Source organism: Periplaneta americana, chromosome 2 (assembly GCF_040183065.1).
Source record: "Periplaneta americana isolate PAMFEO1 chromosome 2, P.americana_PAMFEO1_priV1, whole genome shotgun sequence".
Classification (NCBI taxonomy): Eukaryota; Metazoa; Arthropoda; class Insecta; order Blattodea; family Blattidae; genus Periplaneta; species Periplaneta americana.
In genome coordinates this window covers 88,779,232-88,901,127 of record NC_091118.1, presented here as the reverse complement: position 1 = coordinate 88,901,127, position 121,896 = coordinate 88,779,232, and the positions used below count along the sequence as shown (strand labels likewise).

The 121,896-nt window shown below is 34.8% G+C and overlaps 2 protein-coding genes and 3 long non-coding RNA genes across 6 annotated transcripts in view; 1 reads left to right on the top strand and 4 right to left on the bottom strand.

The window, feature by feature from the left end:
* Positions 1-1,298: 1,298 nt before the first annotated feature.
* On the bottom strand, positions 1,299-23,612 carry Polr2F (RNA polymerase II subunit RpII18). Its single transcript, XM_069818097.1, has 3 exons — positions 23,456-23,612; positions 18,371-18,434; positions 1,299-1,761 (listed from the first exon to the last, which is right to left on the bottom strand). The coding sequence occupies exons 1-3, from the start codon at positions 23,482-23,484 to the stop codon at positions 1,459-1,461; spliced, it is 396 nt and encodes a 131-aa protein (XP_069674198.1). The 5' UTR covers positions 23,485-23,612; the 3' UTR covers positions 1,299-1,458.
* Positions 23,613-38,157: 14,545 nt separating this feature from the next.
* LOC138694404 (uncharacterized) lies at positions 38,158-53,393 on the bottom strand. The gene is made up of 2 exons (XR_011330925.1): positions 53,358-53,393; positions 38,158-38,332 (listed from the first exon to the last, which is right to left on the bottom strand). It is a non-coding gene; the product is annotated as an uncharacterized lncRNA (long non-coding RNA).
* Positions 53,394-53,737: 344 nt separating this feature from the next.
* LOC138694403 (uncharacterized) lies at positions 53,738-63,983 on the bottom strand. Its single transcript, XR_011330924.1, has 2 exons — positions 63,541-63,983; positions 53,738-53,822 (listed from the first exon to the last, which is right to left on the bottom strand). It is a non-coding gene; the product is annotated as an uncharacterized lncRNA (long non-coding RNA).
* Positions 63,984-67,127: 3,144 nt separating this feature from the next.
* On the top strand, positions 67,128-100,117 carry LOC138694402 (uncharacterized). The gene is made up of 3 exons (XR_011330923.1): positions 67,128-67,147; positions 97,959-98,038; positions 99,398-100,117. It is a non-coding gene; the product is annotated as an uncharacterized lncRNA (long non-coding RNA).
* Positions 100,118-107,852: 7,735 nt separating this feature from the next.
* Positions 107,853-121,896, bottom strand: part of Ppt2 (palmitoyl-protein thioesterase 2) — a 20,923-nt gene continuing 6,879 nt past the window's right edge. Inside the window, exon 6 of one of the 2 annotated variants that reach the window (XM_069818096.1) lies at positions 107,853-112,233. The gene's annotated coding sequence lies outside the window, so the exon portion shown is untranslated. Of the gene's footprint in view, positions 112,234-118,358 lie in introns of those variants that run through there. The other variant, XM_069818094.1, reaches the window with a different exon arrangement.

Genomic DNA, 121,896 nt, shown 5'->3' with positions numbered 1-121,896 from the left:
GCCACTTTTCCATTATTAAAAGAGTTACAACACACGTTTACTTAAAACAGCAAGGGAAAGCAGAAGCAATAAAATCATATTGTATTGTTGTTTACCTTACCGCTCTTATTTTACCAACTCTACCAATTGTTATAGGCACGTACCATGGTCCCTCTGAAGTTAGTAACAATGCAATCATATCCTCATATGCTGGAAATACCAGACTTTTGTCTGGTCGTGTAAATATTCATGGCTTTTAGAAGGTTTGGCTTATACAATATGGTATCCATTTTAGGTGAACAATTTTTACTCAAATCGCGCTTTCAGGTATAATACCCTGTAAAGTTGATTTGAATAATTTCGAGAGAAAAATTGTTCTAGGGCCAGGTATCGAACCTGGGATCTTTGGTTAAACGTACCAATGCTCTACCAACTAAGTTACCCAGGAACTCTACCAGACACCTAGAGTTCCTGGGTAGCTCAGTTGGTAGAACATTGGTACATTTAACGAAAGGTTTCGGGTTCGATACCTGGCCCCGGAACAATTTTTCCCTCAAAATTATTCAAATCAACTTTACAGGAAATTGTACCTGAAAGCTCGATTTGCATAATACACATCACTGTTCATTAACAGAAAACCACAATTCAAGTCACCAGAGTCTGTGTGCACTCAATGTTGGTTGCTTGACAGTTGTCAGCCCACTTTGAGGCCTGTGGATATAGAGGGAAAAATTGGATCAGTGTCTGGTAGAGTTCCTGGGTAGCTCAGTTGGTAGTGTGTTGGTACGTTTAACCAAAGGTCCCGGGTTCGATACCAGGCTCATTTCCCTCGAAATTATTCAATTTTTACTCATTTATTTTTTTGTTATTATTTAATTAGAATTAAATTTTTAATTCTGCCTGTGGACCATCTGTGCCACCTTCGCGGACTATAGGTTGAGAAACGCTGCATAACTGATACAGAAGCTCATGACCTGACTCCTGTTCATCTTTTGGTGGCAATTGAAAACATAAAAATTGACGTGTTTTCCTTTCAGACAGTACCTTCTGTTTCATTATATCTTTAATTTTTAACATTTATACAAGCAATTGAAATTAGGTTTATTCAAGCAGAACACCGTGTATATTTTCTTTTTGTAATTCTTCACTTGTTCCACATCTCAAAGCTACAATGCTGATCTTAGTTCTACTGAACACATTAAATGAAATGAAAAGTCTTACACTGAGTTTTCCTCTAGAGAACTGTAATGGGAACATGTTTTAAATATGAGTCTATAGCCTGAGACTATTACACAGATTCCTACAAAAGAGTTACAAAATAAAGAAAATAGCACTTTTTATTGGATATCATATTCAGGAGTTTACTGTACATAACAATTCGTTTTCAATTTTATTCTTTGCATTAAGTTTGCACAAACACAGTAGAGACAAAAAAATCATATAAAGAAAGTAAATTACATTCACTGTTTCTTGTTACATTTAGTGATCAATGATGATAAGTTCATCGATTCCCCAATCCTCATAACTGTTGTCTGGCAAGTACCGACGAATTATTATAGGAATCTTACGTTGCTTTAACTCCTTCATAGCTATCTGCAATGGATCTGTCTCTCCTTCCAATTCAACCATAACTGGAGCACACATTGCAATTTGCAAAGCTCTTGTCCCCAACACCCGCGCTCTTTCATACTTCGTCATATATCGTGTGGTGATTCTTTTTGATTTCTGAACACCACCACGGGCATCACCAGCTGCCAGAATGTCTATATTTTCTCCTTCGTCCTTGAAAGAAATAACAACACAAAAAATATTTTAATGCATTATCATATTAAATAAGCACCAAATTATCTTTAACTGTTACTCCCAAACACTATGTTAGGATATGGAAATTTATGAACACAATGTTTCCTGAAAATTAACATTTTTTTAAATTGATATACAGTATTGCCCTATTAACCAATCTCCAGATTATCCAACTGTCTTTCTCTCTCTCTCTCTCTTTTTTCTTCCAGAACAAAATACCATTATTTTTTTAAATTCATATACAGTATTGTCCTATTAACCAATCTGCAGATTATCCAACTGTCTTTCTCTCTCTCGCTCTCTCTTTTTTCTTCCAGAACAAAATACCATTATTTTTTTAAATTCATATACAGTATTGCCCTATTAACCAATCTCCAGATTATCCAATTGTCTTTCTCTCTCTCTCTCTTTTTTCTTCCAGAACAAAATACCATTATTTTTTTAAATTCATATACAGTATTGTCCTATTAACCAATCTGCAGATTATCCAACTGTCTTTCTCTCTCTCGCTCTCTCTTTTTTCTTCCAGAACAAAATACCATTATTTTTTTAAATTCATATACAGTATTGCCCTATTAACCAATCTCCAGATTATCCAATTGTCTTTCTCTCTCTCTCTCTTTTTTCTTCCAGAACAAAATACCATTATTTTTTTAAATTCATATACAGTATTGTCCTATTAACCAATCTGCAGATTATCCAACTGTCTTTCTTTCTCTCTCTCTCTTTTTTTTTTCTTCCAGAACAAAATATCAAGTTCTATACAGTTACTTGTGGGAGGGGGTGTTTTTACCAATCTGTAAAACAGTCACTACCTGCATTCAAGGAAATGACTCCAAGAACTCTCACACAATTGCAAAACCTGTGTACCATTCATTCCTTGTTCACTATTGGAGTGGCCGTACTGTATAACTTAGGATATGTAAAATGTCTTCCATGGGTGTCAAAAGAAATCGTGTTGTGCTAAGTATTCCAAAAAAAGCACAAATAATTGAGAGGTTTGGGAAAGCAGAAACTGTATCTCATGTCGAATCAGAATATGAGATTAGTGTTACAACTGTGTGCAATTTAATAAAAAAGAAAGAAACAAGGGTAAAGTGTTTATATAAAGGACGAGTATGTCCTACAATACGAGACCTCTACTCCTATCATTCCAAAGACAAGCATCACAAGGAGTTTCCTTGAGCCTTAAAATCCACCATTGACAACCGGCCTTAAATTAGTGAACTTCTGATCCACTAATTAGCATGTTAAATACAATACCACGAAGGGAATTACGAAACTATAGGCCTAAACATTAAAATCTTTTATGGTATGGATTATCCGATTTTTTCGATCAATCATTCAGTCCATCCCCTTCATTACTACAGATAATTGAGGTTCTATTGTACAGAATGTTAACTAATATGTGAGAAACCTTTGGGGTATGGATAGAAGGTATAAAAAAAAAAAAGAAAAAAAAAAAACGTTCCTGTAAACATAAACAGTCAATTTTGCTTTGTTTTTTTAATTACAGGTAGCTACTTCTTATTTTATGTAGGTTAGTGCTTATATTATTCGATTATGTTTATCAAATCAGTAGGCCTTGTAAAAAAACAACAACGAGGATTTTTACATATGGAGACATTTAAAGCATCTGGAATATGGCAGAGATTAAGATAGGCCATGATGTGGCACTTAAAGAGCCCTGAGGCCTATATTAGAATTCGTGATGGCTATTTTGAGCATTATCTATATAATTACGCTTGGACTTTGTAAGCAAATACAATAGACCCTCTTTTTAACGAATTTCTATGGGATTACTTTCTTTTCCTTAAATAGGGCTTTTTCTTAAAAGGGAGTTTACATAAAATGGGAAGGAAAGGCTAAAATAACTAGTAATAACACGTGTGTTATAATATATCAAACATTATAATTATTTAATTAGGCTTACAATTATTATTTACAATACATTTAGCCTAATTATAATATTTTCAAGCTCTTCAAATGTTGAGTCACAAATGTTTTTCTGTCCAGTAAGAAAGAAGTTAAAATCTTCTATTAACTTTACTTAAATTAATACACCTAAACCAACAATAAAAATAAATAAATCCTTGAATCCAAACCACACTGAAACTCGTCACTGAAAATTTCTTCTTTTTTCCTTCATTATTCCTCATAATGAAATAGTTGGAAAACCATGCTTTTTTGCGCTATTATAATGATGTATAAACAGCATTCATTCATTCATTTAGTGTTCTGCCCAAGAGCAGGACTCATACTGCAAATCCGGCATTCTTCAGTCTTTCCTATTTTTTGCCTTCCTCTTTGTTTCCGCATATGATCCATATATCTTAATGTCGTATCATCTGATATCTTCTTCTGCCCTGAACTCTTCTCCCGTTCACCATTCCTTCCAGTGCATCCTTCAGTAGGCAGTTTCTTCAACCAGTGACCCAACCAATTCCTTTTCCTCTTTCTGATCAGTTTCAGCATCATTCTTTCTTCATCCACTCTTTTCAACACAGCTTTGTTTCTTACTCTTTCCATTTCACACGCTCCATCCTTCTTCATATCCACATTTCAAATGCTTCTATTCGCTTCTCTTCACTTAGTCATAATGTCCATGTTTCTGCACCATACACTGCTACACTCCGCACAAAGCACTTCACTAGTCTCTTTCTTAGTTAATTTTCAGAGGTATACTAACAAAAAAAAAATAGAAACAGGACCCACACAACTCACGAGAACAAAGCAAGCAAAGCAATCTCTCTGTGAAAGCAACACAAAACAAGACTACAAAGAATAATGCTGCCGCATGGCGCCACATTACTATCAATTGAGATACACTATCAAATATGCCAATACTATCGATTATTGAGAGTCAATTCAATATTTCGAGCTTCATTATCACAAATTCCACTTGAAAAGTATTCCTTATAAGCAGGAATTAATTACATTATTCTTATGGTAATTTGGCTGGGACTTGATAAATTATTCCTTAAAAATGGTAAGTCCACAGCTGTGGAATAATGGTTAGCATGCCTGATCATGAAACAAGTGGACCCAGGTTCAAATTCTGGGATTTCTGAGGTTTTTTCTGGGGTTTTCCCTCAACTCATTAAGAGCAAATGCTGGATAACTTTCGGCACTGGACCCCGGACTCATTTCACTAGCATTATCACCATCTCATTCAGACACTAGATAATCACAGCAGTTGATAAAGCATAGTAAAATAAGCAAATAAAATAAAAACGGGAATGTTAAAATGTAAAAATTAAGCTGTAATAAGCAAATATGTATGAACTAAAAAGTGCCTCTAATTAAGAAACAAAGTAAAATTGACTATATATTTACATGAACTATTTTGCTTTCTATCACCTCCCCAAAGGTTTCACATATATCATCCTGCAAGACAGAATATCATAAGCACCATTCAGGAGAGGCAGTTATGATACTTATCCAACATGGTGGTGAATACGATAGTCAATGTTTAAACCAACTTATCACAGAGAAAAAAAATTGTTGGGGCTAAAGGAACTTTTACAGACGATGTGCACTGTTAGACAATTTATTCTAAGCATCATAATTCATTTTCGATAAAAGTGGCACTTGCGATACTTTGTCTTGTAAGGAACAATATTAGTTAATACCCTGTATACTTTAATACAAACCTTCAACATACAGTTTCAGTTAATTACTCATTCTGTTCCCACTTGTATGTGAACTATAATGCTTTTCACGCGACTTAGTTCATATCATATCTCATCTTCTTGGTGGCTACAATATTTTCTTTGGCTTTAAGAAAGCGAATTGGAAACTATTTACAACAGAACTCGACGAACACCTCAAGCTCAACACACCACAAATGGAAAATACAAACTCAGATAGATTGAACAAATATTTCTGTGAATCTCTTCTTAAAATTGCAAAAAAGCACATTCCACGAGGCAAACCAAAAAAATACACCCCATTCTGGACAGAAAACCTGAATTTATTGAAACAAGATAGAGATAAAGCAAGAACCAAAGTAGAACATAGCAAAACACCAGAAGATACTCAAGATTGGAGGAAGAAGACTGCCATTCTTAAAAAAGCAATCATAACAGCAAAAAAGAACAGTTTCAATAAATTTATTGAAAATATTAATTACAGAACCGATAGCGCTAAAACATATAAATTTCTGAAGAATATTTCCAATACACAGGAAAATACTAGCCAACCTATTACTCATAATAACAAAACACTAACAGATAGTAGAGATATAGCTAACGCATTTAATAAACACTACTCAAACTCTCACAGATTACATCCCAATATCAAAAAAACTGACAAATTTATCAAAAGAGAATTACATAAAAATAATAAAAACAATATTACTAGTACAAAACCTGAAATATTTCATCAAAATTTTACTTCCAAAGAATTAACTATAGCTATACAAAATTTAAAAACCAAGAAATCTCCTGGCCCCGACAACATTCATTCCGAATTTTTTAAACATCTGGGGGAAAAGGCCAAGTCTCTACTTTTATCCATTTTCAATTTATCATGGAACACCTCAATTCCTGCAGCTTGGAAAAAAGCAATCATTGTACCAATTCACAAAAAAGGGAAACCTGCTCATGATGTTAATAGTTATCGACCAATAGCACTATTAAGCAGGATAGCAAAAACCATTAGTCCATGATCTCCAACAAATTAACTTGGTATTTAGAATCCCAAAATTTTTTATCACCAAGACAAGCCGGCTTTCGACAACTACACTCTACCAATGAACAAGTCATACTCCTTGGCCAAGAAATAAAAGACAGTTTTAACAAGAAAGAAAATACCTTGGCAATATTTATTGACTTTCAGTTAGCATATGACTCTGTTTGGAGAAATAAATTATTACTAAAACTCCAGAAATTAGGTATCTCCAGCAATATGTTCAGATGGATATCAGAATTCCTTAGTCAAAGATTCATTGCCACTAAATTCAATAATTCACTTTCTAGTTACAGACAAACATATCGAGGTCTACCTCAGGGCGCTGTCCTCAGCACAACTTTATTCAATATTTATATAAATGACTTACCCTCCCTATTAGAAGAATCAAACATGAAAACAGCACTATTTGCAGATGATATAGTTTTGTGGACTTCCGGATCTTACAGACATACAGACAAAATTCAAAATTCTGCTCTTAAAGCTCTAAATCAACTACATGAATGGAATACATCTAATTTGATGACACTCAATTTAAGCAAAAGTAACTACCAAATATTTTCACTTGGTAAAAAAGAAAGAGAATTCAATATCCAATACAATGGCCAACACCTTCCTACGACTTATGAATCTAAATATCTTGGAGTTATTTTCGATAGTAAGTTAACCTGGAGCAACCATTTGAAATACATTTCTGAAAAAGCTCGTAAAAGATTCTCCCTTCTAAAAAAGACTAGCAGGAAAGAAATGGGGATGCTCTAGGAATACTTTGAACACTACATACAAAATGTTTATACAGCCAGTGCTGACATACTGCGGAGAAATTTTAATTACTTCACCTTTCATAAACGACATAGAATATGTTCAAAACCAAGCTCTCAGACTCATTACTGGTGGAATCAAAACAACTCCAGTAGATTCTATGAAGTTCCTCACTAATATTAACAGTATTAAAATGACAATAGAAGAAAAAGCACTGATTCAATATGAAAAACTTATCAGATTACCAGGAAACAATTGGCATTCATACAGTCCTCTCTGTAGATTGAGAACTCAAAAAAGTTTCATATCCATTGTTCAAGAATTAAAACAGAAAATCAATATCCCGAATTTAAAAGAAAACTTACAAATTAAACCAAACCCTTTAACTTTATTAAATATAGAATATAATCTAAATTTAACAGAAGAAATACTGAAATCAGAAGTAAACACTGAAATACTGAAACAAGTGTCTTTAGAGACAATTAATATTAGGTACCCTTCACAAAACTGGCTTCATTTATACACCGACGGATCCTTGATCTCCAGAGAACAAGGTGCCAGTGCAGGTGTTACGTGCTGTCTCTTCTCACTTTATAGATCACTTGGATATGGAACAACAAGTTTTGATGGTGAAATCATTGCAATAAGTGAATGTCTCAGGAATCTTCTATGCCACATCAATAAATTTAGGAATGCAGTTATATTGTCGTACTCCAAAGCAGCTATTCTATCAATAGTCTCTAAACACACACCTTCATCTCAAACAGCAGAAATAACTAAAATGCTCTCTCAATTAATATCACTCAATAAAAGAATTGTAATCCAATGGATACCATCCCATTGTGGAATCCTGGGAAACGAGAATGCGGATGCTTTAGCAAAGAAGGGCAGCACTGCTACCTACCGACCTGTTACTAAATCTACATATTACTCTGTGAAGAGATTTATTAAATATACATACTTAGACTTCAACAAACAAAATTTGATAACACAATCCCAAGGGAAAAAATGGAACTCTCTGCATCAAAATCCACAGTTAATTCCCGATTTACCACGAAAATCGTCTGTAGCTGCATTTAGATTGGCAACAGGCCATGATTGTTTGGTTAAACACCTGCATAGAATTGGAATATATCAGTCCCCTAACTGCCCATTGTGCAACTCAAACCAAGAAATGGATTCGGAACACCTCAAAATCTGTGCTTCATTGGCTGGTCATGATAATATCTTTGAAAAATATTGGAGTGCAAGAGGTCAAATGACTTCATTGTCAAACGCCTGGGATTAGAAAACAACAACAACATATTTTCTTTGGGAGCATATTATATTCAACTTCTCTCAACTAACAATACCGGAGTCTAAACATTACAACTAGGCAACAGTGCTTAAGTGCAAATGGTTTGTGTTGTTCTGGGTGGCTGAAAAGCTGCAATCTCATGAACTAAGTCGCATGGCAAAGTTGTGAAGTCCACTTTACATAGATGTGATTGATGACATGAAATATATCATATTTTATATATCAAGTCGCATGGAAAGGGGTATAATAATAGTTGTTCACATACAGCAGACAATAAGAAATAAAACTTCTCTTGTCAGAGACGAACTCACAAGAATGCCATCATTTGAACCACATCAAAGGAATTTTAATGTTTGTTTATTTCTTGTTCTAAGTGAATTATCAAAATATTAAAACATTTAATGATAACATGAAACTCATACACCATCACAGTAATTATCTAGCTGTATGGACTCTAATATGGCGGCACTAAAATGCAAGTATTGGAGAGAAGTAACTTGGCTGGTAGCTATAGCTGTGAAGACCCTTCTATGACAGTGCCCTTTCTTACAGTGTAATAATGCCAAACAAAATAAACTATACCTACCTAAGGTACACTATACTAGCCCAGCTACCCTATCTTTACCTAAGTTCTCTAAGCTATGCTAACATTAATTTTGCATGGACAGTAAGTACCATTCTTTATTTTGCTATTGCAAGTGATGATTTGAGTCATGACAAGTATTGCGTTTTTGCTATGTATTAAAAAAGTAACAAGTTTGTTGACACAAGAATTTGATGGGTTGAAATTTGTGAAAATATTTTCAGATAACTGTGCAAGTCAGTTCAAGAACTTACCAAATACTTTATAATTTATCAAAAAAACTTTGGTGTTGAAGTAGACTGGTCCATCTTTGTAATCTCACATGGTAAGGGTACAGTAGATGAAATTGGGGAGACTCACAAAACAATTAGTGTGGAACAATGTAAAACAGTGGAAAGCAGCTGTACAATGTGCTGAGGACTTTGTAGTTGCTATATGCTCTTCAGTTCCGAATATCATCCTTCCAACAGCAGAAATTGAAGAAAATAAAGAAATGCTGGACAAAAGATGACTTAATATACTGGCTATTAAAGGTATCCAAGAAAGAATGACGCTGAAACTGATCAGAACGAGGAAAATGAATTGGTTGGATCACTAGCTGAGAAGAAACTGCCTACTGAAGGATGCACTGAAAGGAATGGTGAACAGGAGAAGAGTTCAGAGCAGAAGAAGATGTCAGATGATAAACGACATTAAGATACATGGATCATATGAGGAGACAAAGAGGAAAACAGGAAATACCAAAGATTGGAGAAAGCTGGAGTGGCAGTGAAAGACCTGTCCTTGGGCAGAACACTGAGTGAATGAATGAATGAATGAATGAATGAATGAATGGTATCCAATCAAAACATTTTTCAAAGTATATGAAAGTGAAAATCCGATTGTAGGCTGTACTTTTCAATCAGGCCTTAACAATTGTAGAGCATTTAAACTGAGCTATTGAAATATGTACTCAGACTCTGATGATGATGACGAAAATCAGAAATCAGAGTTTTGGAACTTCACATGGAGACTCAGGCATCCCAAACTTTACTACTGCAAATTCAACAGTTGCTGAAGAAGTACCAGGTGCATCTTTGCTTCTGGAATTCGTCACAATCAGAAAAGAGAGAGAGAGAGACTACAACTACAGATATGCTGCGATCTCTCAAAGTGGAGAAGATGATGGAGAACTGAAAGCTATGTGCATGAGGACTGTGGGAAAGAGTGGAAGACTCTTCACGCCAGATGAAAATGACTGTACTATGTAGTTTGACCATGTTCTTTGCATTTTACTACTACCTATAGTAAAAACTATAAGAAATAATATTTTTATGACTTTCCTTGCCACATAGATACATTTACAAGAGGTCATAGGACTTAGATTAGCAATGCAAAGTTTTATTACTACTTATTATCACTAGTACTTTAGTACAGTATATTGGTTATCATAATTTGTATTATTTCTAAAGTTCTTTTGTGTTTTATTTCTACTATAGTTGATTAATGTTAGTTATTTTGTGATTTAATTCTCACTGTGTTCCAGCCGTGACACAGAGTGTAATGGAAAGAAGTTATCAGGCATTCCAGCTTAAAATGGGCCTGACTGATTTTTTTAATCTTAGAAAATTGAAACTGCTGCAAGTATTCTGCTTAAGCAATGATTTTTTAGTAGGTTATTTTACGATGCTTTATCAACATCTGAATGAGATGAGGGTGATAATGCCAGTGAAATGAGTCCGGGGTCCAGCACCGAAAGTTACCCAGCATTTAAGCAATGAAGTTATAAAAATTCATACTGTAGGTATTAATTTATTTTGTAATAAGTTCACTTTCTGGTCCATTTGTAATTCAGTTAGAACAGATTTTTTTTTTACAATGTTGGCTGCATTTTATGCACTTCCACAACAATATTGCACAATTCACTGCAACAGGAAGTTGGAGAAAAGTCTGGAGAACATTTCTGTACACATGTGAAGGTAAGAAATTAAAGCATTTGAAAATAATTAACATTTCTGAAAGCAAGATGTGACTAACACCCATTACAAAAAAAAAATAATAACATAAGTTTGTATAAATTGCTCATTTGAAGAAGTAGGACACTGAATTCTCAGAAAAGCCAGATTAATTTTGTATTATTTAATGACGCTCGCAACTGCAGAGGTTATATCAGCATCACTGATGTGCCGGAATTTTGTCCCGCAGGAGATTTTTTACATGCCACTAAATCTAGTGACATGAGCCTGTCGCATTTAAGCACACTTAAATGCCATCGACCTGGGCCGGGATTGAACCCGCTACCTCGGACACAGAAGGCCATCACTACACCAACTGCGCCACTCAGGGCGACTTTAACACAATATCACACAATAATAAAGATAAAAAAAAAAACATATAATTTTGTTGTAACAGGTGTCACATATTTTTTTGTATCAGGTGTAACATAGTATGTAGGAATAATTTTCAAAAGATATTTCACAAGAAAAAATCAAATAAGTTATAAACATTATTTCAAAAATGACAACTGAGTCCTTTCTTTGTATTTTAAAAACTATTTCGCATTTATTCTCAGAAAATGACTCCAACAACTTTCAATATCAACTGAATGGCAAAATACCGAGATAAGTTCAAATCTGATCCAGAAAAGTGAAGGCAACATTTCGAAAAAGGAAAGACACGAGACAAGGCTAGAAGATCAAAGGGAAGGAAAAGAGTAGGTAAAAACAAGCTGTTAAAAGAAAATAGAAAGAAGATTTAGGGAGAAAGTAAGACTGTATCAGCAGAGGAAAAACAATAACACATTTATATACAAACGATTTTGCTTTGCCTATTGGGACTTAGTCTTTTGGAAGGGCAGTAAAGTTAAAAAGTCCTTGCCCATTAGTCCCAGTAAGAAAGAATCTGTTTGAAAAAAGTGGCATAGGACATTCTTAGTCCTAACCAATAGTGGTATGTCCTATGAGTTCAATGGTTCAAAGAATCTCCAGGAAAAACAAGGAAAAACAATTTGTTTAAATAAATTTATTTATAATTTACACTATCATTTATTTGTTTCTTGCTCATCTTTAATAAGTTTACTTGCGGCCCTGATGTATTTTTGTCATATGAAAACCTATGAACCGTAGAGATCGAATACCTATTTGCTTCTAAGCTTCCGAGGTTCAATTTCTCCTCTGAATCTCGCCGAGTGAACAGGGCAAGGTGTAAGTGGAAATCCTGCAGGGCAAACATGTGGTTGTGCTGGTGTTTGGACCAGCGCAGCTGTACAGTCACGTCATCGTGAGACAGCCGACACGTTCTGGCAGAAACAAAAGACTTTGTGATCCAAATTGAAAGTTAGTTTCAATCGGTAGCTGAGATCATGCTTTTATCACATGTACGTACATGTTATTGATTGTTGTATTTATTAGTGGTTTCTTACAATTCTTTAAATGTCTATTTAGTCATTCTTGGTGTTTTAGTCTTAATATATTCATCTGTGAGTGTGACCACTGTTCGTTTCCAATGACCAGTGCCCGTTTCCAAAGAAAACGAATAGTGTTCAATATCTTTTACAAACAAATTTTTCAGTTTAATCTTGAAAAATAAGTGTAAAATAAAGAAGCTTGGAAGGTGGTTACCTCAACTCGATTTAAAGCAAGCACAAACAAGCCGAGGTAAGACATTTTGCAGGGATTTTAATCTAAAAATATATGAAAGAAACAGCTGGATTTGCAGTTATGAATCTACAAATAAATTATTTTGTTTCCTGTGCTTGCTATTTGCTAAGGGTGAAGATACGAGCTGGACATACACTGGTGTCAGATTTAAGTCATTTGACACACAAAATTAAGAAGCATGAGGAATCAATTGCTCAAAAGAAAGCATGCCTAGATTTATCAGTCCTTGGAAGAACAGAAATTAGGAAACGGCTTAGCTAAGTTTTCAGGCAGAACATTGAAAGACAGAAGGAAAAATCGCTATGTTATTTCAAAGATAATTGATTGTATTAAGTTCTGCGGTGAATTTGAACTTGTCTTACATGGACATGATGAAAAAACAAAGTCCAACAATCCTAGAATATTCAGAGGGCTAATAAATTTCACTTCCGCTTTAGATGCACTTGTAAAATAACATATGAATAATGCTACAATCTTTAAGGGTACATCTAAGGTCATACAAAATTATTTGTTGAAGTGCATGTTGTATGTATGTCGTGAGGAGAATAATGCTGAAATAGCTAAGGCTGATTTTGTGTCTGTAATAGCAGACAAAACTTCCGATGTCACTTCTACATTTCAGTTCGTTGTAGTACTTCGTTATTTATAGTCTATTTGAGAGCCAGTTGAAAGGTTTTTCACATTTTTAAATCCATCCGGTAATGATGCATCCTCTTGGTTGTTTGTATTAAAAATGTCCTTTCTGACATAGTCTAAGAACAGAAAGAAAAAGTAATATCTCAAAGTTATGACGGTGCTAGAGTTATAAGTGGCCGACCTGCAGGAGTGCAAACAATTTTGCCTATTATGTACACTGTTACACACAGCAGCTAAACTTAATTCTTGCCCAGGCTACTAGTCAAGACAAACAAGTCGAATTGTTTTTCAGTACTATTGCAGATGTACCAATATTTTCTCTCATTCATGTCAAAAAGTTGCTGTTCTAGATGATATTGTAAAAAAACAGCCACGAGATGGAACTTCAATTCAAGAACAGTGCTTACAGTTTACGAAAATTAAGAGTCCATCCTAGAGTGTCTCCAAACAATTGAAGATAACAGCAATCAGGTAACGACTGTTAATCAAGCTTATGCTCTAAAGTTGTAACTGCAGCAGCCAACATTTTCATTTTGGTTAGAAGTATTTTATAAAATAATGCCCCATTTGGATATCATCTAGTCAGTTACAAAAGCGCAACACAGACTCCCTCTCATAAAGCAAGCAGTGACAGCATTCGAAAGTGAAATTTGAAAATTAGAGATGATATTGAATACATCACTACAGAGGAAGAAAATACAGCAAAAAGAAGATTTGAGGACATGTATATTACATTTTTTAAGAAACTTAAGCTGAAAACTGAATTGCAGATAATTTATTCTCGAAATGATTTTCAAGATATGAAAAGTGCAATAGCTCTTCTGAAGTTTTTAATTGAAAACAATTTGCATCAACCCTTTTGCATATTAAGACATTTCTTAGAAGCACCCTGGATGAAAATAGATTGTGCTCTCGCTATGCTGTCTATTGAAAAAGCAATGATTCACAGGCTTCAGGATTTCAATGAGAAAGTCATCAATAGATTCGCCACAAAAAAGGAAAGCAGAATGGATTTTCTGTACAAATATATATCTACAGAAGACTCAACTTTACCATCATCATGCTCATTTTAAGGTACTTTAAAGAACTATAGTATTTTATTTTTATTTTTCAGAAATGAGCTATTGTTTAAATTGTTGGAAAACTATGCAATATCATAAAAGTAGTGAACCCCTTGTCATTTTAGGCACGAACTGCCACTGTCCTAACACATATACGGATTTATTCTCTTATAGAACTAGGAAATCTTCCATTCTGACAGATGAAGTAAAATTATCTGTTCAAGAGTTCTTCTGCAGTGATGAAACAAGTTGGCAGGCATCTGGCAAGCAGGATAACAAATCAGTAAAAAATGCAATGACTAGAGAAAGAAAGCACATGCAAAAAAGACACATGGTTATATCACTATGCGAAGCATTTGAAGAATTTAAAGGCTCTCATCCACAGGCAACTATTGGGAAACGTACATTTTTTTCTTTGCAGCCTCAACATGTTCTTCCAGTAGTGACACTCCCCATAATATTTGTGTGAGCAGATATTACACAAATTTCATTAATCTGACAGAGGTTCTTTCGAAACATGTACCACGCTTTCCTAAGAGCCATAAACAACTACAGTATTATCAGTTATAACATGCAATTTAGATAATGAGAGATGTATGATGGGCATCTGTTCAGAATGTCCCCTTCAGGGGACATCACCTTATCATAGCACTGTCCGTGCGGGTGAAGGGGTTTGCGTGCTTCAGTGAAGTTGGGGGCTATGCTGGTGGTAGCTTAGCTACTAGTAGGGCCTATCTTGTCGGACAGGCCCCAACCGAGAAGCCAGACGAAGTATGTCCCACAATGACCCATCATATTTTATTCCTATCCCTATCCTTTTTCTTTCCATTTCCCTAGTCTCAACTCACTCCGTAAAAGAATGTAGATAGGAGCAAAACACCTAGAAGCTCCCTGTGAGCATAGGCACAGAGAAGAGGCAATCCCTCTACTATGCTAGGGTGCTGTGGGCCAATCACTCACACACCTGAAATATCATAGATTAAAGAAACAGCAGTAATTGGCTGGCGACAGAGTACGCTGGAAGAACTTTACTGCTGCACTATATTCCACCTAGGAACAACAGGATATAAGAAGAAGAAGTTCAGAATGTGCCGATATTAATCTTGTCACTCAGAAATTACCAGAATCTAAACACAATATAAAACAAAGCATCACTTGGCAGCAATGGGAAGACAATGTCGATGGTCATCCCAAAATCAGGAGAACTGAAACATGTGAAAAAGTGTTACAAGACCTTGTGAAAAAACTACCACACTTTAAAATGCATAATTATATTGAAGTCCAAGCTGAGTATTTTGAGAGTAAGAAGAAACAGTTTGTCTGAGAATAGTGCGGTGCTTCCTATTGATTTTCCTGGTGTCACAGGATGAGATCCAATCTGCCCACTGGGGCCATAGCCAAATTTTCATCCTCATTTGTGGTTTATGGCTATGTAATGATGTTTTCAAACCTTACGTTATTGTAATGACCCGTCTCATAATGAATATGCTGTATGAAGCTTTTTCCTGGAAGCAATTATTGAAGAAATAAAGAAGGAAATAGCTACAGTCAAACATCTTCCGATTTTTAGTGATAACTGTGAGGACAGATTAAAAATAAATTTGTACTCTCCAACATTTGCTGCATGAATAATGACTATGGTTTGGAAGTGAAGTCGAATTTTTTAGCCAGTTGACATGGAAAAAGAGTTGCAGATGGGATTGGCGAAAATATAAAGTGTTATGTGTAGATGGCTGTGAAATCTACAAGGATTGTTGTGGCAGCAAAAGAGTTCCATGCTTATGTACAGAAGCATATATGAAGGGTTCAGAGCCATAGTGGGTGTGTACACTTTATATTACTTGCTATATGTTTCCATTGAATTATGGTAATAACTTCTTTTAACCCTTGTTTTCTACGGTTTTAGTAAATGGCCCTTGGCCCACTATGGTTCTGAACCCTTCATTCAAAGAAAGGAGGCGTAACGTGAGCCCCATGCCATAGATTCAGGTCGTATGGCCAGAAAAATTTGCTGGTATCCGAAACATCCATAGTCAGAAATGATTAAAGTAAACATTTGTGTTGAAGTTGGAACAAGAACAAGGCTTCATGTGAGTGATGTCTACTCTAATTCTGAAGACAAGATACATGAAGTAAATAAGCTGGAAGTGAATGCAGGACTGAGAGAAACAAAAAGGAAAAAATCTAAAATAATACAAATATGTCAGTGTATGTCAAAGTGCTGTGGAACAAGTAGATGATGTGAAAATGATGTCTTTTACAGTCTTGTGGGAATGAAAGAACACTACACAAACCAATACAAAATGATGATTCTTTTGTGAAATTGAATGCTATAAAAACTAAGTTACCCATACCAAATATTAAAATGAAAGTGGATAGAGTATTTTATGAATTCAAAAAAATATATATATGTTTAAGAAAATAGGTAGTTTATTTGACGTTTAAATCCCATTAAATGTAAATCTGTTTCTTTAAAAAACTTTGTATTAATTTTAACTCTGTGAAAAAAAGTCCTCGGTTTATAGATTAACATGCAAGTGAAATTCAATTATTGAAAAGATTGTGGTAATACCTATTACAATCTATGACCACCCATTACATTGAATTTCATTTTTTATTTTCTCAACTATGGAAATTATTTATAAATGGAGTTATTTCGTTCTTTACCTGTATCTTATGATTTTTTTCATAAATATTGAACATCAAATCTCAGAGTTTTTCACTTTGTTACCCTCATGTGGAATTACAAAACCATTTTATGTAACGCTCAGTACACTAACGTTTTCAAATATAAAAAAAATATATATATTTTCGAACGATCAAATGTTTTGAGCAGCAAAACCTGAACACACATGCTAATTCCACTTGTTCATAAGATTTCATTTGTTTTATTTGTTACAAATATTTTGGGCTTTTTATGTGTGCAAATGTAACATTTGTTGCAACGAGAATGCCTGTTGTATATTTTGTAAAATCAAATACATTATCTTCTTCTGTTATGTGAGATTGTACAGAACAATATGTAATCCATAAGGAAAACACTGAAATCTGATTAGTGTAATATGTTCCTAGTCAGTGATGTATGCAATGAAAGGGGAAAGGAATTGGCCACCCTACCCAATTATCTCCTGTCTTAATTGCCTCATGAGCGTTGCCTTATTGGTGCCGCAACTTCAAACCTGTCTTCGGACAGCTGACTGAACAACAAGGTCAATATAACTTGTTACTTTTTTTCATATAAATTCACGGAGCGTTCTATCAATGAATGGTTTTCTCCAAAGGTATGTCTTTGTTTTGTCGCAACTGTGACAGAAATTAAAGCACTAATATTTTCAATATTTGTACAAATTAATAATAGTACCCATAGACTAATAAACTGTACTAAGATTGTAGTCTCCACATTAAAATATATTAACAAAATACCTGTTTTTATAAGATATATCAGAGTATTAAATAAAACACTGTATAAGCATCCCACACATGACAATGGAATGGCCCAACAGTAAGTAAACAAACCATATAATTATATAACCTATAGTACTAATCCAAAGGTATGTAAGTAACACGTATCATGTCCCACAAATGGAAAATTATTATTGGTATAGTTCCTATTCGATATGTTGGTATTCCTGTGCTATTATTCACGATAATTGTATGATTAATCTTAAGTCCATACAGCTGGACAATTAATATGTTTTAACTCTCTGCTGGGTTTAAATTAGAAAATCATCTATTTACTCAATTACAACCTAGTTTTGCAAGCAAGTTATAATTGTATGTAGGCTAAGAGAATATATCTGAAGGCAGCAATTGTTTATCTTAAAGTAAACTAGGCCTACTATCTAAAATCTGCTTGGAAAATACCACAAGAAAGTATCTTGTAATCCTGATAACATATCTTCTCTTATTAAATTTTTCGTACCTCCTGTTGATCAAGTTCCTCAATATTCTCATCTTCATCTACTTCATCAAAGTCATCTCCAGCACTGAAACAAAATCATTGGGAAATAAATCTTCTGAACCTTCTAAACATTAAGCAATGATGATAGTAATATCCGCAACTTCTATCATGATAGCATGATAAATTTATGTACACCTCTCTTATATTGGTCAACAAGAGAGTAAATGGCTTTATTGCCAAGAATTCGGCATTAGTTAACATCATCATTTATGATACATATTTGTATTCTGTAATAACTATTTCGTGTGCAGGAATAATGAACATATGTGGATAAAAATGTAAACTTTCATTTTATGGCTTATACCTAAATGATTTCATAACTCACATTGTGAAAAGTGGTTGAGAAGTGGTGACCTGTATTCAAATTTATATTAAAAAATTTAACAACCAAATGGTTAGTCTAGAACAAACTTGGTCAATTAGCCAACGGTTCTTATCAATTATGATTTGATTTCATGTGGAGCCTCAGATTTTTGGTGAGACAAGAGTAGCTGAATGGCAGGCTTGGGATTTTTCCTTGATATTCTCATCCCATTATAGTTTCATGACTAGGGCTAGGATTTTTAGGTATTGGATAAATAAATATTTTATTTGTAGTGAAATAAAAACTCGTAACTGAGTTTTAAGTTTTGAACAAGGCCACCTGAGCATGTAGTTTTAATTTTATTTCACATAAAAATACATGTTTTGGAATGTTTTTATATAAATAGCCTATATAGTATTTTCAAATATTCGCATAAAACACAAAGACATTCAGTTTTCATTAAATAATTTTCAACAAAATCTCCATTTCAGATTAATCATCACGGACTGTAATATGCATAAAAATATATGTGACTTACAGCTCTGTCTTGTAAGTTATCATAATGCTGATTCAACAAGCAATTATTTTATAAACATTTGCTGCCTCTATTTTCATTTCCCATCACAAACTGCCTCTAGTGCAGTGTTCCACAACCGGTGTGTCGCGGTTTCTACAAGATGAAAGGTGCGACGCGAAAATTAATTCAAATTAAATTAAAATTGTGTGATGAGAAAACATGCCCAATCCCCGAGTGTGTTCTGTAAAGTGAAGAAGTCAATAATGCTGCTATGGTTCTCAGTATACTGAAACAACATTTGTTAACAAAACATTTCTTTCTGTCAAGCAAAAATGTGAATTAATTTCATCACTTATTGGAACAAAATAAAAAACTAAGTGGCGCTCATGATGATGTCAGTACATGTTTTGCAAAAAAAGTACAGGAAGCTAGCTATAATGTAGCTGAACTTATCGTAAAGGTAAAAAAAACACACACAATAGCTGAAACGTTGTTGCTTGTAAAGATATGCTGAAAATAATCCTGGGTTCAAAAGCTGCTAGTGAAATTAAAAAAATTCCTCTCTCTGCTGACACAATCAGCCGCCAAGTTAGTGACATGTCCAGTGACATCGAAGACTTTATGAAGGAGAAAATAAATAGCAGTCAGAAGTTCTCACTTCAGATTGACAAGTCCACCAATATTAGCGGTTGCACCCAACTTCTTTCCTACATTCGGTACAATGATGGGGATATAATTGCAAGTAATTTCCTTTTTGCAAACAACTGCTCAAGCGAGCAACTGGTGAAGAAATATTTCGTACAACTAATGAATAATGAATTAACATGGGAGGATTGCGTTAGTGTTTTTACAAATGGAGCCACTTCTATGACAGGTCGAGTGAAAGGATTTGTAGCTAAAGTACGTGAAGTAAATCCTAACATACAGAGCGACCATTGTGTTATTCCACACGAAGCCATTGTTGCTAAGTCTTTGCCATCTCCTCTGAAAATTGTGATGGACGAAGTAGTGAAAATCGTGAACTTCATCAAATCACAGCCCCTAAATACGCGGCTTTTTCCCGTTTTGTCAGGAAACGGGTTCAGAGCACAATACACTACTATTACATATAGAAGTGCATGGTTATCACGTGGTGAAGTGTTAGCACGAATGTTTGAACTTAAAGAGTAGGTACTTGCATTTTTGACTATTGAGGGACATCAATCATCAATCTTCTTAATGTATCCAGCTGTTTGCTGACAACATAAAGTCCACTATAGTCCACTGTAATCTATTCAGTTGTTGTTTTTCACGAGAAATGAGGGGTATTTTGATCGGTATTCATTATAGATGCCTGCTACTAGTAGCCAGAGTTGGGGTGTAGTCAATATATACTGCAGGGCTGTGAGGGACATGAGTACGCGGATTTATTTTCAGATGATGAATGGGTATCTTAAGCCTGATTTACAATAATTTCCATTCCTGGTTTATTGTGGACTAGCCTTAAGTTGGCATATCTTCCCAATATTTTCTTAGTGTAGCTATTACAACAATGTCTGAAGTAAAAGCAATGACAAGTTATTGTCTAGAGCAGAATTTAATCATACCTACAGTTCAGATTGTCACGTTCTGTACTGCCAATCATGTGGGAAAGCAATAAGGGCTAAACGATCTCTGGTTACGAAACACCTAGCTGGCAACAAACATAACGCTGCAGTTTCAAGCATGACAAAGAATTTTTAACTAGTGATCCAGTTCCAGGTTATTGTAAAGGATCTTTTAGATTTTCAATTTATTGTAAGTGCAGATTTATGTAGAGTGTTTGTATGAGCCGACATATTCCTTTATAAAATAGGCTATAAATACTCATCAACTTTGAGAAAAAATAACTTCCGAAGTGTTACAAAGAAACTTTGGAACAGATTCGTTCAATTTGTGAAAATGGAAAAATGTGGGTTACTGTAGCTTCTTCGGCCTCTATTGGGCTTTAAAAATAATGGAGCGATTTCAAAGAAATGTTTTCTGTAAAATGCCTACGCCAAGAAATGTGTAACATTTCAAATGTGTTGAATGGTCAGCAAGAAATGGATATTGATGTGAGTGTGAGTGACATGTCTTGCTATAAATTTGCCAGGCTCACTTTTTGTGATGTGGAGCACTCATTTTTCCATACAAGGTACAGTGTTCTGCGATAATCATCAGTAACTTGTGGTAGTATGACAGACAATTTGAGGATGAATCTCATTGTGTATTGTAATAATTCTTCAGCAGCTGGTGAGGTATATTAGCATAAATTATATTGGTGAGCAGACCTACTGCATATTATTTATACTCACATGAAATAATTCAAACATATCAAATATTTTTATTTTTGTCGCATATTTCAAGTATTTTTAGCACATAAAAAAATAAATATTTTTTTCGATTTTAGTAGCACCTAAAAATCTGAATCCTATTCTGGACTTTAATTTCATTGCTTTTGAAGAATTTCTGCAGTTTAAGGGGCATATTACAGTATTTTGGACATGCTGTGTGAATTTCAATATAAAGAAATTGACACAAGTAGGACATGAAATGAAAGCTAGTACTTTTCAAATATACCAAAATATACCAAATATACCAAAATTAACTCATGTATTAGAAATGGTGTTACTGTAAACACGAAAATTGCAAAATTTGTGTTAGGCATGTGACATTAAAGGTTTTATTTTCCCCTGGTCAAGAGTGGAGAATTTTACAAAATTAGTACCATTGACAATTAATAGCTGGCATCTGTGAATTGTATTTGGCAACCTTGCCCAAGTTTTTCAAAATGGGTACCTACTATCTGCTTGTACGTGTGTCTCTTGTCACATGTCTAACAGTTTAGGATTAATTTCTGAATGCTGAAATATTGGAAAAGTGTCTTTGAATTGTGATCTTTTGTACTCTAAATCCATCATGAGGTACATCTGCTAAAATATTCAATTCTCCTCTAACTATGTTTAACTTATTCCTGAAATATGGGATTTTAACATTTTATTGGGCATGTGACAGATATATGCTATTTCCTGCATTTACCGTGCTGCTAATAAATATGCTCATACTGTAAATTTTATTTTGTTCCATTATTACTCTTCCACGAAGTAGTTTAAATCTTGATAGCCATGTTATGAACACCTGGAAAAGTAAGATGATAGAAGTGAAGAAAGAAGCTAGCAGGTGAAGACATTATAATACAAAGCAGCAAGAGAAAGGCAAATAATATCACCAAATGAAGAAAAGCTGTGCTACATACCTAATTTGTGGAATGGAATCACTATAATGTTTTTTTTTCGTAAGAGCCATTACTGATATGTTAGAGAAGGTGTTCAAGCAGCCACTTGGAGAAATATGAATAACATATTGCACAACAATGCAGAAAAAAAAGTGATCCCGATATAATGTGTAAACTTAAAGACGAGATTAAACAAAATAATAAGCAAAAAAAAGCACTGATTCAACATGAAAAACTTATCAGAAACAATTGGCATTCATACAGTCCTCTCTGTAGATTGAAAACTAAAAAAAGTTTCATATCCATGGTTCAAAAATTAAAACAGAAAATCAATATCCTAAATTTAAAAGAAAACTTACTAATTAAACCAAACCCTTTAACTCTATTAAATATAGAATATAATCTAAATTTAACAGAAGAAATACTGAAATCAGAAGTAAACACTGAAATAATGAAACAATTGTCTTTAGAGACAATTAATATTAGGTACCCTCCACAAAACTGGCTTCATTTATACACCGACGGATCCTTGATCTCCAGAGAACAAGGTGCTGGTGCAGGTATTACGTGCTGTCTCTTCTCACTTTATAGATCTCTTGGATATGGAACAAGTTTTGTTGGAGAAATCGTTGCAATAAGTGAAAGTCTCAGGAATCTTCTTTACTTCAAAATTCCAACCTTGTGCACACAAAATAAATTGGCACTGAAAAGTGCCTTTTCGTAAATAGCTATAATGATGCGCATTCGACAAACGCAGGCAAATCTGCTCTTTTTAGTATTTTAAGACATAATTTGGTACGTGCAATCTGTGTTCTAAAATTTTCCCGATAATTGTCAGAGAGGTATCGGTATACGGTACTGAAATTTTCCCAAATACGCCGTTGCCTCACATCATATAAATTGCTGGTTACAGGTCTAATTAATAAGCAATTAAATATAGGGCACATTAGTCAATTTAATACACAAAAATAATATTTACAAAGTACATACTCATCACCATCAAATTCGTCATCAGCCATTCTATATATCTAAATAAAACACGAGTAAATACTGCTAAAAAATTTAACTTTTACTGAAGACAACTTCACATATTGCCTATTCTTGCACCTAGTCGTAATCAGTGTTGCCACCAGTGTCGCCAATGCTTGTTAATGAAATTACCCACCCAGGATCGTCAAATTACCCGATTTTGCTCCAAAATACCCTCCGTTAAAAAAAAATAAATAATAAGAATAAAAATAAAAAATAATTACACCCTAGATCATAGTACATACTTTATAGGTTACAACGAAGCTTACATATAAGAAAAATCAACACAAATTATACATTATGGATAAATCGCAAGATAGAGAACGCCAGTAGAGGAAATTATCCCCATCCTCGCCGCTCAGCACCTCGCTCGCCACCAACGAGATAGAAAGAGATATCTTTCTCTTTCTAACTCGTTGCTCGCCACACGACAGCCAGCATCCCTCTCTCTCTATGCTGTGTCCCCCGCCCCGGTGGCTCACTGCCTGCCCGCCTTGCTTCAATCAACGTACGGTTAGTCGTAGGCATACGACTATTTTTACTAATTGTACGAGGTACAACCAGCGAATAGGGATTATAAAGAATGGACACTGAGCGAATTTTCCTGTGTTTTGTTTCTCTGTGCGCCAGAGGCTAGTTCCACTTTCTAGCGCTAGAGGTAGTGTAATCGAGCATACGCTGAGATAATAATTGAGAATAGAATTAAGGCACAGGATCCAAACATCGCCTACCTTATTGCATAATCCAGTAACGCTTTGTTTCAAATAAATTCAAGTTAACAGCTTTTCCTTGTTTCTCAGTGACAAACTAGTTGTAATAATAATATTTTATATTTCAGATATCATAAATAATAATAATAATAATAATAATAATAATAATAATTTATTTAACCTGGCAGAGTTAAGGCCATACGGTATAAAATAATATAATACATTATAAAATTAAGTATCGAATTCGTTTAATATTTGTATATAATATAATATAGGTATATGGTTTTACTTCTCGTAAGAGTTTTGTTTTTCCATTTTCAGCGCTATCAAATCATTACATATTTTAATTGTTGTTGGGGTCAACGTCTCAACTCTCATTATAAAGGAACTCTAGAGTCTAGACATTACAGTTAATAAAGGATTTATTATTTTATGGATCCAATTTATTTTATTTGAGTACATAATGTACCTAGATGTATTAATTGTATGTGTTATATTTCCGCTGTGTCGACTACTAGCTGGTGTGATGTCAGCGCCAACTCTAGGGAGAAGGCAGAATCTGACGCTCTAGCTGGCTTGAAGATAATTGAAAACGGTCCGGCTCGGAGCTTTCTTTAGTTACAAGCCGGGGCCATACGTCGGCAACACTGTAATTATCTGTCACCCGGAGGCTGACCGTACAGTACACGTGTTTGTGCTAATGCCGATTTCCAATGTAAATTAATGTTGCAATATAAGTGTGTGTCGATGGAATTATGTTTGCGGTCGTACCAAACGTTAATTGTTGATGTATTATAAACTAAATGCGTGTTGGTGATAAAAAAAACAAGACAATAAATGAAAATAAAATGGTTGCAGTCTTTGGGAATTTTTACGGTTATGGATGACAAAGTAATAGACTATTCTATTAAATGTATAACCACATTTTTATATTCTTATTTGTGATTTGTGTGTATCAGAATTCTAGTCAAATTGTTGGGTCTCGCCTGCTATATCAATAAAGTTACGCCGTTGGTTTTCAAAGTCATTGTAAACAACTGTTTTATGATCCCATAAATGTTAAAGTTTTGTTGAAGATTCGGAATGCCTGCTATACGTCAGAACTATCTATAATTTGTAAATGCATATAATCACTTTGTTGGTTTGGTCAATGTTACTTATGTCCCGCCCACTATAGACACATAGGCCAATTTTACACATATTTAGTATAACTTGTTGCTTCTTTGAAGGTTAGGTTTGGTTAGTTTAGGTTTTTGTTATAGCCTACCTTGCATATACGATTATAGCGCAACATTGGCAGTGATAAAAGTGAAATATTCGTTCAGTGGGCGTTGGATACTCTACATTCACCCACTTGGTATTTACAGGATTTAAAGTCCACAGAGTTTACGCTAATTGATACATACATGTACTTAATAGGTAATGTTGCGTTTTGTTACGTATTATGTTGAAGGGATAGGTTTTCATTTTTTCATAGATTGTTTTACTTGGCTTAACTGTATTTACATCCTCATACTTTTATTATAATAGGAATGTCAATAGTTTCTTCTGTTTACATTTTATTTTAGGCCTATTTGCATAATTCACATTCTAGGCTTGTTTTTTGTAGTTATAAGTTATTTTAAAAAGTTTTTAACAAATAATTTAGGATAACAATATTGTTATGGTGACTGGCCACGTTCAAATTAAAACTGGCTTCCTGGACATCTGAAATATTTATAGAAAAGCACGATATAATCACATGAAATTAAAATGCATATGATATCCTACACCTTTCATGTCAGAGGTGAAACAACATTAAGCGGCAAAACATTGTCAATTTACTAGCCACATAATGGTTAATTGATTGGAATAGGGTATTGCGAAAGTACGTCATTATTTTATTTATTTTTGGTACAAGTAACATTTCTTTAAGTACCGTATTTATTTATTTTCCCTTGTACCATCAATAAAAAAACAAGTATGTTTTTATTTTTTTTTTTAATTATAAGTGTAGTTGCTACGACACATAGGCACACAGCACTTTCTAGGCATCTGAAATATTTGTAGAAAAACACGATAGATAATCGCATAAGATAATATTAAAATATATCCTAAACCTTTCACAGATGAAACACCATTAAGTCGCAAAACATTGTCAATTTGCTAGCCACAAATTTGTTAACTGAATGTAACTTAAGAATACTGCGTAGGAACTTACGTCTTTATTGCATTATTGATTTTATTATTTTCGGTGCAAGGAATATCTTTTTTATTTATTTATTTATTTACCTTCGTACTATCAATAAAAACATTTTTTTTTGTAATTATTTTAAGTGGCAGCCTTTATATGTAAGTAGCCTACTTACGCCGTATTCTGAAGTATAGCTAATTGATTGCAATAAAGCACTATTTTCGAACCCGTAATAATTTACATCACTATCTGAATCTTGATCTTACCTTTGTGCATGAAGTAATATTGAAAAAATACGCGTTACGTATAACGAAAGCAATGAGCAAACACAATATCACTCTAAAATCTCCCGCCTCCACTCTGCGTTGCCAAACCTACCCATGCCCCGGCTTGTAACTAAAGAAGGCTCTGGTTCATTCATTCATAGTGTTCTGCCAAGGGCAGGTCTTTCACTGCAAACCCAGCAATCTCCAGTCTTTAATTATTTTATAGACTCAGTGGAAAGTTCAGTACTGTTAGAGGAGTGTAAAAATGTAACTACAAAGTTCCTGAAATATCAGTGAAGTTGTTTGGCATTTAAATCAGATTTCAGATCATTGAATGAGGGTGAACAGTCATATTACGAAAACATTGATATACTTAAATATTTGATGTCATGACGTGCGTAATGTCTCTATAAATTACGTATTTTAATGTGATTTAATTCTAAAAGTAGTCTTAATTACACTTCCTGAATAATGGGCGACTGCAAATTCTCTAAAACACAACACATAATGAACAATATCATCAACATACTACCTCTGATTGAGGTTCTGGCTGATACGTACATCTGTTATCAGGCTGTACATCTCACTTGACGATATGTCAGAGGAAGAACAATATTGTTTGTATGCATATGAAGTCTGACTAGTGTAATTTGTAGCTAGTCGGCGATATATGCAATGGAAGGGAAAAGGAGCTGGCCACTCTACCCCATGATATTCTGACCTAGTTTCCTCATAAGTGGTGCCTTGTTGGTATCACTTATGAGGTTCAGACTTCTCTTTGGACAGTTGAATAAACAAGATCAACATGCGGAAGCAGTTCAATTGATAGTTTGTGTAAAATGTTATACTGTATATTTTAATTCGCTGAATGCACCTTTCAACATGAATTCGAACACTGGCAACGCTGCAAGTAGTTTCGACTTCTTCAGCTTTTAATTTACCATCATGCAGATACGGTGGAGTAACAACAATGATCCCTTTATCGGAGAGGTTTGTTATTATTCCGGGAAAACCCTGACTTCATCACCACCTTCTAATAAAGTCAATAATCCGCAATCAGTTGTTATGAATTTGTCACTCGATCTGCCTCGGTAGCATTTAGATTTGAAGGCCACCATCTGATCCACATTGGTGGCTGTTCCACTACTGAACAATTGTCACTCTTTTTTCAATATTGCAGGCATTGTTTCCTGAATACTTTCTCTGCTAGGCCAAAACCCAAAATTACAGTAACCATTGTGGATGTCAACAACATTAAAGTGTCGGTAAAAATACATCATAATTATAATTGTACGATTAACTCCGAACATCACCCTCATAGCAAAATATGACAATCCTGTTCATTTTAATTGGAAAATATGAGTAGACGATTTTCTTTACTAATCTTACTCTTGGACAGAATTTTTCGAAAGCTTTCGATGTGAAATTCACTAATAAAAATGGCAAAAATAATATGTATGGTCTACATCTTGGGGCATTTCGACTATCTATGGTAGCTATTTTTGGGTTAAATGACAGAATTGGAAATATTTCTTATTAATGATTCTACGGGTATGATTGTGTTTCAATGGGCAGCAATTTTAACAATATATTCGAAACCACAAATGTCACTCCCATTAAGCCTGGTAGTTCTGGCTCATATTTTGTTGTAGAATAATTTCGAAAACCTTGCAATTCATTAAACATATCATCTGTTTCTGAACGCTTGTCATAACATTTCTTATGTGACTTCAGTTCGGCATGTAATGGAATAGACACTTGAATAGACAATTCACACAATTCAATTGTGAAAGAAAAAACAAAATCACTAAGAATGGTTTCATTTACTTCTGCCTGTATGGCTACTTAATTTTTCGAAATAACACTAGTTGAGCATTCGCCTTCCATAAAACTTAAATTTTCATCTTTTCTTCTTCTTTATGCTTCTCTTTCGTACCTTTCCGGAGCTAGTTGAGATGAGGCAGGCTTTTTCTTGTAATGTTTTATAAAAATACTGGGAATGGTATGCTAGTTTTGGGGGTGTTCTGATCTCGTTCCCAATAAAATGAATACCCCAAATTCTTGCTGCGGGTGTTGGTTTCCAAGGTGAACCATCAGCACTTGAAATCAAGAATTAAATATCGATGTGAATACATTTAAAAATAAGTATATTATTATTTATTGTTGGTAATATTATATACAATATATATGTAAAGATCTCAGTAATTATGTACTTTTTGAAATTTAAATTATAAATTAATGTCGATGATTACTTAATGGTTATTTATAAAAATAATACTATATATATTCTATTTTTATATCAGGCCTAGTATATAATAATACTATGATTACAAGCAGTGTAGCCTTATTTACTTTCGTCTGCGTACTGCATGGATCCACCGTTGCGCTTCAGTTTTCTGTTTTGGGAATGAATAAAAACAATATCGGTTGGTGTGTTCCTATAAGAATTACTACACTCAAGAACACAGCAATTTGCATTACCTTTCCGCTTTTTAGGATCATCCATATATTTTCTAATAATTTAACCTGAGATGTTAAGTATATTCATATGCTTCAAGCACAACTCTATCGCTGCTATCCCGCAGTTAGTAACAACAGTCGCCACCAGAGGAGCTTGAACCGTGCCTATATGTCGTACTCAATTTTGTACGACTATTTCACTGAAGGGAAAGATAATTGAGAACTTATAATGTTGATTTATAATTAAAATAAAATTGATGGTTAATTCATCCCTTTCAGACAAGTTTTCAGTTATGTCCTGGACCAGATCTGGACTAAATACGAAAGAAACATGCTTTCAAGGATGGGGGAAATGCTTTGAAATCGATCTGGTAACTATGCTTGCCATGCAAGTCATAATTTGTCATCTTGAGCTCTAGATTTCACGTATACAGCGCGGTTATAACAAAGTAATACGAGTTTAATTTTATTAGCTTCCTTGTTTGTTCGACAAATAGGTTATATATAGGTTTATTTTGCGATTATTTATCAATTGCGTAATGACTCCAGCGCCGAAAATTACCCACATTTGCTCTTAATGGGCTGAGAGAAAACCTGGAAACAACCTCAACCAGATAACTCGTCTCATCCAGGGTTTGAACACTGGCCCACTCGTTTCACAGTCAGACATGCTAACCATTACTAGGTACACAGCTGTGGACTAGAAATACATTAGGAAGTTGAAAAATGTACGACAATTTTCATAAGTTAATACGACAGTTTCGATTCCTTTATCTGGCAACCCTGATCAGGACCCGCCACATTACAATGAAATCCACATTAAAATTAAATGAGCATTAGACACGTATTTAGCAGAACACACAACACTCACGTAGCACGTATTTCCCTGAATTAACACACATGAACTTCGAATAAAACAACACTCACCTGTTAACGTTATTACACTTACAAACTCATTTTGGGTAAGTTTGAGAGATGACTACTTACATAATGCCCCAGCATCAAACGTCACACATTACATTTCCACGATATGTTCTGCCAGAGAAACACCTGTACAAATTACAAATATTAATCACTTTTCAATTTTAGTTCTTTAAAATAGCATTAAACTTCTACATTTCTGTGAACAAAAGTTTATTTTTTTCTACTAAATAGGTACCGCTTATCTTTACTTCTTTTTGGAGCTCTTGTGTTATGGACATACAGTTTGACAGCAGTTTGTTTAAATGGCCTAAATTAAATTTTATAATTATTTTATTAGTTTAGATATTATTATAATTACCTTCGACTTTTATTGAATGACACCATCCACCAATGCCTTTTGCGTTTCACAATTTTCCTCTTCAAAAACTCTCCACTCAACAGTAGGCCTACATAAACTGCTGTGGCATATGTTACTTTCTCGTCATTGTTCAATTCATAATCTTTATTAATTTTTATTGAAAATTATTTCCATTAACACAAAAAAAAATTGAACAATGAAATTGAAGAACGTCTGGCAATGGTGTATTGACTCGAGATTTGCCAAGCCACGCACTGTTCCTGCGCCGTGGGAACAGTGCTTGGTCAGAATTCGACAGACCACGTCCTCAAGTACGAACCTCAAGCAACTTAAGGGAACACGGCTTTACATTAGCACTGCAATCGGAAAAACAACTGAATATCATATAACGTGGAAGGCCTGTTGTCTTACAGCATTAAAGTTATTATTCAGTAGCGGCTCGTGCCTGAAAAAATAGCTGAAGCACAAAATTGTTGCAAGGTTTTCAAAGCCCATCTAGGCTAGTTGCATTGATAATCGAAACTCTACATAACTAAATTAATTTCCTCCCACAAATTCCCATGATATTCAATCGTGAAAATGATTTCATTATATTTATTTCTGCCAGCTATCGATGCACTTACCTGTATATGTAAATTAAGATATGCTTACCTATCTTTTGTACACTAAGTTGATCCTCCATTCCTTCAGGGCTGCGAACCTGCCAATATCGTTCTCATGGAGGGGCTGTGATTCCATCATCTTGTTCAACTCATCTTTTTGGAGTGAAATATTCCTTAATGCTGACAGTCTCTTCTGTGACATTGACTTTCCCTGTTTTGTTTGTATTCGCTTTAAACACGAGCTCCTCTCAACCGATACACTAGTAGACGGTAGTATTAAAATGAGGGAATATAACTTATACACTTCTCCAAATATATCTTTGTGTCATGAAGAAGTCTAGCACTTTCTTAACTGGTAAATTCCTATATTCACTGTTCTGGTACAAAAGCTCAAGTTCAGCTTTTAGAACCTGCGTCTTTCTTAATATGCTGAAATAGCTAGCTTACAGTGAAAAAAGTGGATCATGTGGGAAGTTTCTATTAAAGTGTCAAATTTGGAAGTATCAGCAAGGCTGATGAAATGAAGTTTTTCTAAATCCCCAAATCTTTTATCGATCTGCATGATGATGTTGTCAATGATCTCAAAGAACAATATCTTGTCATTACGATCATGTTTTACATCACTTTTTCCACTGTAGCAGCAGTCTGTACTTTCTCCCTGAGAATTCACTTTTACTTTTTGCTACGTTCAAAATTCTAGCATAATGCAGTATCTGAAATTTCCACATTACGCGAAGAATTGCTTTCATCATGGCCTCCAAATGATAATTCCTGCTTGCTTAAATACAAAGCTGCGTCTATGACTGACTGCATAACATGTCTGTTTAAACGAACATTTCAATATATTGCACTAACAATAGCCTAGCATTTTCTTTCAGAATATTCCCAATAGTGTTCATATTCTTCTGTAAATGTTTTAAATGCAGCACGCACTTGAAATATTCTGCCGAATTTTCATTTTTTGTAGAGCACATGACTAACATTATTTTAGAAAATCACTGAATGCCAGTTTCATTCCACTCATGTTTTTTTAACTCTAAGTAGTAGACACGACTAACAAAATAGTATTTGAATGTAGTGGCTCCCACACAACCACTCACTAATGCTTGCAGTACCATGAAGTATTAAAATTAAGTTCGTATAATTTACCAGCTTGTGAGTTTAACTTTTTACAGTTTATGTCTAAAATTGCTTGAGTTCTGTCTAGAAACAATAGATATCTCTTATACTGCTCACACCAGCGATTAAACCAGGTTTGATTTAATGTACACATTGTATCATTGAATGGATTCATTTTCACATTGAAACATAACAATACAAAAACTTATATAGTAGGTCCTAACACACTTATTAGAAATTCACTGAAAACTGAAACACACTTAATGCCTTCACCTAATAAAGTAATAAGTAAAATAAATTATATTTTAAAAATTAGGCCTATCACAACTGAATACCTCGACATAGGCCTACCAACATAAAACACGACGAAAAACAGACTGCAAAAGGCAAAAAATTCATTCACAACTTCCACTAACAAGGCTGTGTTTAGAACATCAAACTTTCTTTCCATTGCTTTCATAGTATTAATTTTTAATGGAATTTTCCTATGAGGGACAGTAAAATTGTGGCCAGAAGAATAAAAAATGAAAGGAATGAAGATATCAGCACAAAAATTAAAATCATAAAACATAATAGGACCTATATAGGAAGAAGACTTGACAAAACAGAATTTTTAGGAAAGAATTTTCTTTAGGACGGGCCATGTTGCTGGACAGACAAGTAGTCGTAAATCTTCGTGTTACCTATTATAGAAAGCGCATCGGCTGGGCTGAAGACCAAAAACATGTTCGTCACAGCAATACCCGTTTCTTGAATATGGAAGTGCAGAGGGAAATGTCTCAGTCATTGTCATAGCAACCACCCTAACATAGAAGAACAAAATAATATTTTAAATTTGAGAATCATTGTCTCGTCACTACTGCTCAAGGAACTGAGACGTGAAAGTTACACAACAGCGGAAATATTTAAACAAATTTGTGATACTGTACTTGAGATTTATTGATTTATAGTACTATAGTTTTTAAACTTGAATAATTTAATATATGAAATACAAATCAAATGGCTCGCAAAATAACAAGTGAAATGTTCACCTTCTTCATTTGAATAGCCACTACTGTTATTATTATTATTATTATTATTATTATTATCATCATTATTATATCTTCATGCGGGTCATATGTTTTGTGTCCCAGCATGTGGGTAACTATTTCATGATTTTTTGTCTACTTTTAAGCGCAATTATTAAAAGAATATTCGTAAATTAAAAATATAGTGTAAAATATGTTGCTGCCTTAAGTTCCCGCCCCTATTTTTATAGGCCCTCATGCCTAGTGGGCCTTTAGCTATAGGTAAATTCGCTTCGGGCTCCATCCATTTCAATAATGAATAGGCTACTTTATAATCATGAAGTCAAGTGTTTACTTTAGAGGGAAATATCATTATACTGTCTAATATGACTACAACTACAGTACCTAGATATTAAAACAACTTGAAACTTGGCCAATTTTCCTGCCAGATGGACATGCGCATGCATGCAGCTAGTGATCCGAGCGGCAGGTAAGTACGACTACTGGAAAAGTCAGCTGTTTTTAAAAGCAGGGTTGCCAACCCTAGGGATTTATTCCTAGTTCTAGGGAATTTGAGTGTCATCTAGGGATATATGGATAATTTATCTTAAATTCATTTCTACAATTTGGAATTCCTCGTTAGAGGTCTTTCCTTCTCCACTGTTTCTTCCCCCTTTCCACTTCTTGAATGAGTATAACTTGAGAATGATTCTGCAGATTTAAACAAACAGAACTTTAACGAAAACAGTAACAGTGATAGCATAAGATTGGCGGAGATGCTATTAGCAGCTACTATGAGTTATACCATTACACCAGTAGCGATGTGGCGATTCCAGTTAGTGTAAGAAGATATAAGCGTTTTTCTACTAGCTAATCTTTGAAATAAAATTATGTCAGTTCATTAATTAATGGCTTACAACCCCATAGACGAGAACCTGGTTATAACTCAAAAATAATAAATTTTTTTAGTTATACCACTTTGCCTTTCAGGGGCTTAATTGTAAAGTTGTATTTTATAAGCAGTTTGAATTTATGCCAATAACTATACCATTCAGAGCTCAATTAAAACATTGCCAGCCATTTTATATTTCTGTGAATGTATGTATAACAGCATCTAACTGTACCTCAGAACATCATGTCCTGAAGGTGACTTCAATTTCCCTGCACACATTTTTCAAGTCTAGATTCTATATTTCCCATTACAAGACGCAATATATCCACAGAAATTAAAAAAAAAGATTGTCAATTCTCTCTTTGAATTCTTCAGCATCTCATGGGGGGTGATTCAGTGAACACCTTACCTTTCAATTGCCCTCACAAGAAGAAATGGCATGCTGTGAGAATCTGGCGATATTGCTCTATCCAGAGATAATGTGGTCTGAAAACATATACTTGACTGCAATAATCTGATGTCTAGCTTTGTGAATGGTTGCTCCATCCTGTTGAAACAATGCGTCTGGATTGATTTCTGGTTTCTCTGCAATTATTTGAGGAGACATTTTAATCATTTAGATGTGACAATGAATTCACATTATCATCCTCAAATAAATAAGGACCAGTGAGTCCAAAGGATACTACTACACAACATACAATGACTTTGGCACTTTACAATGGTTCTTGGTACATTTAATGAAGGATGATTGTGCCAATAACGAAAGTTTTGTTTATTATCCAGGCAGATGGAAATTCGTCTTCATCAACATTCATGAAATCCAAGAGATGGCGGAAAAAAAGTCGTATATGACTTGATCAACTTCCTCTAATGCTTACAAGAAGTCATACAATTAATTGACTTAATCAACTTTTAACGTAGGACGGGAGGATATTTTTAGACCAACTATTGGAAAAGAGAGCCTACACGTAACTAGTAGTGACAATGGAGTTAGATTAGTCAACTTTGCCACATCGAAAAATTTAATTGTCAAAGTACAGCATTCCCCCATAAGGATATACATAAATATACTTGGACTTCTCCAGATGGATTGACACACAATCAAATTGATCACATCTTGATAGATAAACGGAGACACACTAGTATAGTAGACATTCGAACTTTCAGGGGTGCAGACTGTAATTCTGACCATTATTTGGTAATTGGAGAATTAAGAGAAAGACTATCAGTAGCCAAGCGAGTAGAGCAACAAGTTAATATTACTAAATTCAATATTTTGAAGTTAAAGGACGATGAAACTAAGCAAAATTATCAGGTCGAAATTTCGAATAGGTTTGCCACTTTAGAAAGTTCCGACGAAGTTGAGAAAGAATTAGATGTTAACAGCGTGTGGGAAAATATCAGAGATAGTATCAAAATTGCAGCTGAGCAGAGCATAGGTTATTATGAAACTAAGAAAAAGAAACCGTGGTTTGATGAAGATTGTTGCATGGTAGTAGAAAGAAGGAAACAGGCAAAATTGAAATTCTTACAGGATCCAGTTGAGGAGAAGAGAGATAATTATTTCAATGAAAGACGGGAAGCAAGTCGTACACTTAGGAATAAAAAGAGAGGTTATTTGAAGGAAAAACTGAATGAGGTAGAAACAAATAGTAAGAATAAAAACATTCGAGATTTATATAAGGGTATAAAGGAATTTAAGAACGGATATCAGCCAAGGGTAAACGTGATCAAGGATGAGAATGGTGACTTGCTTGCAGACTCTCCATCAATCCTAAACAGATGGAAAAACTATTTTGCGCAACTACTAAATGTACATGGGCCAAATAGAAATGACCGGGACGAAATTGAAATACAAACTGCTGAGCCATTTATACCCGAACCCACGCTTTCAGAAGTCGAAAATGCGATAGAAAATCTGAAAAAGTACAAGTCTCCAGGTATCGATCAAATTCCAGCAGAATTAATACAAGAGGGTGGAAGTGCATTATATAGCGAAATTTATAAACTTGTACTTGCTATTTGGGAAAAGGAAATTGTACTCAAACAATGGAAGGAGTCCATAATTGTACCTATTTTTAAGAAGGGGGACAAAACCAACTGTGGTAACTTTCGAGGAATATCACTTTTGTTGACGTTGTACAAAATTTTGTCCAATATTCTTTTGAGAAGATTAACTCCGTACGTAGATGAAATTATTGGGGATCATCAGTGTGGTTTTAGGTGTAATAGATCGACTATTGATCAGATTTTTTGTATTTGACAGATAATGGAGAAGAAATGGGAGTATAAGGGTACAGTACATCAGTTATTCATAGATTTCAAAAAGGCATATGACTCGGTTAAGAGGGAGGTATTATATGATATTCTTATTGAATTTGGTATTCCCAAGAAACTGGTTCGATTAATTAAAATGTGTCTCAGTGAAACATACAGCAGAGTTCGTATAGGTCAGTTTCTATCTGATGCTTTTCCAATTCACTGCGGGCTAAAGCAGGGAGATGCACTATATCACCTTTACTTTTTAACTTCGCTTTAGAATATGCCATTAGGAAAGTTCAGGATAACAGGCAGGGTTTGGAATTGAACGGGTTACATCAGCTTCTTCTCTATGCGGATGACGTGAATATGTTAGGAGAAAATCCACAAACGATTAGGGAAAACACGGAAATTTTACTTGAAGCAAGTAAAGTGATCGGTTTGGAAGTAAATCTCGAAAAGACAAAGTATATGATTATGTCTCGTGACCAGAATATTGTACGAAATGGAAATATAAAAATTGGAGATTTATCCTTCGAAGGGGTGGAAAAATTCAAATATCTTGGAGCAACAGTAACAAATATAAATGACACTTGGGAGGAAATTAAACGCAGAATAAATATGGGAAATGCCTGTTATTATTCGGTTGAGAAGCTTTTATCATCTAGTCTGCTGTCAAAAAATCTGAAAGTTAGAATTTATAAAACAGTTATATTACCGGTTGTTCTGTATGGTTGTGAAACTTGGACTCTCACTCTGAGAGAGGAACATAGGTTAAGGGTGTTTGAGAATAAGGTGCTTAGGAAAATATTTGGGGCTAAGAGGGATGAAGTTACAGGAGAATGGAGGAAGTTCCACAACGCAGAACTGCACGCATTGTATTCTTCACCTGACATAATTAGGAACATTAAATCCAGACGTTTGAGATGGGCAGGGCATGTAGCACGTATGGGCAAATCCAGAAATGCATATAGAGTGTTAGTTGGGAGGCCGGAGGGAAAAAGACCTTTGGGGAGGCCGAGACGTAGATGGGAGGATAATATTAAAATGGATTTGAGGGAGGTGGGATATGATGATAGAGACTGGATTAATCTTGCACAGGATAGGGACCGATGGCGGGCTTATGTGAGGGCGGCAATGAACCTCCAGGTTCCTTAAAAGCCAGTAAGTAAGTAAGTAAGTAATCAACTTTTAACACTTGAACTACTTTAAGTCTGTATGGATAAATGTGAAAATCCATATGAAGAATCCTTAGGGCTCTGGTGTTTGACAAGTCTAGTGAAACTGTATGATAACAGGCTGAATGCTTAGGGCTACATAGCAAAGCTGCTCTTATGGAGTCAAATATTTTCATGTGAACATACAATTCTTTGTTTACCTGGATGCTTCAAACAAAACCAGTTAGTTGCTTAAAAATTCTACACCCTGATTTTAATGGCATGGTGCTCCAACATTGCAATGGATACTGCAGGGACATCGAAACAGCCATTGTGCCAGCCACAAAACTATTTCCCATTTTTGTAATATGCCTTAACAGCAAACACACGTTGTTAACCCGTCCAACACTCCATCATAACTAAATGCTATAGAATGATCAATTTTTATTAGGAACAATTAAAGTACGTGAATGCGACAGGAAATAAATGATATTTATAATTGCCCATTTCATTGTCTCATCTTGTATTTCATTTTATCATGATATGAAATTCCCCAACACAATCACACAAGTTGGACTAAGAAATGATGTAATTTGCTTTTCTGTTGTGGGAAATATATGTTCATTTAAAACAGGCAACACAGAGGTTATCAATAAAAAATTTTATGCTGGACTAAAAGTCACATGATTTGAATTCATGAATCTAAGATGTATTGGCGAGCAGTTAATGTAATGTGTAATATACCACAATCTCATATTTTATTTACATAAAGACAATACTCAGCTTACAGTTTACTTCTTGCGAATTATAATAACACACCACTCTACACTCCAAATGTAACAAAATTTGCACTAAACAAGCATCTCGCTGACTCCTTATTCATGAAGTTTCAGCTGCCGTTGTCAGGTGTTCTGCAAAAGAAAATAACACATAATCTATAACAAATAATTTCAAATTTTATAAATGATAGAGAATGACATGCTAAAAAAATTAAATATTTCCTCCCATGCAGCAGTATTAATTAATTCTTATACAGTCAATATTCGCTTACTGTATGTAATGCTACACTCTTGACAAAACAGTTCGGCAATGCTGGTTATGCCAATCAACATGTGAGGTAACAGCAGCACTAAGTTAAGAACCTTCTGTGAAATCATCATTATCATCACCATCATCGTCGCCATCACAACTCTCGTCATATTCATCATTGTCTAACATTGTCGCCATCATCATGAATAAATTAAGAATTAACTTCTAAGGTCTGTTGTTGATTATGTTATCTGTACCCGAAACGTTTAGGGTCTTTTTCTGTCTATTAGTACTGGCACTGGAATAACACTTAAGACTGAACTTTGTTCGCTAAAAATGAATAATGATAAAAAGTTAGTTTAATACTCTACTATATTAATGATTATTAAGTGCACCACAAGAGAGACTAAACTAATGCTTAAATATGATCTTTCCATATTGTAAGCACCCCCATAAAGCAACTACTGAACATCTTGTTAAGAAGTGCGAGAGACAGGGTATTTTTTAAACAAAATACCATAGTAATATCCATGTAAATCCCTACCTAAGTTAACTCAGCAGTATGGGGAATATCCATTCTTCAGCATGGAAAACAACGAAGTTAACTACATATTAAATAACGCAAAACATCAGAAATTCATACAGTGGTTGCTTAATTCAATTGTCGTGAGATTTCTTGATCCAAAAATTTACATTATTTTCGGAAGAAATAGAATTACATCACTGGTTACTTATATGCCCAGAATTCAACATTGGGATATGGAAAACCCTCTCTAGTTCAGGAGTATCATTATTATGCTGAAACTGGTGTGTGATGTTATGCAGTGAGTGCTGAAGAAATTGTGCAGCCAATCTTTCTTTAAGAAAACCCATTAGCTCTGACTGGTACATAGGCCCTACTGTTTTCCAAAATCTAACTGAAGATGAACAATGCTACCATTCCTTACTAATGTTAACAGCATCAAAATGATAATAGAAGAAAAAGCACTGATTCAATATGAAAAACTTATCAGATTACCAGGAAACAATTGGCATTCATACAGTCCTCTCCGTAGATAAAAAACTAAAAAAAAGTTTCATATCCATGGTTCAAGAATTAAAACAGAAAATCAACATCCCGAATTTAAAAGAAAACTTACAAATTAAATCAAACCCATTAACACTATTAAATATAGAGTATAATCTAAATTTAACACAAGAAATACTGAAATCAGAAGTAAACACTGAAATAATGAAACAATTGTCTTTAGAGACAATTAATATTAGGTACCCTCCACAAAATTGGCTTCATTTATACACCGATGGATCCTTGATCTTCAGGGAACAAGGTGCAGGTGTAGGTGTTACGTGCTGTCTCTTTATAGATCTCTTGGATATGGAACAACAAGTTTTGATGGAGAAATCACTCCAATAAGTGAAAGTCTCAGGAATCTTCTCTGCCACATCAATAAATTTAAAAATGCAGTTATATTGTCAGACTCCAAAGCAGCTATTCTATCAATAGTCTCTAGACACACACCTTCATCTCAAATAGCAGAAATAAATAAAATGCTCTCTCAACTAATAACACTCAATAAAAGAATTGTATTCCAATGGATACCATCCCATTGTGGAATCCTGGGAAACGAGAATGTGGATGCTTTAGCAAAGAAGGGCAGCACTGCTACTTACAGACCTGTTACTAAATCTACGTATTCCTCTGTGAAAAGATTTATTAAATATACATACTTAGACTTCAACAAACAAAATTTGATAACACAATCTCAAGGGAAAAAATGGAACTCTCTTCATCATAATCCACAGTTGATTCCCGATTTACCATGCAAATCGTCTGTAGCTGCATTCAGATTGGCAACAGGCCATGACTGTTTGGCCAAGCATCTGCATAGAATTGGAATATATCAGTCTCCTAACTGTCCATTGTGCAACTCAAATCAAGAAATGGATTCTGAACATCTCAAAATCTGTGTCAGTGGCTAACCATGACAATATCTTTGAAAAATATTGGAGTGCAAGAGATCAAATGACTTTATTGTCAAATGCCTGGCATTAGAAAACACCATCATTTACTACCAGCAAGATGGAGCTACCAGTGAACACAACCCAGAAATCCATTGATACCAAGAAACAGGTTTTTGAGAATTGCAGTATTAGTCATGGTTTGTGGCTCCAAGATTTCGTGATTCCAAATGCTTATTATTTTTATTGATGGGAAAATTTCTTCTTTTCTTTTTCTCCTTCCAATGACCTTCCAAGTGAAATCATATAGTTCATTTGGAATCTTGCTGTCCAGTACAATTTGGCTAAGTCAGGTGTCTGCTGTTGTTTAGCATCGAGTTTCCTGCAGGTAAGGTGGCCGACATTCATTGTTGTCCCTGGTTGTCGACAGAGAGTATATTCTTCAGAAGTGAAGATCTTTATTTTGCAGAGATGTGCTGCTAGACAATCATGACCTGTGTTCAGTCTAAATGTGGCTACTGCTTCTTTCCGTGGTTTTTGTTTATTGACTGTCCATTCTTCTTGTATTTTAGCCCAATGTTTATCTTTGGTGTCATTCTGGGTTGTAATTTTGCAGAGCCTTTCTCCTAAGAAGTGACTTTATTTCTTGAGCATCCAGAATTTTGTTGGTTTTGGAAAGAGTTGTATACTTTTTTTTTTTTTTTTTTGTTAAGAGTTTTAGAAATTTCATTTCCCTAGATTCCTACATGAGCTGAAACCCACTGTATTGCTGTATGTTTAAATTTACAAATTTCGGTTAAGAGTTTCTTTATTTCTTGTATCGTACTTGTTTTTGGTTTTTGCCTGGAAGAGATTGCTTGTATTACTGATTTCGAATCCACTAGAATAACTGCATTTTCAAATAAATTCTGTCTGTGTAGTAGTTGTGTAAGTGCAAATAGGATTGCTTGGCTCTCTCCTTCAAAAACTGTTTTGTTTTGCCCTATTGCGATATAATGGCTAAAGTGTTCACAGAAGACTCCCACTCCAACTCCTTTATCGGCATTATTTTTTATGAGAAGCTCCTATGGCACGCACATATCAATCATATTATTACACGATGTGTGCCTAGATTTAATCTTTTAAAAATTGTTGCAAATAAAAAATGGGGATCTGATATCATAACAATGAGAACGTTTTATATAGCTTATATAAGATCCAAATTATTATATGGGTGTGAAGTTTGGGGTGGTACATCAAAGACTCACCTGAAGAAAATTACTACATTCCAAAACACTGCATTAAAACTGTGTTTGGGAGTGCTTAAAACCATCTCAACATGTGCAATATAAATTGAATGTAATGTCCAACCTGTTTAGTTATATATACATGAGAAAATTCTTAAAATTCACCTTAAGTTTCAGTCTTTGTCAAGACGTATGTTTTTTCAAATAACGGATCACAACTTCAGCAAATTTTATAATATACAAATGGAAGATGTTCCTTTAAATGTAACTTGTTTAACGATGGAACAAAATTTAGTTGTCAATGAAACTCCACCATGGATGTGGAAAAGACCAAAGTGTTATATTAATATCCCTGGCAGCTCTTTTACATGTCTCTTCCTTATCTAATATACTTGTATGCATATTTAGTGACTCAAATGGGAACTATTCTAAATATCATGAAATATATTCCAACTTCCTATGCATAAATTACAATCTCTATATAGATAATATTAAATAAACTAAATCTTCAAAAAGAAATAGTATTCCAATGGATACCTAGTCATTGTGGTATTACTGGAAATGAGATTGTTGATAATATTGCCAAACAGGCAACATCTTTGGGGCCCAAACCTATGCAAACAACTTCTTTAACCTGTGCATATTCTGCAGTTAATTCTCATTTAACAAATTTATGGGTCGAATTATGGCTTTCTTCTGATAAAGGCAAAGTTCTTCAAAACATACAAAAGAAACCTAATGATTTACAAATGTTCCGCAACATTCCCAGACACATACAAACTTTCTTAGCAAGAGCCACGACAGGCCATATTATCACTCAAAAGTATCTTCACCGCTTTAATCTTGTTGACTCTAGTAGTTGTTGCTGGTGCAACAATAACGAAGAAGATTTGGAACATATCTTCTTAAACTGCCCTGTCACAAACATCCACAGAACTAATCTAAAATCTGCAATCCCTGTAACCTTGAACAATTCTCTCCAATATATACTGAATACACCTCATCTTTGGAATGTGGCTGCTGAAATATACAACCAGCATTGTGCTTTTTACCCATCATTTGTAAGAAGAGGAAATTCATAGTGAAACACGTGTTGTCAGCAAATAGCTGGATACACTACGAAGATAGATTCTTAATCAGTTATAAGTGAGCCATCAGTGTAGAACCTCAGCCATTTGTCTGAGGGGTATTTCTCACTGAGAGTTTCCATTGCCAATTGTTTTAAAATTTCAGGTGAATCCGTCTTTTTGTTAGCTGATTCTAGAGATCTATATGAATATCATAATAAACATAGGCTACTCTAGTGGATTTTCTTGCAAAGGTAACTGCTTAACAAGATAAAGGTAGTTGGGATCCCTAAGGTTTCCAAATAGTTGGTTATTATAGTTATTGGATCTCTTTGGGTTATGAGCTCAACTCTTGGCTTTGAGTTTACCCAAGGTTGGTCTTTTAGGGATTTTGTTCTAACATTTATTTATTTATTTAGTAAGTTATTTTACGATGCTTTATCAACAACTTAGGTTATTTAGCGTCTAAATGAGATGAAGGTGATAATGCCGGTGAAATGAGTCCGGAGTCCAACACCGAAAGTTACCCAGCATTTGCTCATATTGGGTTGAGGGAAAACCCCGGAAAAAACCTCAACCAGGTAACGTGCCCCGACCGGGAATCGAACTCGGGCCACCTGGTTTCGCAGCTAGGCGCGCTACCCATTACTCCACAGGTGTGGACTTTGTTCTAACATATATGTTGGCTGCTTGTATTTTAATTTCTTCTTCTATTGGGATGTTACCTGTGTATAACTGAAGTGCTGTAACTGGAGTACTTCTGACTCTTCCTGTGATTAATCTCAATGCTCTATTCTGTATTGTCTCTAATTTCTTTTTGTTGTTATGATTGCTTCACTTCCGTATTTAAGCAGTGGTTTTATATATATTTGGTAAGTTTTGTTTAATGTATCTTGAGAGCTACCCCATTTTACTCCTGATAGGCATTTTAATATCTGTAATCTGTTATTAAACCGCTTGTCAGTTTCTTCGATACGTTTGCCTCCCTTCATTTTGTTATCTAAAGTTACACCTAGATATTTGGTACTCTCATTTTTTGGAGCACGTTGTTGTTCATTTCCAGTTTAAAATCATGGTTCTTATGTCGCATGGTGAAGAACTGGTAACTTGTCTTTTGTGAATTAACTATCATGTTGTGTTCTTCTGCCCATGCCTCCAATGGTTTGAGGGCTTTATTGATTTTTTCAGTAAGTTGATGTTGTTGGTGAACATTGTTCTTGGCTGATGTCCATATAACCACATCATCAGCAAACAAGCTGCACTTTAGTCCATTATGACAGTAAATGTTTTGAAAGTTCATTTATATAGATGTTGAATAGAGTTGGGCTTGTTATTGCTCCTTGAGGTAACCCTATTTTTGTCTGTATTTGGATTCAGTATTGTTATATTTGGTGAATATCCATCTTTGGCTCAAAAATCCTTTCAACCCATTTAGAGCACGTCCTCGGATTCCTATGGATGTTAATTTGTCAACTAATTTTTCTCTCCATATAGTTTGTAGGCTCCTTTGAAATCTATAAATGAAGCTAATAGACTTTTTTTTCTGTTGAATGCTTCTTTAATTTCTTGGATTAGCTTCAGAATTTGTTGTGATGTGGATCTGTTTTCTCTGAATCCTGACTGCTCTGGTTGTATTCTCCAGTTTTTTTCTAAATACCATTTCAATCTTGACAATAACAGTTTCTCCTGTATTTTTATTATAACTGATGTTAGTACAACAGGTCTGTAAGAAGACAGTAGTTGTTTTGGTTTACCTTTCTTGTGAATCAGAATTATGATTGCTTCCAACCTGTCTGATGGTAAATTTTCTTCATTTTTCCAGTATATGTTTAATGGGAAAATATATCACAAATATTCCCTACACACTAGAAGAGCTGAAGAACGAATTGGAATACCATTATGTCAAATAGAGCAGTAAGGAACTATAATGAGTGTTTCAAAATCTGTTTCAAAGATGCCACTTGCCAAGTTTGTGTTTGGTAGCAGAGAGAGCGTTTTCATCTTCTGTATATATATATGTACTAAACTATTAAAACTTCTTTTACGAAAAGACAAGTACAACCAGGCTAATGAGTAAATGGAGGTAACCCTAAAAACCAAGTTTGATGAACGTCATTGCATTAGTGATGAAAACAATGAATCCAGTAAATTAAGACCCTCTGTTTGAATTTGCATTGTAAATGGTTCTAGTGTAGATAATTTTACATTAATGAGTTCGAAAAAAAAGTTTACCAGTCATGTAGTTCTGAAATTATAGTATCATAAAATTCTACATCATTTGAACAGGCTTATAATTTTAAACATATTTAGAGAACACTGTTTTAATTCAAGTGCTGAAGTCTACATACGGACATTTCACTCATCTATCGAAATTAAGTAATCATAGGCTACAATATTATAATACAGCATTTAGTGAATCTCACACTTAATTCTTCATTTAGGCCAGGGGTTCCCAACCAGTGTGTCGTGACACACGCAGAGCTGTATGGAGTGTGTCGCGAAATTTTGGAATTGAAAAATAAATTTTATTGTATCCAGAAAGTCTCTTTACAACGCATTTTTTATTTGCAACGAAGTCTTTAATATGGTACATTTTATTTTGAGACAGACTATACCAATGAAACGTGAACACCTGCAACAATGCTCACTTCAGTTTTTCAACCATAAGACCACGAACAGAGAAACTCTATGCAACCCACCAAGCGCAGACTTCACATTAACTTAAATAGGCGAGTTTTCAAAAATGATTATTAAAAATCTTTTATCGGACATCCAGCATATATAGGTTGGGATTTTTGACACATACCTTTGTTTTTTTCTAATACCACTCCAGTTGCTGCTGGTTCTTTAAGAATTCTTGATTGCGTGTTAACATCAATCTACAGTATTGCTCAAAAGTATTTTATAGGATGACAATTTCAAAACTAAGTGGGCATAAAAAGATTCAAAAGAATTTTTCCACTGTTGCAATGAAAAACATGTATTTCTCTTACAAGTAACACTAATGTGTACATAATATGATGTAAACAAAAATTATTTTTCGAATGACAAAAGCTCAAAAGCATTTTGTAGCTTTAAAATGAACTGAATATGAATAAATCCTTCTGTTTTAGAGAAAAAGAACTTAATATTTTGTTGCATAACCACTTGGTTTGATGACAACACTACATTTTCTTGGCATAGAATCTACTAGATTTTCCAGATGTTCCTTTGGAATATTCATCCACTCTTCCCTTAAAATCTCCAAAAATTGATGTTTATTGGAGTACTGCTTGCAATGAACATGTCGATCCAACTCCTCCTAGAGATGTTCTATTGGTTTAAGTCGGGGCTTTGACTCAGACATTCCAAAATCCTATTTTTGTTTCTATAAACATATTTTTAACATGGAGTGATACATGTTCTGGATTGTTGTTCTGTTGGAAAAGCCATTGCTGTGGCATGCATCTCCTTCCATGTGGCACTATATGTTATTCCAGGATATTCCGGTACATGAAACGATCTATTTTGTCTTCGACTTCAGTCAGAGGTCCAACATCACTTCTAGAGAAATAACCCCAGACCATGACGCTACCACCACTGTGCTTTATTGTAGGAACCTGACACCTCTTGTTGTTTCTTTCATTTATAGGACAAGGTACATACGTAATACCATCAGAGTACAATAGATTAAATTTACTCTCGTCACTCCATAAGATGCGAGACTAGTTTTGAAAGGTTCACTTTGAATATGTTTCTGCGAACTTCAGTCTGGGCTTTCGATTTTTTTCAAATATCAGTGGCTTTCGGTTAGGCCGCCTAGCATGTAAACCTTGAGTACTTAGGCGATGCTTTACTGTTGAAACATGAAGTATTAATCCATAATTTGTTTCCAGATCATTCCGTATTGCCATTGCAGACTTCAGTGGGTTAGCAGAAGACTGCTTTTTTACGATTCTACCTACCCTGTTTGAAGTTTTCCGAGGACGACCTGATCGGGGCTTATTATTTACATTGCCTGTTTGTTTATAACGCCGTACCACACACTTACTAGTTGTGGTATATCGAACTCCTTGGCAACAGAGAACTGTGTTTTGCCTTGTCGAAGGGCATTTAATGCAGCTTCCCCTAATTCTACTGGATATTCTTTTTGTTTCAACATACCTTCAAACTATAAGAACAAGTAATTACATGCAGGACACTAAAAATATTACATTTATGTCTGTAGAATGTATTATCAAATACTTATGAGGCAGGGAAATTGAAAGTGTTATTGATGTAAACAAAACTGTAGGAGTATTCAGCCAGCATGACCACAGCAACGTGAAGCATCTTAGCAACTGACACAGCAGTACGACTCACTTTGTTATTGCAGTAGATAAACAGTGCTGGCAACCAAAAACTCTTATTACAAAATACTTTTGAGCGCTACTGTATCTACAACACTGGATGTCTGACACTACATAGAAGTTGTTATCAGTGCTCTTTTTCTGGCAGAACATGCTGGAATGGCACCTTTTTGTTGCATTTTTCATCATGGAACCAATATATGTGTGAATAACTATGTTTTTAATATAATTCTTCTTTGAATTCCACTTAGATCTTGGAAATCTTAATATTTTTCACACAGTTCAGGACTAATTTTGAAAATTTTGACACCCCATCTCCCCGGCCTCTATAAAATATTCTACACAGAGTTCGACCTTTTTTTCTCCAGAAGAAAAGTAGTGTTTATTATAATATTATTGTTATTTCAAATAGAATGTTAATTTTAAACCATGTAACAGTCTGAAAGCATGCCACATAGCAGTGGAGACCTTCCCTCTGGATCGCATGTCTAAGAACATCAGCAGAGTTGTAAATCACATAAGCTTCAGGTTCAGAAGAATGTTTTGTGTCACTTAGGTGCAACCAGTTGTATGATAGTGGTGAAATCAGCAGATCATGTGATTCGTAAACTGGAGTTCAAAGGTATCTGACCTCCAATTTTCTGATCGTGTAAGAGAACTTTCTAACCACGGGAAAAGTCAGAACAAAAGATAAAACAAATTGACAAATTTTGAAATAGTTCTGCTAGTTTTCAATAGCTTACCCTATTATTCGAATGGGTAAAAAATTATTTGGGAAAATGTTGATGCAGTTTAAACATAAATTATTATCATAATTGATCGTATCAGCAGTTTCCCACTAAATCTAGTGTTTTTTCACAATTATTGAGAGGGATGAAATTTTGAATTTTATAATGCAGGTATATTTATGTACTATTGGCGACACTGACTGTTACCTTCGCCATCTATTCATATAAGTAATAACTAATACACTTACACAAAAAAATTATCTAACATTAGATTTGTGGGATCAGATATCTTTGACTGTCAGTGTACCTGTGTTTATAGAAAAACTGATTATGTATATACAAGATGACCCACACAAAGTGTTACGAGTTAGTTTCTCTTAAATTTATCAATAAAACTAAATGATTATTTTTTTCAAATCTCATTAGAGGAGGGGGCCTTTTAGACTGCATCATGGATGGCATTCCGTTGAATCCCACTTGTGGGGAACAGGGTGGCAGCTCTGATATTTTAAATGGAATGATGGATTATATACAAATTCTGGTTTTCCTCGACAAATCAGGCAACTTTTGTTTCAAACATTTTTGCTACAGCGAGGTCTTAAGAAGTTACAGTTCGTTTGAAATGAGGTATAGTAGGTGCAGATACTGAATAAATAATAATTAAGCTATTACTTTGTATCAATTTATTAAGTGCTCAAACTAACCACCATTAACACTAAGCTCAACAAGTAACATGACCAGCTATTTTTAAGATACAGTACAATCCCTCTTAATCGACACCAAAGGGACAAGGCTAGTTCTAAATACGAGATTTTGCTGGATAATTAAATAAACATTAAAAAGAATACCTGTTCGTTTTTTATGATGTAAAATGTTGAACTGCAGACATATCAGCTTATTTCTTGATAATAACTAAGTAACATAAAAACTGTGTCGATTTTATTTATTAAATCACATTACACAATGCAACAATTTAAGGTTCGAATATTCACTGAGCATGAAAGTTCGTGCGAACTTTCTAATGTGACAACACTAACAGCCCAGGCTGGTGGCATGTCAATGCAGCAGATTTAAACTTTTTGTTTTGACCCAAGCAAAAGTGCCATGGTTTTGGTATTGTGGGTTAATTAGGGATTTTACTGCATTAGAGTCGACGACATTTGGGAAGGCGGTTGTCTGCTATATGTGTCGTAGCATTTCTGGTTATGTGATGTCACAAGCTTGTACAGCAGAACCAATCAGAATCAGTCTGTAACAAGTGCTTCCAGAGTTCGTTTGTTCACTTGTGAGTGTTTCAGAACATTGAATAAGTAAAAGTAACATATACTGTGCGTGTGTAAGAAAAATAAATGGAAAGAGAAACTGTACAAGCACAAATCCTGCACAGGCAGACACGGGAAATAGTGTTTAAGGTGTATAATTATTTTAAAAACGTTGACGAGCAGAATCAGCTGCCATAATGGTGCTGGTTGCAACACTGCCACCGTAAAAGAAACTGCAGAACCATGTAGTGTGGTATGTGAACCATGCAAAGAATATTATTAGTGAAGGAAAGAGAGTTTGTTTGGTGTCATGCTTAGCTAATCTCATTATTGTCTTTTGGCAATTTAAATTCTTGATATTGCATGTGCATGAAGTATGGTGTGACAATGTCATATGCTACCTTGATCTATCTGTCTCTCTAAACACAAACAACCGCCTTCCCAATTGCAGTCGACTTTAGGTGGCTTAGAAAACAGATGGCAATCAGAATGGTACTTCTGCCTTTTTTTCCAAACTTTCTTTCTCTGGTTCACTATATTACACCCCAGCAGTGGCTATGTGATCTAGAGCACAAGACTGTCACGCAGGCGGCCAGGGTTCACAGGTGGAGTTTTTCTTGGGGTCTCTATAATTTAGAACAAGCTGTCACTTCTTAAGTCCTCACTTTAGAAAAAAAAAATATTTCAAACATGAATTGCTCGATTTACTGAGGAGAACCAGAATAACTAAAACACTTCCATCATTCCATTCAAAATAGCAGAGCTACTCCCACCCCTGTTCGCAATGAGGGAGACCCAACAGAATGCCATCCATGACACAATCTAAAGCCCTACTATTACAGTAAGTGATGAGATTTGGAAAAAAACATTATTTAGTTTTATTGATACACACATTGTAATAATTTATGTGGGCCACACTGTGTGTGTGCCTACAGTATATAAAAATTCGTGGTAAAAAGTGCTTACTGAAGGAACTTGATGACATTACTTACGAGTGATCTCCATGTAAATATCTACCTAAGAAATTATACAAAGTGTCCTAGAAGGAATGTAATATACGTTAGGGTAAAGTAGTTTGGGTTAAACTATATCATCATCATTGGCTCAACAGCCCAAAGCGGACCACAGCCTCACTCAAAACTGATTTCCAGGCATCCCTATCTCTGGCGATCTGCCACCAATTCCTGATATCCAACCATTTCACATCCTCCTCGATCCCGTCCATCCATCTCAGTCTCGGTCTCCCAACATTTCTTCTATTCTCCACTCTGCTTTCCATTATCCTCGTCACCATATCCCCTCTCTCCTTCCTCTGAACATGTCCAGCTCATCTTAGTCTTGCCACTCTAATATCCGTAATAATGTCTGAGAAATCATATAGTTGGTAGAGTTCTCTTTTGCATCTTATTTGCCACTCTCCCTTTTCATTGGTCGGCCCATAGATCTTCCTCAGAATCTTCCTTTCAAACACCCGAAGTCTAGCCATATCGCCCATGGACAATACCCATGTCTCTGCTCCATATGTCAATACAGGTTTTATTAATGTCTTATAGAGTCTTACCTTCGTTTCTCTTGTGAGTATTTTGGGTTTGAAATACTTTAGTAGTGTAAAGTAACATCTATTGGCACTCTATATTCGTCTATTTATTTCTTCTTTAATATCATTAGTATTATTCATTAAGGATCCTAAGTATATGAAACTATCTACATTCTCAAATTTTTTATCGTCTATTTTTAGGAAACCTTCATTTGTGTTTTTCTTTTTATCATTAACTATCATATATTTCGTTTTTCCTTCATTTATTTCCAATCTCATTCTCTCCGCTGAGTTTTTTAGTGCCACAAAAATGTTCTTTTTATGTCTCTGTCAGACCTGCCAATAATGTCGATGTCATCTGCATAAGCTAGTACCCGTACTGACATAAAAAATGGTCCCTCTTGTTTGGATGCCCACATCCCTTATTACTTTTTCCAGAGACAGATTAAACAGTAGACATGATAGAAAGCCTCCTTGTCTCAGCCCCTTTTTAGTTAGAAGTGTTTCAGACATATCTGTTTGGATTCTAATTTGGCATTTACTATTTTCCATTGTGACTTTAACTATCTTAATAAGTTTTTTGGTACCTCAAATTCTTCCATTGCCTTATACAGTTCCTCTGTTTTTATACTATCATATGCTGATCTACAGTCTAAGAACAGATGATGTGTTTGTATGTTTTGTTCTTTAGTTTTTTCTAAAATTTGTCTCGGCGTGAAAATCTGATCGGTTGTACTTTTCCCTTGGTGAAAACCACATTGGTGATTTCCAATTATTTTCCTTGCCTAAGGCTGTATTTTCAAATACAAAATCTTTGAGAACAATTTATAAGTAGTCGATAGTAATGTAACTGCTCTATAATTCTTACATTCCAGAGGGTCTCCTTTTTTATATAGTAGACAAATCACTCCAGTTTTCCATTCCTCTGAAATCTCTTCTCTAAACCATTTATAATTTTAAAAAATTTCCTAACTTCGTTTTTGTCTCTACTCTCCTCTATTTCTTTTAATTGATTATTTTCAAATTCCCTTTTTTTCTCCCTGTGGATTTTCTTCTCTATTCTCCTTTGTTTTTGTATTCTTCCGTTACTTGTCTTGTATTACTTCTTTGTAATATGCGTTGATATGCTTCATTCTTCTCTTTTGTTGCTCTCTCACAGACTTCGTCAAACCAGTCGTTTCCCTTCTTTTCTTTACATATTCCTATTGTACCTTCTACTGTGCTTGTTACTGCCATTTTTATGGCTTCCCATTGCTTACTGACATCTATTTCTGCATCTATTCCCTCTTGCCTCAATTTGGTTAGCTAATTCTTCATCCAGTTTGTCTTTATATATTTGTTGCTCACCCTGATCCTCAAACTTGCTTATGTCATACTTCTTTGTTCGTGTTCCAAGTTGTTTTTTGTAGTTGCTTATTTTCGCTCTAATTTTAGCTATAATGAGAAAGTGATCTGAGTCTACATTTGCGCCCCTATATGATCTACAATCCATTAACATTGACTTATGTCTGCTATCAATGAGGATGTGATCTATTTGGTTTATTGTTTGACCATCTGGGGACTTCCATGTACCTTGGGTTAAACTACATAGACTAGTTTAACCCTAAACAGTTATTTCCAAAGTCTAATGGTTATGGAGAAATTGATATGAAAAATATTGGAACATCTTGCAGTTCTGTGTACTATACATGACATGCTAGTAGCATAGCAGCTGAAGAACATTTTCAATAACGTGTGAAAATTTCAACTTATCATACAGATACTGCACTATATTAATGTTAGCCTACCTGTTTGTATCTAAAACTGTGGAATAATGTAAGCGTACTGTAACAGTAGAACACTTAGGTACTTTAATACAGACTGTAATGATGGAGTTTGTAAGCATTCTGTAAGTTTACTGTATTTTGTTTCTGTCCTTATCCAGTTCGTAAAAAAAAATCATACTCTTATCATTCTTGTCACCAAACTTCCTGGGCTCTAGGGTCAGCATTCACATAACATGAATACACTTCTCCTGCAGCTGTGGTAGGAATCCATAGGGTAACCTCATTAATCTGTATAGTGCAGTAATTATTTCATTTTCTTACAGAGTTTGTACTGAATATGAAATAATTTATTAGAACAGCAAAAGATACAGTATGTTTAATAGTGTATAGTATCACATTGTTCTAAAATATGGTGTATACCCAACCATTAGACTTTGGATATTAGGTTAAATCTAAGTAGGTTAATCCTAACTACATTACCTTAAAATATTTTATATTCCTCCTGGACACTTTTCCCAGGATCTTCTGTGTAACTTCCAAGTAAAATTGGTGAATAACTTACTGTCATCATTGGGTAACATTACATAATAAATTTTTATTTGTGATACATAAAAGTTGTTATCGAATTATCTATAAAGCAAATTATTATCATGGAATTATCCCAAATGTTAAAGATAAAAGTGTAAATATTGTTCCCATTCGATAAAAATTTCGAAAATACATACAAAATTTCTGCATTTGCTTTTAAATTTATTTCAGGTCAAGATGAAATATGATTTAATGACTGTTAATTATGCACAAACAATATGTAATAGGCCTACATGATTAATCAATTTTCAAACTTACTGTAGATTATCACTCGTCATTCATCATACACAAAACATAACAGCATTCAATTATATCCAACATCCTACATGCAACATAATTTTAAATCAATATAAATGCATGTTAATACAATCTTAATTCCATCCCATTTTTGTTAGTACGATATATATATATTTTACACACTGCACAAACGATTCATATGAACTCACAATATTACAACGGACTTCAACAGGATTACTTGGAACCTGTAAAATGGGAAGTGAAGAACAAACGATTCAATTGAAAAGTAATTCGATTGTTCTAATTCCTTTCCCTATTAATGCAAATAAGCCTTATATGTAGAGATCTAGTTTTATGAGTGCTGTCATTATTTTCCTTTAAGAGGTATAGATTTGAGAAGGCATTTAAGATTTCCCATATACAGGTGTACATCAAGTCATAGACGGAGCTGCATACTTTTAGAACATTACCATAAAATAGCAATGGTTCATTAATATCTAGTTTCAGTTACAAGATCACCTTTCTCATCATCTATAAACTTACTCTGTGCCTTGCCATCTTTCCAGGGTGTAAACCTAATGTATGATTCCTCTCTTCTCACAGCTTCTGCTCTGAATTCTGGTTTCAAGGCCCTTCTCAACAATCTGGCAGCAATGTTGGAATAATTGATGTAGCTGAAAATACAACAAAAAAAACTTGCTAACAAATAGATTTGTTAAACTAAATACTTGGATCTTAATGTTAATATAAGAGAAACAAAATTTATTGATGTAGCTGAAAATACAACAAAAAAAAACTTGCTAACAAATAGATTTGTTAAACTAAATACTTGGATCTTAATGTTAATATAAGAGAAACAAAATTTATTGTTTGAAACAGTCTCAGGTTCCAAATATTTTGGAGTGGCAATTATTGAGTTTAGTTTAAAGAGGAAGAAATGAAAAACCATAATTACAAATACTAAAATGATGCTATTTTATAACCAATAAATTATTAAGTTCGAAATTGTTACCTAGAAACAAGAACTTCAGGATTTATTATTTTATCTGCTATTTTCTGTGGTATTGAAAACTGGGTACTGGTACGGAGTTTGAAAAACTGTCATGCACTAATCACATTTCAGATTAAAATACTGTGAAAAATTGTTGCCCCAATTAATTAATGAAAACAACATATGCAAAATCCAAAGCAACAATCAATCTTCTTAATGTATCCAGCTGTTTGCTGATAACATAAAGTCCATTATAGTCCACTGTAGTCTTTTCAGTTCTTGTTTTTCATGAGAAATGAGGGGTATTTTGATTGGTGTTCATTATAGATGCCTGTTGCTAGTAACCAGAGTTGGATGTAGTCAATATATACTGCAGGGCTGTGTCTTCTGCAACTGGTACTGATGATTTTAATTTACTTCTTTTGTGGTTTATGGATGGACAGTATAGAAGAATGTGTTCCAGATCTTCATCATGATTATTACACCACAAACAAGTAGGAGTATCAGAAAGGTGAAATCGGTGTAGGTACAATTGTGTGACAATGTGACCTGTTCTGGCACTTGTTAAAAATGATTGAACATGTCTGGGCAAGTTTTTTTTTACACTTCCAGGTCATTTGGTTTCTATTGAACGGACTGTAAAATTTTTCCTTTGTCAGAAGAGAGCCAATTGTTGATCCATAAGTTTATGAAATGAGACCTTACTGAAGCAAAGGCATGGATAGAAATATCACTTGAATTCAACCTTGCAAATTTCTAGCGCAATAATTAAGAACAGCTCCCTATTACAAACAACAACAATCAAATTTCTTGGCTTAAAAATCAATATGTGTTAAATTGGAAAAATTACATTTAAAGAAATTACCCCCAAACTAAATTCAGCATATTTTGCTATTAGATCTATGCAAAAGATAGTGAATATCAATACCTTAAAAACAATATACTTTGCATGCTTCTACTCGGTAATGAGTTTCGGAATAATATTCTGGGGAAATTCCACAAATAGTAACAGTATATTCCTATTACAAAAAAGGATAATTAGAATAATAGTAGGTGTCAAATATAAGGAATCGTGTAGGAATATTAAAAAAAAAAAAAAACTACAAATAATGCCCATGGCTTGTCAGTATATTTTTTTATTAATAATCTTCCTCGTATGTAATCGTGAAAACTTTGTAGCCTAACATTAGTAACTAATTCAACATTTCATAGCATAAATACACGTCAAAAAATGACTTTCATACTCAATCGGCAAGTCTATCGTGCTATCAAAAAGGAGTGCGTTATATGGCAGTAAACATTTTTAATAGCCTCCCTAACAATATAAAAAATGAAACTCAAAACATAAGATTATTTAGGGCCAAATTAAAGAAGTACCTAATTTCTCACACCTTCTATTATATAGGTGAATTCATGACATTCAATAATGCTTCATGAAATTGATACTAAAGCTTTGTGTTGTACTAGTAGACTAGTAGACTGTGACTATAAATTAAGACTTTATAATAGTATTAAGTTTTTTGACGTGTTCCATATTCTAGCTGTGAAGCAATGTATGAATACCATGGAATGTTAATAAATACAATAAAATACAAAGAGGTTTTTGTTGCAAACATGTTGCCTGTTTTGCAATATTATAGACTTTCTTGTTTCTAGGTATGCCACAATAACTAGGTATCCATTGAAATATTATTTTCTTTTGGAGTTTTTTTTAGTTTACTTAGTTATTTCTGAATTGGAATAATTGATATTCGGAAAATTTACAATAACATTGATTTAAGTGCAATAATTCGAAACAGACGATTTAAGAGATTAGGACATATTCTGCATAACAAAAGCTCACTAAATTACACACTGCTTGGATCTCCAGATGGCAGAAGTAGCTTTAATTGGCCAAGACTGGTGGAGAGACAAAGAGAAAATGAAAATATGGCAATGGATAGATGATGGAAGACACTCATGGATGAGGTCAAAATATTTGTAGTCTTTAAATAGCCATGGTTGTAATTTGTAACTATACGGTCATGTAGCCTACCTTTGGTTTTAATAGGATGTAACTCATGTGTATTTCCCTATGACTTCAGTACAACAAAATCCTAAGAAAGATAATCTGAAAGAAGATCCTTTAGGGAAAGACTGATTCCTTCAAGGTATCTCTGAGAACCAGCCAGGCCAGAACATGCTGATCTTGCAGATTTTGAAGTTAACGTAATCCTGCTACTTTACTGGAAATTCTGTAAACACAGCTCCACTGCATCATTAGCTCAATCGTGTAACTTTGTTCTGTTCTACCAGCATGTTCTCCTTGCACAGTGATGGGCCCTCATACATATTCAATGCAGCCCATGACAGGATTCTAACTCCAAAACTTAAGCGCTGTAAGTCCTTATCGAAATCAAGTTTTCCAAAATTTATATGTCATGCCCAGAAGGTTATAGCCACGTCTTCATTGTGATTATGTGAGCAAATGTTTTCTATGTTGAAACTTCGAAAAATTAGTGTCAGAAACAGGATAACAGATGGATATTTAGCTTCACTTCTGAGAGTCAAATCATCCCAGTTACAACCAGCCTATGAAAAGCTTTTAGAAGCACATTCACAATTCCATTCATCACAACCTCCATCATCTCCATTGAATAATATAATAAAATTGGCAAATAAGGCTTAATATCACAACAGTTTCGTAAAATGCACTACCGCCTCATGCATTTTTTGTTCCTTTAGACCCGCTCCCATAAAAGTTTCCCCATCACTGTTAATGTAGCATAACAGCTACCACTCGCATACACTGGAAAGCACAATTGAAATTGCAACACCAGAAGGTATTTAGTTTTATTTATGTCTACACATTTTGGACAACTTTTTAGATTGATTATATTTACAAATCGCAATTTTCAGAATTCTAGTGAATGAAACATTCTCGAAGCCTACTTTTGCCTCATATGCGAGATTTTCACTTGTTCCTTGTAAGTGTACAATGATGTATTGTTTTCTAACAGCTTGTATCTGGACATGCTATCATTATATAGTCTCGACATAATGCAACAGAGACCATTCATCTTTACCAACAGATGTTCCTGCAGAAATCACACTTTTACATGAATTGCGAACCACCTTCTGCTGGCATGCTCTTGCGTAGAAAACCTCATCCATTGAGATATTGCCCTGTCATCAACCAGGCAACTACTGAGTATGTACATTACTTCATCAACCATTCTCTGAGAACGTTCAGTTCTGTTTCCACTTTCTTGAGCCAGGTAAGTATGAACTCAAGAGAGTTGTAAGTTGCTCAAAGTGTTCGATGTTAATTTCTCTTGCTCGAATCACTAAAATGTTTACATAGTTATTTCGTAAACGATTCTCCCATTCACCCTCACTCTTATTAAGTCTATGAATTTTGTTTTGCCTTCAGGCAGAAATATTTCAGTATAATTGAGACTTTTGTTTCGGTATTTTCAAATATAGCACATGCCTGTTTGGCTAACATTAACATATAGAATCTTTTCTCAGAGAATACTATTCGAAATTATTAATGTACAACTTATACTTATTCATTAAATGAACGAAACACAAATCGAATTCAAAGCACCATATGCACTACCGCTTCTCTAGTACAGCAGCAGCAGAGCCTGGGTGTTGTCTGCCATGAACCTCAGTAAAGCAAGGCACAATCACGAGGTGTCATCTACAGAGGTCAACTGGCACGATGGCCTAACAACACATGACAAACCATCTCCTGCATGCTCAAGCAGTCCATTTCAATATCTTTGTAGGAGTGGTTGTGTTGACATTAGATTGTGTGTTATTCTTCTAATTGTGTTAGTGAAGTGCTTATATGATCTTGCCCACATGGCACCACAGAAATTTACATTAGAGCAAAGGATTTTAATGGTAGCGACTTATCTGAAAAAAAAAAAAAAAAAAAGTTACTGCAGAAAGGTAAAAAGACAATTTGCAAGAAGATTTTCTAATGTTACTGTTCCACATGGCAACACCATACACAACCTCGCTAAATATTTAGAGAAACTGGGTCAGTATTGAATAAATGCAGCAAAAGACCACGGTGTGTACTTATTGAGGAAAAACTGGATGAAATATGAAAAAGATTAGAACACGCCTCAAAGAAATATCTCCATCGTCTCCCACAAGAAACTGGTGTCTATAAAATCACAGCATATGAAGCCACTAAAATTCTTAAATCCGTAAGAAATGTGAGAGATGTGTTGCAGCAGAATGTCACCATTTCCAACAGCTCAAGGTAATCTCAATAACAATAAAACTGTCGAGCTGCAGGAGACAGTTTGCTGCATATTGCATGACTTTCGTACCGGTCGACCTACATTATGTAAGCGAACGCTGTGTAATATTTATAGAATGTACAAAATGGGACACATTATTTATTAATGTCCAATCTACATTACAAAGTAAGGTGAAACTTCGATATCCTACCACACCACACACGAAAGGAAAAACGTACTTAAATCAATGAAAATAATCTCAGAATTATAATACAAAACAATGTAATCAGTGAGGTTATATGCTTAATAGGTAACAGTTCTGTGTAGTGCACAATACTCCATATTGAATAATTAGCCTTGTGCCTTGCTTTACTGAGGTTCATGGCAGACAACACCCAGGCTCTGCTGCTGCTGTACTAGAGAAGCAGTAGTGCATATGGTGCTTTGAATTCGATTTGTGTTTCGTTCATTTAATGAATAAGTATAACATCTTTAGTACCACTTATGGCTTGTAGGCCGCCCCAAATCCTGAACTCCACCCTTCTGAGCGCAAGACCTTATATACTCGGTCAATTATCGTCTAATTTTATATATAAATAGAAACAATTAACAACAGGTATCTCAGTCATAACAATTACATAATTAAAATACGACTACTTATTCCAGGGAGCATCTGTTTTTTTGTGCAAAATTAATTCGTTTCACATGTCTCTAAATTAGTCTTGAATACATTCCTTAACAAATCACTCCACACCAATATGCATATAGCATGGATTGTGTATGAAGGTAATTCTTTGTGTTGGCACCATTGCGCATCTTTGTTTACATAAATAAAAAAAAAAACCATTAAAGTTAACAAGGTACATAATAGTACCACAGTCTAGTATATACAGTCACGAAGCTTGAGTTGTGAGGGTGCTAGGAACAATAGACTGTGTCGGTACCATTTCGCATTGTCTGTAATGAGGCGATATTAGCGATCCTAGTGGTTAGCAACTATCTATGGATGCATATTTACTACGTATTGAGCTTCGTGACTGTACATACTAGACTGTGATAGTACCATACAAGGATATTATGTTGATAATTAAGCACTGAGGGCAACGAATTTCCTAAACCGAGGGTCTGTGACCCGAGGTGTATTAATTACTAATAATTTCCGAGTTGCATACAATAATAATTTATGTCTTCTTTACTAGAAAAGGATATAGGCTAAATATTTATATATCACATTAATTTGATGAATGTCAATGTTATATACGTCAGAGTAAACAATGAAGTTACTAATGAAATGGTAACTAGACAGTTTGTTATTAACAAACTCATACAAAATGGATGAATGTAATATTCCTCAAGAAGTTTGTTTGTAATTTCTATTTCAATTCTGCTGACGACTAATTCGTGTTTCATTTTATTCATTTCTGTATTTCGTATTTTATTCAGTTTCAGAAGTTGTGTAGCCTAAACTGAAAACATTACTCTCTTGCAATAGCCTGTAACCATGGCAAACTTTATAGGCCAATGGTCATGTTATAAGTGCCTAATGTAGTTTCCTATAAAATTGAGTATCAGGTCTTTCCTGGGGATAAAAGGCAGTCAGAGCATGGTGCCGACCACACCACCCCATTCTAGTGCCGAGGTCATGGAAAGCATGGGTCTCCCAAGTATTTTCATGGCATGTGACAGGGATACCTTTACCACAGGAAACAACTGTGGGTAAATGATGAGCACAAGAACGCCATTTCATGGCAGTTTGTAAGATCAGATAATCTAGAAAATGAACAGTTCCAATGAGCTCCAAGGTAAAATACTACTTTTTACTCCATTTGTATTTTATTTTTGGCCCTGGGGAAATAATGTCTTTTATGACAACATTCGTAAAAATACGATTCTGTTCCATGGAAAAAAAAAATAAAATGTAGACTAGTAAAAATTAGTATTTTATGTGGACCAAATAAAGTTTAAGTATACATTACTATAACTGATCCAAATATGTAATTAAACAATAAAAATATGTACCGGTACCAGTTTCTTACTGAATAATTAATATTTAATAGGCTATGTGCCGCATGTATATTTGTAAAATTAATCCATCTCTGACTTTTCGTTCATATATAAATGCAACGCAAATCAGACACCAAATTTTATTACCTTCAAATATTATTCAATTTAAGAGTTGTTAATGTAATATTTTCATATTGTTGTGCAAGGCCACCATAAATAAATACAGTCATTTGTTTTATCTTTATTATTCGTATATTAGTCTGAAAGGCAGACTGACATAAAAAGCAATGTTATTTTAAAACTCATATCTCGTTAAATATCAGTCCTATCAAATTTTGAATAGAACAAAACTTGTTGGAAACATTTTTAAAGCAACTTTTGTTATGCAATATTCTACTAAAAATCAATAAGCGAGATATTTTGATTATTTAGGCCTACTTCAAACCCCCTTATAATCCCTCTTTTAAAGAAAGTATTTTGAATGCCATAGAGCCTAAAATCTAAGTGGGGAACTAACTTATCTTACATATACCTACCAATTTTAATAGAAATCGGTTCAGCCATTTTTCAGTGAAAAGGTAACAAACATACATACAAACAAAATTTTCAAAAATTCGATTTTCAGTCTCAGGATATCTAATTATACATGTTTACACCAATTATTTTTGCAAAAACTAAAATTACCAGAAAAATTTAGGTTACAGATTTCTTATTAAGTTAGTGTACATATAGATACATGTCCAAGTTAGAGAGGTTTTACTGTAACAACTTCCGTAAATGTACTGTCACTGATATTCTGATACAGTAACGTACGCGGAATTTTGTCAAGGAGGGAATTATTATTATTATTGTTATTATTAATATGCTACGGCATATTTATTAATATTATACTATGTTCTTATAGAACATATTCATGAATATCTTTATAAAATTTTTGAAACGAATTTTTTCACAGCCATCCAATTTTTAACAAATTTTAACTTGTGTTTAATTTTGCGTAATAAAAAATGGTTGTGTCATTATTACACTTGCAAAATAATTATATATACATTCCACAGTTATTTGTATATAATGGGTACGACACTTTACGTAACAGGAAAATCAAATATATTGATTAATAAGTAATTGTAGCTTACTTTCATCTGTTGACTCAGTAATGCTAAGAAGTTTTGGAAGTCTGCTTCCAGTGCAACCATATTCTTTCTGATTCACAGTACGTATTTTATACTTCAAATCGTTAATTTCTTTTGGTGGGTTATTTTATGACGCTGTATCATCTGAGATTATTTAGCATCTGAATGAAATGAAATGCTGGTGAAATGAGTCCGAGGTCCAGCACCGATAGTTACCCAGCATTTGCTCATATTGGGTTGAGGGGAAAACCCCGGAAAAAACCTCAACAAGTAACTTGCCCCAATTGGGGAAATTGTTCATGTCGTAAATATTTATCCTTCCCAGATTTAGCATGTATAAGCCTACTCTGAGTAAATGTATTCTTTATAATTATTGGTATTTATTCTTTGAGGAATAATAAATACCGGTAACCAATTATGAAACGGAGGTTTTATTCCTCGAGAGTATGTCTACACAATGAAAAAAAAAACTTGTTACTAATTATTGAGAACCATTGAACAATACAATCTTACTAATAGAGAGAAGGATTTGATACCATCTTAATGGGTTTTATGGGTACCTACACGAAAGTTTTGGAAGTTATGTCCATCAGATCAGACGTTTTCTAAAAATGATGTGCTAATGGTTTATCAAAGAAGTGTAGCTTATTTGGAGAAGTGGCTCGACTGAAGTGCTTTACATTAAATTTGAAGAAACCAGTAACATTTGATGGTCTCGCAAATACAGTGAAAGCAAATAAACTGACAATTGATGGCAAACTACATGACGAACATACCTTACTAGATACAGTGTCCTAAGAACTAATTAAAAGGATGTACCGAAAGAGCAGAAATGTGTGGAATTTTTTAGTAAATCCAACAGCAGTGCCCATAATTTACTTAAAATACAGTACGGTAACCAAATTTGTTCTATCTACTCCCATGAGCAATGCTGCAGTTGAATATGTGTTTTCAACAATAAAAAACCTGTGTGTGGACAGATGACTTTATATTAAAACAGTTCAAAGTGAATTTCTTGTAGGGTGGAACTATAGAATGACTTGTATGGAGTTTGACCAGTTTGTCATCAATAAAAACAATCGGTAATTCGGTAGAAAAATCTGGTATATATGGAGGACAACAAAGAGGATCGATCAGTGACATGTTAGGTTTGGTTTGTTCAGTTTTGGTAAAATTAGCGCTCAGGTAATTCAGATGATTTCAGAAGTGAATTTATAAGGGATTTTGGCTTTTCTACAGCACGCAATGCCGAAACTTCCAACTTGAATTTTTCTAAGCTCTCCCGTGCGGGAATCTGTGACAGATTAGGTCAGATTATCTTAGCTTTTCGTATGCCTTGCATATATGAATCTGTGACAGTTTAGGTTAGGTTAGTTTAGGCTTTTTTTACCTCTTTATTTCACATGTTAAATAATCACTTTTAGTTTATCTACACCAATAAATTCTTTCCAATTTTCTAATATGTTTTCTAGTCAACTGACACTCTATACGAATTCTTCACATTCCAAACTACACTCCCTCTGAAAATTAAGATTTTTTTTTTTCATTTTTTTCGTAAAAAAATCTTCCGGGATTTTTTTTTTGTGAAGGCATACAAAATCCGAAACTAATCAAACCTAACCTATCACAGATTCTTATATGCAAGGTGCATACGCGGAGTACGAAGGGAACTACTTCGGCGCTAGTTTAGCCAAGTTTTTTGGTTAGGCTTGCATACTGTACGCTTTATGGTAGGCATACCAAAAACCTGAACAAACCAAACCTAACCTGATACTGATCCTAGATGATGATACTAACATTCTGCAAAATGTTTGATTCAATCTACTCCTTAAACAGGGCACACCATTGGGGATTTTACATGTTAAACAAATACTAACATTTATTGCAATGCAAAGGTTATTTCCAAAAAAAAAAAAAAAAAAAATCTAGGACAATCTAACATTTTCAAATATTTTCACTGAGACTTGAATTAATATTTATTTGAACGAAAATGTTATTAATTACATGCAACATTGTGTGTACCTACTTACGTTAAACCTGCCTGTCGCCACGCACTCATTTTGCTTTAATTTGTGTACTAGAAACTCCAAATGAGACCTAGTATGAACAAACCGGAATGACCGCAAGAGCAGAAGAGAAAGGACCGGAAGTAAATATAATACTAGAAGTTAAACTCCCAGTCTGACTACACAATCTCTTAAATAACAAAACAAAATATAATAGGTTAATTAAATATAACTTTATTTTAGAATTCAAAAATATTTTGTAAAGAGATGAGAGGTAATTTGACCTCTACTATCAAGTTCGATTTTGCCATCTATAGGGGACGTTATGAATCAATGGTTGCGTTCAGCCGGGCCAACGCTGTGCCAGCGCTGAAATAGCGACAGCACTGAACGCCTTGCTGGCCGACAGCGTTGGAATAGCGGCCGACATTTTTCGTAGCAAAATTTTTTTCGCTGCAAGCCTGCTGCTAGCCAGCGAAAGTGGAGGGGGTAGATATAAATCAACGAGTTAAAAAGAGAAAGATATAGAGTGGTCATTGCGCCGCCATGTTTGAAGAAAATTGAACGACCGTCGGTAATGAACTTATGCGCCCAAAACAAAGTGGGCGTGGTGATAACTGACATTAGAATCGTCAGCTGTCTTAATTTCGTTTGCATAAATCAGTTAAATTGAAGTGGAAAAACCTAGTATTTCGTCAAATACGTGCTAGGAACTTAATCTAAACTTATGTACGCTAAATTTAAAACACTTGAGCTATTCCTAGAAGGAATGCTTAAAAGAATAACCTAAGCAAAATTGTCATGTAGTATGACAAGAAGTCCTAGCAAATATACTGAAGAAAATGTTAATATTCCTAGGTTCTTTTAAATGCGACCTGCAAGATTGCCTATAAAATGAACGAGTATGATTCGGATGATTTTATTAAATTGTTTTCCCAGTCTCTACACGTTGCAAAACTATTTACTATACCATATAGTATATAGAATGAAAGTAGGCCCTATCTGTAGTAAACAACCTTTACCTCCAAGCTTGTAACGTGGGTGAAACATGACAAAACACGCTTTCAGTTTTTTTGTTACAGTAAAGTATAATTATTATCGAAATGTGAACGTGAGGCCAACAGCCGGTTGGTCTGTCTGAGCCTTTCAAGGGCTGTGGCACCACAGATAATTATTAGTGTATAATTGAGCACCCACGTACAATAATGGGGTAAGTATACGAAATATATTCATACTTACCCCATTATTGCACGTGGGTGCTCAATTATGTTCTTTCATGTCCTTCCAGTCAAAATACTAACAACAATACGACCTACCCCAGAGTTTTGCGTTATTTTGGATGCGAGTGTCGAAATACAATTTTAATATTTGATTGCTCTACTAGGTTTGAAACGGAATTCTAGCGGTTTCATCCGTATTTAGTTTAACTTTATTACTAGTGAACCATTTATTTGATTAATCGTTTGTCTTCGAAATAGGCCTACTTCTTATAAGCTACAGCTCATCGTCTTCTTCTATAAGCAGTAAGGACAGAAGGAGCAGAAAAAAAGGATGCCGGTGTCGAAATATAGTTTTAATATTGTATTGCTATTTGTTTTTCACTGTGTCTGAAACGGAATTGTATTGGTTTTATCCGTATTTAGTTTAAGTACATTACCGGTGAACCATTTATTTTGTTTATGCCGGGCGTTGTTACACATTAATGCATGAAAAAAAAATGCTGCTAATTAACAAAACTATGGACTTAACTTCATAAAATTTACATGAAATATGATATATCTGTTGTCTTTTTCCTTTTGACATTGCAGTTATATGCAGCACACACAACAGGCATGTTTTTTCTCCGTTTTTTGTACTTCTTACCTCCGTTATATAACATTGTAAGCAGACGAATTTTTACAAAGGTGGGCGCTTAGCTCAGATCTGCCATGTTTCGCGGTGGCACCGCAAAGAGCGCTGTACAGGACAACATGGCCACTCTATAGCCTTCTCTTTCTAACTCGTTGATATCAACCAATGGTGCCGGAGTAGACAGAACAATGGCGTGTTTGTTTGTAAACACAGCGGACATTTTGCAGTCTGGTCCGAGCCCCTACCACGCCGTAGCGGAAAAGTGAGAAATATGTTCCCAAATTGAAGCAGCGGAAAGCCGCCATTTGTGTGTTAGAAAACGCGAGAGATTTCGAAACGACTATTTGAATACGCGTTGTATTGCGTATCCGAAAGCTAAATGTTTTTGTTTATAGAAACAGTACTTCCTTTCCGATATACCTTTAATAACGTGTTTTTGCTGTCAGCAGAGTTGCTAGATCTTCTGCGTGGGAAATCGGGATATCAGAAGCTAACTTAGGGCCTGTACTACGACTCTCGGATAAAGTTCTAGTTTAAACTTATCCGGCAGATGGCATATTTATCCGGAAGTTGGGTTGTAATTGCGTACTACGACTTTTGGTTATGTGCAATCTGGAGGCTAAACTTCCAGATTAGCAATCCGGGAGGCAGAGTAGCAGATAGGCGTTATCCGGAGGTTGGAACTCGGTGTTGAAATCAAGATGGCTGCACGTCGTACAGCTGGTGATTTGAAGGATCAATTTAATTTTGATACTAATTCTGATGATAAGTTCTGGAGCAGATGCTTCGTTATATCAGAACAGCAAAACGAATTACGCTGCGTCCAAATAATTTTGAAGAGTGGGATGACGAGAAATTTTTGAGACAGTTTCGAATAACGAAATCTACTACATGAAATCAATGATCAACTGAAACAAGACATATACACAATTCATCAAATCATCCCATACAACATAAACATGCAGCTTTCCGTACAATACACACAGATTAATTAATATACCAATGAACAAAGACAACTACACGGAAGAATTAAACACAATAAAATATATAGCACAAGACAATGGATACAACCCTAACATAATAGACACATAATAAAAAAGGCAAAACAAAAACAGACCTAACCAACACAAACAGCACGCGAGAATAAATACATAACATTAACATATCACAATACGAATACCCACAAAATCGCAACTTCATTCAGAAAACTAAAGTACAAAATTGCATACAAAACAAATAATACAACACAGAAATACTTAAATAACCACACTAAACATTCAAATATATATAATTCAACTGGAGTTTATAAATTAAAATGCAATAGTTGCCCACATTTTTACATAGGACAGACTGGAAGATCCTTTCATACAAGATACAACGAACATATTAAAGCTATAACCAAACCTTACATTACATCAAATTATGCAGATCACATTATCGACAATAATCATGACTACAATAATATAGAAACAGATATGGAAATTTTACACATCACACCAAAAAGTTTACAGTTAAATATCCTAGAACAATACGAAATATATAAGAATACAATAGCACATCCACATTACATACTTAATACGCAACTACAGTTCAATACGCACACATTGTTTGACATCATAATACGTCATAACATACAGACAGCCAACCCCCACCATAGGAACAACACACCCCCACCCCTACCATCGACAACTGCACATCGCAGAGCCAAAATCAGCAGTGGTTCAAGAGACACTGAAGACGACGACAAATAGCGTCGAAACGGGCCGTCTGTCGAAGGTAAATACCTTTTTAAACAATTTTAACACTTTTAACGTGTGACAGTGTAAATTTGATGTTTTTAACAAAGTGTTAACGAGAACTTTAATCAATTAAAAATAATATTGAATTACAACCGAATGAACCTCACACTACTCCGGGAAAGAATAGGTAGGCCTATGTAATGTTTAGAAATTATTGCTATAATAGTTATGTACAATAGTGTGTGTATTGAGACCGACATAATGAATTATTGTTGCAAGTTATTATTTTCTTATTGTTCTACTAAACATATTATTTCATTCCAGAATTAGACTTGTGTAAAGTTGAAGTGGACGACTTCGATCAATATGTTATTCGGGATACAATCGAAGAATTCTATCGTGTTCAGAAAGTAGTACCTACGATTAAGAAGATAATTCCGAATGGATGATGCCATTGGCGAAATAATTAATTTTAAAACAAGCGATGATGGCAGCAATGATAGGGATATGGATTGTGTATAATTGTAAATTAATGTAAATTCAAATAATAGGCCTGTAAAATATTGTTATAAGAATATTTACATATTAGCTGAAGGTGTAAGTCATGCAGGCCTATATAATGTATAGCTAGAAGTAGCTGTAGTAACTCCTCCATTGCCGGTCCCCAGCCCGGATGAGAGAGGAGTGAACACACGATTATATTTAAATACTTACTCATTACAGGTTAATTAAAGCTTGCTACGAAACTATGTTCTCCTCTCAAAACCGGAGTATCGAGAAAAAATGATGTCTGTATTGAACCAAGTTCTATTACAGTAGAGAGGCGTAAAGTGTAAGAACCAACGTTTTCTGAAAAGAGTCACGTTACCCGAGGGAGGGGCATCCTTGCCGTGTCGTTACGTTGATGAATACACGCCGTACCGAGCAGTTCCAAAGACAGACTTAGGGGATGTAAGGTTCAAGATAACTTGCAATGACAGTATTCAGCTCAAGAGGAGTAGAATATTTCTACTCCTCTTGATTCAGCTCAACCAAACAAATTGCCGCTCGTCGGCTGTTCAATTTGGGAGTATAACACTAGCGCCAGTGAGCGGTCTAGCGGTTATTTAGTACGTCTATGGTCTGGTCGTTCAGCCACTAACAGCTGCTGTAGGCTGTAATTCAGCAAAAATGAATCGCTACCCCAGCGCTGTCCCGGCTGAACGCAGCCAATCTCTTGTAAGCACGGCCGACTTGATGCTCGCTTCGCTTCTGAAAGGAACATCAAGTCGGCCGTGTTGTAAGGAGTAACCACTGCAGTGTTGCCAGGTTTGGTAGAATTTCACCAATTTCGATGACACATTTAAAAAACTAGTGAAAACTTTTCCAAAATGATCATACTGTACAGGATGATCTAGGGCATTATCTGGTGAATTTTAATGTTAATTGAGGTTTTCACAGAACAACTACCAATTATTATTACAATTTGTCAGTTAAAATTTGTTTCATTGTCGCCATTGTCTTTACTTTTCAAAAAATATCGCACTTGTCGCAAGAATATAGTTATGGATTTTACTGGAGGGACTCGCGACAAGAACAACTTGGCTGTTAGATTATAACGCGCATGCGAGGACTTCTCATGCAGTGCCAGCGTGATCCAGCTGGATTTATTTTTACGTGCACTTTCCAGATCAAATCGAGTTCCCTTCGTACTCTGGTTACAGATCTTGCATCTACGAAGTTTGCACATGCGCAGTTTGATCACATTTGATCTCTCAGCCAAGTCGTTCCTGCCGCAATATACTCGGTAGATCATTTAAATGCATGTTTACAAATTGAGGGGGGGGATGGTTTATTTAACGACGCTCGCAACCGCAGAGGTTATTTCAGCGTCGCGGGAATTTTGTCCCGCATGAGTTCTTTTACATACCACTAAAACTACTGACATTAGCCTGTCGCATCTAAACACACTTATATGCCATCGACCTGGGCCGGGATCGAACCCGCAACCTCGAGCACAGAAGGCCAGCAGCTATACCGACTACGCTACCCAGGCCGACTACAAAATTAATCTTTAGAAAATGTATAGAGGGTGACAGTGGCGCCAACTTTTGAAAAATTTTGTATGGGCTCAAAGTTTTGAATTACAATAAAATATCAAATTCTCAATGAATCGTGATATATATCTATTCACAATAATGATATAAAATGTAGAATGACAGAAAAATTAGAGATCTGGCAATCTTTTTGATAAGTCGATAAAGATAACTGAATACAGATAGTAACTTAATTAAACCGTGATAAAGAGTTGTGTAGCTCTGTGAACAACGAGATTGTGATTAAATTGTAAATTTAAGTTTACAATTAAGTTTTTAAATTTACAATTAAACTTTGGGTAATTAATATAAAACAATATATGGACTCACTACTATGTAGCACGAGTTGCACTTCTTCCTATAAACTCATCACAAACATCCTCTAAATCCAACTTTTCAGTGCTATCCTTATGTATATTTAAAATAGCAATGTGATTAAGTCGCTTCTGGGACATTGTTGAATGGAGAAATGTTTTTAGTCTTTTTAACGCAGAGAAAGATCTTTTGGGTGTAGCTGTAGAAACCGGCATAATTAAAGTATAAATTTAATTAATTCAGGCACTGTTTCATGTAACATGTGACTTCAGAAATTTAACTATATCTCCAAAATTTCTTAATTCAACACACAACATTGCAGCACTATAACACACCATATTTCTCTGCAATCGTAAGATCTCATAGTCATTAATATCGTCATCGAAAAAAACACCTGACAATCCTGACATCATCTTCTTTTCCGATAACAAAGTTTTCCACTGCATTTAAAATTTCGCTTTCCTGGAAACTGTCTTTAAGGGCTGCTGTCACACAATCTATAAATTCAAAGAATTTACTCCTAAAATATTCCTTCGTGTCACTAAATTCATGCTGCATGTGTTGACGATCATCTAGGTGGCGAAACACTTTCCTTTGCTTCGGTGTCCATGATTCTGACAGGTCCAGCTCATTTGCTCTTCTTGTAGTTTTGTCCCATAATATTTCATAGTTATCACGAAAAGTTTGAAATGTTTTTATCAAATTGCGAATGAGACAATTTGCTTCATGGAAATCAAGGTTTACACTTTGTAGTTTTATATTTGTTGCATCCAGTATGGTAAATACCTGTGTCATCATGTTTAAATAATCAAAATGTTCAAATGACTCAAGTAGTTTTAGGTAACCTGAAGCTTTAGTACCAGCATCACTTTTATCATTTTCAGAAAAATCTGAAAGGAACGAAAGAATGTCTTGATAGTTACATATCTGTCAGAGATTTTAAGTTAATGGCCCTGACAATGAATCGCATTGAACAAAACGGTCTTAAATTTTGTTCTGAGCCATGTGTATTTGTAGGCTATCTCTAGAATTAAACCAGTTCAACCTTTTCGGGGACTCTCTTATCATATTTATTAGATCTTGAGTTATATTGATCTGATCACATTTCTGAAAGTTGTAATGTGCTTCACACTGTCTTGTGCCATTGAATTCAATGAGTGCATGAAGCAATGCAAATATCTAGCTTTTTTATTTACTTGTAAAACCTTTGCCTGTACTCCCTTGTATTTCCCACTTAAATTCGCAGCACCATCATAACATTGTCCGCGACAATTATGAATATTTAATCCTAGTCTTAATAAAGCATCACTGATAATACTGTAGAGACTAGTCACATCTGTTGCTGACATTTCGTAGAAACCGATAAAGTGCTCTTGAATTTTAAGTTCTTTAGAAATAATACGCAAACATATCGACACTTGCTCTGTTTTCGCCATGGCACTTGTTTCATCCATAAGCAGACCGAAACACCCCGCTTTGTGAATTTAACGAAGCACTTTCAATGCAATGATTTCGAGCATTTCGTTTTCCGCATCGTGTGACACCCATCTAAAGGTCTCTATCAATAAATCGCCTGAGTTCTGGGGAGTCTTCCATCGCAATTTAAAAAACTGATGGAAATTACTTGCTTTGTCCTTATTCCCATGGATTGCAAGTCCCTGCTTTGATACATATAACAACGATGAAAATAGTTTATGTAAGGCAACACGAGAATTTTGAAGGTCTTGCAACTCTTAATTCAAACTGGATGCAACATTTACTCCACTCTGCATCGCCAGTACTTTGGAACATGATTCTTTGTGGCACTGGGATATTTCATAGGAACTAAATTTTCTTAAGGAAGGTTTCCAATTGGAAAAGCCAAAGGAATTGAAACAAGTGTCAATGTTGGCGAAGACATTTAATAATTTTTTTATCACTAGCTTCCTTGCATACTTTACAAAATACCACTTTTTTGTGTTCATCGTACAAAATCATACATCGTACGAATGTTTGTCCTGCCATGAATTTTTTTAAATTCTACCCTTACCAGCACTCTTTATTTCGGTTTCGCATGACAAAGCAGAAATATGTGAAGACGAACTTTGTACATCAGCTTATTTTTTAATGGAATTCAAATCTATTGTATCGGAACAGGATGGTTGTCGATGATCGTTGGGTTCCCACTCACGTTGGGTAGGATCTGTCCGTGGTCTTTTAATTAAAAATTTATTCATGGTCTTGATTAACAGCACAAGAAAATCACATCACAATCACACTAAGTAATTAACTGCACAGCAACATTTGCACAAACTAAAATTAAAGTCAAATGATTCTTTCGTTCTTTTATTTACTAAGTACTGCTACTCAACAAAGAAAAATTAAACTGTTCATTGATGCTTTTCTCTTAAGATGTATTCTGTTTGATTTAAAATTTTAAAACATGAGTTGACTATTGTTATTAACTAGCTAACTCTTTGTATGCAAGAGCCCAACAATACTTTCTTACTTTAACTTACGCATTCAAAAATGTTTTCATTGATTTTAATAAATAATTCACCTAAAATGAGATGATGTGATAATAATAATAATAATAATAATAATAATAATAATGACCACCTCTGTGGTATAGGGGTCAGCATGCTGGTCTCTTATGCAGAGGACCTGGGTTCGATTCCTGATTGGTTTGAATTTCTGGTTGAGATTTCTCAAGGTTTTCCCTCAACTGTAAGGTAAATGTCAGGAAATTCGGGCCACAACATCCCTGAATATCACCGGCTTCATTCATCACCAAAATCATATTCATAACAAATCAGTAAAATCTGCAGACGCCATCTAGTTCACAACAATAGAACCAGTACCCAATAATAGTACAGAGGCCTTCGGATTTCACCTGAAAGATTAATTCGCGATGTTAAAGTGAGTATAAATAACTAAATAAATAAAATAATAATAATAACACGACAAATTATTGAGTGGGCTAGGGCCTCACAGGCCCATATAAGTTGATGCCACTGCAGAGTGAACAATAAGTACAGTATGGAATATTGCTAATAACTTCTTAAATTTTAATTTTACAGAAAATATATACTCGTATATTTCGAGCTGTTGGAGAAAAACCATGCAATATGAAACCAGTGTTCGAAAAAAGTTACTCAGGCATACTAGTGTGAGAGTAAATTTATTTTTTTTAATAGCACCTTATGTACTAAAATTTACATATCGATGGCCCAGAACCAGACTGTTCCAAGTCCATTTTACTATTTTTTTTTTCAGGAGAGATATTTTAAGCTCCCGACATTCACAGTTTCATGAAACAATTTGGAATAGCTTCATAGCAACCTTATGGACCGGAATTTTACAATTTTGTTCGATTCATAAATGCAGACAAGAACTGGAATGCAATGAAACACACATTTCTTTCTTATAAAAAGTTGGACTTAGAACAGTCTGGTTCTGAGTCATCGATATTCCAAATCTCCATTAAATTTTATGTAAGCATGTGTAGAAATTTTACCCATTCACCTGTTTCATGTTTTTTAACTATTTTATTAACCCAGATCTGCCCACTGTCCTTTTAAAAGTACAGATGTCATTGGTATATGACTACCGGTCAAAAGTTTTCGATCACCTATCACAACTATGGATTTGTGGTTAAAACAGGGATTTCGTTTTGAATATTCTATCATATCATAATGCTAGAGAGAGAAAATATTTATTTTGTTGGTCTATTTAGTTTTTCCAATGTATTTGTACATTAAAATAAAGTATATAGTTGTATACACAGCTCATCGAAAACTTTTGACCGCTAGTTATACGTTTTGCTCTCTGGTGAATATTAGCCTCGCTATTAATTTGTATAATTAAGTTATGATGTGTTGACTTATTATCAATATTAAAGATAAGTACCGGTAATTAGACTGAACCAAATACAAATATTATTTTGTTATTATTGTACCTGCTTATCGGATCATTATGTCAATGAAACTGAAGAATTATTGTTTAGGTTTGTAAATTTAATAATCTGATTGCTATGTAGGCTTACTGTATATTTTTTGTAGAGCCACCAACGTAGCTCAGTCGGCAGACTCACTGGCTTGCTGATCCAGAGCTGCACTTGGGCTTGGATTGGATCTCTGTTTGGTCTCATTGCTTGGTTGGTTTTTTCCGAGGTTTTCCCCAGCCATGGGGTGGATGCTGGGTAGCCTATGGCTAGTCCTTTGCCTCACCTCACTTCATCTCACTAAAAAATTGTAATCTTGTAAAATTTTCTCTTGTTCCACATCTTAAAGCTTCAATGCTAATGTAAGATCTATGGAATACAATAAATGAAATGAAATGAAAATGAAAACGTCGGCACCATCACGTGAAAGAAGCATGGCCGTTGCAACAACAATGAACGTAACCAGTATTGCCAAAACAAGCGGAATTTCCGCTAGAAGTAGCAGATTGCCACCTTAATCTAGCCGAAATATTTTCTATGTAGCAGCTAGCGGATTTTCTAGCTGTTTTCAGTTTCATTTTAGCTTTATGCTGATGGTCTTACATTTCACTATTGAACAGCAAATTTGCCACATTTCTGCGTGTACACTGTAGGGCAATAAATTTTTGCCAGCCAATTAGAAACGTTAATGAACAAACCAAAAATCAATGGTGTAGTTTTCACCAGCCTATTGGAATTATTAAATTGAATATCGATCATTCAAATGTTTCAGACGCTCTTTAACAGTGTCCAATAAGTTTCATTTGGTTGAGGTGGATGTATTTATATACAGTGCACGTATAAAGAATTTCGTCTTTCATATGTACAGCAGTCAGCATTGCAATAGTTTACATTTAAGAAGTTCCCTTTATCATAATAATTACAGTAAACTAATAGGCCTATTTTTTTTTTTCATTTATAGACGCCTAAACCACAGTATCAACAGAAATTTCGTTCTGCATGGCTGCACAATCAGATGGTTAAATGGTTATGCCAACGCAAGGCTACCACCACAAAGTGTGTAAAGTGAAGACCTACCACGACCCGAATGAGACATGCGTGTGTGAACTATGTGAACTCGCTTGTGACTGATACCATGTTACATCATGCAAAAAACGATCCAAATCATTAATCGAGACCTGTACGGAGTCATAAACTGTGAAACTGAAACAAAGTTACTCTAGTTAGTTATATGCACAATTTGTGTGCATTTCCGTATTATTAAAATGGTTAAATGTGTGTCAGGGTATGGCTGATGAAATAGCAAGATGCAAATTCTGTAATAAAACACTATCCAAATCATTAAGAGAACCATAAAATATTGACGTTGGAACACAGACAAGCTCAAGCTGTTATAAATTTCGCGAAGACTTCACCTAAAGCACCATATTTTTCTTTTTTTCTAATACTGCTACATACTGGTACTTGGGTTGCATATCATGTATTGTGTTCTTTTGTTTTTCTATGACGAGGCCTGTGACATCTATATATGTTATTTTCTGGCTAATAAAGATTATTATTATTATTATTATTATTATTATTATTATTAATTTTACAAGACCAATATTTTTGTTAAATTATTAAAACTAATGAAAATTATCTTTTTTTTCTATTATATTTTTTGTGGTATTTGAGTTTTTTTTTTTTTTTTTTTTTTTAGAGATTTATACAGGATAATTAAATACAATGGGGGGATCCAAACAAAAAGAACAGAATTTAATTCACTTTTGCCAGTTTTATCAAATAAAAATGTTAAGTAAAGAGGAGAGAGGCAAGCTTCTGGATTATGTGCAGTTTAACAGGAACAAGATATTATTTTACATCTAACAAAATGGGTAATGACTGAGAAATTGAAATTAATATTATTGCCTTTTATAGGAAACAGAGTGCTTTCTCATAGATGAACTTTTGGTTGACATATTTTCTTTCTTGCAATAATTATTCAAGAAAATGTTGGTTGATACCCAAACCATTTGCTTACACACATCCTCTGCAGTGTGTCCATTTGCACATAATTCTGGTTCCCAGAGAATTTCCTTCTTATTTAGTATTTGCATTGTCGTATTAAATGCAACCTCTCTTTGATTTCTGACTTTAATAAATTTGAATTCTAATACAGCAGAAAGTTTGGAAACTATTACAAAATTGTGCACTACCTATAATGTTGACAAATTGGTAGCCGAGGATACAATAAGCTACCGGTATCTCTACTTCTATTTCTTATTAAACTATAAGCCTCATCATCAACATTGATCACTAATCACAATTATTTCCTTACAACCTACACATGACGGCAATATCCTGATAAATAAAACAATATGGTCACGTCATTTACAATTATGTTCATTCACATCTAACATTTCTACTTCTATATAATTAACAACATTAATGCAAGGTTGTCAAAGGGGTTTGAAAACTCAGTAATTTTAATCTCATCAATTGTGTTATTTTAATTTCAATAACACATTTGTGAATGTACTGAGAGTCTCAACACCTATACTGGTGTATCTGAAAATCACGAGGTCAAGTTTCTATGAATCTTTAAGATTACAATAATTTGTAATTGGGGAGCCAGCAAACAGATCATGTTTGACGAGTTCTTTCACACTGAAACATTTGCTTGGTCTTGTGAGGAAGTACAGTCAACAAAGACACATAGCCTTCCTTACTCAGCATAATTAAGTAATCTGAATTCTACTATACATAAAAGAGTAAATTTTCATATCTTCAATATTTAAGGTAAATACAGTATTTTAACACATAAATTACACACAGTAAATGTTAACATTTTAAAATTCTTTTTCAGATCGAAAAGTTACATTTGTTCGGATCAAATTTCTGCACATTTAAAAGACAAACTAAAATTCTTTCAATCATTTATTATCATAACACTGCTCTCTTAAATTCACTGAGCATATTGGGAATTAAATCAATGGTTTTCCCAAACCACACTATGAAATGTGTCATATAAAACAATTTTTATCTCGAAAAAGAAACAAAAATGAACAAAATTGTATTAAACTTTCTTGTTTGAAATAACCCAAAGAATAACCCTATGAAATTAATGACATTTCTTATGGTTGAGCCTTTATAAGAAAATACCTAAATATTGACAGTATAATCAGTACCAAAAGAAACAAAGGAAGAATTGAATAGCCGCCCAGAACAAGATTGTAACCCTCATTTCTCATAAGTAGCCTTTTTCGTGAATAATGGTTGCTAATAACGCAATATGTGTAATGCTTGTACTTGTATTAAAATCTGCACACGTTTGATTGTCAACCTTGCTCTAAAAATTAAAAGTATGTATAGTATAATGTGTTTTCCTAATTTTTTTTTTAAGAATTTCGTATTTTCTTGTTACAACCTTGTTCTGGGTAGCTATTCAGTTAGAAATGTCACTTCTTCCAAATTCAAAACAATATAATTCCCCAAGACTACCGGCGGGAGAGGAGAAACAGGATGCTATAATAACTTCATCTAGACCAATTGAATATAAATACCTCACTGCTGCTACTGATGATGATGATAAGGGTACAATAGTTATTGGTTTAATGGTGTTTGTAATTAATACTATTGTTTACATGTCGCATGAAACCTGCGGACAAATAGAAATTATGAAATGAACAATGAACTGAAGTTCAACTGTACCACTTACTTCGATGGGAATCCAACATTTGGCTCTTCTTGCTCTCATATATAAAGACTCGGTAATGCTACAGAGCATTTAAAGATTGAAAATTAAATTATAAATGCAGTCGTAATAAAGTCTCTAATCTCTTACCTTATGTTTATGCTTTTGATTTTTTAGTCTATATATCCATTCACACAAAACAACAATTCTCTTGAGGCGGATTTTTACGAAATTCGATAGATTGCTGTTTTAATACATTAGCCAAATCCATGTTTTTATTATTATTATTATTGGGTTATTTTACGACGCTGTATCAACATCTAGGTTATTTAGCGTCTGAATGAAATGAAGGTGATAATGCCGGTGAAATGAGTCCGGGGTCCAGCACCGAAAGTTACCCAGCATTTGCTCGTATTGGGTTGAGGGAAAACCCCGGAAAAAACCTCAACCACGTAACTTGCCCCGACCGGGATTCGAACCCGGGCCACCTGGTTTCGCGGCCAGACGCGCTGACCGTTACTCCACAGGTGTGGACATGTTTTTATTACCCAAGTTCTTTCTTTCATTTTAATGACATTTATATTTATTGGACGAATGTCATGCAAACTGGTATAAGATCATACAAGGTGCGGCAAAGGAATCGGACAGTTTTAGAAGGCCGTTTACTGAACAACATGAGGGTTATGGATATCGATCGACTGTCGTTTATTAACATTTTTGATGTCATTTTGTGTAATCATGGAACTATGGAGCTCGGAGCATCGTGTTTTCGTTATCGAGACATTTTTCAAGAATGGTAATTCAGTTGTGAAAACCCAGCGTGCCTTTAATCTCCAATTTAATGTTGGCAGCCATGGAGCCATTCCTACTTGCAATACCATATTGAGATGGGTACAAAACTTTCGATTATCAGCATCAGCTTGCAAGAAGAAATCACTAGGACACATTCGAAGTGTACGAATGTCAGATAACATTGAGCAAGTAAGAGTGGCTGTTATGAGGAGTCCACATCGATCAGCTAGACGGCAGGCTATAGCACTGCAACTTTCAGAACGTTCTGTACGCCGAATATTGCATTCAGATTTTAAGTTTCATCCATATAAACTTATGATTGCTTAGCAATTTAATGAGGAAGACTATGCCCAATGTAGGACATTCGCCGAGAGAATGGTGGAAATTTTGGCTGACAAAGTTATGTTCATGAGTGACGAGGCACATTTCCATTTAAATGGTTATGTTAATAAGCAGAACTTTAGATACTGGGCCCCCGAAAATCCTAACGAATTATACGAGCGTCCACTTCACTGTGCAAAGGTTACAGTTTGGTGTGCTGTGTCTATATACTGCGTCATAGGCCTGTATTTTTTTGAGAACACGAACACTGTGACAGTGAATAGTGAATGTTACGTCGAAATGCTGAGTACATATTTTCTTCAACCAGAACTGCGTGTCTACGTGGGATTTATAGACAAATTGTATGGTTTCAGCAACATGGTGCCATGGTTCATATGGCAGAAAATTCAACAACAGGTTTGCGCCGCATATTTCCAGGGCACATCATTTCTCGGCATGGCCTCCCCACTCTCTGTGGGGTTACCTGAAGTCCAAAGTGTACGTAAACAGGCCCCAAACAACTGATGACCTGAAGATTGCCATTGCCCAGGAAATCGCCAACGCCAATGGCAAAATGTTGATAAGAGCGACACGCAACTTCAGGGAAAGACTTGAAGAGTGCATAGAGAGAGACGGACACCATTTGAAGGACATAATTTTCAAGACAATCTAAATGTATGTTAACAAAATGGCATACACAGTCAGCTTTTTTAGTAGTAATAGATTTGTTCTACTAGACATAACTACTGAATTATTTACATTTGAAAATCGTCCAATTCCTCTGCTGCACTTTGTACTATGTACCTTCAACAGAAAGGGATAAAGGAGGTGTAATCTGAGTCTGCATCTTTGCAAGGGCTTTTGGAACTCATTTTAACATTTATGTGAACTCCTAGCCTGAAGGCCACTTGTTTCACTTCATTCACACTGTCCCACTAGAGGGAATAAAGCAAATTTTGTAGGGAGGGAAAAAAAAAACCGTAAATTAGAAAGAACGTTAAATGGCTGGGCATTTAAGCCAGTCACGCATAATCACCTGAAACAGTAAACAGTGACTATTGCTGCATTTCAGAGGAGCCCCATCCATCATCAAGCTGAAGGAGGAAAGGAGTACTGCCAAAGCCAAGTCCCTGATACCAGCTAAAGATTTAAGAAACACAGTTAATGTCAAAACTCTATCGCCATTAGAAGATAAGTGAAAGACAGAATTTGGAAATCCGAAATTTATATTGGTGATGATAGATCCGTATATGCACCATTTATTGTTGTCTATAATAATGCCATTCAGCTCTAATTCTTTTTATAATATAACAAAAAAAAAGGACACAAAGCTCTACTACATAATAAGTACTACTGAAATATTGTAGAATTATTCAGTATGTATACTTCATAACATTAATTCGTAGAAAAACCTTTCTTTAAGATGTTTAATTTTGTAACATCGTAGGAAACATGACAGGTTCATAAAATATGGTTCTTCAGTTCTTTAGAGACATAGTAAACGTAATACATTTATTGCAGATTTTTATGTACATTGAAAACTCAAGTCATTTGTGATTATGTTGTTCTGAATTAAACAACTATACATAATAACAGAATAAGAACACACCTCAACTGATTTGTAAATACAAAGGCTACAGTTTCATACATTATATGACACTTCTACACAAATAAATAAATATTGTTAATGCAGTTCACAAAAAGAACTGTGTCACACAGGCAAGAACTGCTGAGCCAGATTTGCCAGTAGTTTCACAACTTCGCAATAATGGTCACTTCCTGAGATCAGTTCATGACTTGCATATATTTTACGGATGCCACAGTTTATCTCTCAGTAAATGACATGCACCTGCTACTTATGTCAAGTCTTAGAATAATCTCAGCATTATTTAAAGTGTTCAAACTGAAGAACGAAAAACCATCACAATTTCTACAGAATTTTATTCGCTTCCTGTTGGAAAAAATAAGTTTCCATTTGTAAACATTATTGTAATTCAAACAAATTCAAATTATATTATAATAAAAATTCATAAATTGCAGCAACTCACAAATGCAGAATGTATCAGTCAATAAGTAATATTACAAAAATCTGAAATGTCATTAATACAAGACAGTTCTTTCACATCTTTGCTATAGTTGGGTATTATTCACAAATTGACATGCACAATGCTTACTATTTGTATCCTATTTTTAATCTAAATTGCAATATACAATTCTTCACTAACTTAACTTCACAACAACGTGTGGTATGGTGGATTGATTGATTTTCTATGCCTCTCGACATGGTCAATAAAGACCTTCCTGAGTTTATTTGCATGATAGTAATGAATTCTGCCTCTTAGATGTTCTATTTGAGAAATGAAATTCTCAGACTACCAAAATAACAAATTCAGTGTGAATATTCCACTTCTCAGACGAAAATATTTATAAGATAGAATTAATTATTCATAAGATGATAGCTAAAAGGAATGAATTTTACATAGTTAAGAAATGGTTGCTGAATTTTACTTAAGAGTCCTGTTCTTCACCAAAGAGTTTCATTAAATTTTTAGTTGCTTATTAGCAATTTCTCAAGATATACAGTAAATAAGCAATGGTACATCACACATTCAAGATTATGACGTTTTGTTACGCAATTCTAGGTATAGTATAGGAGCTGTAAGTAGTAAGTGCCTCAGGCACCAACAGTAAGGCCAGTGTATACAATTATGAGGGATAAGAGGATGCAAAGCTGGACTTTTCCGTGGGTGAAAGAAAATATAACAGCTTTGTTTATCCAGCCTATGTGCAATAAGCAAAAGATAGCTTTTGAAAATTCTCTCAGCAAACACAACTAAGCTTAGAACGTCATTCAGACCAGGAATAAGAAAAAAACAATTTATGCCAAGAGTCCTTTGTGTAGGAACATAACAAGATCAGTAGTCTTCAGTGGCTGAAATAATGGGCATGGATTCGAATCCTGCTTGAGATGGATACTGTTTTTCTGAGATTTTCACCATCTGTCAGGTATCTCATGGTGAATTATTGGACTCATATAGCTAGATACCATATCGCTATCACCAATTCTGCAGATAAGTACAGTAAGCTTTCAGGCTGTGATGTGTTTGGAAAAGAGGGAAAGAAATCTTATATGTATCCACTTTAAAGGTTACATTTAATAATCAGCATGTGATCTGTGCATCTTGTATTTTGAAATAAATTAAGAGTAAGTGCATTTTCTAACTGTGATATGGAAACAGAAATAAAAGTAGAACAGAAGGGACAAAAATTGAATGTAAGCATTAAACACAATAATGAATACATAAAAAGACGGTTAGAAATATTATAATTTATGCAGGTAGTAGTAATAACAGTTGTTTATTTACAGGCACTTTATATTGCAGAAGTTATTCAGCTCGAAGTAACACGTGAGCGAGAAATGGCTAGCAATTTTGACTGAAGCCTTTCATCAGGAACAGAGTTTTTTATGATACTGGACTCTAAGTTTTACTTCTCCTCCAGAGGAAGCCATGATAAGAAATTTATTTCCCTCTACTACCAGTTTACGTCAGTCAGGTTTGAATGCATGAACCTCAGATCCAATGGCTAACATAGAAACTCCTAGACAACAAATTATGATTTAAGATGTCTGAAACAACTATTAAATTATACAACTCCTCTACATTAAAATAATGTTTATGTAAAGAAGGAAAAAAAAAAAGTAGACAAATCAATAGAGTCAAATATAATTTAATACTTCAAGAAAATAATTTATCTTCTCTGCTTAATAATGACCACCTATGATGCAGTATACAATTCCATTCATTCTTGGAAAAACAAAATTGCCAGAATTAACGACTTTTAGCAGAAACATTTTCTGAAAAATGAAACATCTTTCCTTCTCATGTGTTTTTCCTTCTTCATTTCGAACACAGATATTACTCGTACATATACAATAATTACAAGTACTCCTACAATCCTTATCTATCTAGTAACACTGCGATAGTACTGTTAAATATTAGATGTGATGTAATAATTACTGGAAATAAAGTACAATTACTGTTTTCTATTTACTGCAAAACTGCATTATAAAAGACAAGTGGTTTGTACATTCCTTCAGGGCTCGACACTATTGGGAAGCATAATTGAGAAACATGAACTCAAAGTTACAAGATCTTAGACTGTTACTATAGTTAAATTATTATGAAACACTTGGGTATCTGTACAATGTCAAGTTACTTAATTTTTTTAACGATGCTTTCAAGAACAGCAATTATCCAATATTTATATAAAATGATTATGATTTGGTGAAAACACTGAAGCAGTCATGGTCTTTTTAAAGCATTACTTCACTACACTCTTAAGACAAATGTATCAATATTTCATGCCAGATGCTACCTTCAAGGCAAGATGGTTGTTTTGGATGAATATGCCATTGTTGGAGCAGGTTCTATTAGGGTAATACCACAGTCTAGTACATACAGTCGCGAAGCTCAATACGTAATAAATATGCAAACATTAGGTAGTTGCTCACCACTAGGATCGCTAATATCACCTCATTACAGGCAATGCAAAATAGTACCGTCACAGTTTATTGTTTCTAGCACCCTCAAAACTCAAGCTTCGTGACTGTATATAGTAGACTGTGGTAATACCAAATCCTTCGCCAGCATCTCGCCATTATTATATGCAGTACATTACATTTATAATCTTACTGCTAAGTGACATTTTTCCTAACTGCAAAATACTACCAGTTTTTGTTATACAGCCCATAAGATAGCCTCAAAAGAATCTCTTGGATAGACGTGCATCATTACCACTAATTACCATCAAATTAAAAATAACATACTTTCATTTAAAAACGTCCTACACAAAGTGTTACTTTATTTATGATTTCCTGGGCTAAACATCGCCTCTACCTATGCTTTTTTGTCACATACATTTCCAGTTACAGCAGTGAGAAATCAAAGACAGATAAGGAAGAGGCAGTTTGACACAAATATTGGGTTCATGCAAAAGTTTGCAGCGTTTTTTCACTGTGACAAAAAGTTTTTGAGATGAATAGAAGCCCTGATCACATATACCTATAGCAGATTGGCCATTCCCATGTTATGAAATGGCAACATAAAATGAGAACAACCAACAGAGTCTCCATAGTCGAAAAGGCATTTCTTGGCAACGACTGCTATATGGAAGTACTGTTGCTCCATGTAATTCCATAAGGGTTATAACGTGACTTCTTTTGTAGTTGCTAGATGGCAGCATAGTGAAATTGATAAAAGTGGTTGTCTTGAAAGTCCATTAGGCTCATCAATCTGTTATATGTGATCAGGAATAAATGACATAAATTAACCAGTAATATATACTCCTACATTATCTATGACTCTCTGCCAATGCTGGGGTAGTTTTTTGATTCTGTTTCTGAAGAAATCTGCTGATTTGGAGTTAAAGAAGTTGTCAAACCAAGTTTGTAAAGCATGTTTGTTATCAAAGGAGTTCCCTTGAAGAATGTTGGATAAAGTGAAATAGGTGGAAATCTAAGGGCGCAAGATCGGGAGAATATGGAAGATGTGGAGCTACCTTCCAACCAAGCTCCTGTATAGCTGCTTGCGTCATGTTAGCAGAGTTTGGGCATGCATTAAATGTTGCAGCAGCACTTGATGCAGTCTTTCTGGTCGTTTTTCTTCAATTACGGTCACAAGGCATCAGAGTTGTTGTTTAGTCAACTGTCCGAAGATAGGTCTGAACCTCACAAGTGATACCAACATGGCACCACTTATGAGGCAACTAGGCCAGAAGATAACAGGATGGGGTGGCCAGTTCCTTCCTCCTCCATTGCATACATCGCTGATTAGCTATATATTATACTAATCAGACTTCAGATACATACAAACAATTGTTCTTCCTCTGACACATATCGTCAAGTGAGATGTACTGCCTGACAATAGATGTACTGCCTGACAATAGATGTACTGCACATATCAGCTAGTTGGCAATAAATGTCAGCAATCATGGTTAAATACCTGGGAAGCAATTCGTAGTACACAATGCCTTCTTTACCCCACCAGATGCATAACATCATCATCTGTGGATGGACACCTACTTTTGTACGGGGGTTATTGCTGAAATGACAGAATCATTTTCTTGCAGTTCTTTCTCCGATGGCGTTCTCCCCATACATGGCATAAATATTTCGAACCACCTCTGCAGCCTTTGCTCCTCTATTTAAACTCAAAACAGAAGAGTATGTCGAAGTGTTCTGTTTTTCCACTTAACACTCCATCTTCTTTAGACCACAAATAGCACAATCGCTCTTCAGATCCACAAAATTCAAGGTGTATTTACGATCACAGAACTCTAAATAACAAATGACAAATGATAAACAATCTCCTAACAATGCAGTGTGAGTTGTGATGAACAAATAAGGTATGGAATTATACATCAACTTAATAAGTTAAGAAACCAGAGGTCAGGAATCCGTTAAAAAATGAAGAACAGGTTTGAAGGATTAGAAAACCTTCAGGCCATAGATGTTAACTTGGTGGAATGTTGTGAAGACGACATAGTATGATACACAATAGGAATTCATTTAATACAAAGAGATAGGAAGAAAAGAGTGGACTGCATATGGGCACGTAGGAGAGTATCAAGATGAGGTGGCAGTGTTAAGTGACAGTGAACTTGAGTGTAGAATGTAACTGCCATAGTGTAGTAAAGAGAGCCATACCGAAAGTGAAGAATGTGAGGACCTTCTCTGAACAACTGGCGACAGGAAGCAGCCAACACAGGAAATGCTAGAAAGCTTTATACCATGTCCAAGAAACTCATTAGAAGAACCAATGATAGGGATAAGACTGGAGCAAATTTAATACCCAGCAGCTGGAGAGATGGCGGCAGCACTTTGCTTAAGTGCTCAACAACCTGTCTGATGAGGTGGGAGCAGCAACAGTGAAAATGGATAAGGCTATCGAGAACAGCATTTAAGTGGAACCACCAACGCAGGATGAAATCATCACGTTGTCAAACATACAGTATGCAGAAGACGACAAGCTAATGATACGGTTGCTGAAACCATAATACCTTATGGGAGGAGGCACCCAAAGTATGGAAGAAAGGAATCCTCAAACTGCCCAAGAAAGGTGACATCTTGGACTAGAATTGGAGGAGAATCACACTGCTGCGCATCTGTGACAATGTGCTTTCCAGAATCATCCTAAACAGGATGAGAGAATTCATTGACTGTAAGTTCTAACAGAGAATTAGGAAGGGTTCTGTGAAGAAAGCACTACCACGGACCTGGAGGAGAACAGCTGAAATCAGTCTTCGAAACTTGTGAAATCCTACTCATTACCAGCAATGTGGAAAGTCCCATCTACTACTCATCTGAAGTAAAGACAACTGGAAAATTCTGTGCTTTTATCGTGCAAAGTTCCTGAATGCATAAGTCATAAATACTCACTCACTGTTGTACAGTAGACATCAATTTCAATCATATGATCACCACAACTGAAATTCTCGCTTGTACTGACTGATAGACCCAGCAGGAAACTAACTCTCGTTCAGCTTGCGTTTGTTCTATGTTATCTTATTGCCACCTCAGGCTTTGACCATAGTCAGAGTACTCAGAGCAAAGCATGTAAGGGAAACTCAATCATAACATAGCTCCAGCTAGTGAAATGCCACTTACCAGTAAGATTATAAAACAAGAATATCCTTAAAATGACCAAGACACACCAGATACAGGAGCGCCAGCAGTGGAAGTATGGGTGATTGCCCCTACTAAGAAGCCAGACTTTTTCTTAGTTTTTAATATTATGTAGGAGCCACTGGCGAAGCTCAGTCAGCTAAGGCGCTTGCCTGCCAATCTGGCATTGTGCTCGGATGCAGGTTTAATTCCCAGTTAGGCTGATTACCTGATTGGGTTTTTTTCCCCCAAGTTTTCCCCAACTGTAAGGAGAATATCAGGTAATCTATGACAAATCTTCGGCTTCATCTCGCCAAATACCATCTCCCTATCACCAATCCCATTGGTGTTAAATAACCTAGTAGTCGATACAGTGTTGTTAAATAATCAGCTTAAAAAATATATATATACAGGTTTTTTTAATCATGTGTTTACGATTGTTTTTTTAGTTGGTTATTTAACGATGCTGTATCAACTACTAGGTTATTTAGCGTCGATGAGATTGATGATAGCGAGATGGTATTTGGCGAGATGAGGCAGAGGATTCGTCATAGATTACCTGGTATTCACCTTACGGTTGGGTAAAACCTCGGAAAAAATCCAACCAGGCAATCAGCCCAAGCAGGGATCGAACCTGCACCTGAGTGCAACTTCAGACTGGCAGGCAAGCACCTTAACTGAGTGAGCCATGCCGGTGGCTTTGTGTTTACGATTATGTGTATATTTAACATACATTGGTTTCGTTGTAATATATCAATGGACAGATAATAATCAGCACAGAATGTTACTTTTAAAAATTAATTCAAGGAAGTGAGGTGAAACACTGTGGACGCTCCTGCTCAGTTATGATTATAAATGGAAAAACATGCTAATCCTGGCATTGCCTGGAGCAAATGAAAAGCGCAAAAGGCTGACATAATAGCAGACTTATTGCACTATGTTAAGGAGGGAACCTACTGTCTCACACATTTGGAGTAACTTGCTGACTCAATCTACTGGAAACAGAAGATAATCAAGTGCATTAATTTTAACTCACAAATGGTCATTATGCAAGCACAACAATATTATTCTATTTTCAGCTTGATGCTAATGATTTGTTTAAAATGATCATTCTTACAACACCTTTTATGGACTCTTTCACAATCAGATTTTTCACTTTTAGCTCCAAATACCTTCTGTGTTGCAAGTGCTTCCTCAACTTTATAGCAGTTATTTCTTTTTTTTAATTCAAGTCATGTAACGCAAGTTATCTGTGATTGGGTGTAGTTTTTGAGTGCTTATCCATATGTTTAAGTAGAAAGTTTCTCAACTACATAATCATTTAATATTCAACAACATTTCACTCATTACCTTGTAAATTTTCTTTCTATGATACTGGACTGCCTGAACTTTATATAGTTTATAAATATTTCAATCACATGATCAATAAAAATGTTTCCAACTTTTCGGAACTACTAACTGGATCAGTCTTCATGAACATGTTGCTCGTGACTCGAATCACTGCCTATTTTACAAAGTTTATTTACCAGAATTAAGAATCAATTTCTTTCTTAAAAAGGTTAATGATATGAAATTTAAGGCTTATATAGTGGTGAGGCTGAGTTACAAGTTTTCGATATTTCAGTCATTCATTAAAACATAAAGTTCTTAAGTTTCATAACTTCTCCTAAAATACTGAAAAAATTCTATTTAAACACACAACTGAAACATTAAAAAAACTACACCACTTACTGAAAGGTAAACAGGAATAACGATCAAGGTTCATCCTATGCTGTAAAAGCAGTACTATCAAAGGGTCTAACAAGAGTTCAGTGAAAGTAGTCAGGGTCTGTATTATTCAGTATTCAAGTTTTTGTGTATTTTGAAAAAATGATAAGCTTTCATCAGTTCTAAGGCAAAATGATCAAGGCTCACTTTTAATGAACACAGGTTTGTGTTATCTCAAGTTCTTTCCTTATAAGCTACCGGTACATCTATACGTAATGTTATACTTCGATGTAAACAGCTACTCATAAAAAGAGATGAAATTGTGCATTGTTGCATTATGTTCATATATTTTGGAGCCAAAATAACTCATAACATTTCACATTATTAAGCACAAATAGTTTTTTTTCCTTCCGGTTTCTTGCAGTAAAATTGTATAGTTTTACATTGTGATTCTGATTTCTATGGAAATGGTTAATAGTGAAGATAAACTGTCTGGGGCTAAATAAGATGTCAATTGTAAGGAAAGTGTTCAGATGTGTTTCTGACGTATTAAAAATTATTACTGTAATGACATACTGTATATCACAGGAGAAGACTAGGTAAATGTTTGAGATTTAAATGTTTTCATAGTCTAAATCTCACTGAAAGAAATCGGCCCATTAAACAATTTAATGATCTGGCTTCCTATAATGCTCAAAATGCTCGTATATCTAGTCTCATTAGTGTAAATTCTGTGAGGCAGAAAAGCTCAAGAAAAGATCCAAAAGAAGCAACTTAACACACAGTACATGAATTTTTTTTTTTTTGTAGTTACAGATTGTATATGACACTCGAGAGAAAATTATATGCAGAATAAATATGGGAAATGCCTGTTATTATTCGGTTGAGAAGCTTTTGTCATCAAGTCTGCTGTCAAAAAAATCTGAAAGTTAGAATTTATAAAACAGTTATATTACCAGTTGTTCTGTATGGTTGTGAAACTTGGACTCTCACTTTGAGAGAGAAACAGAGATTAAGGGTGTTTGAGAATAAGGTTCTTAGGAAAATATTTGGGCCTAAGAGGGATGAAGTTACAGGAGAATGAAGAAAGTTACACATCGCTGAACTGCACACATTGTATTTTTCACCTGACATAATTAGTAACATTAAATCCAGACGTTTGAGATGGGCAGGGCATGTAGCATGTATGGGCGAATCCAGAAATGCATATAGAGTGTTAGTTGGGAGACCGGAGGGAAAAAGAGCTTTGAGAAGGCCGAGATGTAGATAGGAGGATAATATTAAAATGGAGGGAGGTGGGATATGATGATAGAGAGTGGATTAATCTTGCACAGGATAGGAACCGATGGTGCACTTATGTGAGGGCGGCAATGAACCTGCGGATTCCAAGTAAGTAAGTATAGATTGTATTAATTCAGCTTCCCAGCTCTAAATAGGATCACAAACAACCTCATTATTACTCCTGAAGTAATTGGCGAGAACAGTAAACGCTCATGTTGAGATCAGAAGAAACATGGCAACAGAACAAGAGAGCTTAAGAGGTGAAATTATATAAAAAAATTCATGACCATGATACTGAAATGGCACAAAGCCCATTATACTCGTAGTATTCATGGTAAGTTATATTTTAATATTCGAATGTTGTAACAATGCTATGTTCAGAAAAGTATTCCAGAACTGACACATGTAGCATTAATGAAAAATTCAAAGCTGTAATTTCTCATTCTGAATAACAAATCACTTGTGAAGAAGATCCAACCAATATAAATATCTTAATAAATAAAAACAACGTCTTACAGCTCAAAATGAACTGCATAAAAGGAAATATGACAAGTTTTAGATAAAATGTTCGGAACTATTGGGATCTAGAAAGTCTGACAGAAAGGAAGCAGTTTGTATGGATTTCTAAAAGAACCTTCCCTTCCAAATATTTCAACCAGTAAAGCAATTGGACTTGTCCATGAGAAATGTCCAAAACATTTACATATAACCTAAAAATGCTTCTCTGATCAAATTTAACTTGAATATAGACTAATATATTTTGTGGTGGTATGTATTCATTAACTGCAAATAAATTTTCAATAATTTTAAATTTGTAATCACAAAGTGGGGGGGGGGGGAAATCAACAAGTCACACCACTGACACTTTTGATAGGTTTGAATTCTTACATATTTTCAAAAAAGTAAAGTGAGTTAGAAAAAGAAATAACGTTTCATTCCATATTAATGGAGTTTACTATAATCTTTTAGTTTAAGAGAATAATAAAATACATACAAACACGTTGTATGTTTAAATGTTTTAGATTCTGTCACACCACTGAAGGTCATATTTAATGCATCATAATAAATAACATTAACTGTGCAGAACATGAAATTATGTACAATACAGTATAATTAATAATAAAAAACAAAGCTTCATGTGAACAATTATTATGTCCAACATTACGAAAAGTGTCACACCACTGACAATGGACAAATCCAATTATAATATACACACATTTTCAACAAGGAAAGCTATATTTATACTTCAGATGAAACAGTTTCAAATAAGAATCCAGCTCAATGTTATGGTACTAGTGCACTCAAGTATTACTTGGCTGTGTCAATGGGCTAGACATATTTTACAATTCCTGCTCGGGATAAAACAAGAATTACATAGTATTTTGTAGTTGGAGAGTTGAAGAAGAAATGACTCCTGAACAGCAAGTGGAGCTAGTACCGCAAATGAGTTTCATCATTGTCATCCACATTCCAAAACCATCACACCAATGTGCAGGCAGTTGTCCTAAATTGGATACTGACAAACAACATTAAATGGATGTCATTTTAATAGAATCGCAGCATTGTAGAATACTGGTCCAGTAGCTTTGGTAGAAATGATCATAGTATTGGTAGTAAATGGTAATTTGAGGGTATGTGATAGATATCAAATAGGTATTTTGTCAGTGGTTCCAGATGTGTGGAAAGGATTTGTGTTACTTCTCTTAAATAATCAGAATAATACAAAGAGTCATACTTCACTCTTCATAGCAGTGGGTTTCTAATAGATGTTTACTGGTACTGAATAACTTTCTAAGTACTTAAACTTTAAAATCGATGTTTCTCAGAACTTCTGTAAATGAACCTTGTTATTCCTGTGTACCCTTAAACTGTGGTGACAAATGTTTTTAGATTTTCATTTTCCTTCAAGCTTGAAGATCACATCTAAAATTAATGCAACTGCCTCTATTCCATTCCGTAGTGCAATCGTTAATTTACTTTCACGAAAAAAGAATACATTGATTACTGTGACTTATGGAATTATCTTAATTCATTATGTAAGCTGATTCATGAATGACAAAGTGAAATGTACATTAAATAATATGGGGATTATTAAAAAGCTGAATCTTCTTCTGTCAGATTTCTTGACACAACACTGATACCCAAAAGCTTTTTTTTTTTATTTATCTTGTTAGCATATTTGGCACATTTAACCACCATGTCAAAAAAGTATAAATATTAAAATGAATTAGTATACGAAATTCTATAGACAAACATCATGGATCTTGAATTTTCAACAAGTAGATATTAAATTCAGATTTTGCTTCTCACAAAAATATCAATTTGAACATTAAAACTCCTACCTTATTTCCATCACATGTCCCATTTAAATCATAATGACCTGCTATGGAAGCAATACTACAGTGATATTTAAAATCTTCAGCATACACGAACTTTTTACAATATTGTAACCCCCATGTGGTAAATATGCTACAATATGTGTAATAATATTATCATTTAGAAAAAGAGACAATTTCTACTTTCATTACGTTTTGAACAGTTAACTTCCAGAGACCAGAAGGAGCACAAATAATCTGATACTTTAGATGTGATAATAGTTTCATGAATACAACTTAATGATATTACCACAACATCTTATCAGATAGGATATATTTCCATTTTCTCTACAATGAAAAGTTATTATTTTTACTGAAACTGAACGAATTACAAACTCTTTGCCAGTTAAAACCACATCGCAAAAATATCAACATTTAAAATATACTTCAAGTTCATCACTTTATAAAAATACAATATCATGAAATCATCCAACAAATTCTTACAACTATTTTAAACATTTAACATTTCATCATATTTGAACAGATGAATGTATGAAATTAAAAAGAAATCAGTGCTCAGACGAAATTACCCGAATTTAAGTGCAATTAAAGACTTTCATTGCATTTAGACTGGTGCGAAAGTTTTGGATTTTTGCACTGTGTAATAGCTGTAGAAACATCCAACATTTTGAAGCTACATACTAGCTCCATCATCAGGAAAGTAAGGAAAAGGAACTTAACTGATTGATTAATTAGCTAGAACCATTCTCCAATTCAGCACCAAGTCATTAACGTAGAAACATCCAACATCTTGGAACTACGTATTGGCTCCAACATCAGGAAAGGCAACCAACAGCTATTCTCCAGCTGAACAGGCTCTCCTTCACCTGTCTTTCCTGATAATGAAGCTGATATATAGTTCCAAAATAATGGATGTTTCTACTCGTGTAAAAACAAATACTGTATGTTACATCTCTTTTTTTTTTTCATATACAGTAATTATTATGTAATTGAAAAAATTAATCACATCACATAATTGCCTAAATATATGTAGATACGGAAATAAAATTTGGAGCTCCCTTATTGTATAAGTTTCGCTTACAACACACTGCACATGTATAGTATATATGCTACTTGTTTAGAGTCGTGTGAAATTGTTGCCTACATACAGGTGGACTCCCATCAAGACTCGTTCCAAATTTTAATTTCATATCTGTACATCATAATTATGATGCAATGAGTGCAGAAAGTATTCACATACCAGTAAAATTTCTTTTTTTTTTTTTCTCCATTCTCATATTAAGTACATCTATAAAGAGAAAACATTATACCGAAAAACAAATATTTTGGAATTTTCTATGGAAATACACGTTTTAAGCATCCCTTATATCAAAATAGTGGTTTTTGGCCTGCTGCCTGGCTATGTATTGTAATTTCTCCTAAATTATTGGTCGAATTATCTTCAGATTCAGTATTTCAGTATCTTATAAGTCAAATTACGTGGTACCGGTATTGATGCACATGACATATAATTTTAGTAAGAAAAAAAAAAAGATTTGAAAAAAAAAAAAAAACTACGGCATTTTAATACAAAAAGAAATGAAACAGTTTTCTTACTAAATTTTTGTGTTATGTAGAATGAATGGACAAATGAAACGGTACACTTCGTATCAAAGAAACAATATACTATGTCTACACTTTCACCTTCTTGCCAGATGTCTATGCTGGTAGGAAGGGATCCTTTTTTCTTAAAGGTTTAACAATAAACAGTCACTACTATTTGTAAATCACTTTGTTTGTACGTATGTATGTATGTATGTATGTATGTATGATACACACATTAATACATAATAAGTTTATAGACTCTTTAAATAAATATGTACCATATACTAGAAAAGGCACATTTTTTGTAGAATGACCCAGTGTCTATAAATGATTTCAGCCACATATTTAAGAAGTTTATAAAATCTATCTTCGTTAACCCTCGAGCAGGGGCGCTGGCACAATAATGATACCACCGTTAATATATTTCGAATTTTTTACGCAACAATGGTAAGGGAAATGCGACACTACATCTATTCTCAAATTGAATCTTAACAAGCGTGTCAGTTGAGTTTCTGGTGTGTCTGTGGATCAAATCTGCGCCGCATCCCTGGTCAAGTAACTGTCATGTAAACTAGTAATTTTACTGTGTTTCATGTTTCTGCGTGTGCATATATAGTACATTACATTAAATATAAGTAGCCAATATATATTATATACGTATCACATATATATTATATAATATGTCATATATTTTATATTATATATCATATACTTTATGTTATATATCATATATGAAGACCACAGGGGAAAAGGGAGGTAAGTCATCTCATGGGGTGAAATGAGTTGTTGGTGCTATCTTGTAGTCCGAATGATGTAGTTTATGTGTACTAAGTTGCAGAGTAAAAGGTTGGTTAGTCAATGAGAAATTGTAAGTTTAAGATAAAGGTCACAGGGAAAGGAGGAGGTAAGTCAGGAGTAAACTGTGAAAGAGGGAGGTAAGTCAATCTAAGAAAGTATTTTGTCAGTCCTGCAGTGCATATGAAAAAATACGAGTGGTAATACTATTCGAATGTGTATTTGTGCATTGTTACGTACATGTTTGATCAGTATTAACAGCAAGGTATCCTACTTCAATAAGCTGTTTTCCAAGTACATTAACAGTCAGTTGGACCATTACGAGGGAGCAGATAGACAGTGTCATGAGTGAATGTCATGAAGTTTGTGATGCTAATCAAGGCGCCAAAAAGAAGAGGAGTTTTGGTAGGATAAGTGATGCTAACAAAAAGCTGAGAGCTCAGTTGCATGAGAAAGGGGATCCCTGTAATTGTAAGTTGAAGTGTTTTGATATTCTTGGCGAATACAATCAACATATCGTAATTAGAAACTTCAATAATTTACAGTCTTGGGAGCAACAAACATTGTACTTATGTGGTCTTGATTACTTCTCATGATATCAAACAGAGGAGACCTAGGAAGGAAGAAGATGAAGCAATCCTCCGTAGTAAGAGTAACAGAAGAGGATAATGTGAAGGAAAGAGAGATATGTCAAAAAGCATTTAGGTCTATGCATGTATTTCTAAAAAGAGACTTGAAAACATTCAAAAACGTATCACATCAAACAATGAAACTGGCAATGATATGAAAGGCAAACACAAGAACAGGCACAATCAACTTTCTCTAGAAACTGAGAGACTAATTCTGTCGTCGATTTGCAAAAGGGGACACGTCCAAAATAACAAAGTGTTGTAAAAAAAAAAAAAAAAAAAAACCATAGCAGACTTAAAAAATTAAAATCTTAATGAATCCTGAATGTATGTATCCATAGAGATCTAATTATAAAAAAATATATGAACATTTTAATTTGTTAACTTAGTTATAGTTTTTGTGATTTTCCAACACTTTGTGATTTTGTACATGTTCCCTTTCGAAAATCGACGACAGAATTATAGGTCACATATCATCATTTAAACGTCGTGAATGTCATTACAGCAGGAAGCGAACAAAGAAAATATTTTTTTTTTTACAATTCATTTTTACGTATCAATATGCCTGGTAAATTATTAATAAGTATTTAATGAATTTCAATCTTAAGGCATATAAACTTGCAAATGTTTATTTGCTATTTAATAACAATATATGAACGTTTTCGCCGTTTAGGGCATCTTCAGATATAACAAAACATATTATCTGGACCTATAATAACATATTATGCAAATAACAAGGAAAATAGAGAACAATATATGTGATACATGAAATTCATGAGCTTTATGTAGATATAACATGATACAGGATGAATACTGAGATAATCTTTGAATTTGAACTTAGACTGGACGAATATTTTATTTTATACATATAGCTCATGTTACAATTAATATACAATGTTTAAAATTTGTCAATGATGTTAATTTTAAAATTTACAATGATGATAATAAAATATTTAAAGTAATCATGGCTGAAAGTTGTCGTAAGTTACAAGATAGTATGCGTAGTTAATGTTCTTGTGTTTTGTAATTATTTCGCTTAGAGAGGCCGTTGGCATTTGAATGAATGTTGTTTGACATTGATGACTATTTTACAATTGATATACAGTGATTAAATTAGTCAATGTTAAAATTTAAATTTTATAATGAAGATAATAAAATATTTAGAGTAATCATGGCTGAGAATTGTCGTAAGTTCAAGATAGTTTTCGTAGTTGATGTTGTGTGTTTTGTAATTGTTTCACTTAGAGGTCATTGACTTTGAAATGGCTACTCTGATGTGATGACATCCTATTACGTGTTCTCAGGTTTATGAAGTATATAAATGAAGAAGTTCTATAAATTTGTATGTACTGGTGTTGATGTGTGGGAGGTTTTAAGAGAATGAGTTCTCCTTCTGATGTAGATGTAGATGAGAGGGAAATTATCAATAATGACGTTGCAGATCACAATTCAGACTCTGAAATAGGATACACAGGCTCCTCTTCCGATGTCAATTTAGAAGATGACAATTTTTATGTTGGGCGAGACAAAGTGACCATGTGGCGTAAGACTCCATACTCCACATCAAGCAAAACCAAAAAGAAGAATATCGTGAAGATTTTTCCAGAGCCGAAGGGGAATGCAAGGGTAGTAAACAGTGAAATGGAGGCTTTTCCTTGCATCATGGATGATAATATTATTCGCTGTACGAACCTGTTTATTGAAAGAAAACAAATTGGTACTAACTTCATCAGAGATAGGAGCTTTAGGGAATGTCGAGAAGCTTGCTTTACTTGGTTTATTGTACCTGATAGGGACAAAGAAAGGAAGTCACACAAACGTGCTAGAACTAGGGTCATCTGATGGAACTGGCATACAAATTTTGAAAGCCTGTATGAGTTATGACAAGATTTTTGCAGATCCTCAGGTCCATCAGATTCGATGACAAAAGCACGAGAAGTGAGCGTATCAGAACTGATAAATTAACTGCCATTCGTACAGTACTTGATTCATTCACAGAGAACTGCAAAACGTGTTACAATCCTGGTGAATTTATCACAGTTGATGAAAAATTGGAACCGTTTCGTGGCAGATGTAATTTTATTCAATACATTCCCAACAAACCCGCTAAGTAAGGGATTAAAATTTTTGCCCTATACGATGCTAAGACTTTCTTCACATCCAACGTAGAGGTGTACTGTGGGAAACAACCTGATGGACCATTCCATGCTTCTAACAAGCCACTCGACATTGTAGAAAGACTGGTGCTCCCATTTGCTGATTCCAATAGGAACCTAACAACAGACAATTGGTACACAAGCTATCCATTAGGTTTATCTCTATTGAAGAAGGGCATAACAATTGTAGGAACTTTGCAGAAAGATAAAAGGGAAATTTCACCTCAATTTCTGCCACACAAAGATCGGGAGATAGGTTCAAGCATATTTGGCTATCAGAAAGATTTTACACTCGTTTCTTATGTTCCGAAAAGGAACAAATCAGTTGTACTGTTGTCCACTATGCACGACCAAGGAATGATTGACAATGAAACAGAAAAGCCTGAAATAATTTTAGATTACAACATGACAAAGGGAGGTGTGGATACCGTGGACCAGTTATGTGCAACATACACTGTTTCATGTGTAACAAGAAGGTGGCCACTAGCGCTTTTTTATGCTTTGCTAAATGTGGCAGGTATCAATGCGTACGTTATTTTTAAGGCTAACTTGGAAAATAGGTCAGTTATTCGGAGAGAATTTTTGAAGAATTTAGCCCTTCAACTGATGAAAACTTGCTCTTTGAGAGGTCAATCATTGCTTCCTTACCCTCAGACATCAAAGCATTTCTGCAGTTGTACAAACCTCCAGAAGAAGAATTGCATCAGAATGTAGACGAACCTCCAATGAAGAAAAGGAGTAGGTGTGTGCCTTGCGGCAGAAGTAAAAATAAGTGGATACAGATGAAATACAACACCTGTTGGAAGTTTGTTTGCCGGGACCATTAAAAAATGGTAATTGTGTGTGAGGAGTGTGGGGAAGGAAGCTAAGATTCGTGTGTTGCGAAAAACTGATAGGTTTCATCAAACAAAAAAGTAACTCTTATTGATATGTACCAGTAATGTAGTAACTGTTATTGAAAAATAGATCTCGAAATGTACAATAATATTGATAATGTTTGTAAGGAAATGTGTAACTACCACAGTGAAAATAAAAACACAATATAATAAATAGATAAAAGTTATTAAATTTTTTCTTTGTTCTTTTCATTAAAACTATTTAAAATTGAACTAAATGACTGGAAAACGTCAACAAAAGAACTAGAACACTAATAACATTATTTCGTTAAGAAAGAAGTCAATAGAACATCATATTAAAACAGTTATACGTGAAATAAATGAGTGGTATCAAATTTGCGCCATGTCCCTGCTTGTGTTAGAGAAGTTGGTGTCCCTGCTACAGGGTTAATAGGGCCAATTGTTTTCAATTCAGATGAAGTTCAGTGCCTAAATTTTAATTTGCCATTCAAGTAATTTCACTCAAATCACATGTATAATTCTGCAATTGAAGATGTGCAGTAGAAAAATAAAATTAAATAAATTACAATGTTAGATTATGGAAACTTGGCTCTGTAAATGCGATATAATTACTGCATCACTTCCAAATGGGAACATATTATTATTACATATGTGTAACAATTTGTTCTTCTATTTTTCAGAGAATATTTTTTAGTTGATTCTATTAATGTTTCTCATGCAAATTATTTTTTTGTTTGCATAGATGCCAAGTGAGCAGCCCAGTAAGCAGGCCTAATCAGAAAAATGGCTAGTGCAGTAGATGGTTCTGTCTCCCATATTGAGGTAGATAATCTATATATTTAATTTGAACTGTGGTGGAAAATTTCATGAAAACTATACATCCTGTGAGGCTGTGTGATGTCTCTATCGAAAGCTAATAATATTAATATTGCGAGAAATCTAAATGGTTTATAGTGAAACTCATAAAAAGCTTTACATTTAAAAAAATATGTACGACTGTCGCAGTAAAGCGCATACCGTAGGACATCTTGCAGTTCGTTTCGTAGTGTTGTGCAGAGGGCCGTGGTTCATGCAATGTACTTTATCTTTTGAGTTATTAATACAGCTTTTTGAGGTTTTTTGAAGGTCATGAATAGTGTCAGTAAGGTGAGACTTTGTGTATAGGAAAGGCTATGTTTCAAATAATGAAATTTCAAACATCGTGTTTCCTCAAAACGTTCACAAATGTAGTTATTGAAGCCTTCTGTACATGCAAGATGTTGACGACACAATACCATGCTTTTTGAGATCTCGATACTGTAATAATGGTTTGTTCAACTTTCAATTGTCACGTATTTTTTTTCGTGCTTCAATATAGTCCGTGTGTTTTTTATCTGGCATTACTTAAAAAAGTAATAGTGTTGTTACGTTGTGAATTTAGTTCTTCTTTATTAGTTCATTATTATGAGTGTAGCTGGTCGACCAAGAAAACGTGGTAGAACATTTAGAAATGTAGTGCATAAGAACTCATAAACGACTATGTAGAAAATGATGTTTGTAACAACGTTCCAAGTGAAATTATGCATGAAGACAGTATTACATATTACGATGTAAAAATTAAAAAAATATGTGTGTCCATTGCAGCAAAAACGTATACCGAAGGACATCTTGCAGTTCATTTCGTAGTGTTATGCAGTGGGCCGTGGTTCACGTAATGTACTTCATCTTTATTTGAGTTATTAATACAGTTGTGTTAGATTTTTTGAAGGTCATGAATAGTGTCAGTAATGTGGGACTTTGTGTATAGGAATTTTATTGTGATTTTCAATCTCTATCAAGCAGCAGTTGCTGCTACAAGCCACTAGTTTTGTTTTAATCTTAAAGTAGAGCTTTAAGTATTCAAATTAAACAGGATCAGTGAATGTTAAATAATATGAACGTGTTCTATATAGATTATTACGAATCAAAATAAATAAATAAGGACGAATTAATGCTTATCTATTGAAACAACCATTTTCTTTTTTATTAATCACACTCTTAAAATAGCATCCTTGCAACTTTATATGAGAAAATAAAATATACTTTTTGGCTAGAATTTTGAGAGCAATGTTGTAATGATGAATAAATGGTGTTTTCTTTTTAAGTCATGTTGGATAATGAGGTAAATATTTCTGTAACTCTTAATGAATTTTCTATTTACAGGATTCAGCCATAGAACTTGTCCATGTTTTGGCTCAGCTTTATTCAGATATCTCAGGAAGGGAATCACCAAATCGTCCCCTGCAAGGCAAAGTATCGTAAGTGCCATTTCTACCGAAAATGAGTTATGGTGCTTAGGTTAAATTGCTCAGCATTGCGCATCGTCTATAAAAGTTGCGTGTGCTAAACAATTTCTTTTTCCTCTGATAAGCTGGTTTAAACTCTGATTATGTTGGATAAGTAACGTAACTGTCTCTCCTATAAAGCACCATTTTGCTAACTTATGATACTCTGCTTTGCAAAGGGTGATATGTGGATAAATCGCTTCTTTAGAGAACCTTTCTTGACCCATTACATGGTTTGTTTCGAAAGTCAGGGCAAAATATAGTACTAATAACTGCTCCCAGGTTGTTTGGAAAATCTATCAATATGGACATGGTTAAATGCTTTATAAAGATCCAGGTTAATGTGAATACAGAACCTCTTATATCATGTAACAGTGGGAAACAATAAAATTACTGTACAAATTATTTGAAGGCTTAAAAATTATGTAGGACATTACTTTTTTTAATACTGTAGTTTCTTTGATAAATTTCTAGTGGTAAAAGTGAAATCTTTTTTTAATACATTAAGGGAGATAACTAAAACTAAAGCACAAATATTTTGTAAAACTGTTATACAGCATGTCCCATTTGAAATGCTGATTTTGTGATGATAAATTAATGTATATGTATTTTGTGTTTTTCGAGGTGTCATACAGTAGATGAAATGTACGAATTGTGTTGGAATATTTTGGATTTTCAAAATCACACCAGGTGTGGTGATGGCAGTAGGCAGAGTGAAATGGCGACCGTTGCAGAGAAAGCATAGGTGGTACGTGGAACTTGGCTTGATTGTGGCAGTGCAACGACAAATTCGTCATGAATATCAAAGAAATCCTTCCAATGCCAAGACGATTAGAGTATGGAAACATAATTTTTTGGAGACTGGTTCAGTGGCTAAAAAGCATGGTGGTGCAGACAAAGTGTATCAAATGACAATGTGCAGCGCATTGCTGAAACATTTCAAAGAAGTCCACGTACGTCCATTTGTAGAGCTGCTCAGGAACTGGCTAAACCAAAATCAACTGTCCATAGAGGTATGTGACACAAGTAATGAACATCCATCAACTGCGTGAGCGCATTGAGAATGTAATAATCAACGTACATGGACAGAACTTGAACACCGGTTGGATATCCTTCGTGTGACTGGTGGGGCACATGTGGAAGTGTTATGATTTTTCTATACAAACTTGATGAGCAAGACTTTATTTAAGTTTTTAGTTCATTTCGATATGTCCAATATTTTGGGAGAAATAGTGAAATGAAAATAGGGACATACTATATATTATGCTTTCAAGCAACATAAATATTTAACCTTCCACTACACGCGCCATGCACAGTGAGTCGATAATTGTTATTTTTCTGTCAACAATGGCCTAAAAATGGGGATTGTGATTGGAGCTTTTGAATAACTTTCTTTTAATCCTTCATGCTTCAAATGGTAATGGTTAAAACAATCCGAAGTTAACACATTTGGTTTGGAAAAACGTTATTTTGATGTGTGGTCTATGAGTCCACGTGTGAGTGCTCCTGTTTTACTTGAACACGTCAGATACATTGGTAAGTCACTATATCTTTATTGACAAATAACATCTTTCCTTTTGTTTACCAATATGAGTAGATATTATTTTCACTTATATATATATATATATATATATATCTTTTTAGTTCTAAGATATAACAGAAGCTGAGATTAGACACGGATTGGAAGATAAGTTTGAAGCTTCCGACAATAGTGATGAAGTAGTGAATGAAAGTGACCATGATTCTCAGAGTGAACAGTCAGGTGATGAAGATTCTGGACAGCATTAGATGTATGTAGGAAAAGATGGATCCAGGTGGAGTCATCGACGTCTAAGGCAGAATAGAAGGGTAAGAAGAGCTCAGCACAATGTCTTGAAACACTTGCCAAGGATTGTAGGAGATGCTAAAAACGTCCGTAGTCCTATAGAGACCTTGCACCTGTTTTTTACACATGAAATTCTAAGCGAAGTAGTGCAGTATACAAATATTTGCACAGCTTCTATTCGTGCTAATTATTCTAGATTTAGAGAGGCATCTGATACCAATATGACTGAGATGGAAGCTTGTTTAGGGCTTTTATTCCTTACTGATGTTCTGAAAGCTTAACACACAAACTTGCAAAATTTATGGGTAAGCGATGGTACAGGAGTGAAGTATTTCAAGCTCACAATGGGTATAAATCGTTTTTGCTTCGTCCTGAAATGTATGAAATTTGATGATATAAGGTCCTGTGAGGAGAGAAAAGTAACAGACAAGTTGGCTGCTGGTCTGTTTCTAATTAACCAATTCAACAACTGCAAAAAACATTGTTCTCTGTCAGAATTTGTGACCTAATTGAAATGCTTGATGCCTTTAGAGGGAGATGGGGATTCATTCAATATATCCCTTAAGAGCTGGCTAAATACGGCCTCAAAATGTTCTACACCAGCCATGTCGATTGTACTATGAAAAACAGGCAGATGGACCTTATCAGTGCGAAAATACTCCACATGCTATTGTCAAAAGATTGGCTCAGCATATATCAAAATGTGGTCGGAATATTACTTGTGATAATTGGTTTGTGTCAGTCCCACTTGCCCAAGATTTGTTGGACAATGATAAACTCACTTTAGTAGGGACTATTCGCAAGAACAAGCGTGAAATTCCACCTTTCATGGCAGCAGTAGCAAACAGACCAGTTGAAACCAGCATATTTACTTTTAGGAGGAATGTCACCTTAATTTCCCCAAAAAGTAAACAAAGATAAAGTTGAAAGAGTAATGGAACGGAGAAAAATTCTCTCCGGCACCGGGATTTGAACCCGGGTTTTCAGCTCTACGTGCTGACGCTTTATCCACTAAGCCACACCGGATTCCACCCCGGCGTCGGAAGAATCGTCTCATTACGAGTGCACCTCAGTACATGTGTGGACTTCGGTCCTAGGTTCATAGATATCTATGACGTAGTGCAGAGGGCGGCCACTAGAGGAACCCAAGAGTTGGAACTTAAAACTGAGACGATTCTTCCGACACCGGGGTGGAATCCGGTGTGGCTTAGTGGATAAAGCGTCAGCACGTAGAGCTGAAAACCCGGGTTCAAATCCCGGCGCTGGAGAGAAGAATTTTTCTCCATTCCATTACTCTTTCATCGTATGATGATGCAGAATATCTGCATGGAAATATCATATGTACTTCGGTACATTATAATATAAAAGATAAAGTTGTCCTGGCTTTATCTACTATGCGCAATGATGATTCCACTGATGAAGGATCAGAAAAAAAGAAAACCTGAAATCATCACTTTGTATAACAGTACAGATCCAGAAACAAAATTTGGGCCACCTGATTTTTCAAGTTCCAGTTATAACATACTGCGCAAGCTCAGTAAGCTTGTTTTGATTCCATATATCCTTAAATTCCTAAGTTGCAGATCCAGAACTCGTCAGATAATCTATGGCAAAACCTCAGTCTCATCTCACCAAATACCATCTCGCTATCGCCAATTCCATCGATGCTAAATAACCCAGTCATTGATACAGCATTATTAAATAACCAACTAGAAAAAATCAGCAAATCTTATGCACTTTACGCTTCTTCTTCTTCTTCCTCCTCCTCCTATCATCCCTTTCATGTTCTGAAAACAGTTCAGTTAATCCTCCAGTAAATGTTGAACAGTGTCTAAGTGATAATGGGTGTTTAGTGCATTTAGTGACCAGTTTATGATATGCCACCTTTGACAGCCCTTCTTGTGGAAATTTTAGTACCAAGGGCATGGATCAATATGCCAATGGTTTTCACAGTTATTACCGGAAGTAGCGCTCAAGTGGGACTGGGGTCGAGGCAGCCAGGGAGACAAGACTGGATATGTGGGCCGTTTTGCCATTATTAGAATAGGATGGCGCGCGCGCGCACGCACGCACACACACACACACACAAAAAAATTCAACGGTTCAAAATCTAAGGTGATGCTGATGTTGAAGAAGAAAAATGTGAACCAGGTACACATAAATGTATACCGGGAAAATAAGCTGCTACAGCAGGTTCAAGAATTGACTTATCTAGGTATTAAAGTTGATAATAAATTCAACTTCAACAGACACATTGAATACGCACCAGAGAAATCTAGTGTGCTAGTGCACATGTTATCAAAATGTGCCAAACTCCACTGGGGTCTTGGGTTTAAAGCATTCAGAACTATAGATACTGGAGCTATAGAACCTATACTAACATATCGGCACAGGTGTGGGAGGCTGCTATAAATAAACGAAAAAACTTAGTAAAATACCAAAGAGTCCAGAGATTGGTAAATACAAAATGACAAAATCCTATAGGACAATCTCCTATGAAGCATCTTGCATCATGTCAGCAGTTCCTCCTATAGGAATAACGATAGCAGAGAAGATACAGATGTATAACATCATGCACGGACTGAATGATTCCATAAGATTTGATTCACCCCTAGAGATAAACAAATGGCCTCATCCCTCGGAAAGAATAGTAATCAGGGAAGCAGTTGAAGAAGAATATCCTGTACAAGTTTACACGTATGGAAGTAAAATAAATGGGAAAGTTGGAGCTGCAGCAATTATAGTCAAAGAAGGAGAAGTTATACATAAACTCAAATATATGTTAGACAGCAAATTCTCTAATAACCAGGCTGAGCAAATGACGATCCTGAAAGCACTGATAACAATCCAAGAATTGGAAGTAGGGGACAAAACAGAGAAGAGAGTGGCCATACACACTGACAGTAAAACAACCCTGGACGTCGAGTTGGTGTAGTTAGCACTTCTGAAAAGGGAGAACTAACAACGATCATAGTGTGCTGTAATGCAGCAGGAAATTTTCTACCCCCATCTTTTGTATTTGGTAAGAGGAGGAAAGTAGCTCCAAGAATGCTCGATAATGGTCCTGCAGGGAGTACTGCCTGGTGTAGTGATTCAGGTTGGATCAACACTGACATTTTGCATGAATGGTTTAAATATTTCTTGGAGTGTGTTCGAACTTCTCCTGAACACCCTTGTCTTTTGATCCTTGATAATCATACTGTTCATATAAACTTGCAATCCATTGAACTGACATGTCAGAAAGGTGTAGTTATGGTGTAGTTTGGACAGAGCAGTTTTCAAGCCTTTTAAGGATGCATTTAAGAAAAGTGTGGATACTTTCCAAAAAAAAAAAAAAAAAAAAATTCAGGCCGTAGAATTAACCAATATGACGTTCCTGGACTTGTTAAAACAGCTTTTGAGAAAAGTGTCACTGTCAGCTCTGCTACATCAGGATTTAAAAGGTCTGGTATAGGACCCTTCAACAAACATATATTTTCTGATGACGATTTTGCTCCATCCCTTGTACACTTTGCACCTGAAGATCCATCAGTTCCATCCATTTCCATTGTTGCTCCTATGACATCTGTTAATCCTAACAATGATGAATCTGCTGCATTCCTTGACACTTCTGAATCTAAGCCTATTTCTCCCATTGCTAGCACTACTTCTACAGACCGTTACTATGTTGATTCTGCCAATTCAGAAATTGGAGTTTCCAGTGCTGTTAATGAAGCCAATATTGCTACAACTTCAGATAATGATGTAGACATTTCTCCTAATAGAACAATGAGAAATGAAACCAGTATATAAATGTATCAGGATTTGCTGTGTTGCCAAAAGACAAGGCGCAGAGGCAACAAGAAATCAGAAATATTGACAAGCTCACCATTTAAGAAGACTTTACACGGGGGGGGGGGGGGGGGGGAAGCAAGCTTATCTTCTGAATTGAAATTGACAGCATCTGGCTCTAAGGACCAAAATTCAGCAGTAGTAGATACTCAAAATATAATTAAATTACCACAACCTCCTGTGGATAATCCTACACCTGATGAGGCTGTTACTTGTTTTGTGGCAAACTCTTTTCTCACAGTAAAAGTAGAGAAATGTGGATACAATGCAATCTGTCAAAAATGGACTCATGAGCAATGCACAGACTACACATCCAGTCAATCTGTATATATTTGTGATTTTTGTAGATCAAGTGTTTAATATTTTAATAATGTTTCCTAGTGTGTTTAACCTCCCTGAAACCTCTACCAATGGTAATGAATGTGAGTATAAGTAGGCCTGTTATTTTTTTCTTGATTGACTTTGCCAACATTCACCCATATTGTGGCATCATTAGAATGATTATTTGGTTGAACGTTGAATTTATATTAAGTGAAAATCATTTTCCAACAATATTGTGGCAACATACAATGTGCAATTGGATGAGCAAGGAATTTCAGGAGATTAAAATCAGTTTGTAACACTTTTACATATTACCCTCATGACTGCTCCATCTTGCCCACCAGATGAGAGCAAAATGGAAATAATACACTTTCAGGAAATTAAGCTGTTTGGGGGAGAATTATTTATTTGATTCCTGTAAAATTTTGTACAAATGTAGTACTGATATTAAATATTAATGTAATGATAAACAAATTGTTTTAAAGTTGATCTGATGCTTCTACTGTTGAGCTGAACTTAACCTTTCCATCTTACCCCCCTCTCCCCTATTTATGCAAAATAAATTTCTTGCCTGTTATCATCATCAAAACGAAAGTGAGAAATATCCTTCAATTTGAAAATTATATTATTATATGTATGACATATGAAGTCCATATTTAAGAAGCTGCTTTCTGAAAAACAGACACATTTATATTGCATTATTTTTTAATTTATAACTACTGAAACATCTTTTATGTTGTTTATGTTTCTAAATACAAAATAAATGTATGTTAATGAAACTTTTTTGTAAATCATCTCTCGACCCTCCCTCAGCTCCTTACATGACTGACCCCTACTTTGGGAACCACTGAGGTAAGGAACCAGATAATAGACATGGCACGTGTGAAGGAAGCCATTCAACTGTTCACTCCACTGTGATGTGTTGCACTGTTAAGATGGTGATGATCACCAGATTTGTAGTGGGAAGGCACGGCAACATTACATGGCCACTTACCATATTGACGGCACCAGCACGTGTGAAAACTCTTTTATAATCTTTGTCCTTTAACTGTGAAACGGTGTTGTTTGGACGGTCGCCGTTATGTGTGAAACGGGGCAATCAATAAAGAATGTGGTTACATACAAAGTGTAATGTGTATGGATACGTACGAACATTGAATATATACAAAGTGCACTGTGTTAATACAGACACTGAATAGAGACAAGTGTACAGGATATTAACTCACAGTAAAATGTGAAAGAACATGGGATATCGAACTATATGTGGACTTAAGTAAATGAAGCAAAGGACTGGATTTCCACGATGTGCCATTGTGTGATAAATGCGATGACAAGTCCATCTGCAAACCTAATATTGTGAAATTGTGCATGGTGTGGAAGAATAAATTTTACAAGTACCAAGGTAGTGAATTTACAATTACGCATTTGTGAGAACCAAGTACAGCATATGCATTGGCCACCATATTGCCTTCCACAACTGATGCTAACTCAGTGATGCCATCTTGTCATTGTATATGCTTCCCACCAAACCAGTAACCGATTCCGACAGTGACAGTTTCCTGCCAAAAACTGTATAATGGCAACAGGAGAGAGCCACTATATATCATCAGTGCAACAGTAGATGCATCGACAGATGCAATGTCGCAGATGGAGAGAAAGCTACTAGACAGGGGTAGCTCGCCTATAAGAGCTGCGGAGCTGCAGCACTCCCTGCTTTGACAAGAAAATAAAAATATTTATTTTAATTTGTATAAGAATTGTTACACCTTTTATTGGTAAATTGTTTTATATTTAATCTGGGCGGGAATATGTACTATTATCTTATGCATAATCTTTTTGCACTTCGACTGTGCTGGATTTGACACTGAATTCAAAGCCGTCTTGGGATCTGCAGGGTGAGACAGCTCATAGTGAATGTGTCTTGCATGGTCAGGGGATAGAGAGGTGAAGGGAGGCAGAGGTAAACTGCCGCTGTTTAAAACCCATATTTCTCTGCAGTGGCTTGCAGACCCAGGCCACAAAGAAAGATCTTTCCTTTCTCCCACACCGCTATTGTAATGCTACATCAAATGGATTCTATATTCCCTTGAAAAAAAAAATGGCAAAATTTTTATTTTCTCTTCACATATTTATTGTTGTAGAATCTTATCGAGTTAATATAACGAAATTAATATTCTCTTTTGCCTTATTATTGCGTATATATCCAACTTCCAGCAGAACCTAATATTTGCTTTAACTCAAAATGATTGCACGAGTAGAATCCTTTTGATATAGCATGTAAAATACGAAAGAGACTTCTTGTTCGGTTTCAGAAAATTGTTGACCATCAGTATATCCGAGTGTAGCTTTGGTATGACATCTTAGTACCGTGACCATAACTTAACCAGTGCAAATGTGCAAGCATGAGTGTGTGTGAATTACAGAATATTAATTTTATTTTTCTCAACTTTCCCTTGTGGAGAAGATTGATGTATTAAAGGATCGTCCGTTACCTGACTTAAATCTTACTCGAGCTTCATCCAGCCGAAATAGTGCATATCCTATATGTAAGAAAGTGTAACAATGAAATTTACGCTAAGCATTTGTGGTTAAGTGGATATGAAAAAAAAAAAATTATGTATTTTGTTTTCCTTTCCTCCTCTTCGGTGGTGATACTACATGGACTAGGAGTGGTGTGACAGATTTAGGACATTTACCCCTAAAATTAAAAAGCACGAGTCTTCTCAGTCTCACCTGAAAAATGTTGTTTCATTGGCTATGTTAGGGAAAACTAATATTGCTGCGCAATTAAGCGAAGTGTACAGAACAAACATTCTCAAACATAAAGGATTGAGAAAAAATCGTGGAATTCTTAAAAAAATATATATTGGCTGTATCAAATTTTGTGGCCAATATGAATTTCCCCTTACAGGACACGATGAAAAAAATGATTTGAAGAACCCTGGTGTATTTCATGGGTTGCTACAGTTCGTGAGTAATCTAAACGAGCCTCTCAAAAATCATTTGGAACATACCACTATGTTTAAAGGTAGTAATTCTAAAACAATTCAGAATGAACTGGTAGATTGCATGTTGAGTGTCTGCCGATCTGAAATTCAGACTGAAATCAATGGTATTAGTTTTTTTAGTGATCATGGCAAATGATGCCATAGACGTGTCCCAACTAAGTCAAGAAGTTTTGGTTTTTCGATATGTACTGCATTTATTTTTGTCCTGTACTTATTAGTAATGATATCAAGAATTGAAATTTGTATGTAGGCCTACCAAAATCTACTGCACCTCCCCCTGTCCACAAGTTCACGAGCCGCCACTGCTACTAGAGATCATCAGTGCAACAGCAGATGCATCACCAATGTCGCAGACCTAAAGAAATCTACTAGAGATTATCAGTGCAACAGCAGATGCATCGCCAACATTGCAGACCTGGTAAATACAATCTGGCTCTATCTATCCCATCCATTTCTCTTTCCTGGACCATTACGGAAAGTGAGCAGAAACGCACTTTAGTGAAAAAAACGTGCAGTCATAAAATCATGCATTACCTGCTTAAGTAATTTCGTGATTGCTTTTGAAGTCTGAGAAAATGTGAATGAAATCAAAGTCGGACATAAGACATTGTTTTCTTTGATGGATAAATACAACAGCATTCAAACAGTTGAAAATTGATGATCCTGATGATAATGCACATGATCTCGACAGAGAAGTCTTTGATTAATTATGTTGGGACATTGAAGCAAAAATTGAAACTATTTTATCTACACGAGCTACATTCCAATCATATTCTGCATCCAATGAAAATACAAGCAGTAATGGGTTAAAGCATCCAATTATTTCGTTGTTGAAGTTCAGTGGAGCTTTGCAAGATTTCATGCATTTTATGACACATTCGAACCTTTAATAATGAAAAACTACATACTTTCAGATATATAGAGGTACTACTACCTATTTTCATGTTTGTCAGGCGAACCATATAACCTTATTGAAATTTTACTTGTATCACAAGACAATTTTAAAGTCACATGGGACTTATTTTGTAATTGGTGTCATAACCCTAGGGTTATTTCAGATCTGCATATTAAAGGGTTACTATATCTTCCGAATACAAAACAAGATTCTCCTAAGGAGCTGTGACTGCTCATACATCAACTTTGCAGCAACCTAAATGCCTGAAAATTGATCCTCCATTGCATGACATGATGTTGTCTCATTTTAATATTAGAATCTGTTAAGTCTGAGCACAGTTCTTCAGGTGAAACACAACCCAGCTTGAAGGATTTGATTCGGTTTTTAGAAAACAATTGACAAAATTTAAAAATTAAATTATGGTTTATTTAACGATGCTCGCAACTGCTGAGGTTATATCAACGTCACACACTTAAATGCCATCGACTTGGGCCAGGATCAAACCCGCAACCTCGAGCACAGAAGGCCAGCACTATATCGACTACACTACCCAGGCCAACAACAATTGAGAACCTGGATACAATAAAAGCGTAAGTCTACTCACGCTGTTATTGCAAACACATCGTTTTCAAAATCCTTAAACTTTCTGCTCTCTAATAAACTTCTTCTTAATAATGTACACATCTCCTAGAGATCAGGAGCTTACAGAAATAGTTGCCATATGCTATGCTCTTATTGCATGGAACAAAATCGATATCTCGGCTAGTGGAAATAGGACAAAATGGCGCCTACTAGTGAGACATGTGCAAGAATAGTGCATAAAAGTGATAATAATTATGAATCTGGTGTATCTATTTGTAGTGATTCAGATGTTCAGGTTGAAAACATAGAAAATGTTGAAGAGTACATCAACATAATGAAAGTGAGCAGAAAAAATCCAGTACCCTTTCTTCCATGTATGTCAGCCAACTTAATAAAAGATTGTGCCTCAGTACTCAAACCATTGTTCCTAAGAATACCTACTGCGAAAGGGTACAAAATTTCAATTCAGAAATATGCGAAACTTCATTATCACAATAGCAATGTATCTGGGTCTCAAACATACTCTGCCAACTTCCAACCATTCACGTTCATAAATAAAAAGGTTAAATTTTTCTCTTACAATGATTTAAAATTAAATAATGTAGAGAAGCGAGGTGTAAAATTACAAAAAAGAGCTGATGTACTCTATTCAAAGAATCATCCAAACCTGTTTTCCAATCACAGCGCATTCATGTTCATCTGATAAATTAGTCAAAACTTGGATTTAAATAATATTTGTGCATTCCATGCAATAACAGCGTATGTTAAGAAAATTTAATTATTTATATCCTTGAAATCACGCAAGATATTCAAGTACAAACTTTAGAAATATCTTATCTGATTGTTAACAACAATCTGTATATAACATTTAACCTTACGCTAGTATTTATTGTTCAGTTAATCAAATTTAAAACTTCGTCTTTCAATTTCTCAAAATAACTTAAATCTACTTATGCTGTTATTATATCTATGTCCTCAATTGTCAAGCATTAGAGATTGTTGTATCCAACAAATATAGTACAGGAAATCCAGATGATGTGAAATGTGACATAAGTATAAAAGGTCAACAGTGATCATTTGTAACCACATCTCCTCAGTGTGTATTGTATAATTCTTCACATGCATTATTTAAGTGTATCAAATTACAAGATATAAGTGTTAATGATCTTGTTAAACTTGTAAGAGATCATAAACTGTTACAATTGCTTGAAGGGTATCACAAGTCTAATACTTGCAAGTCACGTAACTAAAACAAGAGACATTATACTCTGTTGCACATTGATAAAGATACAGGATCCTGTATTAACTCCAACAACAGTGAGTCAAAGCCTCAATCTTATTGTTCTGTCAAGAGTGCATGTCCACATAATGATGCTTTATTGTCTACAGCTGTAGTCAACATTAAGGATAGTAAAGGAAGAGTCATCAATTTATGTCAACTTCTAATAGTATCCAGAGTTAGTACCTACAACAAACATACTGTATGTTCTGTCCTGCCGCAGATAACTGGTCCATTTCCATCATTTAGAATACAGTATGAATACTAGAATTTGCCTAATGATACACCTCTTGCTGATCCCAGTTTTCACCGACCTAGGGAGATAGATGTTTTAGGTGTAAATCTTAAGGCCAGAGCAGCAATCAAGGAATGGTTATCCTAGAGTATAGAATACAAAACTTGGTTGGGTGCTATCTGGATTTATATATGCACATTTTGTCCAACAACGAAAGAAATCAACAACTTCATTGTTGACAACTACCGAAAAGCTGCACCATCAGATCAAAAGGTTTTATGTGGCACCACAAGACAATCCTGCAGATATTATATCCAGAACAACTTCAAGTTAGCCAGTTATGGTGGGTGCCTCAGATCCTTGCACATGGCCAACTAAAACTACAAATGAGCCTAAGGAAATTCCTGAACAATGAAGAGACTCTCATTGCTGCATTGCTTGATTGCCAGCCAACCAGAAGCAGAAAACCTTTTCAATAGCTTTTCTAACTGGACTAAGTTGCATAGAGTCATCGCCTATGTCCTCAGGTTCTTCTACAACACGTGGACTTCTAATTACTAGTGAGCTTCATAAGTCACTATCAGTGATCATCCGCATCATACAGACTTTTCCAGGTTCACAAATTCTACATACATTTCTTTTTCTTTTTTTTTTCTCTCTCTTTCTAGGTATCTTTCACAGACTGCTTGCAGCAATCCAACTGCAATCCAGGAATATGATACAGTATATAATTATGTCCTGTAAATGATAAAAAAAACTACAAATAATTATATCATTTGCAACATGATAAAGAAATTTAATTTTTACCAAATAAAATATATAAAACATATGAGAAACTATATGTCATCTTTCACACTCATTTTTACTTTCTCATTACTATATGAAGTATAAAGGGAAAGTAGTGCGATATGGCAAAAAGTCTATTTGGATATTTTCATGAAATACAAGTTTACTGAGAAAGTGACTTTGGGCATGCCGTTTGTCTGTGAATGGCGATTTCTCATAATCCTGTTCATAAAATATAACGAGTTTACTAACAACTTAATGACTGCTTATTTGAAATCAAAAACATACAGTAACAATTTATTCTAAAACAAACCAGGCCATTTTCTTCGTGATTTTCTGTGTTTCATGTAATAATCTAACAAATGGGGCAAAGTTAATATTGACATAGAAATCTTCACAAAGGCCCAGTTGTACGAGGATCACTCCAAAAGTAATGCACAACATTTATTTTAAAATTTCATTTTTTCCTCCTACAGCTTCGCTATTTTTCACAGAATGTAGATACATCCTTTAGGAACAAAATGTCACTTTTCCACATAATCCCTGTCCCTTTCAACTGTCTTACGTCACCTTGGAATAAGGGCCTGCATACCTGCATGGTAAAAGTCTGGACCAATACGTCTCAGCCACTCTCTAGCAGCATGCACGAGGGAGTTGTCATCTTCAAACCTCGTTCCGCCAGATCAGGACTGTAAGGCGGATGTTTCAGTGTTGTCAATCCAAGTTTTCTGATCTGGTCTGTGACTGACATGTGGCCATGCGGTGTCATGCAATAGCAGAACATCCTGCTTCCCCCGATGTGTTCAAACACAACTCAGTTGAGCTTGAAGTTTCTTGAGAGTTGCCATGTATGCATCAGAATTAATGGTGGTTCCGTGTGGCATGATGTCGACAAACAAGAGTCCTTCTGAATCGAAAAACACAGTAGCCATAACGTTTCCTGCCAAAGACACAGTTTTGAATTTCTTTTTCTTTGGTGAATTTGCATGATGCCACTCCACTGTCTCTGGTTCAAAATGGTGAAGCCATGTTTCGTCTCCTGCCACAATTCTTGAAGAATGTTATCTTCACCATTCTCATACTGGTCCAAAAGTTCGCTGCACACTGTTTTTTGGGTTTCTTTGTGGGCTTCTGTCAACATTCTCAGAACCCACCTGGCACAAACCTTTTTTTAACCCAATCGTTTCAATATTCTGCACACTTGCTTCTCCTATTCCAACTTGGAGTGAAAATTCTTCCATTGTTACGCGTTTGTCAGCCACAACCATGTTGTTAACGTGCTGCACATTGTTAAGACTCCGTGCAGTGCAGGGTCTGCCGTTGCGAGGAGTATCCCGAATATTGGCGTACCCTCTTTCACCAGATAATCTGCTTCCCCACTGCACTGTGATCAAGAGCTGCATTTCCTTTTTTAATCTCTTGTGAATTTTTCCCACTGTCTCGTTCTCACAGCACAGGAATTCAATAACAGCAGATCGCTTTTGATGAATATCAAGTACAGCAGCCATCTTGAATGAGTGCTATCATGGCACCACTCACGGGAATGACTTAAATTAAATTTGAATACAAGTGAAAAGGATGTATCTATGACCTCCATAAATTGTAAAGATGTAGAATAAAAAATACATTAAAAAAATGTTGTGCATTACTTTTGTAGTGACCCTCGTACAAAAATGGAATAAAGTCCTGTTAAAATTAATTCCATCATTATGCAAGAAATGTCTTGTATGAACTCTGAATAGAGCATTAACAGAAGGATATCTTTCGAGTAAGCTATTCCATGCTTTCAGTCACTGTTAAATTGTTATCTAGAGAATAAATTATAAAATGACAGTAGCATTAAACATGAATCTCTGATACCGATTGTGAATTACTACACATATAATATATTTTTGAGAATGCAGAAACAAAATAAAATAAGGCATAATAAACCTGATGTATGAAATCAGTATGACGAGGAAGAATTTCTGGCAAGATTTAGACTAAAAATGGACACTGTTTTAACATACTGGTATTAATCAATAATTTGGAACACATGATAGACTGGTAAAAATACAATCATTACCGGGAACTGCATGTTTTTGACATACCGCAACTTAAAGCAGCTATCTGACGAGAAATCAATGGCATTTCTAAAGCAATGTTAGAAAATTCAGTGTGAAGCTTCAAGGAACATCTTCAACATTACGTTCAAGTGGAAGGACGCCATCTTAGCAATGTAATTTTCAAACGTTGAAGTTCTTGTGTACATGTTTCAAATTGCATACCTTAATGAATATATCAGTAATAAGGAATAAAAGTTTGATTTAAAATTGGTAGAGTTCTTGCTATTTAAAACCACTATAGTTCACATAAACACTGTAAAGAAAATGCTAATTTTTTTAATAATTAAAATTAAATTTTAAACAAATTCATAAGGCAATATTGTAATATTATATATGTTCTGCATGCCTGTAGTCATTAGTCTGAGCATTAAATAACTTTTGATAGACATTATGACAGTTTTTTTTTTTTTGTCCAGCACCTTCTTATAGTCATTCACTATCTCAACTAGCTTAAATGTATCTTCTATCTTATAGTTTTGATTTCTAATTTCTTTCTATTCATTCATTTTTTATAATAAGCCCCATAGACAAAATAGTAATATGTTCAGAAATATAAACAATTACTGATATTGTGAATGCACTTCATGAACAAAACACCATCTGAAGTAGTGCCAACCTCTGTTCCAATTCTGTTAAGTATACAATATATAACCTTGCAATAAAAGAATGTCATACAACATGGAGCTCCATTTATTCTACAGTTAGGCTATTCCAAGATTTATTCCATGATTGTATTCTAAGAGAAATTAATTATTATACTCGGTGTGGTAGTGAAGAAACCGGATTGATTTTATTACTCATTTCTGAAGAGAGGAGAGTTTCACTTATGCGTGGCGGTTAATCTGGCCGTGGCTGGTGTTAAAAGCGGATCATGTGTCTGAGCTCTGTCGGAATAATGCTGAGTGCTAAAGTAGAACACATGTTAACATCAAATTCCTTACAAAACTTGGAAAATCTGCCACAGAAACTTACAATTTGTTGACAGAAGTTTATAGTGATTAGTGTCTATCTTGCACACAAGTTTTCAAGTGGTTTAAGAGATTTAAGGAGGGTAGGGAAGATGTCGGGGATGATCAAAATCAGGCCTTCCTTCCACTGCAAAAACTCAAGAGAGTGTGGGGAAAGTCACTAGAATTGTTCGAGGAGACCGCCAGCTGAGTATCTGAGCAATTTCGGAACTTACCAACATCAACAAAGGAAGTGTTAGATTTTGCATGACGATCTGGGTATGAAAAAGGTGTGTGCTAAAGTGGTACAACAAATCCTTCCACCTGAGCGAAAGAAACATCGAGTGAACTGCTGTGCTGACACTCCTGAAAACATTGAAAAAGATCCTGATTTCTTCCAAAACGTAATTACGTGCAACGAAACTTGGATTTTTCAATATGATCTAGAGACTAAGCAACAAATCATGCATTGGTAGAGCCCCCAATCCCTCAGGAAGAAGAAAGTGTGCAGGAGTAAATCGAAATTCAAAGCAATGATGATTGTTTCTTTAGATATCCGGGGGGAGGGGGAGGGTTATCTACATTGATTAGGTGCCTGAAGGTCAGGCTGTCAATCAGGTTTAATATAAAAATGTTTTGAAATCCTCCGTGAACATGTGCAACAAAGGAGACCAGACTTGTGGAAGAATGTCTCATGGATCCTTCACCAAGACAATGTGCCAGCACACAATGCACTATCTGTGAAGAGTTATTTGGAGAAAAACAACATTCCAGTGATGAAACATCCACCATATTCGCCGGACCTTGCACCGTACGACTTCTTTCTCTTCCCAAGTTTCATATTAGATATTTGTTAATTATTTGCCTGAAGCCAATATCGAAAAACAACATTATTCAAACACACTTAAGTTTCATGATGAAGTTTGTCATTTATCTGTAGGCTACGACATCGTCTCTCTTTCTCTTTCCTCACATAGAAGTGGACAGACTCCTCTCCTCTTAAATGTCAGTCCCTAGCAATATATTGAACTGGTGGAGTATATAGTTCGATATAGGATATAAAAGGACGGAGATAAGTAAAACTGAACAAAAATCCTTTAGGATAATTACATGTTTCAGAAAAACACATACCATTTACCAGACTAGACTGTGGCTTCTTCACAACACTCTAAAAAAAAGTAAAGAAAATCTTTTCAATCTCCTGACAAACTGCAATACAGACATCTGAGGAGTACATTATTATAAGGTGAATGAATGTCTTTTTCCCCATCAGTGACATTCATTTCTGTGAGATTTATGCCATGGAAATTCCAACCAGTTATCAGAGCAAAAGATAATTCAAGAAAGTATAGGGTTTTCAGTCACGAGCGCCCCTAACACAGGCTAGACATAGTATGCAAATTGAGACTACTCTTCCATTTTATGATTAAAGAGAGTAATTAAATGCCATTTAAGTTTTTCTTAAATTAAAACAAATGTTCGATAAACTGTAGATAAACTTCACATCACTCTAATAAATTACTAAAACTAGGCCCAGTTCTTGTGTAATGTTACAGAACATTATTTTATATACAAGTTTTTGCGTGATTTTAATTATTTTATCTTAATGATTTTGATTTTTATTGTTTTTCGCAAATGTCATGTAATGGATACTCATGTAAATGATAAGGCACTATCAAACTCCAATGACGATTGTTTTGGGGAATTACATATCCCAATGTAGCCATCCTTTGTCAGTAAAAAAACATTAGTTCTGGATTCATAATCGTATCATATACAGAGTGCAGGAACCAATCACGACACTGACACTGCTATTGGGATTATTTAGTTTCTGAACCATTAAAATCTTTACAGCCGCAATTTCAGTGATTTTGTTGTTGTGTGTGCAGATTCACGTGAAACTGCACACTTTGCTCCTAGACAATTGAAAGATTTCTAATGATCCTATTTCATTCAATTTCTCTTCTCTTAAATCCTTGTCCAACACTGAATCAGTAGTGTAAAATTTCTTATGAAGTCTCATCATTACTTTACTTGGAAATTTACATCAGGATTTTCTCACAAATTTAAATCTAGATTCACAATACAACCAATACTCAGCAAAAGTATTCAACATGCACTGTTCTACACTGTACTTTATATTTTAAAGTCCATCTCGACCTCAGATCCACTATGATAAGAACAGCTGATTGCTCCAATACTAGGTTTTGTGTGGTAAGTTCCTGTCCAATTGCCTGAATGCTGGGAATCGTGAATGGACTTCCCTGCAGGGAGTTTCCAGGATAGTGGGGGCACTCGAGATTGGAAGCCTTGTGGTTGTAATATGTACTACAATATTTTATTATACAAATCTGGCTTTCAGGTAGAAGCTTCCTGTGAAGGAGGCTTGAATAATTTAAAGGGAAAACGATCCCTGGACCCTTCGCTTACACCGTCACAATTCTTCCCTTTATCCACACAACTCAAATGGTCTGACAAGACGCCAGAAACCCAACTTTGAGTGCACACAATTCTGTGTGACTTAATTCTGTTAACGTACCTACAGTAACGAATATATTATAAAATATACAATATTTTATTTTTGGAAATGAGCCATGCAAGTACAGTAGATGTACAAATGCCTTTTGTTCACATGACCAATAGTGTGTTCGTTTTCATAATACTATTTTATAAATGAAAAACTTTAATTTATAATATTGACCTATGACATAAAGAACATCACACAATAAGACATTTAATTATTCTCGTGGCCCTCATGGTCCACATTTTTATTTTTAGACTACTCTAGTTGACAAAGCAGTAATGTATGAATACTTTCTGAACTTACTGTACATCTGACATGAAATGCCACATACACTGCTTAATAAAATGAGTTAGCCTATTAGTTTAGGTTGAAGAAATTTGATGATTTTTTTTTTTTCCTCTGACTTAGTTTAAACAATGTTTTCTTCTTACATATTTTGTTCTGATACTTTTATGCTATTGTTCTCAAAACTGCTTCGCTGCTAAATGAGTAACAATCAGGTAACATTAGTTCTTTCACATGAAAACAAAAGAACCGTCTTTGTATTGAAACAATTCAACTTTTGGAAACACAGTACACCAACATAATGAAATAATGATAATTTATAATTTAACGAAGCAATACTATCGTACAATTTCAGATACTATAAATAAATTTAAAATAAAATTCAACAATTGCGTTGACAGTCATTTTATACTGTACCGGTAGGCACGAATTTTCAATAAATCCTGTCCATGTGTACAAAAGGTTCTATAAAAGTAAGAACACATGCTTTCAAATACATACACACCACACTCAGTTTGTCTAAGTCACATTCACACGCATGCACACGGGACGTATATGAGCATGCTATAAAGTTTTTTTTTAATAAACATTTTCTTAGAGAATTATCTTATAATAGAGAAAGGTTTTATCATTTTGATTCAAAACACACACAAGTTTGGAAATACAATAACACTGAAAGACAGCGGGCTAGTAAACAACAAAAATATGAAGTTTGTATTCTAAATTTTATATACATTTCTATATAAAGAAGTTAAAATTCACTTCTGCAGTAATACCGTATATTTCCACAGATAAGACGACAGTTCAATCATAACAAAAAAAAACACACACACACAAAACTGAGGGTCGTCTTAAATAGCAGATATAAAAAAAGAGAGAGAGAGAGAGAGAGAGAAAGAGAGAGAGAGAGAAACTTATAATTGTGCACCGAAACCATTATAAAATACAACAATCACATTCGTCCTCTGAGGCAAAGAGCCCATCAAGATATAAAGATACGATGGAAATGTCATTGATGATGTCAGAAGGTAGTTATAATACTTATATACCACCATGTTTTTTTTAATTCACGATTTGGTTATATAGTATAGAATTAATGCGATTCAATTAAGTGTATATAACATTTAGTATTCACCATTCTGTTTTATTCATCATTAACTTAACTATTCGAGTAGTATAGGCTTTTGAACTCAATTTCTGCTTGCCGTATCTTGGGTACACTTTGGCGATGTCTTGTAAGAAACACATACTCGTATGGTAACTATGCTTAAGTTACTTTCACTACTAGCTATTAGTAAAAAAATTTCATGAAAGCAACACTATGTAAGAATGCTGTTCTGCAAAATTGAAAATTTAGACTCTTCAAACAAAGTATTTTTTGACGATCGTTTGAGAGTTTTAACTTTCAATTAGTTTTCACTATGCACACAATTTTTTGGTTATTCTAATGGAAGTAAGTTACATTCTCTACAAAACTGAACACCTTTTTCTACAGTTTCTAGTGATATAATATGTATCCACATTAAAGTCTGTCACATATTTTCTCGCATTGCACTATAAGTACTACTACCACTACTACCACTTGAAATGATGTCTGGTAATAACAGTATAAATTCTCTACAAAACTGAACACTTTTTTACACTTTCTAGTCACAATATAATATCTATCCACATTAAAGTCTGTCGTATATTTTCCTTGCGTTGAACTATTATACCGGCATTGGCTTTCATAGTCGAACTAATATCTGCTACTATGAATTTATAACCTGTCAACATATTTAGTTCTGTGTATACGTTACGCCATCTATTATTTTGTTTACAGACTACTATCATAGAAATAGTCGTTACAATTCTTCACATAGATGATTTTGATTGTTCATTTGTAACTTGTCTTCTTGGCTTAATGGCTAAGGTGTTGGACTGTTGGATAACTAATGAGAATAATGAGATGTGAAGGTTCCTGGATCGAATCTCAATGCCGGCAGTGGTGAGTAAATAAATTGTAATGTATGATATATGTTCATAAAATTGTTGTTGTTTTCTAATGCCAGGCGTTTGACAATAAAGTCATTTGACCTCTTGCACTCCAATATTTTTCAAAGATATTATCATGGCCAGCCACTGAAGCACAGATTTTGAGGTGTTCCGAATCCATTTCTTGGTTTGAGTGGCACAATGGGCAGTTAGGGGACTGATATATTCCAATTCTATGCAGGTGTTTGGCCAAGCAATCATGGCCTGTTGCCAATCTAAATGCAGCTACAGACGATTTGCGTGGTAAATTGGGAATTAACTGTGGATTTTGATGCAGAGAGTTCCATTTTTTCCCTTGGGATTGTGTTATCAAATTTTGTTTGTTAAAGTCTAAGTATGGAGATTTAATAAATCTTTTCACAGAGTAAAACGTAGATTTAGTAACAGGTCTGTAAGTAGCAGTGCTGCCCTTCTTTGCTAAAGCATCCGCATTCTCGTTTCCCAGGATTCCACAATGGGATGGTATCCATTGGAATACAATTCTTTTATTAAGTGATATTAATTGAGAGAGCATGTTAATTATTTCTGCTGTTTGAGATGAAGGTGTGTGTTTAGAGACTATTGATAGAATAGCTGCTTTGGAGTCTGACAATATAACTGCATTTTTAAATTTATTGATGTGGCATAGAAGATTCCTGAGACTTTCACTTATTGCAATGATTTCTCCATCAAAACTTGTTGTTCCATACCCAAGAGATCTATAAAGTGAGAAGAGACAGCACATAACACCTGCACCGGCACCTTGTTCTCTGGAGATCAAGGATCCGTCAGTGTATAAATGAAGCCAGTTTTGTGGAGGGTACCTAATATTAATTGTCTCTAAAGACAATTGTTTTAATATTTCAGTGTTTACTTCTGATTTTAGTATTTCTTCTGTTAAATTTAGATTATATTCTATATTTAACAGAGTTAAAGGGTTTGGTTTAATTTGTAGGTTTTCTTTTAAATTCGGGATATTGATTTTCTGTTTTAATTCTTGAACAATGGATATGAAACTTTTTTGAGTTTTCAATCTATAGAGAGGACTATATGAATGCCAATTGTTTCCTGGTAATCTAATAAGTTTTTCATACTGAATCAGTGCTTTTTCTTCTATAGTCATTTTGATGCTGTTAATATTAGTGAGGAATCTCATAGAATCTATTGGAGTTGTTTTGATTCCACCAGTAATGAGTCTGAGAGCTTGGTTTTGAACATATTCTATTTCGTTAATGAAAGGTGAAGTAATTAAAATTTCTCCGCAGTATGTCAGCACTGGCTGTATAAACATTTTGTATGTAGTGTTCAAAGTATTCCTAGAGCATCCCCATTTCTTTCCTGCTAGTCTTTTTAGAAGGGAGAATCTTTTACGAGCTTTTTCAGAAATGTATTTCAAATGGTTGCTCCATGTTAACTTACTATCGAAAATAACTCCAAGATATTTGGATTCATAAGTCCTAGGAAGGTGTTGGCCATTGTGTTGGATATTGAATTCTCTTTCTTTTTTACCAAGTGAAAATATTTGGTAGTTACTTTTGCTTAAATTGAGTATCATCAAATTTGATGTATTCCATTCATGTAGTTGATTTAGAGCTTTAAGAGCAGAATTTTGAATTTTGTCTCTATATCTGTAAGATCCGGAAGTCCACAAAACTATATCATCTGCAAATAGTGCTGTTTTCATGTTTGATTCCTCTAATAGGGAGAGTATGTATATAAAATTAGAGTGTAATTGTAGATA

Coding starts and splice junctions, on each gene's coding strand:
- Polr2F (XM_069818097.1), bottom strand. CDS start 23,484: ATGGCTGATGACGAATTTGATGGTGATGA. Junction 18,435..23,455: donor GACGAATTTGATGGTGATGA/GTATGTACTTTG, acceptor ATTTTGTTTCAG/TGCTGGAGATGACTTTGATG. Junction 1,762..18,370: donor AGGAACTTGATCAACAGGAG/GTACGAAAAATT, acceptor ATTTCTTTCAAG/GACGAAGGAGAAAATATAGA.